Source organism: Pelobates fuscus, chromosome 5 (genome assembly GCF_036172605.1).
Source record: "Pelobates fuscus isolate aPelFus1 chromosome 5, aPelFus1.pri, whole genome shotgun sequence".
In the NCBI taxonomy this organism is placed as follows: Eukaryota; Metazoa; Chordata; class Amphibia; order Anura; family Pelobatidae; genus Pelobates; species Pelobates fuscus.
The window spans coordinates 148,490,997-148,635,175 of NC_086321.1; the positions used below are offsets into that span (position 1 = coordinate 148,490,997).

General features: G+C 40.2%; 1 protein-coding gene across 1 annotated transcript; it reads right to left on the minus strand.

Moving 5' to 3' along the window:
- Positions 1-2,411: 2,411 nt before the first annotated feature.
- LOC134610990 (septin-2A) lies at positions 2,412-119,403 on the minus strand. Its single transcript, XM_063454458.1, has 13 exons — positions 119,296-119,403; positions 105,151-105,205; positions 101,828-101,927; positions 93,472-93,558; positions 92,178-92,301; positions 79,337-79,471; positions 67,897-68,014; positions 40,748-40,849; positions 39,832-39,977; positions 33,766-33,849; positions 29,580-29,637; positions 11,766-11,852; positions 2,412-3,081 (listed from the first exon to the last, which is right to left on the minus strand). Exons 2-12 carry the CDS (start codon positions 105,175-105,177, stop codon positions 11,781-11,783), a joined length of 1,053 nt encoding a protein of 350 aa, XP_063310528.1. The 5' UTR covers positions 105,178-105,205; positions 119,296-119,403; the 3' UTR covers positions 2,412-3,081; positions 11,766-11,780.
- Positions 119,404-144,179: the final 24,776 nt, after the last annotated feature.

Here is a 144,179-nt window from a genome sequence, read left to right on the forward strand (position 1 = left end):
CCAGAAAAGTAACAGTTGCCTTTAAGGGCCATGTTTAGTAAATTTTACATGTTGGATGTTTGTCATAATTCTGCTAATTTGCATGTTCACACAGGGAACCAATATACGTAACATTAAGCTTTGGTATCAATTGAAGGAATCTTTGCATTTTTTTTTTAAAATTGGCTAGATGAGTATCTAGAGCAGGGGTTCCCAACTCAGTCCCTCAAGTACCCCCTAACAGTCCAGGATTTAGGGACTACCCTGTTGTGTCTAAAGTGTTTTAGGTTTTCTTTCTTTCTTTCTTTCTTTCTAAAAACATCTCAGGCACAACTGAGTAATTCCTAAATCCTGGGCTGATAGGGGGTACTTGAGGACTGTGTTGTGAACCACTGATCTAGAGGATTGTAAAGTCTTCGCCCAGGACACAGTCATTCCAAATTCCTTTACACTCTAATAGGCTGCTTCAAAATAAATCCATCTATCGTACAGATGCTATCTTCTGTACCGTCTATTAAGGATTTGTGTGGTTAGGATTTTTAAAATTTTCTTTTTGCAAAAAAAGCAAGAAAAAGTAGCAAGCAAGGTCATGAATTAGTGTTTGACACCTGCTGAAAAAAGTAAATCTACGAAGAATGTGAGTTAACAAGTCACGGCTTGTCGGGCTTAACCATTCTCCTGCTAGTGTAGTCTGCCGTGGCACTCTGTAAATAGGAGATCTGGTAGTAAACCCTTCGAAACCAGTGAGTGAGGATATCGTTTAACACACAACATGACAAGTGGGAAATCTTGGTGATTCACATATGAGCAAGTTGTGTTTCTGCTGGATACTGCCATATTAAAGCTGGCAATGCAAAGTGATTATAGTGTCAGGGATAAGGGCTATTTGTAAACTGAGATAACAAGTCTACATTTTATTTGTATTCATTGTCCATCTTTGGCTGAAATATGGTTGGATATACGGAAAATATACATAATCCGTTTAATTTGCACTAACTAGTGGTTCCCTGACCCAGTCCTTAAGGCCCACTAGCAGTCAAGAATTTAGACATTTCTCATTTCAATGCCATACTAACATTGCCTTGGTGTTCTTTATGACGGGGTGACATCATTGGGACTGGGTTTACAAGCTGCAACACATTTCTAACCTTTTTGGAGTAAAGAAACGCTTAACGATTTTCTTGTGTTCAATGTCAATTGAAAAGTAAAACAAAACAGAAAAACATTATGGAGGATAAAAAGGAATTTTAAAAAATGGTGAAAAAAGAGGAAGCTGTAAGAACCGATGAGCAGGCATTTAGATCTGACAGGTGGCAAATGAGGGGCATAGAAGAAATGAAATAAAGAGGTATAACATAGAAAAAGGTATCACACACAAACAATAAAGGAAACAGAGCAGAAAGGACAGTGGACATAGTCAGAAATAATAACAAAATGCAAATCTGACATTGAAAAAGACAAAGAGCTCATACAAAACATGGGGAACTGCCACACATTATACAAACACTGTGCATCTTTCTGCCTTCATATGTACTTACTGTTAACACAGAGCAAAGCAGGGCAGTGCAATATAGGTCTTGTATAAAATTATTGCCAGGTCTAGTCTTTATTTCAATAGCCCACACCCACCAATTCCTTGAGACACAGTATAGTTGGCAGGAGTGTGGGGAGGTGAGGCCTTATTCACATGGCTGGGCCTCTGGCAGTCTAAATCTGAAATACATGACTGACTTGGTCAAAAAGTCTGTTTTCATTGGATTCCCACCAAAAAAAAAAACAACAGAGAAATGTTATCCAACGTGTCAAGTTACCATGCAGGCTCGGTGTCTTTTTATTTATTCTTTTGTCCTCTTTATAAAAAAAGGCATTCCAAAAGTGGAGATGATACCATTTTTAATAATAGCTTTCTTCTTAAACAAATATTTCAGATAAAAAAAAAAAAAAAAGAGTCTGCCCTGCAAAATGCATTTTTCATAAAGAGTCTAATGGAATGGGTCATATGCAGAATTGCAAGACTCATAAGACCTTCACCAGCCTTTTTTTTTTATACTCTTCCAGTCAGAACAGTGTCCAACAAAACACGGGAACAAGCTGGCTTTACTCTAATATGGTTGACCTTCATCTTTATTGAGTCTGCCTTTTTTATACATACATTTAATGAAGCAAATGTTTTCCAGAGGCAGGTGAGCTGCTATCTCTCATTAGTAATTATGTTGCAATTAATAAAGATCGGCAGAGTAGAGAGTCTTATTGGAACATTGTTTTACAGTTTTTGGGAAAGTTTTTCTCTCTGTAGATAATCTTCAGAGATTACAATAAATGTGCATTTTTTTTTGAATGAAGGGAATAAAACTGTCATGCATAAGTAGTAATCTCTATATTGAGAGGCTTACACATCTATATAAAATTAGGCACTAGAGGTCTAACAGTACTGCAAGTAGATTAACAGTTTATTGGCAGGTATCCTTGATACAAATGTGAATATTACATTCAAGTCACTATGATTAATAGAGTTCACCCAATTATCAAGGCACTTTACGAGAGGCAGGTACCGTTCATTATTCAGATCTGTTGTATGAAAGTCCAGTGCACCAGGGAAGGAATGATTTCATCTGTACCTGAATCGTACCATAAAATGCTGGTGTTATTTTTGTTCCCCTGGTTTCCTTAAATATGGATTTTTTCCTGATTTCAACAACAGCGACACACAGCTCAACACGTGCTCTTGTACAACAGGGGTTTAAAAAAAATATGTAAAAATGACATGATCCCATTAGAAGGAAGTGCAAAAACATGACAATTACAGACCTAGTGATGAAGACAAACAGGACAGTGCAAATATACACACAGCTGGTAACAAGACTTGCAACTTCCTTTTTGCATCATTGGTTAAGAATTAAAATCTCAATTGACAAGCACAGGCTTCTGTCAAGAGAGCAGTGTGTGGCTTAATACTATGAAATACAAGAAATATCATATCACACTTAACACATGTTACATAGTTAAAGAGAATAGAAAATAGACGAGAAATTGGTAGAAACAGCCTCTAAATGTTGACATCTGGAAAGTCTTCTGCGAATGTTTAACATTGGTCCATGGACCCTAAAATCCAACAAAACAGAAATTAGTGAGAAAGCAAGTGGACAAGTTACACATCACTTTGTATACTTTTGAACTATTGTTGGTCTAATCCAATTTTTGTAGATCAGGCACATGCGTGGCTATTTTACGACAATATCAAGCATGTGGCTTATTGATAGATTTAAATCTTGTTAACTACCTTATAATTAGAGAAATTCTCCAACATTTTGGACAACCCTGCTTTAAATAAACAGAAGCTACGTCTGGATCATAATGATGCTGCTATTTTTAAGACATAATATTCTGGCCTAAATTAAGCATGTTGCATGAATTTATTGGAAGAAAAAAACATTTTAACCCAAGATTGAGTTGTCAGCTTAGGGAGAAATAAAGAGAAAGTTGATAACAACTAGGAAACTAGTCATGCTCCAGTTTCTTTCTCATTCGGTCTTTGACTGTACTTTTTTTCATGAACAGTCAGCCAAACAGTTGAAGTGTTCAATCTTCTATGCCGTGACTGAAGTTTGAATTAAAGGGTTACTGTAACCCTTTTTAAAACACACATATATAGATTTTATTTTTTCATTTTATTTTTTTAACTTAATATGCCTAATTGAGCATTACTGGCTAGGTACCCCTTTTAAAAAGTCCATTAAAGATTTTAAACTTACGTGAAATCCAGCGCCGTTTTCACTCCTCTTCTTATGTGGTCCAATCAATTACTTCTCATAGAGAAGCCAACTTTTGCCGACTCAGTAAAAAAAGCGATTTCAGCTACGGAGTGAGGGGAAAACAAGCTTCCCCTTGCAGGCATACTGATTGTAAGGAAGAATTGATTACATATAACACCAACACACTGTGTGTGCTTACAACATATGTAATGTTGCACAGAATTGCAGATTAGCTACGTCACGTGTGTCAGGGATGTAACTAGCCCCCAGGCACAAAACTGCAAGTATCTCTGGATGTACAGTGGTTCAAGCAGAAGCACTGCACATTCACACTCTTACCACCATGACCATTTCAAATCAGTGATGTGGTTATGGTGGTTGGAGTAAACATTTAATTTAGGTGATAGAAGCTGTATACAACAGCAGCATAAGAGATGGCACTTGGGATACATCAGGCTATATAAACATTAATACAAAGGTTTTTGTTGTTTATATTTTTAGTTTTGTCTTGTTTTTTTTACTCCTGGAGTAACTTTTTAGTTTACTCTTTGTTGCCATGTAAGTCGTCTGTAAAGAAATAAATAAATGGCTCTTGGTAACACAAGAAGATGTAATCACACAATGCATTTTAATAACTGCTCTAGTGTGTAATGCCCAGAATCTACATTACATATAGAATACATCTCAGGATCTATCAAATAACACACACACAAACACACCGTATTTATCGGCGTATAGCACGCACTTTTTCTCCCTGAAAATAGGGGGCAAATGATGTGTGCGTGTTATACGCCGATATACCCTATTTTACGCTCCATAAGACGCACTTTTTTTCCCCTCAAAAGTGAGGGGAAATGTCTGTGCGTCTTATGGAGCGAATGTGAAGGTTTACTTACCTGTCTTGAAGTGTGGGCCGGTGTTCAGCGCGCACCGCGGTACTGGAACTTCAATTTCAGGTTCCGGTTTCCGGCGGGACTGAAAGGAAGTGCGCACTCAGTGTGCACACTTCCTTTCAGTCCCGCCGGAAACTGGAACCTAAAATTGAAGTTCCTGTACCGCGGTGCGCGCTGTGAAGCCGGCCCACGCTTCAAGACAGGTAAGTAATTATGGGACATGGGGAGGGAAAGTGCAGTATGGGACAAGGGGAGGGGAGGACACTATGGGAGGGGGGGGAGAACACTATGGGACGAGGGGGGGGGACACTATGGGAGGGGGGGGAGAACACTATGGGATGAGGGGGGGGACACTATGGGAGGGGGTGGAGAATACTATGGGGGGGGAGAATACTATGGGAGGGGGTGGAGAATACTATGGGAGGGGGGGAGAATACTATGGGAGGGGGTGGAGAATACTATGGGAGGGGGGGGGAGAATACTATGGAAAGGGGGGGGGAACACTATGGGATGAGGGGGGGAACACTATGGGAGGGGGGGAAATTTCCTGAAATTTCCTTCTTAAAATGAGGTGCGTGTTATACGCAGGTGCGTGTTATACGCCGATAAATATGGTATATATATATATATATATATATATATATATATATATATATATATATGAGACAGAAATGTATAATACTCATAGGAATTTGCATTGGGCAGCTTAGAGGGAACCTTAGGTTAGGCTGTGTCAACATAGTTAAATGCACCCCCTATCCAACCATTATTAATATGTTTATAACACAGGAATTCTGCGGGAGAAGGAATGAGAGTTTCCTGACTCATCTCCAACAGCTGTAAGCTCTCTGTAGACATATCTACCTTGTAAGGAAGACACAGCTGCCTGCAGGGCATTTCATGGTTTAAAAAACCCAAACAGTGAACACAGACATCCACATTAGTACATACATATTGTGTCTACCTTTAGCCAAAAGGCTTCATCACAAACCACTGTCCAGACAAGGTAAGCTTGTGGTACAGTGAGATACATGGTCTGGGCAGTAACTTGGTTCTCTGAGTATATAGACCTCTAGTCACTATAACACAGCTCCTGGAATGTGCATAGTTCAAATACTCTTTCTAATCCCCAATAGCTTTGTGACCAAATGAGAAGTATTTGATCTTAGCCTTCATCACTGTAAAGTCAATATTTGGGTTATATATGGAACATAAATCAGATTACATGGAAACATGGAACACAAGTGAAAGCTGTATAATGTCTGTGCAGTCCCTGCGGGGATCTGGATATTAATGTTAAAACCTTTCCCTGGAGTAAAGATTGCCCTAACAGTGGGTTTACATTAGAGTCTTCCAAAGACAAACATTGCTCTTTCAAATGCTCCTATTAATGATTCCTTAGATTGATGTGGTACATAACATGCTCTTTAATTAAATACAGCACATGTAAATCCAAAAAGACATTGAGTACATGGGTAGGAATAAGCATGTAACAAATTGCTCTGGAAAACTGCAACCAGTATATGGGGAATCTTCTGAAGTTGGTGATAGGTCTTCACATCTGTCACATTCCTTTATTGTGAGATGCAGAACAATTTTAATATTACTGGTGTTTACTGTGTGAAATTAAGCAGCTGATTTCTGAGTAAGTAATCTACTAGGTGTAAGCAATGGGAATTCTAGATTCTAGAATAGAATCCAAGTAAATTAAAATAATGACAACAACTTACACAAAGTTTTAGACTTGGTATTGGTCCCAAACCAAAATACAAGTGAAGTTTTCATGAAGTATTCTAAGTCACATGGCTGGAGCAGCGGTTATTTGCTTTCTACCACCATCTCGTGGGATAGGTTACAGTATAGTCAACTGGAACAATGAGTGGGTGTCCACCACAGTTAACTGAACCTTAATTAAACGAGGGGGTCAGGACCACTTTAACGCAATAATGGCTTCTGGGTAGAGCTTTTACTAATGCCCTATACCCACTCAGATCTTACTAGGCTATTGGTAAAATCTGCTTTAAATGGTTTCGGTTAAAGGGATACTATAGTTACCTGAACAACTTTAGCTTAATGAAGCAGTTTTGGTGTATAGAACATGCCCCTGCAGCCTCACTGCTCAATCCTATGCCATTTAGGAGTTAAATCCCTTTGTTTATGAACCCTAGTCACACCTCCCTGCATGTGACTTGCACAGCCTTCCATAAACACTTCCTGTAAAGAGAGCCCTATTTAGGCTTTCGTTATTGCAAGTTCTGTTTAATTAAGATTTTCTTATCCCCTGCTATGTTAATAGCTTGCTAGACCCTGCAAGAGCCTCCTGTATGTGATTAAAGTTCAATTTAGAGATTGAGATACAATTATTTAAGGTAAATTACATCTGTTTAAAAGTGAAACCAGTTTTTTTTTCATGCAAGCTCTGTCAATCATAGCCAGGGGAGGTGTGGCTAGGGCTGCATAAACAGAAACAAAGTGATTTAACTCCTAAATGACAGTGAATTGAGCAGTGAAATGGCAGGGGAATGATCTATATACTAAAACTGCTTTAATTTAGCTAAAGTAATTTAGGTGACTATAGTGTTCCTTTAAGGAATTTCCATTCTCTATAGAAATTATTTACAGCTCACCCCCAAACCAATAAATCTGTTTTCTACTCTTTTTTTGGACCTGGTTGTGAGCAATTTGTAAAATTCAACACAGCCATAACCAAACTCATCCCCAGAATTAAACACGACAATAGAGTTTTTGCTTTATATTTTGCAAGTTTGTGCATGCAGCATCAATTTCCCTCCAAGAGAACAGAGCCATGACCACTTGCATGCATAATTAAGAGCAACGCCTGGTCATTGCACACAGCCTAGTTCACAATACAATACTGTAATCAAGGCTGTGTATACTATGCAGTGCATAAAATTGTAGCATAATATTATTCAGTACAGAAATCATGACCCGTTTTAATATGAAAAGAACCTGCCCAGCCCAAAATGGAAGGCACTACTTTAATGCTAGTGACAGAGCAAGCCAGGTTTATGCCAATCATACTTGTATGGTTTGTTTAAAGGGGGTGATTATGCAGGAGGTTGTGCCTTCTGCAAAGTGGTTCTAAGTGTTCCTGTGGCTGGGAAAACACAATCAGCTGTTTTAGTCATGTTGCAATCTGAAAGTGTTACACTGGGGTTTGATAATGCTGCCCAGCTGTACAGGAAGAAAAACTTCTCAAATGTGGCAAAAATCAGGTGAATCATGTTCGCAGAACAATCAAAGACTGATGTACGGCAAGTAAAAGGGGAGCCAATGTTGTAATTAAAATCTATTTATAACTTTACTTTCACGTGCAAAATACACGGCATCATGGGATTTACAGACCTATATGCACAGCAACTGGAATTTTTTGTGCAGAATGAAAAAATTTCTTAATCAACAGGCTGGAATGCACATGCAGTACAGAATATCCTGATAAAATGTTCACTTCTTAAGGCAGGAGCTGGAATGCACAGGCAACACAAGGTGTCCTGATAACCCTTCTTACCTGTATGATGCATAACTTTACCACCAATAAGGCTGGGGAACAACGCATCCTATGATGCTTTTCCAGCCTTCAGAGTGTCAATGCATCATCAAAGTTGTTGGGAGAGATAGACAGACACATCTTATACTTTATAATGCTCCATGTAACTACTTTATTTATCAAGGGTATTATCTATTATGTCTTCTCAACTTCATACCTAACCTAGTCCTACTCAGAATTTATCATTGGTCCCCCTGACTGAGATCAGGGCCATAATGGCATTCCTGTCATGCTAGTGTCATGTTGCCAGTCAAAAGGGATTGTATTTATAAGTCATCTTGTTTAGGAAGAGTAAGCTTCTAGGATATGCAAGGCTTTACTACCACTTGAAGTCTAGGAATGATGCCCAAGATCGTTTGTGCCATCCAAGCAGATGTACAATGTGGTGCTTACCTCTAGTACAGGGCCATTCCTGTTTTTTCTGGGCCCAAATACCAAGTGTTAACTCTTTTGGAAAAACACAGACCTTGAATATTGTGCCAGTTATCCTCAGTCAACAGTAAATATAGTAAATAAATACTCCTATTGATAAATTAGAGCTCTTTGTGTCCTCTTGAATGGATACTATAGGCATTGAAACAACTTTAGCTTATTGAAGCAGTTTAGGTGTATAAATCATGCACCTGTAGTTTCAATTCAGTAGGATGTATACATCATGTCCCTGCAGTCGCACTGCTCAAATCTCTGCCATTTAGGAGTTAAATCACTTTTGTTTCGGTTTATGCAACCCTAGCCACATCTCCCCTTGTTGTGACTGACACAGCCTGCATAAAAAAAAATGGTTAAATTTTCAATCAGATGTTATCTTACTTTAGAGGTAATCTCCTGCTCTGTAAATTGTACTTTAATCACACACAAAATCTATATTCTAGATTAAACAGACTGTGTCTTACAGGAAACTAAAATATCTAGGTTCCTTTTCAGGAAGTGTTTAGGAAGGTTGGGCAAGTCACATGCAGGTAGGTGTGACTAAGACTGTATAAAACAAATGATTTAACTCCTGAATGTTAGAGAATTAAGCAGTGAGACTGCTGGTGCATGATCTGTACACCAAAACTGCCTTATTGAGCTAAAGATGTTTTGGTGCCTACATTGTCCCTTTAAAGTTTGTATGCACCTGCAACAACTATCAGACATTGATTTAATATTGTTGGATACAATTTCCAAATGATTTAATATTTAGGATACGTTTTTCAAATATCAAAACATATACCGTATATATATATATATATTTAAAAAAAAAAAATCAATAAATACAAATATATATAATAGCCAAACAGGGACACATATAGAGTGAAAACTCTTTACACAGGGCCTTAATCCTCCCATAAACAGAAATTTCATGGTCCCAGTTTTTAAATCACCTTGCAGAAAATGAAGAACTAAGTAAACAGTGTTAAAAATAAAATACTTGAAATGTAAGTTATTTACCTGCAAATATCAGTTCTTGATTATTCTTTAGTAAGGTATTGTATGCTAATCTTCTGTCTTTCAGCTAAACTGGTTTATATAAGGCAGTCAAAAAAAAAGTCTTTCAAAAGGAACACTCCAAGCACCATAACTACTAAGCTTGCTGTAATGGTGACAAGAGTACCTGGCACCATCCTCCTCCATTGTAAGCAGTCCAACTGGTTTTGAATGGTTTAACTTCTTACCTGGGGTCCTGTTGTCTCCCCACCTTCACTACAAGTGCTGCGATGTCCTCAGCGGATCACTTTCAGTCTATGAGCTAAGCCCTGCTGGGGATCTTCTGGCTCTCAGGACATTATAAAGGAGGCAAGGAGTGACGCTTGGGAGACACTAGGTAAGAAGGCAAACCCTTCAAAAATAGTTTGACTCCTTACAATGGGGGAACACCATGGCACCATAACCACTACAATGAGTTGTAGTTATGGAGCACAGAGTATTCCTTTTGAGACTGCAAAAATATCCAACCTTTTATATTCTATTTTTAACACATCTAAAGTATCCTTCCATACACTTCAATAGAATTAAAAAAAATGGAAAGCTTTAAGAAATATATTAAAACACAAGCGAGCTTCTTAGTTTGACGATTGAATGGCCTCAAAAAAAGCTGCCGGACTACTGTATTGTGTACATATGTATCAAGCATTTGTTCTCTTCTTCGTGATTTCTTCATCTCTCTTTGCTCCTGGTATACCAAAGAATGTGAACAGCTGCTAGCTTTATTCCTCACATTATAATGTGTTTCTAAAAAAACATAAACCGCGAAATAGTGTTAAAGGGTGAAAGTATCCCGAAATGTTAGATTCTTCAGGTCCAAGTAATGCTGTTTTTTTAATGAATTTGATAATGTGATTGCAAACAAATGTTGATTCATCTCGGTTCAATGGGTGTTTGAAGAGATAGGAGTAAAAGGCTTCCTGTTATTAGATTCTAGCAACAGGAGGTGTCCAGATGCAGAACTGTTTTTAGAAGCAGAGCAGCTGCACTGCAAATATGCTCTGAACCCCCTCCCAGGGCTCTGCATTACAGTTATAGCACACATGGATTTGAAGATCAAAATCACTTTTTTGTTTTTAATTTTTTTTTTCATTTCTTGACAGTCTCTGTGACCTCAGGATCCCCTTTTGCAATCAAAGCAGCACAGAATGTCTTAGTGTGTTCCCAGTTGTGTGCATACAGAAGCAGCTCAATCACAGCTACTGTGTGTACAATCAATTTTACTCTGCTCATCCTAACTAGCAACCAGCTGGAAATGATGCTACCCGCACTGTTCCTCTAGCAGGGATTTAGGATTTAACCCTGTCGTCTCAACTGGGGACTGGAAATTACTACAGTATGCAGACGGCGGCAAATTCCGATCCCTGAATCATCAGGAAAGGATAGCTTTGACGTTAGGCATTCACAACTGCTATACTTCTTTTGGCTAAGAAGACGTTAAGAAGTTTCTGCACTAAAGGAGATGCCCCATATGAAGCTTGCCACAGAGGATCATGAGACTATAATTACAGAGGGTGAGAGAGACAGATGTTCCCAGGAGTTACAATTCAGAAAGAAGTGGTGGGGGGAGAAGGTGGTTATTTTTGTTATGGAATGTTGGTCACAGAGGCAAAGTCAATGAGGGGAATGTGATCCATAGAACCAAGGAGAGAAATAACCCTTTCTTTACCTAGCACTATAAAATGCCTAGCAACGTACCGGATTCAGCCACATGTGAGGGATGCCATCTGCCTGCATACCATGCATTACAGTCCGTTGAGTTGTACTACTCCAATACTGTTCATTCGAACAACAGCAGAATACAGAGAGGTGCTTAGGTAAGTAATAACCAAGCCTCTAAACCTGTTGCTCGGGCTACGTTTTGATCAAGGTGGTGAAGTAGAGGGTAAGAACAGCCACATAATGTTGGCTGTGTGTAGAATAGTTCATTATTTCAATAGAATCACTCTTTAATTAGCAATTATAGACAGGAATTGCTACTAATCCATGTGATCTTTACTAGACAAAAAAAAAAATCTGCATGTCTGCCTGAAAGACACTACAGCAAGGAGAAACATTTTAACTGGACTCAAATGTCTTGTAAATTTTTCTGACACTTTTAGCTCTTACCTAATGGGTACAAGATTACTCGTCACCAGGTGGCTTCATCTTCATCTGAGCTTGCATCTGAGCGATCATCTGCTGCATTCTCCTCAGCTGGAACATAATCAGGAAGATGGGTTTATTAAGACATTGAACATGAGGTACAGACATCTAGCCTACATGGCATACAAATATCTCATAAATTAATGTAAAACATTAGAAGACACTATTACTGGAAACATATCTTCACACAGAGTATACTCTCATGTCTAGAAGGTACAAACGGCACTATGCCTCTATGTACAACTGGTTCGATTGCTGTGCGTTGGCTTCTTGGAACCTTGGGAAAATCTATGTAGACTTCTTTTTATCCATGGATGCAGGTGCAAAAAAATTGAGGATTGCAATTTCTTGCAATAACCTTTTTCACTGAGTAACACATTTTGTAACAACGTAATATAGGGAACGAATTCCAACAGCTCATCAATGTAAATACTTTTAATTTTTTTTTTATTTTTATTTTTAAAACGCTGACTGCTATGATTATAGAACAGTCAATAACTTTGCAAAATACAAGTGCAGTAGAAACACATAGGAGTGACTTTCTCTTACTAAGATTGTAAAGAAAACCATGTTCTCAAACTTCTTCCTGTTGTGCCTCACATCACTTATCACATTATATTATTTAATGTATGTTGCCTGCACCAGTGATAGTGGCACAGCTTTTTGAAGCACCTGCTGGACTCGTTTTTAGCACAGATAGTCTATTCCACAATGGTTCCACCACATGACTACTGTGCAAGAGCCACATGCAGAGAAACTTATATTTCAGTCAATGCTTCAGTAAGGTCCTGCTAGGCTGCACAACCAATTCAAAAGAGAGTAATTGGGAAATCTGTGAGTCCCGACTGTTAACTAGTTCCCTAAAGATAGGTGGTAATAGTATAGCAATAGGTAAGATCAGTGGAAAACATTTCTATGGGGAGGTAAAAGTGGGGCAGGGTGTCCAGAAAGAATATAACAAAATATATTAAATCTCACACAAGCTTTATTCATAAGCCATTAACAGTGTGCACAAATGCATTGCTGAATTCATATACTGCGACTGTATATTGTCTATACAAATGTATTCATGAATTAGCATACATAGAAACTCGTCACACATTAACTGAAAATTTGGAACGCTCACAGGAAGAATGATGTATTCACACATTTATGCTACTAACAAACTCCTTCTCTCACATACACTGACACTCCAAACAAATATTTAGCATTCACAAAAATGGACATCACACGGACAGACCCATGCAATCACAGACCATGACATTATGAGCAAATACACCCCAACATTGTCACACTTACATTGACACTATGCACATGCCTTCACAGGCTTGCACTGCAAACAAATATAAGACCTGTGCAATCATGGGGAGAGATGCTAAAAGGAGGTAATTGGTGGTTGTGTCATGTCTATAGCTTCATTCCTGAAATTATAGAGGGATTTTTAAGCTGAAAGCAGCAGCTTCTACTCATCTTGGGGAGCTGATTAACTAATGTGGAATACTAACCAGATATCATATAAACCTATTAGAAATGTTTAGCATTCATGTTAAAAATATAAAAATTGGGGGGCGGAGCTTGACCATCAACCTGGAGAGACGCCATTCCTGAATGCTCCTCTGCAAACCTCGATAAATCCAGGGAAAATCAAGTTACAAGCGACCCCATCCAGCTACAAAAAGTGGGTACCAAGACCCCTTAACCCACCCTGAGGCGGTAGATGCCGTTCTTCGCGGCCACCCAGCAGCCCAAGCGGAGGAAAAAAAACGGGGCCTACCCCACGCTGTCATACGCAGGCCTGGAGGCGATCCTGAGCGGCACAGCGGCAAGGCAAGTGTGGGACAGGACAGCCCCTAACACGACAGACCTACCGGCACACATGCCAGCTATGGGACGCCGTTCCCAACGACCACAACACACCACAGACAACAGGGATATCGGGGCCATGCTTCAACGACCCGTGCAGGCCAAAACCGCCCCTGCCGAATCCCTGCGCCCTGTAACCCACTCTTATCAAGCAGACCCAGAGGCCTCCACAGACACCCAAGCAGAGAGCCCAAAACAGCTGGACGCCCCAGCTGACACGGCCCCAATCACCAGGCAGGACCTTAAAACTCTGCTAACGGACTTTCACAAAATCCTGGCGGCGGAACTTGCTCCCATTAAAAAAGACATCAAAGCAATTACCGAACGAGTGCAGGCATCTGAAAAAAACATCACAAGCCTGCAGGATCACCTGTCAGAGCTACAAGAATCAGTGCAGCAAATCTATACACACCAAAGAGACATGACTGCACAGCTCACTGCTCTGGAAGAAAGGCAAAGGCGCACTAACTTAAAAATAAGGGGCATCCCTGCGGAAATCTCACCAAACGAACTACCGCACTACTCCAGACGCCTCCTGGCCACAATCTTGCCTCCAGCTACAGCGAAAAAACTAGCCACAGCAGAGATCTATCGTCTACCCTCATCCGCTAGAGCACCATCAAACTTAGCCCGAGACGTGATACTTAAATGTCCAACAGTACAGGACAAAATACAGCTCATGGCGGCTCTCAAAGGGAGAACACCACTGGCTTTCGAGGGAACTACACTGAATTTCTTCCAGGACCTCACGAGAGCCACCCTCGCCTGGAGAAAAACCTTCTCTTCTCTCACCAGTAGCTTGAGATCAGCAAGCATCGAATACAGGTGGGGGACCAATGGTTCACTGACAGTGAAACGCAATGGAACTCAACATACACTCACCTCAATGGAAGGCGCACCCGCGTTCCTGGAAACATTGGGACTGGACATTCCGATTGCTGCCAATCCACCTCGGAGATCAACCACAGATAACTGGGACCCAGAACGCATCACTCCCTTTGTCCCACGGGCCAGGAGCTCCCAGATCACGGAACAGCAACAGCCTCTGGAGACCGGTTTGACGCAGGGCACCTAATCCCCCCAGCGGAAGCACATCCAGGACTCAAGCATAATCTTTGCAAATCCTACTACCACCAAAAGTTTATTTATTTATTTTTCTTTTTTTTTGCCTATTTACCCTATCTAAAATGTAATGTTGAATGACTTGGCTTACATGTTGCCTCTAGGTTACTACTCTCCATGATAGAAACTGCAAATATTTAGCACCAACTGACACTGCATAGCCCACCTCAAATAGACAGGGCACGGCAGTTCTCCCACATGTACACTCACACTTTGTAGCGGAACTCCAAGCACCCCTCCTACCCCCCCCTATCCCCCCCCCCCCCCCCCCCGGAACTCCCCCCGGAACTCCCTTGGTCAGGAGTAATTACACCTAGGACCTAGAACACACCCACCAACAAGTAGCTGCACTACGGAGCACACACCCACACACGCCTGGCACCCCCAAGGATGTACTCCATGTACCCTGTACAACACCACCAGCACCGGGCCACTCAGGCAAATACTAGCACACATCACAGGGTAGTAGTAAGCACGCTCCAGCAGGGCGACACCTCTTGTAGTAAAGCAGCTGGGGCTAAATTCAACCCATAAGTCCCTCAACACACCATCTCCACCATATCTCGTAAAAACATACACTCTCTTAAGCCCACATGCACCGCACCAAGACGCCCAACCTGATAGATGAGGCTGGGAAACTCACACATAGCCCCACGCAAGCACTCAGAAAACACTTCAGGTCCCTTGCCACAAACCTGATGAAACCAGAGAGTTACGATCGACACATGTAGTCAGCCTGTACACAGCTTGGCCTATAAAATATACTAAAAAGTGCTTATCCATGACTGTCACACAAATGTTGTAACTATGTCTGTTTTTCAAAATGCCTGTACCCGCTAATGTGGCATCGCAAGCCTGCACCAATCAATGCACACAAAAAAATAAAGAATTAAAAAAAAAAAAAAAAAAAATATATAAAAATTGACTCCTACGTCTTAGCTACAACACTAGGCATTGACAGTAAATACAAGAATTTCAAAAACCACTTTTTTTTTATTTTATGTTTATGGTGCAGGTATAAATAGCAAGACATGACAGAGACATAGTAGCCAAAACAGAAATATGACATCTGAATATCATGCTGAAAGTATAACACATTATACACTATGGTTCACGCTAGTCACTAACTAAATGTGCTAACTTTAAGCTACTATATATATTGCTTTAGGACTGCATAACAGAATACAGTGGTAGGTACATATGATTCAAGAACTATATATCTGCACATTTTGTTAGTACGAGAACATGCCAAGATAAAGTAACGATTGTGCCACTGAGTAGCAATAAAAAAAAAAATCCCTGCAATACTTAAGAACTAATTGCCACGGATGAACAGTAAAGTCGCCAATCATTAGGCCACAGTGTAAAGTGCTGGACATGCTATCGCCTCTCGCCTCCTCAGAGCACTTCAGTCAGGACCTTATGCTGTTGAGCAGGACTTGAACAGCAGCCTTAATGGGAACCTGCTCCCTATGTCCAAGGACCCCCCTACTCTAGGTGGCAGGATAACAGGAGCTCTGGTACACAGAGCACTTCCTGGTTATGTGGACGGTGGGTTGGATGCAACACCAGGTGGTCTCCCAGAGCAGAAGAACGGTTAGCTGAGGCGACACCCTGGGTCAACGTTGCAACAGGAACAGGCCCCCGATCATCCCAGGCTGCAGAGCTGTGGAAATGCCAGTCTGATAAGATTTTAGGTGATTTATGCTTAATTTTAGCTCGAGTTTGCAGAAGCTACAGAAAAACACGTGCATCCATCTTAGGTGTCAAGCCCAACCCGCACCCTTATTTTTTTGTGTTCAATATTTTTCACATTTAGCACATTATCTCTATAATAAATTGAATTGTTTTAGTCAAAGCTCTATAGAATTCCATGCAAAGATTTAATACACTGCCTATAGAATACTTTAAAATGAGGGTCAACTCAAGACTTGAGTCCCTTTTAAGAGAATGAAGACTTGAGTCCCTTTTAAGAGAATGAAGACTTGAGTCCCTTTTAAGAGAATGAAGACTTGAGTCCCTTTTAAGAGAATGAAGACTTGAGTCCCTTTTAAGAGAATGAAGACTTGAGTCCCTTTTAAGAGAATGAAGACTTGAGTCCCTTTTAAGAGAATGAAGACTTGAGTCCCTTTTAAGAGTATGGAGGTGAGTACGATGAGACATGATCTTGATAAAGTCTCACATATTATATCATCACTTTGGAATACCGATATAAGAATTCATTTCAATAACAAAAAAAAGTGTATGCCTGCAGACATACACCTGTCTAGACGTATATGTATGCACATGATCAGTACAAAAGTACAAACCGTAGTTTATACTGCACAGTTTCTCCTTTACTTAGAAAAAAACTGGTTATTTTTCTTGGAATTCAGACCAAATGCCTATTTATATCCCTGTCTGGCTGCTACTTTGCCTCATTCTACAAGCTTTGCTTAATAAGTCCATTTCCATTAACTGGGTACAGACAGGAAATGTGCCCCCTCCGCCCTCCCTAATGAGAGCTGTGCTTGGAGTGGGCAGGGGCCAAGGAAACTGGGACCTGTGTATGACGTTTAAAGGCTCTGCAGAGACAAGGAACAAATTATGTATACATTCTTGGATGCAAGGAAAAAAGGAAGGAACATTTCCAAAGCTAAAAGATCCAATCATTTACTTTAATAATACGGAGTGGGAACACAAAAAAAAATCCATTTGGCAGCCCATATTATCCACATTCCGTGCACAGAAGGGAGGTTTAAAATGTTCATATCTGCACAAAATGATCTGATCTCCTATAATGTGATACAGTAATGTTTAAAAAAAAACAAAAAAAAACATGTTTAATTTTTATGACACAACTTATCTAAAAGAGACACTCTAAGCATCAAACTACAACATCGTAGTACTGTGGTGTTGATGCACAGGTGCTACACCTTTTCTCTGGAAAAGTAAAACATTACTGTTTCGAAGAAATGGCAATGTTTACATTTTGCAGAGAGATCACCTCCAGTGACTGTCAATAATTGATGCACTGGATTGATGTTTTGCAGGGGTAGGAAACCTTTGGCACACCAGATGTTGTAGACTACATATCCCATAATGCTCATACAGCCATAATGGTGGCAAACAATCAGGAGAGATGAAGGCCACATGGTTCCCACCCCTTTATGGTGTGTGTTGATTCCCACACACTGTCCCTATGTCCCCAATGCTTAACTATGAGAAGGATTGGATTAGACAGAGATCCTCATACTTGATTTATTAAAATGTTGATGATACTCCACAGAGGTAAAGCAGCTGTGGAGAGGAGACTGTCCCAAAGCTAGATTGCAGGTAAATTCAACAATTTCTTAGTTTTTAAAGAAAGGTGGAGTCAGAATCTAAAAACAAACATTAAAGGTAATCTATTTATACTAAATATATATATATATATATATATATATATATATATATATATATTTCATAGCATATAAGAAACACATATACACAAAATATACACACGGTAACTTACTAAACGGAGTATTGTCAAGAATTCAAATCAAATTCAAAATGTAAGGTCAAAATAGTCAAACTGGGAAAAATCTCCATGTCAGTGATTCTGGTTCTGTTATTCTGGCCTTACACTTTAAGCTATCTTTGAATTCCCTAATTTTAACACATACTGAAATAATGTCAAACACCTTCTCGAGAGAGAGAAACTTTTGAGAACCAGCCATGCGGAGACAGATTATCGGTGTGCTCAGGACTATTAAAGGAAACCTGTAGGCAGCATAACCTCTACAGCTGTAGTATGGAGTGCCCCCATATATGTAGTAAACCATTTTAAATGGTATAATTATTACCTGGAGTCCACTCCCTGTCTTCACTTCCTCACTGCCTCTATTTGAATTAGTGGGCATGTCCACCAGATGAGCATGTAGGTACCAATTGTAAAAAACTTATATTTATTTTTAAAGTTAGAGTATTCTTTTACGTTTGCCTTCAATCAAATCACAAAACATACCTCTTATTTCCTGGGGAAAAAACATATTTTCATTTTGATTCTGTGTAGATTTATCAAAGTGTACAGTTCTAAAATGTGGTCTACAATACTATAGGTGGGGCAATAAAAGGTTATGCTGATTATAACCCAGCATCCCACTATTTACAGCAATGTCATTACAACATTTAAAAGGCTTTTCTGAGAATGAATGAGTTCTTAAAGGGACAATCCAGGCACCAAAATATCTTAATCTAAATAAAGTTGTTATGGTGCCAGTAGACCTCTGGAGGCACTTGAACAGTATAACCCCAAAGTTGCCTTCAGTGGCGATGCCCATTCCCCAAAGTTGCCTTCAGTGGCGATGCCCATTCCCCCTCGGCAGCATGCGGCTTCTAAATTTATAGATTCAGGAAGAGTTGAGGGCTGCCGGGCAAGGGTGCCGCTGATTGCCTGAGAGCAGTCAGCTGACACTTTCAGCCAATCAGTGACTCCCCGTTCACTAGACTGGCTTGGAAAGGAAGCTTACCTTTTATAAGCCAGTTTTATGAATGGGGAGTCACTGGTTGGCTGAGAGCGTCAGCTGACCCTGACTGACTGGCACACTATGCTTTCTGAAAATAAAAATTCAGAAGCCAGATGCTGCCTTGGGGGAGAGGAAGGGATTTCACAGCTGGAGGTAACTTTGGGGTTAAACCGTTCGAGAAAGGTTTAACCCCTTCGGGTAAGAGTGCCTCCAGAGGTCTCCTGGCACCATAACAACTTCATTTTGAAGAAGTAAATTTGGTGCAGTTTGTTCAAGGTACACTCCAAGCATCATAACCACTATGGTTTTACTTTCTTCCTGGTTAGCGCTTAGCGGTGCTCCCCTCATCCACTACCATTTTCCAGGGCACTAATTGCACTGTAACCACGGTTAGTGCTCTGTAGTGGTTATAGTGCTTGAAGTGTTCTTTTTATTTTAATATGGGGCCTAGCAAATGGCAGATCTCCAGCTTTTCCAGAACTACATTTCCCATTACAAGCCTTAAGGGTTACACAACATCACAAGAGTTCTGGTTCAAGAACAGCTGGGAATAGATCTTTTGGTCATCCCTGTTCTGACGTATTTAATTTTAAAATCCCAGTCCTCTGTCCAGACAGACAGACAACACATATGTAGCTGGTGATATTGTTTTAAACATAATGGTACAAGACGACAAGAACCCTACTCCAACGATATTTCAGTCTAAACAATTCTCTGTATAATTAGAAGGGGACATTTTTTTTTTATATCACAGCAATGGCTTGAATAACAAAGGATGCTATACCATTGTACATAGTGATTTGTACACTGGGTATCTGCAAAGTGTTATGGCTGCAGACTTCCATTTTTAACTTCCTGTTTCCTGAGAAATTCCACTCTCAAGCAGTGATAAGCCACGCTTCCACACCATTATGGAGGCTGGTGACAGAAGCGGAGGGTAGAGGTAGTTGATCACTGCACTGTGAGCGATCTTAAAGGATTTTTTTTTTTTTTTAAAGTTACAAGCTACAGGAATCCAAAGGATAAAATATAACAAACACGCACAGGATCAAACTGTAAAAAGTATTATCATATATAGAAGTTACATTCAGAGCAAAATCTCCTCTCATCTCCCCAATTTCCCATACATATTTCAGTCTAGATTATTAAAGTTGCCTTCTACCTCCTTATCATTGACGTAAGGGTTTTAAACATTCTAGACAAGACTGGGTTAAAGCTATCCAAGCAATTAAGTTCCGTTTTGGGAGCTTAGATGACTTCTAATTACCTACAAATAAAACTGCTGTTGTTGGACCAAACATGCTCCATTTGTAACCTTTTCCACACCAGATTATTAATGAAAGATTCAGGGTCAGAATGATGCAAAGAATTATTCCAAACTGAGTCTTTTTTTAATTTTACCTTACGTGAATCCAATATACATATTTATAACAATGTCACCATGATTGACAGCCTAACATATTACAAAATTCCTATAAGAGGTACATTCTCTTCCACACACTAAAAGGAAGTCTGTAAGAAGCAGGTCATGTCCTGGTTTTACACTGTAAATCTTTTAAGACAGACAGTCAGAAGAAGAGACAGAAGTAAAGGTGCATCCCCAAAGAGATGCAGTCACTCACCAGCATACCAATCATATCAATATGTACAAAACCTGATAAAAAGGTCATGGAAACATCATCGATAGCTAGTAAGTCAGTTAAAACACAAATGAAAACCCCAGCACTATAATAAAAAAAATGATTTTGTTTTCCAATACACTGTTTGTTGCTACGGAACATGCATTTTTTTTTTTTACTTTTCGTTTATTTTATTTGTGTGTTCATATATGTACCTTTTTTGGAGACTATGTACACATTTGAAAGTGCTTCAAAACATCACACACCATGTAAGTGCTTGTGTTAAACATTATGCTACATTTTGCAAATGGAAATCTACCTATATTCAGTTTGTCCTTTAGAAGGTCTGTGCCTTCAAAAAGGACCCTCCAACTCCAAGGAAGCAATTAAGACAGGGTACCATGACAGTGATCCAGCAAGTGACAGTGCCCTTTTCAGATCTCAATACTATATCAAACTTGTAAAAGAGTGGGAAGAGAATGTAGTGGGATGGGACAGGGAGTGGTAGGAGGAGCTACAAATTTGACAGGATGTTCCCACGATGCTCACTGCTATGCTGGTATAAAAATACCACTGGCTCTGACAATGACAAGAAGAGAGGAATGAGAGGAATAGGGCAATAACCCAGCCAAAAACAACATGCTGGTATTTCAAACAGAGGAGTTACAGAGTGCATCAGGAGTATAGCCAAAAAAATTACATTTTATTTGTTTGTATATTTATTTAAAAATTGACATCACCTGCAGATCCCAAGGAAAACTTTAGATGCCTGCTTCAGAAACAGCAGCTCTGTATGACAATTCTCCCACAATCCCATGTTTAGTTTGCAAATAAGCACAAAAAGGCATATATTGTTTTTTTAGAATTTGAGCAATGACAATTATTTATGACGACTGAAAAGAGAAATGGTAGAGAGAGAAAAAAAAACATAACCTTTAATCAAACTGTTCGGAAAAGCTAATATTTCATGGAATATATAAATACAGATCCTAGTATCTAACCTAGAAATATATTTTATTTCCCCCCCCCCCCCTCATTTTGAGGATCATTTAGCAGATGAGAGGATTTACCCATTAAATGTAGAATCTACCATGCAGTATGATTGCCACTCTGTCGCTAATTACTGGCACTGGTTCGTTTGTTGCAGCACACCTGTATTTATTCCTAGATACTACTTTTGATACATATACTTTCTTCTCGGTTTCAGACTTTATTATATTTAGATACTTTATTATATTGATATATTACAGTCCCAGTCGCTAATAGAACTGCTCATCATTTACTTTGAAGGACTTCAAATATTAATACTGGTATGTATATATTTCAGGAAAAATGTTAGGGATACTAGGGTTTGTATTTATATATCCCATGGAATGTTGGTTTGAAGAACAGTATGATTAAAGCTTACATTTTTTTCCATTTTCCATCTACCATTTCTCTTTTTAGTAGGGCATCTTATGCCTCGTTTCCACTGAGCGGATCGGTTTGGTTCGGTACGGTTCGCTATTTTGGGTGTTTCCATTATGAAAGTGGTCCATATAAGCGAACCGTACCAATCCATTCAGGGTCCTGCTTCAGATGTAGGGCCATAGAAAATGGAACGGTTCGGTTAGGGCAGAGCTACTATACAATCCATTGATTGGTGGACAGGAAGAGCATTTATTCTAAACCCCGCATGGCCCTGAAGGTCTGACTTGCAGTGGAAACGCTCACCAGAATGGGCTGGTCCATTCTAAACCTTCCAAACTGTACCGACCCGAACCGATCCGCTCAGTGGAAACGAGGCATAAGTGGTTACTCCCTTTATTTAGATGGTGGGTTATTTTACTTATTATATTATATGTGTGCACCTTTTGTGTAGCTTTCAATCTATTTTTTATGACAATGCTTGTTTGTACTTACTTTCAAAAGATGAATGACATTCTAGGAGAATTTTGAAGACAGGTGCTGTGCCTGAGGTAGATCTTTTTTAATGTTTGGGAGAATCATTGAAAATATCGTGCATTGAAATAATACATGATAATCGTAATCCAATCCACTGTGTTCCTCATCACCAATTTATAAGTGTTGGGAAAAAAAAGCAAACAAACTAGGTTTACAAGTAGGCCTAGGAAACATTGCTCCCAATTAACCATAGGACCTGTTGATTGTTGTCATCATAACACACAAAACATCTAATTCCAAGGAATAAACGTGGGCCCGATGTGACAGGATTATCCTCTGATATAAGAATTAAATGTCAAGTAACAAAGGGAAATTAAATTTATACTCTGACTGGTAAAAAACTAACCCCAAACTAATATTCCATCTTTCACATGATAAGAGGCAACCGAGGCAAATGCTGACATATTCAGCAGAAATGATGCTGGGGAGGGCCGGGTCATTTTAAGTTGAGATAAGAAAATAAAGAATAGAATAAAGGGGGGAAGTTGTTTAACTGTACAACACTGTTCTGGAGCAGTTGGCATCCATGGGAGCCAATATTAATCTGGTCTGATTGGTTTCTAATGTTCAAATCCTTCTGCGTCCTGATTGTCTATCCCATTGTTAGAATGATAGCCCTGACAGGTCACTGGTCCTGAAGGTATGTATGTATGTACCTGTAACTTTAAAATGCAGACTATGTAAAGCACTGCAAAAAGGGACACTATATTATTATTATTATTATTTATATGGCGCCAGCAAATTCCGTAGCGCTGCACAATGGGAATATAAAGTAATGTACAATAAATGAAGAAAAAATCATGAAACTCTAATCTGAAGAGATCACAAAGTAACAACAATTTTAAAAATGGTAATTAACAGATTCGGGTGTCTTTTTAAATGTATAACATGTTTGACGCTATAGAGGGTCACCATTCAGAAAGTTCTCAAATGAAACTCTCTATCTAATGGTTAGTCCGGTGGAATTATTCAGGGCCAGAAAAACCGTGGTAATATACTGGTGCAATTTGTTTTAACCAGGTCTATGAAAGATCAGCTCTGTGTATTTTGTGATTATATATCATAACACAGCATTTTAGGAAGAAATAGTCAATGACACAAACAGAAAGAAACCGTCTTATAGTAAAAGACTATAATAAGAACAATTCACACGCAATGCTGCGCTCTGAAAAATACCATGATCAAAGCAAAATAGATGTTTAACTATGTACATAACCTTATCTGAGCCAGTAAAATGCACTTACGTTTTCCAAGGTGGATGAATTGATATAAATTCAGTGAGTATTTAAAGCAGAAAAGGAATGCATGTAAAGTTTGAAATGTATTTATCTGTGCATACACCCACACATTCAGCAGCACACACAGAGATGTTTAACTCTTTCAAGACTGCAAGTAGGCAGCTGCAAGACAATATAGCGACTATTGAGGCACCCAGTCTGGTCATTCCCACAACCTTGGTGTAAGCCATCTTCTTTGGCAAATACAATATACCATCAAGATAATTAGGAACCAAAGAACCAAAACCTAATAATATCATGGACTGGTGTTGAATGCAAAAGCATCCAGGAGCAATAAAAACCAAAATATTTTCTTTTGTTAATTAGGCATACAAAGATGGTAGAGCACCATCTGCTGGACCAACAATAGTATTACACACTGATAATAAACTGCTACTGACAGAGGTGAGATGTATAACGCTCAAAAACATTACCGCCCAGCTGCATGTAAACAACAATCAATCTGTAATATGCATTGTACAAAACAGCTGACAGCATGCAAAAAGTAAAAGTTCTTTACAGAAGCTATCAAATTACTAACAGAGTAGGGGGGCAGAGCTTAACCACGGAACGGAGTGGTCGCATGTTCAGCGAGCTCCGGCAAAAAGCGACTAATTAACGACAATTAACTAATTACAGCCTTTACGAACCTACCAACCGACGGCCAGGGCAGGGGGGCAAAGCTCTCAACTGACCGATGCCCTTTTTATTCCGCCAGACGGGATGGAAAGCACGCCGCACATCCAAGGCCTACCCAGACTACAGGGCCTTCGAAACGGCGCTCCACAATGCGGTCTTCTCCACTGCCTTACCGCCCACGGAGCACACAGCCAACGACCCGGCAAACATGGGACTAAAATCCCAGCGGATAGCAACAGGTGCGTGCAAAGATACACAGGACATTAGCACCATGCTCCAGCGCACCACGGCCCCGAAAATGGCGGCCACACCCGACCCAGACACAAGCTCCACGTGCTCGGAGCTCGCCATGGGGGACACCCTAGACCATCAGCCATCCCAAGGCGCACAAGCTGACCCTGATGCACTGACACCAGCCACAAAACTAGACATTAAAAACCTCCTAATGGAGCTAAAACAAATGTCCCCGGCTTTAATGAAAACGGAGGTCCAGGCGGTCACAGACCGAGTGAAGACCACGGAAGAGGACATCATAGACGTTCAAAACAAAGTGAGGAGCCTAAAAGAAACAGTTTCCCCCATTTAAAAGCCTCACACACAAACCTGATTAACAAGCTGGACGCAGCAGAAGAGAGAAGCCGTAAAAGCAACGTGAAAATTAGGGGTATCCCTGGTGAAATAAGTCAGGCGGAGCTGCCACACTACATTAGACGCCTGGTCACCACCATATTGCCACACGCACAGGCCAAAAAATTAACTATAGCAGGGTTATTCCGCATCCGGAAATCACCATAGGCACCCCCCCAAGCAACCAAAGATGTGATCGTACGGTGCCATACCCAAACAGACAGAAATGCCATCTTCGCTGCCCTAAAAGGCAAAACACCACTGGACTTTGAAAACGTGACTCTTACCTTTTATCAGGACCTGACACGATCCACACTCCAATGGAGAATAACCCTGCGCCCTATGACCCCTCCAAGACGCCAAGTTGATATACCGCTGGACAGCACCAAAAACACTATCGGTGGACCACAACGGCACCACTCTACACCTCAACTCCACTCAGGAGGTGGACTCTTTCCTCAGGGCACTGGGACTCCCACAAGGATCTGACCACACAGAAGAGCCCGCCAGCTCCCATACGTGGGACCCTACCAGGACTGTCCCTTTTGTACCAAGGGGAAGGGGAGCCCCTGAGGCAGCCACCTGACACCACTGACTGCCTTTCAACCCATATGCGCACTTCACCAATGAAGCCTTTGCTGTTATAATTTGTTTTCCACTTGGTTTCGAATTATTTTTAATCGTTTATTGCTTTGCACCTAGGCACCACTGTGAGGCACACAACCTCTCCCTGGATTAAAGGCCACCGTAACGGCAAAAATCCCGCACACCGCTACAGCCACAAACTAGTAGTACACTACACGGTAAACCACTCTCATGTTAGGGCCAGCAACAGGCCGCTGGTATATTCCACCCCCCCGCGGCCTCCCTGGTTAGGGGTCACTAACCACTTGACACCACACGAGCATCAATGAAACACATGGGGCATCCCAGGAACAGAGTTACTTACGCCCACACCAAGCAAGCCAGAACCTGGGGGCCTAGACAGAGCCACACCAACAAGGAGTGGGGCAAAATTCTTTATCGCCTTAGCTAACATTTAGAACCACTCACACAAAACAAGGAATTGTTGTTTAGAACCCTACACACACACTGGACGTACAGAGTATACTACACATGAACAACTCCTTCCTCCAAGCAGGAGACTATGGCGATCTAGCGATAATTCTAAATAGAATGTTGTAACGTAAGAACCTAATTTAAAATTGGGCAAAGTATTTCAATGCCAACTGTCTATTTATGTTTTATGTTTTGAAGCCTGAGACAGCCGTTGTGGCATCTCAAGCGACTATGTTAAGCAAATGCGCACACAAAAATAAAGAATTAAAAAAAATAAAAATAATTACTAACAGAATATAATACAGCAGTAATTCTACAAAATCTAACAAGAATGGGCATAAATGATCAAACAAAAAATTATCCACAAAGATATATAATTCAAAATATTATTTAGTAGTATGGTGCTCGGTACTCAGACCCAAATCAACATTGGCCTAGACCTACAAATCCCCCCCCCCCAAAAAAAAACATGTTAACCAGCAAACACTCCACATATGTATCTTTGTAACATTGCTAATCCATTGTACAAAAATTGACAAGAAACATTGAAAAGAAATATGGTCAACACTATGTACCCGGAGCTCTAACAAATCAGGTTGTGGTTTATGAATTAAAAAAAAAACAAATACCGGTAGATGTGAGAAGGATACAGAAAGAAATGTAACAGATAATCTGCTTTACTATCAGGGAAGTTGGGTTGGCAGACAACACTGCTCCAATGGTTACCTAGTAACAGCCTTGATTTGGTGTGTTTGAGTGTTTCTATGTCTGAGATCCCAGAAACACTACGTTTAAGCTGAAAAATACAAGACTAAACAAGACAATATACAGAGAAAAACATTTAAGCGTACATTTTGTTAATGGATTAAGACTTGTTGAACAGAAACACACACATACATGGAAAAAAAAAACAAGCTACAAAGAACACCATTTTTTAAAGGATCTATTCTGGGCTTTTCTACACAGGAGCTAAAAACTAGCAACCAGACACCATCTCCCTGTTCATAGCATTAACATCTATCCTGCTTTATTCATTAAAATTAAAATGCTGCAGAGGGGGAGGAGGGATTGGTTGTGGATGGAGATAAGAGGTATGTACAACTAATGTTGCTTGCTCATTGCGGGACATACGAATATGTGATTTAAATACTATAAACATGACTATTTCCCCCCCCCCTCCCATTGTGGGTTTGCTAGTCCAAAGACAACATAAAGTGATTTAATAAGTCGCAATATTGCAACGTGTCTCTATTTTTGTAAATTGCTTGCAACACAATTCTTAACTAGATTATTTTGCTGTATTTGCACAAGTGTCATATTTGTTCTGCTACATTTTTTCCATATTTTAAAGTTTATTGAAAATTTTCAAAATGTATATTACAGCGCATGCATTAAGACTTTCTTGCAGTTCATCTACATTATTTTCACAGCGATCTCAAGGATTATAGTGATAGGTAAGGACCATTTATATGATGTACTTGGGTTTCTAACCTCTTAAATGGACACTAAGCACCATTATGACTACAGCTTGTAGTGCTTATGGTGTAAGATATAAGTGGCTAGAAGGTAGATCCCAAGCTGTTGTCGATCTACAACTCCCATGTTGTTTTAAATGAAACATGTCATGCTGTTCATAACCTATGCTCTTTTTAATGAACATTCATTTCTATCTATACATTGTGCCAGCAGATTTGCTAACAAATGTATAGAGTGGGAGAAACAGCTATTTAAAAAAATAGGTCTCTCTCCCATCTGTCAATCAGTTCTTTGTCATAGACTCTATGCTGAAGAATTTATTGATAAAGGAGAGCAGAAGGGTCCTCCCACAGACAGTCCATCTACTCTCCCAAGCACAGCTACCACTCTAATTGTACTTACTGTATGGGAGTATTATGCCTATATACAAAAAATTGTTTGACATTCTGCAGGGAATTTCAATTATTTTGCTTTGCCAAAATGCCTCTAAGTTCTTTTATGCACCAACGAGTTATTTCAGCATTTGTATTTGTATTTTTTTTTTTTTACAACCACTGTAATTCTGCATTCATTTGTTGAATAACTAATGAATAACTAACGATAGGGCTCGATCAACTAAAATATTGTTCCAGTTCACCTACCTACTTCCTTATCTAGGGACTTTTATGAAGACATTCAAGCTAGATGCCAAGTCCAGACCACTTTGTTTTTATACTAAATATACTTTGTTCCACTATCACTGAAAGCTACAGATTTTTTTTTTTTTTTTTTTTTTTTAAATAGTCAATTCTACTGATAGTTAAGGAATACAAATCATGTAGTTCTCTGCTGGAGACAGTCTGCCTTTCAATGTGGTTTTGATATCCACCACTAATGTTATATATATTGTGCTCCGGTCAACTCAGTACAAAAGAACACCTTTTACAGATAGCCATAGATCCATCTTCCTCTTGCAGTCAAATGGTTACTTTTATGCCACAATCTCTCACATTAGCAATCATCTCGTTTAATAAAGCATAATATTGTTATTAAAACACATGTTTAATCCTCTTATAACATCTACAAAGCACACCAAACTGAATGGAAGATGTGAACAGTGTCAAATATAAATCAATAATGTTGGATGATTCATTGCCCCAAATGATGTCCAGCTCTTTGCTGTGCTACATGTACCTTACAAAGCAGACATGGTCTAGACCAGGCACTGGAATGCTTTAAACCAGTGATGGAGAACATTTTTTGAGCCGTATTGTTAAATCATCTAAAGAAAGTTAGTTAAGCTAAATGTTCCTTAGTCCATTTTCAATCTCTCATACATAACTTCACACCACTCTTACCTTTTTACTGCATTGCCCACACATCCAATTTAGGATACGATTTATCCCCATTGTGTTTTTGTTCCTTTACTTCAGCAACCCAGTCCAGCCAACCATAAAATGTTTTCTCCTTTTCTAAATATGTCCCCCTTCCCATGCGAGATTCTCTTCTGTGATTTTGCAGTGATATCTGTGTTTTATAAGTATTACTAACAGCACGAGCAACAGGTTACCGAATACCATGGTAAAAATTCTTGTAACATCAGTGGCCTCTGAGATTTAGTAATGGCACCTGTGCCAAAAGTTTGATGTTACAAACAGACAGGTACAAAAGATTTACAGCACCCACCTCAGCTTCCTTCTGTTGTAAAATCATGTCTTTGTCCATCACTTCCTCCTCCACAGGCCTGGAAAAGAGACCAGGAATGAGAAACATAGTAACAGTACTAACTTTTCAAATGATGTTTATGAGAAAAATAAATAAATAATATATATATATATATATATATATATATATATATATATAAATATATATATATATAAATATATGAAAATCAAGCTGTGATAGTATAAAGGAGGAGAGGATGGTTAGATTAGAAAGGAAAATAGAAGCTAAAAAGACATACAGTGTACGTGACTTGTAAACAAATAAATTGGAAAATAGAAATGTGGGCAAGGGGGGTGGAGCTTAGCGGTTGAAGTGAACGGACTCAACTCTCATGAGCTTCTGCTACAAACGTGATTCCGGACTGATTTATCTGCATATCGCGGCACCGAACCAAGCGATATCACTGGCCAGATTGATATGGGACACAAGACAAAAAAGCCGAGGCCCGACAAGTCCTGATCTGGCATGAATGTTAGTGACATGCTGCTGCAAAAACATGGAGCTGCAGGGCCCAAGATGGTCGACTACCTTGATGAGACTCCTCGGAGGAACAACCCCTGTACAACCTGGCTCCTGGCAAACCTGCTAAAGCACCGGACATTTCGGCCCCATAGAGCCAAGAAGCTCAGCCGGCTACCATGGCGGCCCTGAAGGAGTTGCTTGTGGATTTGCAAAGGAACATCCACACAGATGTGGCCTCCCTCTGCGCTGGTCTCATCAGTCTGGTAAGCAGACTGGACACTCTGGAGACAACAACGAATAGCCAATCTAAGGGGATAGCTGCCCTGGAGCACACAGTATCAGGCCTCCAACAGCAACAATCTCTAACTGAGCAGCGGTTTGCGAACATGGAGGACAAAAGGAGAAGGAAAGACCTAAAAATAAGGGGAATCCCAGGGGAGCTGCTCACATCTGGTGAGACGCCTCTTGGTGGCTCTGCTCTCTCCAAAGCAGGCAAAGTCGGTCGTGCTACACAGAATATTCCGCATACCCAAACCTAAGAAAGCCCCAAGCACCGCATCAAAAGACTTGGTAATACGCTTTCAATATGGCAAAGACAAGTCTGCGGTACAAACCGCTCTGAAGGGCACCCCTAATACGCCTTTGAGGGCATGACACGTACATTCTATACGGACGTCTCAGGAGGCGCACTGCCCTGGAGGAGAACATTCAGACCATTCACCTCCCTGTTACGAGAGAGGAAGATAAATTACAGCTGGTGCTCACCCCGAATCCTGCTGGTCACCCAAGGCAGTTCCTCCTATAAAATTCAAGGCATGTCTAGCGTGAATGCTCTCCTGGAGAATTTGGTCCTTCCAAGAGACTCCTTACAGCTTAAACACCAGGGCACCCCGATGGAGCCACACAGATGGGACCCATCAAACATCAGCCTGTTTGTCCCCCGACAGCATGAGCCGAGTACCTATGCCGTGCCTACCACCTGAGATCCCTCACAGTCTGCCTTACCTTGCTTACTTCCCTGGACAAAGCTGCAGACGCCTCATACTTCATATGTTTATGTGGTGTTTTACTTTTTAATTTAATATGCCAGGATGCTTATGCTAGGATGTTTCTCCTTGCCTGCATTATCATACAACCCGTACTTACCTGAGTTGCCATAATAACCACCAATCCCCCCGCCTCAATAAGTGATTAATTAGAGGCGTACGGCCTTAAGACAGCAGAGGTGTTAAAGCTTAGCAGACACAAACTGCCAATACACCTCTAAAGGTGGCATTGGTCATACAGACAGTCTAATACATCACCTATTGCTAACTCAATATTAATTTATAATACCAAGCGTTTGCCTATTACTGGGGCACACAGCGTTCCCCCCCCCCAGTCGTCCCTAGGGACCTCAGACCGCCTGATGCCTGCATGTTCAATAACGATTGTCATTTACAAGTATTGTTGCTCCTTGTTACGCAAATTGTACTGTTCTTTCTCAGAAAAAAAGGGGGGGGGGGGAATGGTGCACTCTCTTTATAATGTACAATCTGCTCTTATTGCTAAAGATATTTGTCTTTTCATTGTACAATGCAATATATTGGTCTACATGGCACTGTGAAAAATAAAGGATTAAAAAAAAAAAAAAGGAGAAATGTGGGCACAATGGCTCACTCCAACCTTTTCAGCTGATTTCCAAAACTGGTAAATTGGGGAGTTATGGGGCTTATAGTGGCATTGAGAGTCATGGTTGACCAGGTCTACAGGCCCCCGATTGGCCGCAGACGTAGCAGGGGACACTCAAACCTGCCTTCATTTTTTTTCCTTCTTCCTCTTTTTGCCACTCTTTTCCCCTTCCCATTTCTACCCAGTTATGTTTTTATCTGGCGACGTTTTAATATAATACCATGATGATAATGAAAAACATGTGTTTAAACAACTAGAATGTATAACATGAACACAAATTAAATTTTTTTCTTTTCTGTACGCAGATTGAAAAACTGAAGAAGAAAAAAAGGTGGAATTGTGAGCAAAGGCAAACTTAGGTAGAGAAGAATGGATGTTCTTGGAAGAGTAGAAACACTTATGAAAACCTATGGGTAAACAAGACAAAATGAATACCTAGCATGGGAGAAAATAATGATAACTAGCAGTCAACCTGTAGGCTAAAGACTTTTCCTAAATCATAAAGTGTGTTCCTGTAAGTTTTTGAAATTGTCTCATTTATTGTTAAATCTCCTCCTCCTATAATATGGTAAAGCACTAGAGAATTTGTTGGCGCTATATAAATGCCAATAATAATAATTTAAATAAAATAATTCTGTTTTAAGCATTTCAGCTAATTTGTGCCATTAAAAGGGCAGGTGCCTTATCCATTATCAAATGGTTTCCAAACAAATGTGCAGTTCAAAATCAAAATTCCACATTGCTATCCGGGAATTTTTAATAAAATATATTCATTAAGTAATAGCACAAGTAAGAATGCTTGCTTGAAACCAACCTTGCTTGAAACCAACCTTGCTTGAAACCAACTGTGTGGTCACAAAAAACACCATAAGCATCTGAGCTCCATACATAATTTACCATGTTAGGATCTCTCTATTCTAGCCTATCTCCACAGTATTCATTGTATAGCAAGCCCAACTTTGTAAAATCACTGCAGCTATGGTCCCCGCTCAAAGAAATGAAACCTTAGCTGCAAGATGCAAGATTTTCCAAACTCCCAAACAACTTGTAGAGATCTTGTACAATAACAGCATACAGAAGTATGAAGGCCAAGTTGTTTAACTACTGGGTAACACATTAGTTATTGGGGATTTTAATTACCCAGACATAAACTGGGACAGAGGGACTAGTAGTTCAGCAAAGGGAATGAGGTTTTTGAATGTATAAAATTACATATTCATGTCACAACTTGTACAAGCACCAACTAGAAAGGACATTTGTCTGGACCTGGTTTTAACAAACAACTTTGATCTTTGGACCAACATTCAAGTAGGTGAGCACTTGGGAACAATGCTCGTTATGTTATGACGTATGAAAGGTCGCTCAGTTTGTACATTTATAGTTTAACTTGATTCAAAGCAAAGCGTTCACTTAAAGACATATTGTTCTCAAACTTCTTTGAAGGAGTAAGAATGGGGAGATAAAGAGAAAAGAGAGGAGAAAAAGAAAAGGGGAGAAGGAAAGGATAAGTTTCATCGAGGAGAACACACCCCATACCTTTTAATAAAAGGGGAGGTGGTCTAGGCTGTAGTGCACCTATAAGCGTTAGTATAATTTCAATCCTTTTAGCTGAATTAAATATTATTAGGATTCTTCTAACTTTAAAAATGAAAGTCAGAGTTGAACTCATCGTTCCTTATTTTTAGAGGAGTACCCCACTGATGGAATGCTGAATGCTTTTATAAGATTACTGCATTGCAGTGCTGTACAGTACGATCCGATATGTTAACGATATACGTTTTCTTTGTATTGGAACTGGTCTAGAATATGTTTGATATTGCCCATATTGGGACCTGCCAAATTGGAAGTCTTAAAGCTCTGTCTGTTGTCAGCATGTCTTTTACAATCTGTTTTTTGACTTAGAAATAGTTATAAAAAAAAAAAAAAAAGTCAACTGAAAGTGTATATATGATGGATCAAATTGAGAAGACAGAAAAAAATATAAAAATACATAATTAAATATCTCTGCACTTACTTCCCGGTGCGCTTAAGCCTCTCTGAACGGAAGTTTTCGTAGTGCAAATCCTGAGTGACCTCCTGTAGATCCTGCATGTGAGTCCTGTATGAAGAAAATACATTGGCTCTTATATACACCCTAACAAAAGAGATAATAACTCTTATAGGACAGCATTAAATTACAATACCACACATAAAATGTACAGCTTTTTTTTAATGAAAATCCTTTTTTCATCAACTTTTTAGAAGATTACTAAACATTACTGCCCTCGGTAATAGTGTACTTATATGCTGAACACATTTGTGAAAGCATTTAGAAATATATATGAATTATGTAATGTGTTTTCTAATATGAAAACAATGCAAAGTTGCCTTTAAAAGTCAAAGAAAAAGTGAAAGTCCACAATCCAGAAATATCAAGCAGTAATATGTTTCTAGTAATAAAAAAAAAATTCAGAATCTTCATGTACAAATTTTTAGAATAAGGGACATAAAGAAAAGAAACTTAGAATATTTTGCTTTTATTAATAGAAGTAGGGAAGTGCTTTTTCATACTTACCATTTTCTCTTGGACACTGGGATCGGGACATTGAAATTACATTCTAAATTTAATGTACATATAGGTTGAATATCTTGTCACATGCATTTATAATGCATGATCAATATACAGAGATCCACCAGAGGGAGCTCCAAGTCAATTTACAAATTGCAATTTATATTATACACTATAGTCAACAGAACAACTACAGCTTAATAAAGTTGTTCTGGTAGTTGTTGTTCTCCTGGTGTCGACTGCCTGTACCTGCAGACTTTTTAATGTAAACACTGCCTTTTCAGAGACATTGGTGCTTAAGAACACCTCTTGTGGCAGTCACTCGGATGGCCATCGGAGGTGCTTCCTGGGTCAGTGCTGCACTCTTAGAGCTATAGTGTCAGGAATACATGCTTGTATTCCTGACACTACAGTGTTCCTTTAAGTTACTGGATTACTCCAACCCCCAAAAAAAGTGTTTAAGCAAAACACTAGTTTTGGTCAGAGTAACCTTCCCCTCAAAGTAATGAATAAATAACAAAAACATAGAACTGTGCCAGCGTGGAGTCCTCGACTGCTGACGTGATTCCCCTTTGCTGGAGTGGGACGGATTTCAGGTAGGGTGGGCTGAGGGGTGCACATGGGTGGCATGGCTAAGTGTACTGACAACAGACTCCAAATTTGCACAGAATTTACATTTGTCACCAGGAACTCTTTTTTCCGAGCTGGCTAATGATGTTGCTGGAGGTAGTGTTAAACCTCCAGCAGCAGAGGGGTTAATCTCAGTATCTACATAGTGTCACGGCAAAACACTGCACATACAATCTCTAGGCACCATGAGCACTTCAATCACGGTGTTTGGGGTAACCTGGTGTCGACTGCCTGTACCTGCAGACTTTTTAATGTAAACACTGCCTTTTCAGAGACATTGGTGCTTAAGAACACCTCTTGTGGCAGTCACTCGGATGGCCATCGGAGGTGCTTCCTGGGTCAGTGCTGCACTCTTAGAGCTATAGTGTCAGGAATACATGCTTGTATTCCTGACACTACAGTGTTCCTTTAAGTTACTGGATTACTCCAACCCCCAAAAAAAGTGTTTAAGCAAAACACTAGTTTTGGTCAGAGTAACCTTCCCCTCAAAGTAATGAATAAATAACAAAAACATAGAACTGTGCCAGCGTGGAGTCCTCGACTGCTGACGTGATTCCCCTTTGCTGGAGTGGGACGGATTTCAGGTAGGGTGGGCTGAGGGGTGCACATGGGTGGCATGGCTAAGTGTACTGACAACAGACTCCAAATTTGCACAGAATTTACATTTGTCACCAGGAACTCTTTTTTCCGAGCTGGCTAATGATGTTGCTGGAGGTAGTGTTAAACCTCCAGCAGCAGAGGGGTTAATCTCAGTATCTACATAGTGTCACGGCAAAACACTGCACATACAATCTCTAGGCACCATGAGCACTTCAATCACGGTGTTTGGGGTAACCATTTAATATGGTACCGATTTTAATATTATGTCATTATAACCCCTTATATTCAACGTGTGTGAGGTGTGGACAAAAAAAAGCATTCAGAGAAGATGAGAACACAAAAGGCATTTCTATTTATCCACCTCATCTGCAATATGTGCTAGGCTGTGCTTGGACTGAACTGAGCAGAGATGCCATTTACCAAGTCTTTAATATGAAACTGAACACAAAACAGAACTGCTAAGAAGCATTTGTCACAAGTTCTAAGTTAATTCAATGTTATATTCAGTGATGTGATTTTTAGAGAAGTGCTGGGTGCATATTTTGTTTGCTAGCGTGTAAACCATCAAAAAATCTAAAATTAGTATTCCTAAGATTTTCTTTCAAACTAGTATAACAGTAAAGGTAATTACAGAAGTTGCACATTCTTAAAAGGATAACCTCACCAGTACATCTAGTTGACATCACTCAAGAGGTTTAACAAAGGTTTAACAAAGGCCTCCTTAACCCTCAAAGTCCACCCCTTTACAACTCAAATGCAGAGATAACAAGGAATTTCACTGTCTACTATCAGTATAAGTGTGGCCAAAGCTCACATTCTATCAGTGAATTCCAAAACTGGCAGCAGATTAGCCTATATTTTGTCAAACTGTTTGAAAATGGTTTGACAAAGGGATTGCAATTACATACTTTTTACATTGTGCTCGGAGTGTCCCATTATTTAAAAAAATTCAAATTGACATTTTGTGGCTGGTAAATGTATTATCTCTATACTGCACACAATATTCGGTGTTGGAAAAGATTTTCCTTTAAAGTAACACAGTCAATTTTGAACTTTTCATAATGACAGAATATTTACGAAAAGCTCTTTTTGACTTTTGTTGGAAGTTTCCAGTGCAATCAACAATGTAGGGACTACTTTGTCTCATGCAATTGTCGAAGTTTAACAATATTTTGTAAAAGGCAGAGTTTCCATGTTTATTTGCTATCAGCCACAATGGCTATTGGTAAAGGCAACATCTTATACAATGAGCAAAATAATCCTATGGCACCTTAATAGGCATGTGTAAGATTATCTGTCAAAGATCTTGTGGCATCCTCCATACACTTCATTTAGTACTCTTGTGTATCTGTAAGAGTACAATAGTGACAATGAAGTTGGAGAAGAAACAAAGGCAGGAAGAAGATGGCAGCACCAATGAGGGATTGCTTAAGGTAAGTATGTCTCACTATCTGCCCCATATCATCATCATCACATAAGAGGACATGACGGGTCTTTGGGAACAAAAATGTAAAGACCCAACAAATAACCGTGCCGCTTAAAAGGGGCACTATAGGTAGCCCGACACTTCAGCTCATTGAAGTGGTCTGGGTGCAGTGACACTGTCCTCTTAACCCTGCAATGTTGATGACTGCAGTTTCTGAGAAACTGCAATAATTACTTGTCAGACACCTTCTAAAGGCAGTTCCTGCAGTTCAGCGTCAGTAAAATCCCTATAGGAAAGCATTGCAGCAATGCTTTCCTAACGGGAAGGTCTAATGTGCTCGTGGCTCTTCCTGCATTGAAGACGTCTGAGTGCCGTCCCAGCAACGAGGAGGTTGGTGCTGGAATTGGGTGAGAATAGAAAAGGTTTATTAACCCTTACACTGACTGGAAGGCCGCTGGAGGGACTGCGTGGGTGGGGGTGGCCAGAGGGAAGTATAGTGCTAGGAATATAGATATGTATTCCTAGCACTATAGTATCACTTTAAGTTAATTAGTTCCACATTAATATAAAGCATTTAAAAGACATCAACCTGATCTATCTTTTCTGATCTCAGTTGGGTACTACATGTGTCAATACTCCACCATGTGTTGCACATTACTACATTCTTCTTGGCCTCCACTCCTTAGTTTCAGAGAACAAACATTTTCTCTATGTTTCTCTGAAATATATCCGGTCGCTTGCTGCAAGTATTCATGTAAGCATTTTTTTATTTTCCTTTTAATACCTTCAGAGTTCGGTAATGCCTTGTTTTCCATTAATATTTATATAGAGACCTGGTTTATATTTTTGGAAAGTAAATAAGTATTCACTATGTTATTTTAGATGAGAACTATTTCAGAAAGTACATAGGGATGTATTCACAAATCAATTATTCTGAAGAAATGACAAGGGATTAGCAATAGACCCGCAGTGGCAAATGTAGATAGGGAATATCATTTTCTGTAGGTTAGGAAATCCACTAAACAACCACTACTTTTATCCTCTACCCTTTTGGACTACATTTGCCAGTCTCCTCTGGTTCATCTCAAAGGAACACTCCAAACACAAAAAGCACATCAGTTTATGTGTGAAAAAAGTGTGCACTATTTTAATTTTTCAAATGTGCTGACTACAAAACAAACTGCCATTTTTATAAATGAACCTTGCTATACCTTAAATCAGACAAACAGACATGTTACTTCTTAGTTGTTATCTCGGTGAAGCTAAAAACTCAAGAGACAGGAAACTGCTCAAAGCACCTGTCTTGCAAAGACTTCTCATTGAGCTGTAATTTAACTGTAATTGTACAGCCACATAAGGAATGCAAGTTGGTGAGAAGTAAAGGAGGCTACAAAACTTAATTTAAAAAAAAACAGATTGAAAAAGCCATGGATCACACCATTGAGAAGCCTCTATGCTGGAGCCACGAGCGCCCAATGCACAGCTTCCCCATGCTTCTCAATGTTCTGTAATACAGCTCTGTGGAGCAAATCGAAGTGGAAGAAAATCTTCCTGGCTGTCAGACGGGGTGTTTCTGTCCCCAGGTCTAAATGTTTATTAGTTAGCAAATTTGTATTGAAATGGGTACTTTTATAAACTTATAAAATATGACAGACTCCACACACTGAAAGCTTTATGTGTCTGGAGTGTTCTTTTAAAACAACTAGCAGTTATGCCTAAACATAAAAATTGGAAGATAAATAATTTTAGTTGCCAGTATTGCTTAACCTCTTAAGGACACATGACATGTTGGACATGTCATGATTCCTTTTTATTCCAGAAGTTTGGTCCTTAAGGGGTTGCAGGAACACTATAGTGTCAGGAATACAATGTGTAATCCTGACATTATAGTTCTAAAATAACAGTTTAGGTGACCAGCCGCCCCTTACCTCCGGTTGGCTGAGCCCCACCTCCCTTGGCTGAGTTCATCAAATTTGATGATCTCAGCCAATTTAATGCTTCCCCATAGGAAAGCATTGGGAGGCTATCATGCATTTTAATCAAAACGTTGCGCTGCACCAATCAGCATCTCCTCATACTGATGGGCAATGTTCAGAGCCTCCATGTAGAGCATGTCGCCACTAGAGGTGTCCGTAGGGAGAAATGCTTACATGAAAATACCTGCAGGGACATGCTACAGACACCAGAACAACTGCATTAAGCTGTAGTTGTTCTGGTAACTATAGTGTCCCTTTAATAAAGAATGAATTGTACTTTTTTTCCTCCATTCTAAAATACCCAATTCTAATACATGAAATAAAAATTGTGCTAAAATCCTATTCTGGGGAAGTTAAAATGATGTCCCCAAAGAACCAAGTGCCTTGAATGTTTATGTGATGCCAGACACATGAACCAAAGCTCCACATCACAGGAGAGTGAATGTCAGTCCTTGCAGCTTGATCACACAAGCAGTTCTGTTTTATTCCTTCATTGGAAGCATCATGTGCCTGAATGTGCAGTGTGAAAACAATGTGGATTGTTCTATACAAAGCACTCCTTGCCAAAACATTAGGCACATTGTGCAAATAGAACAAGACTCCTGTATAACAATATTACATTTTTGGTGCCTTTCTTTTTTTTTTAAATAAGTCATAAGGTGGTATTAAGTCATCTAGAAAAATGGTGAACAGTAATACTTTGGCTATAAATTAACACCAGTAGTCCAAACAAAGTCACCCTAGTTTCTCAACCTTCTGGAGAATGGCTTCAGAAGTAAAGGCCAGCATGAGGCCAGCATGACAGAACATTTACATCATGTGTCCTTAATTTACACATAATGCAGCTATAACTAGAAACAGATACAGAAACACTCAAGTAAACTGCTGCCTGTCACTTACACCAACATAGTTCGGAGCTTCAGGAAGTCATTGTGTTCTGGATTCTCCACTTCCACCACTCCCCAGGGGTACAACCGCCCGCGAATCTTCTTTCCTTTTACCTCAATCAGCTGGTTTGAACCTATGACTGCAAAGGGGATGCTAGCCTAAAAGGAAAATTTACATAACAAATTTACATAACAGTCAGGCTTTAGACTGAAAGAAGAGGTGGAATCTGCTCAGTAACATACATATATTTTTTCCTACATGAAAACACTAATTGCTCCAAATAGATGACAGTTAACAGCTCATTTTCTCTCTGGTTTTCTTCCCACTAAGGTAGAAAAAAAAACACTTTGAGTTAGGTAGTCCTTTCCCATTGATATTTGAAATTAGTGATTTACTCGGATTTTACAAACAGCATTTGCAAAGGGCAGGTGATGGTATGTGATGGCCTTCTTAACACACTTTGGTCTGATGGGTAACTTAATCCAGAAGGCTAGCGAGCAGCAAGGTGCATTCCTCGGGCACAAGACTGGGAACGGCAGCCTTGCATAAAGCTTCTTAAAGGTCTTTAATCCAAGTGAGACCCTGTTCCTGTTCACAAGTTCTCTGCTGGGAGATTTATCCCATGTTTATCTATACTCAAAATACTTCTTCAACCTGGAGACCATCAAACAGTAGAAACACAAAACAGAGAAAAGCAAGCGAATCCCTATCCCCCACCCCCTCAATCATTCTACCTCTGATGAGGATCATTACAGCTTATTAAAGAGATAAGAAGGGTATCGGAGATCAGAAAACAGTAAAGAGCAACTTATTTTAGGGGGTTTGTCCAGTGGCCTCAAAAACAGTTGTCATATATTTGTAATACTCTCATAATTATTTATTATGTAAAATATTAACCTGCAAAAATCAACAATCTCCTTTTGCTCACCTTCAATACCCGGGTCTGCTCTTTGAATTCCTCATCCTCATCAGAATCTGCATCAGGAAGTTGGTAGATTCTAATTCCATGTTCAGCAATCTCATCCAGAACCTAGAGCGGGAAGGCAAGAGATTATACGTTTTTGTGAATATACTATAGCAGTAAATATAAGGTGCACAGGCTGTGATTGTACAATGACATAATCTCTACAGGGAATTAGACGTCACACGTGCTGAGCATTTTGAATAACTTAAGCCACCTTCCTCTCCCTGAAGGGCAAGGCTGCTCTGGCACCAGGATCTTGGCAAATCACTAAAGAGAAAGGATGAGGAAGGAAGGAACTTGGTTTGGGAATTATTGTACTGCCAGGCTCCCATAGAGAGGGAGTTGGACCACAAAGTTCCAACAACAGATTTATTAGGAGGAACAAAAAAATAAAATAGAAATAATACACACACAGGACTAATTGTTGACTCCTCATTCTCTATATAAAATCAGAAAAATCCAGCTTTACAGAAACTAATCACAAGGTATTTAGAATTAAAATAATAACCTACAAATAAACCCTCTACTGTGCCAGTTTTTCTATACAATCACGCACTACAATACAGTTAAGATATGCATAATCAATATTTTGGACGGCAACAAATGAAATAAGTTAGTGCCTATAAAAGTTTAAGAAAGTGAACAATTTATCATAAGAACCCAAGAGATGTGGTGGCATCATATGACTATTTAAAAATAAAAAAATAACATTAAATGCAAAATATAAAGGTTTTTTGTGCAAATATACCTCATACCTTTTACCTGTCTAACAAAATGGCTCACTCTGTGGTGCAGTGGGTAAATTTTGAAAGTAAGTCACACGTTTTATATGTATATAAAAGTTCCTGTGGAACTCACTTCCCTCCTCCGTTAGATGCTCACCCAGTCTCCACTCCTCTCCAATCATTAAAAACCCACTTCTTCATAAAAGCGTATCAAACTGTTAATAGCTCCCAACTGATTCCTCTCTTGCAACTGTCACTAGTCTAATGCTAGCCTTACCTTTTGTGGAACTTTACCCCACTCCCTCTAGCATGTATGCTGATTGAGCAGGGCCCTCAACCCCTCTGTTCCTGTGTGTCCAACTTGTCTGGTTACAACTACATGTCTGTTCGTCCACCTATTGTAAGGCGCTGCGGAATTTGTTGGCGCTATATAAATAACGTAATAATAATGATATATATATATATATATATATATATATATATATATACACACACATATACATATACACACACACATATATGTGTGTGTGTATAGATACATAGATAGATAGAGATAGAGATAGAGAGAGAGAGATAATGCCATAATTGACTTTAACACTTTAGGTGTGTTACAACAGTCTGTTTCCTATAATCTGTATTCCTAATATTCTATGTTTTCTATTGTTTATGCATTAACACATGTGCAATTCTTATCTCTACAACTTAGCAATATAACTCCAGCCTTTGTTTGTTGTTCTGCAAAAACTTGAAACTATTTTCTCTTACGCTCACAATACTAATTGCTGATATAATCAATTGAGCCAACAAGATGATGATCAAGCAACACACCTAAGACAGAGTACTCATTGAAACTCAACTACTTCAGAGAAGACATACTTTGACATGTAATTTCAAAACATAAACCTAACCGGGTTGGGATGAATCTTCCATACACTAAATAGGATAAAAGAACTTTTGAAAGATACATCAACCGAACATATTCAATCTATATTTTCCATGTTCTTAAACAACTACATTGTATTTAATTTCCAGAACACTTAAGGGCACACTAAGGACTAGAACTACTACCGGTCCTTTTGATGGTTATACAGCTTTGAGTCTATGGGCAGTGTATCTCATTTCTGTTAAGACATTGCAGAGTGGAAAGGCAAAAACCAGCACCAACACACCAGTCCATATACAGCCACACAGATAAAGCAGAATTACACCTCTGCATTATCTTTCTGGCAATGATGGTGTAAGACCACTGGGGGAATGTTCTTGGTGTATCACTGCCATACATAGCAATAATGTCAGAGAATAAAGAGGTTTAGTCAAAATGAAAACAAGTTACAAATTTTAGGTCACAATTGACAGTTAGAAAACTTCTTAAAAAATTATTTTCCCAATTCATCGATTTTAGCATGAATTTTGCAATTTGGTTTCCAACTGATAGTGTAGTGTAGCAAATAATCACATAATGTACCAATAATAAAGTCACATTTTCCCAGAAATGATTTATGTCTGCATACAACCCCTAACAGAAAACAAAACCTATTTTTTTCAGTAGTAATTCCCGTCAGAAGCAAATTTAGAGCAAAGTTCAGCTTACATGTTTTGAAGTTGAACCTCTTTAAAGCCAGGAAGGACATGTCTGCTTCCCCAAGATACTAATGGCTAATGTATTTATATTAAAATGTATAGGCTGTCAACAGAATGCACGTCACGTTTGTAAAAGGCACATTAGAGGAAATAATAATAATGAAAAAAATCCAATAAATTAATACAGATCAAAGGCACACAGGACATTATTCACTAAAAATCCTGTTTACATTGTTAACAAGAATTAACACATGCCCACTCACTCTTGGAGCGGTTTAAGAAGGATGACGAGGCATATCGAAATGTTTGCAATAATAAACTTATTCAAGATTTGTTATTTTATTCTGCCAAAAATACATTCCACTTCATGGGACTTGTCGTCTCCTGTTTCAGAGCTGCCTCCCGTGTGTGTGTATATGATCTAGTAAGCATGGTCAAATATTGACCTTAGGTAAATACCCCTGTTTTATTGCATGTACTGTTGTCCAGTTAACTGTATAGTTTACCTCCTGCAGGGTGAAGCACATTAGTAATAACTAACCACTTGCTGATTAATGTCATAACAGGCACTCCCACACCAAAGAACATTCACTCTTCGGATACTCAGTGATCCTGATTGTTAGATCACATGAGCTTCACTGAAGGGTCATTGAGGATGGGGTTGGTTGTCATTACAGTCAATACAATACAAATTACTGGTGGACTGAACTATATGTCTAGCAAAACAACACATGATACATGCTAAACAGCATCCTAATATGAAAATAACAATTAAAATATAAAAGATGTTAAAAATGCTTTTTTTTTCTTGTAGCAGTTGAATTTCATTAGCATCTAAGCTGCCCTAAATTTTGCATTCATGTACCTTTGAAGACGTTATTGTTCTTCAACGTGGGTATGCGATCTTGCATCTGAATCACAATTTGTATTCTGTATATATATATATATATATATATATATATATATATATATATATATATATATATATATATATATATAACCAATATGCTATCTTTTTCTAGAGCCTTTTTTTCCCCAATTTGTTAACTTTTTCTAGTACTCTTTCTGTAATGTGAAATTTGGAATAAATCTTAACTTTTTCATTTGAGAGTATGGAGATGTCTTTGGGCAAACACCAAACCTTTTCCTAATTGTTCAGAGACAGCAGCCAATGAGAACCTGAGCTTCTCTCAGTTGAGCTGATCAAGTTCAGACTAATTAGAAACATGTGCATTCAATTTTAATAAAGTGGATAAATGTGTATAATTATTATACATGGGAAGTGGTAAGATAGTGAACGCTTTTCTTTTCATTCCTTTTAAAATAGTTCAAATATGTTTCAGCATTCTTACTTTGTTTCCTTCTGTTCCCCTATTAAATAATGTTTGCAGTTTCGATTTTTTTGTAGTTTGTATGCAGCCCATTTTATGCTATCTTATCTTTTTTAATGGTTGTGTTCTAAATGGAAGATCCAAGCCTCTTGAGGTGATTTTTTTGTATCCAAATAATTATGTCCAAGACAACTAGATGAATATGTGCCAGGCAAAACGCATCACTAGTTTATAGGTAACACACAGTCACGTTGTCATTGTTTTAAAATGATCAGTGCCTGGAAATAGGTCTAGCATGGAACAATAGGACTTACAAGAAACAATGACATGCAGCATGTTCTGTCCCCCTGTTTAAGGCCACTTTTGTCTTTTATGAATATCATTCATCACTAAAGAATGGTTGAAGACGACAGCTCTGACGCAAGTTATCTAACAGTTGCGCTACCGCACTGGTAGCATGGAATTGGGCATACACATACAAAACAAGCATTTTATGTACGAACAGGGTCTGTCTATACAGATTATGAAACTCGTACACTTTTCATGGGATCAAAGGCTTGCCATAAAATAGTAAATATACTGAAATATTTTGGCACAGTGGCATTAAACAACATTAAAAAAAAGTGTTGCATTGAACACAAAGGAGCAGAATGTGTTGGGAGAGGATTAATCCGTGGAATTATCAAAGGGGTAAACATTTAAACTGTGGTTAACTGAGTGGCTACTAGTGCTCAAATGGCATTGTTTAAACAATCCCCGTGGTTGGCATAACATAAATATATACACATTAATACACTACTCTTTAATTAAACTTTTGTTTTTAATTAGAGAAAATGTTCAAATTATTATATCAATACATAACCAAACATTCCTTCAGCATATGGTTACAAACATCATAATTAAAATAAGGGAAATAGGGGCGGGGCTAAGCACCAGGACGGAGCAGACGCCATCTTTCAGAGCTCCGGGCCCAAAACGGACTAATCCACTCAAAAATAATAGACTCAGGCCCCATCGACAACCGGAGAAACGTATCCATGCCCTTCACCTACGACTCGAAGGCCAAATCAGCCCGCAAGCTCCGAAAAACACCCAGGCCTCAAGACCTGAGGAAGGCCGCGGAATACGCCGAGGCCTTTGCAAACTGGGCCTGGCTCTCACCTCAGTCTGAAGACGACTTGCCTGCAATAACAATGGGCCGCACGAAGCCCAAAACACAAACGGGCCCGCAAAAGGGGAGAGATATCGGCGAAATGCTCTCCGGCTCGACAAAACAGACGCCCGCGGAACGGGCGGACGACGAGCACACCAAGAACCCACCAGAGGACGAAAATGGCCGACCCTCCAGTAGGCATAGCGGCTCCCTCCAGTCGCTCTCAGGGGAACCGGTGCACACACAATCCTCAGATCCCTCGACTAAGCAGGATATATCCGACCTATATGACCGCATGAAAAAATTATTTGATGCAGACATCGCCCTAGTGAAGGAAGAAGTACAGGCAGTCACAGAACGAGTTCGAGTGACGGAGGAGGATGTCACCGACCTTAAGCGAGGCCTACTAGCCTTGGAGGACAAAACACAAAAACTACAAGCTGCCCACAGCAACACGATTCTCAGACTGGACTCCCTAGAGGATAAAGGCCGGGAGAAAAACCTGAAAATCCGGGGGGTCCCAGACACAATAGCGTCAGAAGAGCTGCGCCCCACCTTATTAGACGCCTAATAGCCTCCGTGTTGCCAGCAAAAGCGGCTAAAGCAATTGAGCTAGACGGTGTATATCGCATAGCGAAATCTCCCAGGGCACCCACAGCCTCCTCGAGAGACATTATAATCCGTTTCCACGCGTACGCTGACAAACAAAGACTCCAACAGGCACTGCGGGACAAAACACCTCTCCACTTTGAAACACACAGCTTGACCTTCTATCAGGATCTTACCCGCGCCACGCTTCAGTGGCGGCAAGCCATGAGACCCATTACGAAGAGGCTCCTAGAAGCAGGCATAACATACCGCTGGACTGCTCCAAGGGCCCTAACAGTGACATTGGAGGACAAGACCTACAGAGCTACGGCACCAGAAGAGGCACCACAGTTCCTGGCCTCACTCGGATTACTGAATAGACCCCCGGAGGAGCAGAGACACCAACCCGAGCACTCATGGGACATTTCGAACATTAGACCGTTCGTCCCGGCCGGAGACCAAAACGCAGGGACCTGACTTATAACATGCTAACTCATATTTGTTGTTCATTTAAGTTTATAACTTTGTTTATCTGTTGACCCAGTTTAGCATGTACTCAACACACCATAGACAGGACACCCACAGACCGCCAACACGCCACAGAGGCAAAACAACACAGACCAGAACATATTGTACTGACCACAGGGTACTGCACAGACGGTAAGCTCAAGAACAGGCCCACCCACGCATGCCGCAGCATTCCCCCCCCCCCCCCCCGCTATCCCCCCGTTAAGGGGCCCACATGATGACACACACGGCATACAGGGACACCCACATCCTACCCCCAGTCCCCTCTAAACCGGACCACCCAAGACGCCAACTAGGGCGGAAGGGTACACGGAGACCGAGAGACCTACACAAATCTACTCCACACGACGAACTAGCATAAGACTCCAGGGACTAACCCCAGCTCTCAGGGGATCACACTCGCTACAAACACCCTGTCCAGCCCACATCACCAGGCTAAATCAGCCACCCAACATCCACATCCAGGATCACCAAGCAGTCTCATATAGGCACCTAACCAGACAAACCCTTGAACCCAAACGAGACTGACTTACTACTCAGACTCCTGTCACAAACTCAAAAAAAGTGCTTTGATTTCACTTGTCATGCAATTGTACTTGAATATATGTATATGTTTACACTCACTGTCATGGCAACAAAGATTAACGTGTTACTGAAACTATGCACAACGAAAAGAATTAAAAAAAATAAAAAAAATAAGGGAAATATACATAAACATCTATAGCAAGGTTAGAATTGGTCAAATCCTTACACAAAAATACATACATAATATATATACTCAAGAAGGAAGATGGAAAACTATACATATCTGTATTAACATATGAATCGCCAATAACAGGTCTATACTGCACAGTTGGGGAGAGCAACCTGTGGGATGGGTTTATGTAGAAATATCAAAAATGTATACTACCCAAGGGTTCCATATCTCTCTATATCAATATTACTCATATTTTTGAACATATACTCCTCATAAAAAAAATAAAAAATGTGAGGAAGGCTGAACTTGATGGACGCAAGTCTCTTTTCAGCTATCTAACTATGTAACTATAATATACTGATAAATAACCTGCATGATTAATTTGTTCCATCCACGGTTTAAATTTGATCTCCAATATTGCTAAACATATTTAAGAAGCCATAATTGTATGAATAATGAAAAATGTCTAGGGTCTAGATATCATTGGAAAATCCTTTAGGATGTTCAAGAATATCTGGTACTGGTGAGAAAAAGGATTACAGAACTAGAAAACCAACAGGCACTGCTACTTTCCTCCGCAAAAGCAGCACCTACATTACTGAGATTGGAACATAAGACTGACTTGATTTGTTTTAAGAAAAAAGAGCAGGAGAAGGTCAACAACGACTAAGTAGCAAAGGGTTTACAAATTGCTAACAAAGTATAAACACCCCATGTTTTGCCAGAGACCTATATGAAAACCCAGACAGTACACCATATATCGCACTTCAGGGGAACCTCTGAATCTGACTCTGGCAGCGGCAGACCAACATCATACCAGACAAGTAACAGAGGTAAGAGACATCTCACAAGAAGAGGACAGAAGGAAGAACCTACTGGGGTAAATGGCAAACCTCTACGACTATGGAAGTAGTCCCAATTTTTTATGTTTCATTTAGAATTCTTGACAATGCTGAACTACAATTGCTTAATAAGGGATACTTGTATAATCCAATGGTAAATGGATGCACCACAATTTACACCAAAGAGCACAGTTGACCCCATGCGAAACAAGCACTCAATAAAGGCCTTCTTGCGCTCGTTTCAGGTGGAATCTGCCTCTGCACTACAAATCAAAAGACACCACTACTCTAAAATTTTGAAAAAAAAACATTGGCAAACAATTAACTACCCGGCAAAAGGCATAAACCTGATGATAAGACCCGCCAAGACGGGAGGTTGAATTGTTCTATAAAGCTATGGGTTTTCAGGAAGAATTCAGAACCGAAAAATGCCAAACAACAAATCATGAATATGTGGGGTAAAATTAAAACCAGAAGATATAACAAGGACACCCTTCCACAAGCATTGGACAGATCCGTAGACGATATGGATATAAAAGCAGAATTAATGAACTACGTATGTTTTTTTTCAACCATATTCACTACAGTGTCTAGCCAGCTAAAAGAGATTGTGGACTTAAATAGGCACCTATTAAGGGGACTCTTTCCGCACTCGTCCTACGATGTGCTATAAAAGGGCAAAGAAGTAAAAGGAATCTTTTGGTAAAAACAGATCCAGTTCATTGCTATTCCCTAAACTAGCAATTCCACAACAGGGGATGCCCTCGCTGCCTCGGGTGCGTGACATGTGAGCAAATGGTCCCGGGCAAAACGTTTACACACCCTCATACCAGCAAGTAGTATACTATCTGACACAGATGGACTTGCACTTTGCTATGTGTGCTTTTCTGTAAGACATAGTTACTAATTTACTATTGTTCTTTCGATATAGCTGCACATCTTTTACATTACTATCTACATGCAAGTCCTACACTAGTTACTAAGTCCTGCACCCGCTATGCAAAATGTCACCTATTTAGTCCTACACCAGTCACATAGTAACCTCCTATTGTTTTTACACCATACACTTCAGGAAACCTTATATATGACTTATAAGACTTATGTATGATCTGTTTTCCAGTAATGGGCAGTGGACCAGATACCATTCAGCCCAATAATGGGCTGTGGACCCGATACAAAGTCCTGCACTTATTTTACAGTTTATTTTTTTAAATCACATTTGTTAAATCTCCTCTATGTTTGCCTCAAGCCCAGGGTATGTACACTGCAACATCTGAGTCTTGCATTGCTGCTTAATTATCCTATTTAAACGGTTATTTACTTAGAGTCCTTCACCGGTAATGCAGTAATTTCACATAAATTCTGATCCTGATGAAAGTCCCAGAGGGGACTGAAATGTTGATTTATGGATACTATACATTTTGAATAAAGCTATCTACTTGATCTAAGACCGTGAGTGCAGAACACCTTCTGTTTTCTTTATATATATATATATATATATATATATATATATATATATATATATATATATATACACACACACACACACACACACACACACACACAGACACACACACATATATACATACAGTTGTAATCAAAATTATTCAACGCCCGGTAATAATCAAGTTTATTTGCAATGAACAAACAAAAGCAATTGAAATAGCTCAACACAACGAATGTTCATGTGGATTCCCCAAATTCAACTTATAATGACTTCTCTAGTCTCAAAACAAACATCAGTAGTTTATGTAAATCGCTTTACAGCGCATTCTGGTCCCCCACAATAAGGATGTTTGTAATACAGCTCTGTAGCCAAAACGGTGTCCAAGAACAAGAGAGATGTCAGATTGGAGATTGATTAGATAACACACTAACTCAAACAATGGCGGGAAAAAAATAAAGTGCTAGCAGAGGAACTGAAGAAATATGGAATACTGTAAAAAGCTTGAAAATAAACTAAACTTTACTGTCAGAGCATAAAAAAACCTTTCAAGCTAATTTCTTCAGAAAGATAGGAGGGAGCGGGTGAGGCAATACATTTCCCATTTAAAGAAATGCTAATACTAGACATGCATTAATTCCAAAGTAGTTACATAAGCTTCTTAACGGGAAATATAGACTGGGCAGAAACATTTTCCCACCACATGCTACATTTTCCGTCACCCAGATGATAAATGTACTCAGTAAAGCCTTATCGACCACACAGTGAGTTGTGGGAAGCTGATAAGCTTAAGTTTTACATTTTTTACTGAGTGGTTTAGTCAGGAATACAAGGGTTCCAACGCCTAAAGTACAGGCCTCACTGGAAACCTACAGGTAAATTCCTGACAACAGCTACGCTGTAAAAGACTGATGTGTCAAATTACACAATGGCGCTGTTTACATAGTACTGAGAGCAAATGATTAATCATGCTACACTTGTAAAGCAAGTCAGTGACAAGACTTGGTGTATGTGCAGTCCTATTAATATAAATATACCTGTTTGCGTCAATCAGATGGACAATGTAATCGCCTTGAAGCATTTTCTTACTACATTAACTCTTGAATCAACCCATTCATTGGCTGTTAAAGGTGCGTTCCTTGCACTCCAGAATAGTAAATAATGCAGAGAAAAATACAGACTTTGGCCCAAATATAAATATCAATAGTATGCAATTTAATTCCCAGGTACGAGACTTGTCATTTCCATCAGACTGAATAAAGGAACACTCCTCTCCGCCTCATATCTGAAAAGGGGAACAGCCCAACAACATACTGCTGAAGGCAGGCAAAGATGTTTAAAAGGAAACGCTTAAAGGACCACTCTAGGCACTCAGACCACTTCAGCTTAATGAAGTGGTCTGGGTGCCAGGTCCAGCTAGGGTTAACCCATTTTTTTATAAACATAGCAGTTTCAGAGAAACTGCTATGTTTATAAATTGGTTAAGCCTTCCCCCTAATCCTCTAGTGGCTGTCTCATTGACAGCCGCTAGAGGCGCTTGCGTGATTCTCACTGTGAAAATCACAGTGAGAGCATGCCAGCATCCATAGGAAAGCATTGTAAATGCTTTCCTATGCGACCGGCTGAATGCGCGCGCAGCTCGTGCCGCGCGTGCGCATTCAGCCGACGGGGCGGAGAGGAGGCGGAGAGCTCCCCGCCCAGCGCTGGAAAAAGGTAAGTTTTACCCTTTTTCCCCTTTCCAGAGCCGGGCGGGAGGGGGATCCTGAGGGTGGGGGCACCCTCAGGGCACTCTAGTGCCAGGAAAATGAGTATGTTTTCCTGGCACTAGAGTGGTCCTTTAACCTATGTATCTGGTCTGAGCCAATTAACAGACAAAGACAGGGGAAAATACACTAAACTGACACTCAAAGTACCAAACACGTAGCACAGTACTACAAAATAATACAAATAAAGTTAATAATTAAAACCAAAGACTTGTCTCATGTACCAAAATTTCAAATACAACAATCCAATGGTATCAGCATTGATAAGAGCTTTATATAAACTATTACAAAGCACATTGCTACATATTATATAATATTCAATAAATTAGCAAAATATAACCTAGGTTGAAAATGTATGATAGCATTTAGGCAATCAGTTATTATCCTTTCCTGTACCTACATCAGATTACGGTTTACTATTTCCACAAGAAACAACAGATGAATAGAGTAGAATTTAAATTGTTATATAGATATCAAAACTTGCTGCTGAAGCATGTGCAGTACTGGCTTGCGGCTGTGCCCGCCAGTCTGTCATCCTGATACACAAGCAAGGATAGCATTCCCCTATGTGGCAGATCCCTTGGGTGTAACGCCAAGGGCATCAGGACATGCCCATCTATTAGTCATGCCTCTATTGACTCTGTCCTGGTATCAGATCTGCGAAAGTTTTGAAAGGCTTGAATAGAGAACAGCAAGAAAACATGGATAAGAAAGAAAGGTGTATTATTGTTTATTGGTATGGCAGGGCTGAAAGCAACAACCTCCAAAAGATGAACAAGAAAGTCCATAAAAACACGTAAGCATTGCCAAAAAACAGCCAAGGTTCAAGATACCAGAAATACAAAATATTCAAGCGATACAGATTTCAGAATTCTTATGAAGCTAGTCAAACCTCAACCAAAAAACGATAAAACAACAAAAGGACATCCTCCAAAACAAACGAAGGGTAAGATCAGAAGCTCCAATAAGATGTGTACAAGCATGAGTATGGATGATGAACAGAATAACTGTGTTGAAATACTAATTGAAATTAAAAGCATTTATTGACATGTAATCAGAAGATATACATAAAACAAAGTAGAGACTTCTACTGTTTTTTTTTTTACATATTTGAGAATTTACAGAAACATATGGCAAAAGGCTGCTGACCTTTAAACAGCTTCTGCTTTTTGCAAATTGCCATTTCCCTCCAACCCTCAAGAGAGACAACTTTTGAGAATATGTGTCTTCTCCCACAATGTGAAACAGATGCCTAGAGTATGACACGAAGCATATGCTAGAAGATCTAGGGAGACCCAATGGCTCCTGTTTTGTACTCAGATGCATATCATACAAAGATGTTGTGGCTCCAAGGAGCATTATCTAGGGGAGATAAAAATAAAAGAAATGGCATCGCAAGGAGGGAAAGCTGCAGTTAAAAACATCTCCCATCCTCATCTCCACCATAATTCAAGCCAACAAGTCATCTGGGAAGAGGGAATTTTGGCCCCAAAAAATATTAAATATAGCAAATGTAAAAGTATTAACAACAGCAGTGATCAATCATAGGCTAAAATAAACTATTAACTAAAAGTGCCACTGTGACTACACAGGTTAATTTATTTCATTTTACTACTTGATTGTCACTCATTTTCCCTTTATTTTTTAATTAATCTTCTCATGCAGAGCATTTCAGTCGCCAACTTAATTTACCCCAAATCCATCCATCAACAGACTAGCAAACTGCAGACAGCATGGACAGAGGAGATCAATATAGAAATGACAGAATATTGAGAAGATTTGTCAGAAGAAAAACAAATAAAAATAATGGCAATTAGCAAATATAGTAATCATTAAAATACAAAGGGTGTTGGGAAAAACACCAACAAAATAATGAAAACATGCAGCACCCTTTTAATGAGACTGCACTGATAAGCCATTCATTCATTACTGAGTAATATAATATTAATTTAAAATCCACCAACATTTTGTGCAACAGTGTACAATGGCTGAGCTAAACATAGATAAGAGATGACCAAACAATTGAGTACAGGAACATCAGATCCTTAAACAAGGTATAAATGTTTAGCAGTGTAAACAAATTAAATATATATTTTTTAAAAACTCCATATATAATGTAGCAATTCTCAGTACATACACAAATAACTAGAAATAGGCTTCTGTTAAATGCCTTTGAATACAAAAAATGATTTAAAAAAAAAAAAAGTGATCTTCCAACATGTTAATGTTACACTGGTTTATTCCTTCCAGCTCCCACAAAAACAAAAAAACAACTATTTTATATTTATTCTCAGTGAGCTTCGGAGAAGTATTTAGAAGAATTGCTTTTGTTCTGAGCTCAGCATGTGTTTGCCAAGCACTTATCTCATCCAAACCTGGTGCCTAGTAAAGCATAATATTGTGATAACAATTTTATGGCTTCCTTTCAGGCCTGGGATGAAATGGGTGGGTGAACCTGACTTTAAGTGGGTTCCTGTATAAAGAAAACACAAAACCAAAAACACATAAGGACCACCTCCATCATTTTCAGTTTTGCTTCAGAATAAGAATCCTAAACATTCCCAACCTTATGACTACCTTCTAAAGATCCACTTTTGTTAAAATGATATATGCTGACTCTTAACAGAAAGACTAGAGATTACTAAGGACAGGTGAAATCGTGTGTCCGAATGGTGTAATAAGAGACTTTCTCAACTCCCAAGGGAGAGTGTGCAGGATACTGGCAACACCACTCCTTTTCTTAAAAGAATTTTCACATTTTTGTTTTTGAAATGCAGACTTTTTTTGAATACAGATTGATTGTTTGTTTAGGATACAGAATATGTCAAGTAGAAGTTAATTAGAGTTTACTACATTTTACAGTTTTTTTTTGTTTTGCTTAAATGTAAAAGAGGTACTCCGTAAGGACGTGAGAATTTTCATGAAGACAAGAAGGGGAGTTCCCACTTATCACTACTGCTTACATACACAGATTTTTCCAGTGACGATCTTGACTTTTGTATGAATCAGTTGTTAGTTCCATTGTTTAGTTAATTAATTAATATAGACATACATAAGCACACAAGTATAAGGGACTTTATAAAATTACCTATCAAACTGAAAACTTTGTGAAATATTTGCCTTCAGGCATGTTGTTATATGATTTTTTTTAGGACTGCATGGTTAAAAAAAATAAAAACATTATAATTAAAAAAATATATATATATATAAAAAAACATACCATTTAAAAGTTTACAAAGCAACGAGAGGCAGCTTTGTGTTGATATAAAATGAGTAAAGGAGAAAGTACATAGGCCCATTTAGCGGGTATTTGTCGAGACAAGTCTTTCTATCACTCTGACAGTTGATATGCTTCACATGGAAGCTCCTTGCACATAACACATTGGCATTAGTGGGAAATATTTTTTCTAATGAATTTTTATGAATAGTTTATACTGCCATCAATATCGAAAGGGAAAAGAGAGGCAGGCTACTTTATATTGGGAGGCAATGGTTTGGTGGATTGATGGCTAGGAGCTTGGGAACAAGCAGCCACTACTGTAGGATGGATGGGCAATAAAACATACATTCTGACCAGGGGACTAGATGTTCCCTGACCTGTCTACTATGGTGCTCGAAGGCGTGTGGACTCCCTAGTACCCGCTATTGTTTCACCATTCACTCCAGCACACACGGTTGTGAGAAGGGGTGGGGGACATTCACTAGGCCCATACTAAGTTACTACACCCACTCTCCAGCACATTATATTAACCCCTTAAGGACCAAACTTATGGAATAAAAGGGAATCATGACATGTCAGACATGTCATGTGTCCTTAAGGGGTTAAAGAAAGAATGGAGACCAATCTGCAAGTAGTTGGGTCTAAGGGCCTGCCCTCAACTGTGACCCTGTTATTTTTTTTTTTTTTTTACTACTGAACACGTTGCAGTGTCATCGTAGGACTTTTGTATTTCCCGGATGAACAAAAGAACGCATTTTTTTACTACTTTCTCAGTTACCACCTAAAACCAACTAATTGGAATTAGAGTCTCTATTTCCTTTTATGTAAGGCTTTTTTGCTTTGCACAGATCATGTTTAACACCGTTGGCTGTTTTAATGTGGTAATCAACTAAATAATTCAAAATAAAATAACTCAATTGTACAATGTAATGAACAGTCAAAATTACAATAGTGTATCAACCAGCAGCACCGCTTCACATTCAGAAATAAATCTTAATGGAGCACTATAGGGTAAGGAACACAAACATGCATTCCTGACTAAAACTCTAATCGGGTCGTTTAGATGAATGGCCCAGCTCTCCCTGCAGTAAAAAGCTAATTTACTCACCTTTTTCACAGCTTTGCGCGGGTCTCCTTGCGGCTGGCTACGCCCCCTTAGCTGAAATCATCAAACTTGATGATCTCACCCAATCCAATGCTTTCCCATAGAAAAACATTCTGCATGCACACCAACATGCTGGCTAATCAGCATCTTCTTATAGAGATGCATTGAATCAATGCATCTCTATGGGGAACATTCAGCACCTTCATGCAGACAGTGGAGATTCTGAACACCGGTACTGCACACTATGCAGCACTGAACTAGGAAGCACCCCTAGTGACCATCTGAACGACTGCCACTAAAGGCGTTGCTCGGCAATAAACACTGCCTTTTTCGCTTGTCATGTGGGACAAGAAGATTGGCTAATAGTTTAGTTCATTGGACAAGTGGATATTTTTAAAATGTGTGGACTCCTGAATACTGTATTGGTAATGTTCTAATGGTACGGCCAGATAATTAGCCAGGTGCTTTCAGAGTTAAAACCAATTCCCCAAAAAAGCAATTGCCAATGGATGTTTGCAATCATAAATATCCACTGTATATATGTGGCAAAAATGCTGATGAAGCATTAATATGAGGAAGTCTTTGTTTAGGCTGTGTTTGAACAACTTGAGACACTGCAAAATTTAAAAGAAACAAAACAAGCTTTCGGAAGACATTCTAACTAACATGGAACAGTTCCTTCGTTTGAGGGCTCCACAACAATATGGATCATACAGGTCAGATTAGCGATAACCTATGTCATAAACATATTTTTTCTCTTTTCTACCACGACAGGATTGTATGAAAGAGAAACAACATCCTTACTGGAAATGTTCCAAAAGGCTGCAACACCACAATATTAGACCAGGGTTAGAGGAAGGTTACTAGTCTTTTTAAAGAAATTTGAAAGGTCATTTGGGTCATAACAGCAAATGTAGATGGTACTCTAAAACAAAGCTAGACACAAGCCATGGTTATTGAACCAAACAACAAAGCAAAAAGGAGGCCGGGACGCCCACTGGATCAACAAGGGACACCATAATTGCATTCCGGAACAGCTCCGACAAGATGGCGATATTGGACGCCCTACGGGGTAAGACGCCTCCACAACATGAGGGCAAGGATATACATTTCTACGCAGACCTCTCCAGCAACACCCTAGCCTGGAGACGGTCCCTCCAGCCACTCACCGCCATCCTCCGCCAAAAAGGCCTCGGCTACCGCTGGCGGCCGTCTCACACCCTTGCGGTCCAACAGGGTCCTGAATTACACCGCATACGTGACTTAAGTGACGCGGCGCCACTCCTGCACTCTTTAGGCCTAACTATGGACTCCCTCACACCACCAGGCCAGCAGAGCCAATCCTCCCCGCAACATCGATGGGACCCAACCAGGACTGTCCCGTTTGTCCCACAAGGCCTAACCCCGGACTCTTACGCTACCATCACCACTTGAACGGAGACGGGTGACCGCATGGACTGCCGGTCCCAACAACCAGCACGCATATGGAGGTTGACTTCTAACAGCTCAATCCAGCACTCTCGACCACTGAAAGCCATCTTCAACACATTCACCACCCCGGAGCTTCATACAGGGTTGGCACACAAGGAACAGTGACACTTGGACTGAGCAGTACTGCACCCATGGTGTGCTTCCCCAATCCTAGACCCAATTATTGTTATGTTTATGTTCTCTATATAGCATGGTATCAATTATGCCTCACTTAGCAAACTGTACCCACTTATAGCTCTAATTGCTTTATTTACTTATTAACCGCATGTACCCAACTATGACCGCCCATAAGCCATAATTAGGTTATCACAGTCGACCCCATTGCCCTTACCTTCCGCACACTGGTCACTATAATGGTTACATATCATCTGACCTAACTTAGGGCAAACAGACTAGATATAACAATATGAATTCATTCCACCACCAGCACATCACCTACATGCCTCAAGGACATGGGTCTCCATCCCGCAATAGGCATTGAGATGCTCCATTATGTCCTCCCACACCAGGATGCACATTTAAGTTACAACCTTATGTTATTTTTGACGTTTTCTCTTTTCGTTTCATATCGAGGGCCAAAAGAGCCTTAGACTTCTTCCTAGTCGCTGACAGGAGGCAAGGTGCACAGTACTCTACACAGGGACAGCCTAGGGGTTAACCGAATAAGTAACGATACACAACCAGGCTTACATAGAGAGTTCACTTTAGAACACGTTAACCCTACATACACACCCCACGTACAAGCTAACTGACTAGCCTATTACAAGTGTAATAGACCAACTCACACTAAAGAAAAGCCACGAATGTCGCTATAATAAGTAGCCGGTACCAAAACTAGCCTGAATACTCTGTGCTCTGTCATAGCAGCGTAACTTATAAACAGCTTTCCTTCTAGCAATGTACAGTTAAGCCAGATATAAGTCTCAAATAGACTATTCATGTGCCTGTAACGTTAAGCTTGACTATATATGTTAAAATGTGCAGAATCAGAAAAAGCATGATACCAACGCTATCTCCAGCTAATGTTAAATACCTAATTTGTTTTCTCTTTAACATAGACATAATCGACTAGCCTGTAATTTTACTACTTAACAAAAATGTGTGCAGTGATCGCATATGCCTCGAATCTGTTAATATGTGTATCTTACTAATCTTGTTACTGCTGTTGGGGCATTACAAGAAAATGTGTTAATCTTTGCACCACAAAAATAAAGAATAAAAAAAAAAAAAAAAAAAAAAAAAAGGAGGCCGGGTATTGGACTGGTATTCAACACCAGTATTGGACTGTGATTTCCAATTCTACATCTGTTAGTAAATAAAAGTTTTGTACAAGGCAAATGTCATACCAATGAGGCAAGTGGCATAGCCCTATTTAAACCCCTCTGACTATTAAACCAGTCTGCCCTACACCCTGATTGCTCTTACAGCGTTCCAATGCACCCCAGACCTGGCTTGTCCTTGACTCAAGAGTTTGCCTTGCCCATTGTTACTCTGTTCCTGCGTTTTTGTGTACCAGATCCAGCTCGCCTTGACTTTGTTTTGCCTGATCTTGGCCTGCTAAAGGGAGGGGATAGGCAGGCGGGAGGCAAGTTAAGGCAGACAGGCAGGCGCACAAGGGAGCTGTATCCTCCCTGCTCTGATCCCTTGCACGCCCGCCAGTGATGCCGGGAGCCAGAACGTGACGTCATTCCGGGAGAAGGGCAGGGAGATAACCGAAACGCCACTAGACCCCAGGAAAAGCCAAATCACTCCAACTCTCCCAAAGGTAGGGAGGCTGGCTGATCATATTAATGTATGTGATTGTTGCAGTGACAGTGAGTGAATGTCTGTGAGTGTGAGTGTGTGTGTGTGTGCACACGCGCGCGCGCCTAGATTAGATGTTTTTAATAAAACTTTAAATATCTGTCAGCACCAAAGTAGCTGTTTAGTAGATAGGGGCTGATTTCTCATTTAGGCGCTGATTTCTCATTTTTTATTGTATGTATTTGCCCCCCCTAGCAGCACCCCATTTAAGCATGTTAGGTTGAGTGCAATGAACCCCTTGTTTTCCCAAGTGAGTAGCTCATTTAGCAGACATTAGGCAGTTAGAGTAGGACCTGCCGAATATGGGGTACATTGACGTTGTGGCAGGCTTATGCAATGTATGATCATATAATGTAGGGATCGACCGATTATCGGTTTTACCGATATAATCGGCCGATATTCGTTATTTTCGGAAATATCGGTACCGGCCAATATAGCTACCGATATTGCCGATAATACCTCCTAGGACCGCCAGGCTCATTACAAGCCCGGCGATCCTGGGGGGGCCGGCAGCAAGCGCAGACTTACCCTCCCAGCAGCTCCTGCAGCTCCATGTCTAAATCTCGCGAGACCCGCGGCTGCAGAGCGTTGCCACGGGTTACCATGGCAACGCTCCGCGCGGCACTAAGGGACGCGAGATTTACACTGGGGAGCTGGAGGAGCTGCTGGGAGGGTAAGTTAGCGCTTGCTGCCAGCCGCCCCACAGTACTTAACAAGCCACCGGACCACCAGGGAATACTATATCCCCCCCCTCCCTGGTAAGAAGCAGGTGGGGGGGGGGGGGACTAAAAGAAACAAAAACAATACAATTTAAATATAAAAAAAAATTATAATAAACATAAAAAATCCCCCCCTCCATTTTACACAAATTACATCACTACACACACACACACACACACACTACACAAACACACACACTGCATTACATACATACACACTACACAAACACACACACACTGCATAACATACATACACACTACACAAACACACACACACTGCATAACATACATACACACTACACAAACACACACAAACTGCATTACATACATACACACTACACAAACACACACACACACACTGCATTACATACACAAACTACACACACACACTGCATTACATACACAAACTACACACACACAAACTGCATTACATACATACACACACACTGCATTACATACATACACACTACACAAACATACACTCTGCATTCACTATACACACACTACACAAACACACACTCTGCATTCACTATACACACACTACACAAACACACACTCTGCATTCACTATACACACACTACACAAACACACACTCTGCATTCACTATACACACACTACACAAACACACACTCTGCATTCACTATACACACACTACACAAACACACACTCTGCATTCACTATACACACTCTGCATTCACTATATATATATATATATATATATATATATATACACACACACTACACAAACACTCACTGCATTCACTATACACTCTGCATACACTATATATACACACTACACAAATACACACTGCATCCACTACACACACAGCTCCCCTGTCTAAATACACTTCATCCACTACATGTGGCATGTATATTTTGTGCATTTACCGTTAGAAAGAGTTTATTTTTTCAAAATGGTAAATGTACAGAATATCGGCAAGTTATCGGCTATCGGCATGAAAGTTCACAGCTTATCGGTATCGGTATCGGCTCTAAAAAATCAATATCGGTCGATCCCTAATATAATGTAACTAAATCCCCGTTGTTTTTTGCCTAGATTAGGTGTTTTTAATAAAACGTACAAAATCCATCAGCACCAAAGTAGCTGTTTAGTGGATAGGGAGTGCGCTGGTTTCTCATTTTTTTACTGTATGTATTTTCTCTGAAAAGGCAGAGGTTTACATTGACACGTGTGCAGGGACAGGCTGTAGACATCCGGTACTGGTGATAATAGTGTCCCTTTAAGAATTTTATTTTTGACACTGAAAAACCTGGCTCCTAACTTTTTTTGCTGGCTCCCAGATTCCAAGCAAATTTGTCAAGTCCTGTGGTAACAAGTAGATGGTATTTTAGAAAGCTCCAGCTTTGATGCGGTTATTATGTAAAAGTCACTAAGCGCCCACTAAACATTTTGCATAGTATAATGCAATAAATACAAATATTACACATTATTCAGTTAAGGACAAATAAAGCTTTTATTTGACATCATATATTTAGATATGAAACATGATTTAATATGAATACAATTAGATTAGTGTGAGAAATTAAGACATTTGCATTTTGTTCCACAAATACAACAATGGCCACATACAGGTTTTTGGAAGGGCCAAATATGAGCTCCACTCTTCATACATGTAAATTTAAAAAAAAATGTTTTTTTGTGGACAGCAATATATTGGCTGGCATACAAATTAGTTTGCATAGCCATATGCTCAAAGATGCCACCCGTCATGAAAAGTTTAAAATAATTTACTGGCAGACTGCCCTTAGAAAAGCAGAGCTCCAACTTAAGGCAAACCCCACAGGACCCAAATTAACTGAACTTAACACCCTCGAACACTCCCTAAAAGAAATCTTGCTAGGGGGAGTGGCCCGGTCCATCTTATGGTCTAGACGTACATTTTATGAGAAGTTCAACAAAATGGACACACTGCTGGCAAGGTCCCTATGACCAAGACAAGGGTTTCAACAGATCACAAAGATACTCACACAGAACTAGACTCTACGACTGGACATCCACATGTACCACCAAACAATGGGTGCAAATAGAGGACACATTCGTTAGAGCACCAATCTTCACGATACCATGGCAAAAATCGGGCCACACTCTCCTTCTCCATGCCCCACACCCTACTATCTCTCCCACACTACGCATGTGGGCTAGACTACGGCAACACCACACAATATCCCCTCATCCATTCCCGCTGTATCCGATCACGCACAACCCCCTGTTCCAACCAGGAGAAGACGGTAAAGCATTTAAAACATACCATGACTCAGCTTACCTAAAACTAGGGGACCTCATGGAGGGTACAGGGGATCGAAAGATAAAACTCCTTGGCTCCCTCATAGAACCACAAATGATAATACACAAGTTTCAATACAGACAACTCACCCATTTTAGCCTCACAGGACCACTTGCACACAACCCACACGGAGCACAAACTAGATTCGAACAACATTGCCACGAACAATCCATAAAGAAAAAGCTCATCTCGGTGATGTACAACACGATCTTAGCCACCCAACCCCACAACCCACCAGCCTTCACCACGTCCTGGGAAAAATAACTCAACATGGCCTTTACTCCAGACACATGGCGCTAAATATTTCGACAAATCCACAACTCATCGCGCAACACACTTACACAAGAAGGGAACTACAAAAGAATAGTGCGGTGGCATTACACTCCAACCAAATTAAAATCACTTTTCCCCATCACTTCCAAACCAGTGTTGGAGGTGCCACACCACAGAAGGTAACTCGGCACATATATGGTGGTCGTGCCCAACAATACAAGGGTATTGGAAACGTATACAGTGCCTGATTCAAACAATACTATCCATACATCGCTCACACCTGACACGTTCATCTTCCTCATGCCCCCCCTCCAACCATTACCCAAACCGAAAGCGACCTTACTACTCCACCTGATTTTGGCCGCAAACCAACTCATTCCCGTGTATTGGAAACATCCAAATCCCCCACCCATACGGGAATGGATACAAAGGGTTGAGACTATTAGGGGCCTGGAAGAGACTTGCCACTCTATAACAGACAAATACCATTTATACACCGCCACCTGGGAATCTTGGAGTGCATACCGCAAAAACACCTCTACATAACCCACTGGAATCTGACATACGGGAGCACAACTGTCATCCTCCTTCCCCCCCCCCCCCTCACCCTCCCCCAATGCTATGGTAAATGTTTACATTGTTGATCAAATGTAACAGCAGTTCGAGCAACAAGATGCTCGCTGTGGACAATGGCGTTCCTCTCTTTTTAAGCCAAAACCCGCAGCCTGTCCACAGAAATACATATCATTAAAAGACGATGTAATAGATGTGCAACGATATCATGCATTCATTGTGTACTGTGTTTTCCTGTTCATATGTTATAACTTTAATGTCAAATTCCTACTCTCATAAATTTTATGTAATATTGCAATATCGCAATAAAAAAAAATATATATATATTCTCACACAGACAGGGGACATGGCAGAAACTCCACAAGCATATTAACAAAGTCTTGACACATTACGATTCGAAACTATGCACCCACTCCCCAATTGACGACGGGCTTAACCCAGCATACGCAGCGGAACTCAGCTCCTTCTTTGTGGACACGGACCTGCCAAGGGTGACAGGGGAAGACACTGATGGCCTCCATAACACCTCTAGGGGTGGAGGCGGCAATTAAGACCCTTAAGGGAAACAAAGCCCAAGGACCGGATGGATATAGTCCGGGATATTACAAAAAGTTTAAGGACACCCTAATACCTCATCTCACCAACCTATATAATCACTTTATGAAAGGCTCCTACCCAAACCCGACAAGGACACCACACAGGCAGGTAACTATAGACCGATCTCCCTGATCAACACAGACCTGAAACTGTACGCACACATATTAGCCTCTACAGGGAGTGCAGAATTATTAGGCAAATGAGTATTTTGACCACATCATCCTCTTTATGCATGTTGTCTTACTCCAAGCTGTATAGGCTTGAAAGCCTACTACAAATTAAGCATATTAGGTGATGTGCATCTCTGTAATGAGAAGGGGTGTGGTCTAATGACATCAACACCCTATATCAGGTGTGCATAATTATTAGGCAACTTCCTTTCCTTTGGCAAAATGAGTCAAAAGAAGGACTTGACAGGCTCAGAAAAGTCAAAAATAGTGAGATATCTTGCAGAGGGATGCAGCACTCTTAAAATTGCAAAGCTTCTGAAGCGTGATCATCGAACAATCAAGCGTTTCATTCAAAATAGTCAACAGGGTCGCAAGAAGCGTGTGGAAAAACCAAGGCGCAAAATAACTGCCCATGAACTGAAAAAGTCAAGAGTGCAGCTGCCAAGATGCCACTTGCCACCAGTTTGGCCATATTTCATAGCTGCAACATCACTGGAGTGCCCAAAAGCACAAGGTGTGCAATACTCAGAGACATGGCCAAGGTAAGAAAGGCTGAAAGACGACCACCACTGAACAAGACACACAAGCTGAAACGTCAAGACTGGGCCAAGAAATATCTCAAGACGGATTTTTTTAAGGTTTTATGGACTGATGAAATGAGAGTGAGTCTTGATGGGCCAGATGGATGGGCCCGTGGCTGGATTGGTAAAGGGCAGAGAGCTCCAGTCCGACTCAGACGCCAGCAAGGTGGAGGTGGAGTACTGGTTTGGGCTGGTATCATCAAAGATGAGCTTGTGGGGCCAATTCGGGTTGAGGATGGAGTCAAGCTCAACTCCCAGTCCTACTGCCAGTTTCTGGAAGACACCTTCTTCAAGCAGTGGTACAGGAAGAAGTCTGCATTCCTTCAAGAACAACATGATTTTCATGCAGGACAATGCTCCATCACACACGTCCAAGTACTCCACAACGTGGCTGGCAAGAAAGGGTATAAAAGAAGAAAATCTAATGACATGGCCTCCTTGTTCACCTGATCTGAACCCCATTGAGAACCTGTGGTCCATCATCAAATGTGAGATTTACAAGGAGGGAAAACAGTACACCTCTCTGAACAGTGTCTGGGAGGCTGTGGTTGCTTCTGCACGCAATGTTGATGGTGAACAGATCAAAACACTGACAGAATCCATGGATGTCAGGCTTTTGAGTGTCCTTGCAAAGAAAGGTGGCTATATTGGTCACGGATTTGTTTTTGTTTTGTTTTTGAATGTCAGAAATGTATATTTGTGAATTGGTTTCACTGGTAAAAATAAATAATTGAAATGGGTATATATTTGTTTTTTGTTAAGTTGCCTAATAATTATGCACAGTAATAGTCACCTGCACACACAGATATCCCCCTAAAATAGCTAAAACTAAAAACAAACTAAAAACTACTTCCAAAAATATTCAGCTTTGATATTAATGAGTTTTTTGGGTTCTTGAGAACATGGTTGTTGTTCAATAATCAAATTAATCCTCAAAAATACAACTTGCCTAATAATTCTGCACTCCCTGTAGACTTAAGCCACTTTTACAACGACTCATACACCCTGATCAGGTGGGCTTCATGCCCCGGAGGCAACTATATGAGAAGGAACACGGTCTTAACATGGCACATGGGAGTATCAGAGAAGCCTTCTCTGGCACTATCGCTGGATGCAGAGAAGGCCTTCGACAGAGTGAAGTGGCCGTACCTGTTCAGCCTCCTTACAACATGGGGCTTCCCGGAGACTTACATCCCAGCGACACAAGCCCTATACTCGAACTTAAGAGCACAGACTATCATCTCGGGTGCAACACAATCCCCATTCCCCTCACACAACGGTACAAAACAGGGATGCCCACTGCCTCCCCTGTTGTTTGTACTATCACTGGAGCCACTGCTGCAGGCGACACTGCGAAACCAACAGATACGAGGCGTGACACTGGCCGGCAAGCAGTTTGAAGACTCAGCATACGCGGATGATATCCTCCTGACCCTCACAGACCCAATACAGTCACTGGCGCATCTGACAGAGCTCCTTGACCAGTATAGCAGAGTCTCAGGATACAAGATTAATTTGACTCAATCCATAGCGCTACTGTTTCACCTCTTGGCTCCGGACACAGCACTGATCCACACCACATTTAATCTGCACATGTCCAGAGATACGCTCCAATATTTAGGGGTAAAGCTAACGTCAGACCACACGCAGATATACCAACACAACTATCCACCGCTGATAAATGCCCTGATCCAAGATCTGGATCGGGAGAATACATAACGTAAAAATGAATATATTGCCCAGGCTCCTGTTCCTATTCCAGTCCTTACCAGTAAAGGTTACAAGGGGGATCTAGCACAATTACACCACACCATCGACACTTATTTGGCAGAGAAAAAGACACAGAATAGCACGAGCCCTGCTATATCACCCCAGGAACAGGGGAGGACTGGGGTTACCACATGTAGATCAATAATATCTTGCAGTGCAACTGCCACAAATAGAACACTGGCACTCACCTCCAGAACAAAAATGTTGGGTAGATATTAAAATATTACTAATGGGGGCAGATCTGCCCCAATTTTTTGTATGGGTACCAAAAACCAGCAGGACATTCCTTAATACAGCATGCCCGGCAATACTCAACTCTGTCAGGATATGGGACCTGACCACATGCAAGTACCACCTTAGCAAGCTACCTTCCCCTATGACCCCAGTCCTCAGGAACAAGGCATTCCCTCCCGGAACTAAACGCATGTGACTTTCAGGGGATAGAAAACACAGGGCTCCAAAGATACGTCCACTTGTACGTAGACAACAAGATTGCCACTTATGAGAGATTAAAGGAACTAGCCACCCTTCGGACAAGGGACTACTTCCGATATCTCCAGGTGCGCGACTTTTCCACCCGCTTGGAGGTTCACACAGTAACCACAACCCCTCTGACATTCTTTGAGAAGATGTGCTTCCAAGAAAGGGCACCGCAGGGCCTGATATCACTGCCGTATGGCCACATTAGCGCACAATCCAACGAGTAGGGGGTATTGCGCTACACCAACCAATATCAGGCTGACCTGGGGGAACAACTGGAGGGCGTAGAGTGGGAGGATATCTGTGAGGCAAGCGTACGATCCTCCATCTGTGTGACCCTCCAGGAACAAGCTTATAAGACCCTCCTCAGGTGGTACACCACCCCAGTCAAACAGTATTATATGAAGATAAGCCCTATGGACACATGCTGGAGGACGTGTGGGGAGAGAGGGAGTTACATCCACATGTACTGGCAATGCTGCAAAGTGAATGAATATTGGGTGATGGTGATAGGGCTGAGCTCCCAGATACTACAGAGTTCCCTCACACTCGACCCCTGGGCCTGCCTCCTTTCCAGACCTACCGAAGGTTTAACCAGAGACGAACAGAAACTACTTAACATAGTCTACCTGGCAGCCAGACGAGTCTTAGCCCAGAAATGGTTGAGCCTGGAGTTGCCCCCACTGTCTATTGTAATAGCCAAAATAAAAGATAACCATCTCATGTACAAACTGATGGCACAGGTGCAACACTCCGTTAAAACATTCCAAAAGGCGTGGGACCTCTGGGACCAATTTGTAGTCTGAGAGGGTAGGGAGGAGTGAGAACGAGGACAAGCAGGACAACACACAGGAGGGAAGGGGGCCCGGGTGACGCGGGGTGGCAGCTAAGAGAGCTGCAGGGGGGGGAAACGGGGGGTGGCCGGCTCACGGCAGCGACGTTCCTGGACTTCGGCCTGGGGAGGCCAGGTGCTCTGTCACCCTGGGTACCCCGGGGGGAATCCGGCCGGGGTCACGGCTCACACCCACAAAGGAGCCCACTTAAAAAGTTAGGTAGACTGTTCAGAGACAGTAGGAATAGATCTTTAAGATTTTCCTTCATTGCCTGGAAGGAGAGGCTGTCATTTTCAGGATATTTACAGATATCAAACAGGTGGAATGGAGTCCTGGCAGAGAAATTAATTCACCTGCAAGCTGGTATTCATTACTGGAGTATAAATAAAGGCAAGTGTGGACTAAATTTTGTTTTGCAAATCAAATAAAAGTAAAAACGTGCATACACAATTTTGGTAGTAAAAGAGTTCAACAGTGCATTCAATTGACCAAGTGAAAAAATGTATTGTATAGATTAATTATGTAGAGTGTGTCACTTACCCTTCTTTTCAGCCTCTCTCTTTCTTTAAGCGTCAAAGTATCTGCTTTAGCGATGACAGGAACAATGTTTACTTTGCCGTGAAGGGCCTTCATGAACTCAACGTCCAAAGGTTTCAAACTAAAACAGAGCACACAATGGACATGAGCAGAACGTTTTGTGCAGCAATGTACCTTTAAAGCAGTATTTGTCTGGAGCAGAAAAATGTAATTGTATATCTTCACAACCAAGTGAAAAAAAGCATTGTAGCATTACTTCTGAGTTAGCTCTCCTCTTTCAGTTGTAAGTAGAAGGATGATTAATAATTATTTATAAGAGGTAATTACCCACACCATCCAACAAATTTGCCCGCACTCTTTGTATGAGGTTATTATTTCATGTCACAATTCTGTAACCTCAGTGATCTGTGGGAACCAAAGAGGGATCAGCAGTAGCTCTACTTAAAGGGACGCTATAGTCACCAGAACAACTACAGCTTAATGTAGTTGTTCTGGTGAGTATAATAGCTCCCTTCAGGCATTTTCAGAGAAAAGGCAGTGTTTACATTGCCCCCAGGGACACCTCTAAGTGGCCACTCCTTAGATGGCCACTGGAGGGGATTCCTGGCTCAGGGCTGCACAGTAGGCAGCACTGTGTTACAGCATCCCCACGCTTTGCATGGAGATGCTTATTTTTTTTTCTCATAGAGATGAACTGATTCAATGATTTAATGCATCTCTGAGGAGGTCCTGATTGGCCAAAATGGCCAATGGGAAAGCATTGGATTCGCTAAAAATCTGGCATTTTGATGATGTCACAAAGGGGGCAGAGCCAGCCCCGGCGGACCCACGTGGCACTGGAAATAAAGTGAGTTTTAAACTTTTATACAAGAGGCAAAGGTGGGGGCAAGCCACCTAAATGGTGGGTCTAGTACTATAGGGTCAGGAATACATGTTTGTGTTCCTGACCCTATGGTGATCCTTTAAACAATCCAGTGTATAACCTTTACTAACAACTGGTATCTAAGTACATGTCCAAAATCTGTGTAGCAAGATGTGGTTATATTGTTCCAGGATTCTACTTTCCCCCAGCGTATATTTACACTATGTATTCACACAGTTCTGTGTAATAAAGTGATTTGGTTTGTAACAATCAACAAAAGGCAAAGCTAGATTTAAAGGGACACTATAGGCACCCAGACCACTTCAGCTCATTGAAGTGGTATAAGTGCAATGTCCCTGTTCCCCATTAGCCCTGTAATGTATATCACTTCAGTTTTAGAGAAACTGCAATGATTACATTGCAGGACTAAAACTGCCTCTAGTGGCTGTCAGACAGTCACTAGAGGCACTTCTTGCTTGCTAGGTAACTTTTGGTCAAGGCAAAACAAGGCAAGACTCACAGGTTTCATAACAAACGCATAAAATAACTTACTGCGAGACTGGCAAGTATCAAAACGCATTTATAAAATAACAAACAGAGAGACTCGCAGGTCTCTGAGTTTGCAAGATAAAACCAACTACCAAGAAAACACACTGAAAAACTTGCACCAATATGTGTAAATTGAAGACCTTAGACGGTCGGTCATTTGTTTTCTTGTGTTTGGCAGTCCAAGAAAATATAAAGAGAAACAAAATAAATAAAAAATTAATTAAATAAAAAAAAGAGTGTTGTTGAAGGCAGAGGAGGGGGTGGGGTCTCTATCAACTATCTCTTGCCATATGATTTTTTTTTTAATGCAGATTATGGAACATTACACTGCAATGTTCTATAACTTGTATTAAAAATCATAATAAAAATAAAAATAATAAATCATAATTTATAGCATTATTTCCCGTTTGTAGATACCGGTACTGTAGTAATTAATGTATTATTAATGATAAAATAAAGGGAGATTACGCCATTAATAGGCAGTCATTACTACTTTCTTTTATTATCATTCTATTATTAAGAATTTTGCATGGCAACTGTCCCTATGGCCCTGCCCACGAAACACCACTGTTCTCAAATGTCATTATTTAGGAGGAAAGTTTCTATTTTGGGCCCACATTCCTCTGTCCCTCTTTTCTATCCCAATGGCTCAATTCTCTAAGAGCTCCATATTGTTTGTGTCTGAGTGTATAACAGAGCTCTATAGCAATATTAGTCAAAGTAATGTGTCTCTAAACTACAATTAATGTGTTTAGGAATCAGTCTGTGAAAATAAGATACATTGTTCTAAATTACATTTTAGTTACATAAATTGTCATTAGTAAGTCACCTATAATTTCTCAAAGCAATCCCACCCTGGCCTTACCCCTAAAATTAAAGTGTCCCGGTTTGTCAACTTTGAAATTCTGGGAGGTATCTAACTGTCATCTATGAGAAAAAAAAAACTGCTGAACAATTCTGAATGTGTTAAACTATCCAGTTAATTTACATCCAAAATGAGGTAAGCAAAATGAGTTTAGTTTACACCATGGTACCTAAACTGAATTGTCTGTGTTACCAAAAGTTTATACAGCAATAGCCAAACAGTGTTTCTTTTACATTCAAATTTAAAGTAGCAAAAATCCAATATATTTGCTTTAATGCTGACTGGTTTAAAAAAAAAAGGTAAAATTTCACTGATCACAAAAAGCCAATATAAATATTTTAGAATGAAAAATCTACAAATGAATATAATAATATTATTTATATAATAAGACTTCTGTTGGGTAGTTTTTGTCAATACAACAGTTGAAAAAAAAAAAGTCCCCTACTATTATGCAGGTTGCGTTGTTTTTTTTTACATAGTACACAATTGAACCGGACAATGTTTATATACACATCCCTATCTTTAGACACTGCTTAAGGTTTAATTGACACTTCTCTGGACATTACAACATTTAATAAACACATAAAACACAGGCACGATAAAATGTCGCTGGAGGGTTCTGAATAAAATCACTGTTTTGGGAATTTGTGTGTGACATTTTCTTTTTGTTTATATCTTCTGGATTGCTGTCTTGGTCCTGTGAACCACATGAAGCATATCCCTACCCAATTGGTGAGTGTCATCTCTTGATATCACAAACTTTTAATTTTCAGACCACAGAGACAGGTAATTGCTACACATAAGGGATAAGTCAGAGTAATAGTAAAAGCCTTGGGAGTTGACAATTCCCCTTTAATGTACCTTTTCTTTCACAAACATTGTTCAAAATTGAATTGAATGTATGAATTGGATGTGTGTGAAGGTGTTATTGCCATACAATGTAGTAATATGGGCTACATGTTTCACTAGAAGCAAGCATGTCCCAGAACATCCCCTTACCCTCCATGGAGTATTTAATATTTTATTATTAAATACCTCCCCTCCCTTCCCTATTTTGCCTCCTGTTGCCTAATCCATCAAAGCAGAAAAGCCGTAACCACATTATGTTTTTATGCCAAATGAGACTTGGGAATGGTACAAGACCAACCTCTGGCACCTTCATTAAGTAAGACTTAAGAATTAATGCTTAACCTCTTTTATGCCACATGCAATAAAGCAAGAATTGTAAGTGGTTTAAGAACAGCATTCCTCAATTAATTGCCATGGATTGTGGTATAAAGGTAATGACGGCAATGCATTATGAGAGATCATATGAACATTGCTCGTGATTGGTCAGTGTAGTTCAGATGTATTTCTATTGTGGTGTTTCTTAAAGTGTATATTTATATTTTGCAGTTCAAGGGTTACAGCAAATACCAGGGATTGTCTTAATACTTTAAGTGGTGAAAAGAGATGAAAGCTCCTACGCTATTTTATGAAGCCTGATTTTATTAAGCGGATGATCAGGCTTCATGCAAACAAGGCAATTTCACATAAATTAAGTATTTGAGTCTCATGAAAGTATCACATTTTCTTGTTACCCGTTTGTATTCATTGCATAAATGAATACATAGGTTGTTAGATAAAACATGAATCGGGGGGGCGTGGCTAGGCTGCCGATGGAGTAGGACGCAGGCAGTAGGAGCTCCTAGGCCCCAACCCGCCAAAGCCTTATACACATTGCAGTAATAATCGTCCATATGGGTAAAACGAAGAGGGGGACTACCCCTGGCCCGCAGCAGACCCCCATGAGCCAACAATCTGGGCCGATGGACGAATTTTTCTCCACCCCACAGTACCTGGCCGGAGCACGAGGCCCAGACAAAATGGCACCCTCGTCCCCTGGATCGAGCAGCCGGACGGGCTCCACACAAGACTCCCCGCGGAGGGATGCCCTCACGCAGATGTCTGCAGATCTGGCATCGATCTCAGCAAATATGCTCACCAGGCAGGATAAGACGGATCTAGTAGCCGAACTCCGCTCCGTTTTCAGAGAGGAAATAACGGCGGTACGGAAAGACCTTACAGCACTAAAGCACAGAGTGGATGACCTGGAGGTCCAACGCCTACAAACAGAACAGCACCAACGGGCCACTGACATGGCAATCCCTAGAAGTCAAACTGTCTCAGAGAGCTAACAATGCAACGAGCACCCAGACTGAACCCCGCAAGCCCCTAAGGCCCGAGCAGCGAGGCCGCCATCCCCTCGAGGCCCCCCGATCGGGCCTTTCCTGTGGCATGAACCCGGGCCACCGGTTTGAAGTCACCGCCTCCCCCGCTGGGAACGTGTCACACCGGGTCACAATGGGCAGCTATGTGTCGAAACGTGTGGCATTTCTGATATTGAGGGCTGGGAGGCAAGTGGCTGACAACAGATGATTGGCCAGAGAGACAGATTAGGGACCACCCACATACCATGAGAGACGGGCTCAGGGAGGAAGTGGGACAGTGATGCAACCCAGGGAGCCTGGACCCCCGCAACATGACGAGGACGACACTCACCCCGACGCTGCGTTCGGTGGGTTGGCTGCACGTGGAGTCAGCCACAGACTCACCACACACGTTCGTGCAACAGACACCGTAGGTGACCTTTCTCGCACCCCACGCAACAGACCCACACTGTACATTCTGGTCGGCGTTCAGTGGGACTGCAGACGAGCATCTCCCGAACGACTCCATTCGACCGAGGCTCATTGTTGCAATTTAATTTTTTTTTTTTTTCCTTTCTCTCCTCCCTTCTCTCTCTCCCTCCCCCCTTCTTTTCCCAACCCACTTGTCGGCGTTTCTTCCCCTCCTCACCCAGCGGGGCCCGGTGGGGGAAGCTCGCGCCAGGAGGACATGGGGCAATTCACCCCCGCACAACTTAAACTGTGGTCCAACAATATGAGAGGTCTTAACCTCCCCGAGAAACGTTCCCAATTACTACGCCAGTTCTGGGCGGAAAAGGTGTCCGTGGCGCTCTTGCAGGAGACGCACTTCATGGGCAAAGACTCACCGAGGGTTGAGAATAGTCGCTTCCCACAGGGGTACTATGCCAACCACCCAGACTAAGAAAACAGAAGTGGTGATTCTCTTCTCTCGCTCCATCCCGTTCCAACACATGGACACACTGTCGGACCCTGGAGGGAGGTATATCTTCCTGAAAGGCTCCATTGCAAACCATATCTACACTTTCGCATGTATTTACAGCCCTAATCGTAGACAACACATCTTCCTTGCCAAAACGCTAGCCAAACTGGAAAAATTCAGGGCTGGCCTTCGGATAGTGGCGGGGAACCTTAATGTTCCCCTAGACCCGCGAGTTGACTCCTCCAGGGGTACTAGCACTGTCCCGGCGCACTGCCTACGCTCGACACGGCGAGCCCTAAACGGATTGGGGCTGGTCGACTGCTGGCGGGTAGCCCACCCAGACGATAAGGATTTCTCCTATTATTCGTCAGTATACAAACAATACAGTCGAATAGACTATATATTCATGCCCCAAGAAAGTTTAGCGCTTCTCCAGGACGCAGCCATAGGGATTATAAGCCAGTCCGACCATGCCCCAATCACGATGGTAATGAGCTCTCCGCTATTTAAACCCGCCGAGCGACAGTGGAAACTTAATGAAACCCTGCTGACAGAGCTAGAGACACGCACCACAGCACTACACACTATTACACAATACTTTGATACCAACGACACCCCTGACATGCCCCTATTGACCTTCTGAGAAGCCCATAAATGCGTTATTCGAGGACACTTCCTATCCATCAGCACACAACGCAAGAAAGATAGGGCTCGTCAAATCTTAGACTTAACGAAACGGATAGCGGAACTAGAGAACACTCATAAACATACCTTAGATGAGGATACGTACCTACGACTTACAGAGACACGCAGGGCACTCAGGGACCACCTCTCCCAGGGACTATTACACACACTGCGGAAATCCGCCAGGCACTTCCATGAGCACTCGAATAAGAGCGGACGACTCCTGGCACAAGTGCTCCGGGAGAAATGTAGATCCCAACACATCCACCAGATACACACACGACACGGACAGAACACCAGAATGCCTGAAGGCATTATGGCGGCATTCAGAGCTTATTACACTGACCTTTACAACCAATCTACGCCCACACAAGGGACAGAAGCCTAGAACCACCGCAGAAGAGTCACAGACTACCTAACACAAAATGTGACCCGCAAACTCACTCCAGAGCTCGCGGAGGAACTCGATGACCCCCTGACACTGGAGGAACTAGCCGCGGCTATGAAGTGCTCAAAACCACATAGAGCCCCGGGCCCAGACGGCCTCCCCTTAACCCCTTAAGGACACATGACATGTGTGACATGTCATGATTCCCTTTTATTCCAGAAGTTTGGTCCTTAAGGGGTTAACGTACTTACGAACATTCCGAGACGCCCTACTACCCCGACTTCTGGCGGGCCTAAACTCCATACAGGAGGGAGGGCGATTCCCAGCGGACTCCCTGGCAGCAATAGTCACAGTCATCCCCAAAGAAGGAAAGGATCCATCTAATTGCTAGAGCTATAGGCCAATCTCGTTATTAAATGCCGACTTGAAGCTATTCACTAAGGCCCTCTCCCTGAGGGTGTCGCGGATCTTGACGGATCTTATACACCCAGACCAGGTCGGCTTTATCCCAGGCAGAGAAGCTAGGGACGATACGGGCCTTAAACGTCATACATTGCGCAAGGACCTCGGGACGCGACACAGTCCTCCTCTCCACGGACGCCGAAAAGGTGCTCTTCTTTCTGGAACAGCCCAGGATCTCCGTGCCCAATCTGCTACAGGCATTTCAAACATATCACCAGGTATCCAACCTGAAACTTAACCTGGAAAAACCCAAAGCTATGCCGATAATGCAGAAGGAGGAGCATGTCCACCAGCTCAGTACCCAGTTCGCCTTCTCATGGTGCGCGACGAAGGCTGAACTTTCTCCCTATCCTTACAACCATACAACAAGACCTCCAGCGATGGACACAACGGTACATCTCCTGGTTCGGCCGCATTAATGCGGTCAAAATGAATGTATTACCTAGGCTGCTGTATCTCTTTGCGACACTGCCTTCAAGGACCCCCAGACGTTTTTCAATTCAGTAACTACAGCTATCCGCAGGTTTGTGTGGAATCATAGACAGACGCGCATCCGCAGGTCGATCCTGGAAAGACCTAAGGCAGCCGGAGGGGTGGGACTACCGTCAGTGATCTCATACTACCGGGCCACACATCTACACAGAACAGTAGATTGGCATGCGCGCCCTAGCACCAAACGTTGGGTAAACATGGTCCTGCAACAGACACAGGGCACCATCCCATCAAGGCTCTGGCTCAACTTTCTCGGGCCACCACACAAGGAACCCAATGATAGATGCCACCCTCAGGGTTTGGTGCGGACAGCGGTATGCCCATCAACTCACCACCTCCCCAAGCCCGCTTACACCCATTACACACAACCCGGGTTTGGCAGGGGGCCTCCACCCGGCTGCCCTTCATAACTTCCAGAGGACTGACTGGATCTATGTGCGCCAGTGGAGTCCCGGGGGAACGCTCCAAACGCTGGATAACCTGATGCCAGACCGGCAACCCACCCAACTGGACAAATTCCACTACCACCAAGTTAAGACGTAATATGCCAAACTCCCAGGATGAACTCTCCTACAACGTCAACTTTCGGAAATCAAACGATTGTGCACGGACAGACAACATGTAGACCACGGGGTTTCATACCTATACGCTATGCTCCAGTGGACAGGAGACAGTTGCCCATTAGGTTACACGAGCAGGTGGGAGAGGGAGACCGGTACTCAGCTGACAGACCAAGAATGGGACAAAATATTCCTCCTCACACACAAATGTTCAATAAGCTCGAAGTTTCAGGAAACCAGTTACAAATTGTTAACACATTGGTACAGAACACCAGACTCCCTCAGACACATACACGGGACTAACACGGGCGATTGTTGGAGATGCGGCACAAGGGGGGGCACTAGCTTACATATCTGGTGGTCATGCCCCCGTATAACACCATACTGGCAGATGATCAATGCAAAGATCAAAGAGGTCACCGGTGACGAACTCCCCCTACAACCCTTGCCGATGCTCTTGCGCCATACACCTGTCCCCACGCAGGCATACAAAAACTCCCTGACCATCCACTTGCTTAATGCAGCAAAAGCTCTCATACCCCTGCACTGGAAGGGCCCGTCAGTCCCCACTCTTAGGCAATGGATAGATAAGGTCGAGAATATCTACGACATGGAAACGCTGACGGCCTCCCTGCGAGAGCGCTCGGATAAGTGCGCCTTAACATGGTACCCCTGGAGACTAAACGTCTCCGGAGGGGTGGCTTGAGACACCCGAGTTCAGAACCCGCCCGAGGTGGTAGAACCAGAACAAATTGCGATAAATATACGGATCCCACGTTACAGCGGGGAAGACGAAGCTCCGGGGGGGGAGGAGGGGGGCGGCCCCAACCGGGCCCATGCTGCTTATAGGAACACTATAGTCACCTAAATTACTTTAGCTAATTAAAGCAGTTTTAGTGTATAGATCATTCCCTTGCAATTTCACTGCTCAATTCACTGTCATTTAGGAGTTAAATCACTTATCACAAGATAACAAGGGCTTACACAATGCTGGATGTCCAACGAAAATATTCCCGTTACCTTTATTTTCAAGACTGCTACATACGCATAGCTTTCATGAATGACTATTTATAAAAATAATAAAACTTTATAAAGGATTTAGGGGACAGAAATTATTGGTCTAATGCATTTTGATGAACTCTAAGTTCACAGATACCGATGTATACACTATAGTCACCTAAATTACTTTAGCTAAATAAAGCAGTTTTAGTGTATAGATCATTTAGGAGTTAAATCACTTTGTTTCTGTTTATGCAGCCCTAGCCACACCTCCCCTGGCTATGATTGACAGAGCCTGCATGAAAAAAAAAAACTGGTTTCACTTTCAAACAGATGTAATTTACCTTAAATAATTGTATCTCAATCTCTAAATTGAACTTTAATCACATACAGGAGGCTCTTGCAGCGTTTAGCAAGCTATTAACATAGCAGGGGATAAGAAAATCTTAATTAAACAGAACTTGCAATAAAGAAAGCCTAAATAGGGCTCTCTTTACAGGAAGTGTTTATGGAAGGCTGTGCAAGTCACATGCAGGGAGGTGTGACTAGGGTTCATAAACAAAGGGATTTAACTCCTAAATGGCAGAGGATTGAGCAGTGAGGCTGCAGGGGCATGTTCTATACACCAAAACTGCTTCATCAAGCTAAAGTTGTTCAGGTGACTATAGTGTCCCTTTAACTCCCCTGTCCCCCTCACTTCTCCCCTGATCCTTCCCCCCCCCCTTTTTTTTTACGGAGACTTTAGGTTAAGCCAGCTTCTGCCTAACTACATGCAGATAGCCGCACAACTCAGACACACACATTCGACAAGCCCGACCCAAACGGGCCAAGCTAGCACAGCGTGGCAGACCTCCGCCCTCCCCGGCACACAAGCAGATGGACGGTGAGCAACCACAAGACGGACTTATACCGACTAGGGGCAGGACAATTACACCTACCCATACTTAGCTGAGAGCCGAAACACAACCTACTGGGAGGGTCCAGGAGCCTAGCACACTTTCTACCATAGACCGACCCTACGAGTTAGCAGAAAAGCACACTGAGCAACCACATGGGCGCCACAAATAGACGTAGGGAAGGCCGAAATAAAACAACAACTGCCCCAGATGGTCTGAGGATCCCAATGGGGATCTACGGCCGGTCCCAACTGACCATACGTACTGAACGACACGATTACTATAATGCCAACACCAAGGTTGCGAGTCAGCTACTAGGCTGAAAACCTACTTCGAAGGCAGTGATAACATCTGACAATGTAATGTTGCTCATATATGTATTGCACCTTTTATTGTCTTGCATACCGTATGCTTACGGAATTCATGGAAAACTTTTTCTTCAATAAACATGATTGACACAAAAAAAAAAACCATGAATCGTTTTTGAAAGCATCAATTTGTCTTCATAACTTGTTTTGTTTTTTGTTTTTTTTTACTGTGCAGTAACCATCAAATCATTATTGAGAAAGGCAGAAATGTAACACATTACATTTGATTTTATTGGACCTGTTTGATAGTCTAAGTGCAGTGCACATGCTCTCAGCCTGGGAGGGGAAGGAGGGAGTGGTGGTGGACAGAAGGATAGAAAAGAATAAACCTAAATGTGCGGAGGTGGAGAGGGGTGGAGAACGAGTTCACCAAGGGAGGGAAGGAGAGATCTAGGCTCCCAGCACTGTCTGCAAGGGTAAAAGCAAGGGTAAAAGCTCATTACACAGTGCATGCAGAAGACAGATGTAATTTTTGCACGGATTTAGGATTAGGCCTAAGTCATGTGTGCCGGGGTGCAACACTACCCCCCGGCACAAAGGTACAAATTTATTTCTATGTACAGCATTTCAAGCTTCCTCTATGGCCACTTCTAGAAAGCAGGAGTGTTCATGGAGGAGGGAGCAAACCTTTAAAAAAGCAGTAAAGCAGAGATTGATTGTTTTCACTGATAAGGAACTATAAGGATATAGTAAGTTGGTTGTTCTTTTGTTAACTTTCTTCTCTTTCTCTGACAGGTATCCAGTGCAATCTTTGTGGTTCTAAATGGCATGTATGTTACAATAAGGTTCCCATCTCTTACAAATCACCTGTGAGACAGATTTCAGTGCCACATAATATAAACAGGAGGTGGAAGTCGATATATAGCACTGTTTTTAAGAATAAAATTCAGTTATAATTAAATGTGTTTATCCTAAATTCCAAATCATAGTGGATTGTGCCAATATTGAAAAATTACTTATTTTCCTCACCAGAATTTCCCAAACCACAAAATAAGAATGAATCAAAGTCATAAACTGCATATCTTTTGATTTAGAAGCATTGTAAACACGTCTTGTTCCAAATGAGTTAAGCAAAACAAAGACATGTCAATCTAAATGTTACTTCCCTATAACACAATCCATGTGACAGGCACCATATCACAGACCCCATAAAAACATAAAAGCAATACATATCCCACTCTAACTTGAAACTGGAAAATATTGATGTTACCCATGTCCGAAAGGGGAAATAAAGTAGAAGCAGCAGTGCACGCGGTTATCAATGATGTGCCGTCTGTTAAGGCCACTCTCATCATGAAGGTAGCGTTCAAATTGATTGTCTATGTAGTGGATGATGGTTTTGAAGCTGAAAAAAAAATAACACAAGCTTTAGCAAATGAATAGATAGTTCTATCCCTAAACATCAACTGTGAACAGATATTAAAACTGAAGAAAAGTGTCCTCCCCCCATGAACCCTAACTTAGAAGCATCGAGGGCGGTAGGCACATGACGGACACATAGCGGGTTGACCGCATGGCAAGAGGGCGGTGAACAATTAGACGAGAACAGTATTAAAATGATGTATAAAGATGTCGAGAACAGTATTAAATGTTGTATAACGTAATAATTGCAAGTGGAAATGATCTCGAGCTATTAGACGCTATGTACAGGATGTCAACTCTTACAATCGAAATATTGTGAACAGTACTTGACCCTCCCCCCTACCCTATTTCATTCTGTATCCCAAGTTTGATTTTGAAAATAAAAATGGTAAAAATGAAAAAAAAAAATAAAAAAAAATGAAAAAACAAAAACAAAATACAATCCACAAGTGAAAACACAGTGCCTAGGTCTGGTGTGCAAGTTAACTGAAAATGGAACACATAGCATGTATAATGTACAACACATGTTTATGTATGAGACAATATGGTTGTGAATGGGAACTTCCTGAATCTGTCTAAATTAAAAGTGCAGTTTGAAGTTTTAGTAGTTCTCCCTGAGTTTACAATAATATTTCAGTTGGGGGTCTACTCATATGGGTCTTTTCCACAATATAGAAATACACTAAAAATACAAACACAACTAATTCATAATATTAACCCCTTAAGGACCAAACTTCTGGAATAAAAGGGAATCATGACATGTGGAGCAAATCAATGTATTCTTTTAAAAAACAAACAAGCTCAACAGAGAAGAAAAAATATAAACACAAATAATGGATATATCTTGTAACCTTGTATGATTTTGTTCATCAGGATAAACCCCAGATGTTCTGTTATATACACCAAAATCAACAAGCATGCTACCTTACCATCCAGATGACCAATTATCTAGGCAAAAGGTGGTTAATTGGAGTCAATTGGACAATGGCTGGACTACATCCTTAAGAAACCGGTCTTCGCATAAACAACATGCACAAGGAACACTCCTGGTGTTATTTCCCAAACAAGAAATACCCGTGGGAAGTATCAGATGGGTAACAGCTGATGTCAGTAGCCTCTATAGTATAATACCCCGTGAGGAGCACTTACATTCTTCTACAGGAGACCACAGAAGAGGCAAGATACCCCACTGAATATATTTTGGAACCTCAAATTGAATTATGGTCATGATATGCGATTCTCAACATGTGCACATGAGCCCACACGTTTCTGACCCAAGTATATAGTTAGAGTGTTTTCTATACTTACAAATGATCTGCAATAGAAGTACAGGTCATATTGTTTATGCCCTGTGGCCAGACTAGTGCCTTAGTTCTTCAGTTGTCTTCATTCATTTTTCATGAGTAAGTGACTAACCTGGTTTACAGGTAAACGTTGTAGGCATTCGGTCTATAACACGGAGGTACCCCTATATTCACTTTCCATGGTGGTGGTATCCAGTGAGGTCACAAGTTTTTGTTTTGTTAATACACCCCCCTCCATTTTTTCCCCCTGCTGTGTTCATGGCTCACACCTCCATATCGCTAAATATCGCACATATCACACAAGTGAATATTTAAACAGGACTTCATCACACTAGCATAGAGCGATGAATATCACCACATTACACACATTTTTACTACCACAGCAAGTCAACTGATGTGTTTCCAGAGCTGAGCACATATGTTCTATGCAACATATGTTCTATGTTTTGTTTTTCTGTCTACTGCAGCTGTCCACAGGCAGGCTATTCCATAGGAAGGGAGACAACCACGAGAAGTCCTGCAAGCGCGATTTGGCAGTACAGGAGCGAGCAGCGGACAGGAGAAGGTCACGGGCAGACCGGAGGGACCGAGAAGGGGCATACCTATGGATCTGTGAAGAGATATAAGAGGGACTAGAAATTTTGAGTGCTTTATATGTATGGGTTAGCACTTTGAATTGACTCCTATATAGAGATGATTTCTTGGAACAAGCTCTTGTTAAAGCGACAACAAAATAATTGAAGCCAAAAAACGTATCGTTGTGCACCCCAGTTACATATATAGGTGTTCCCACAAACTATCGCGACAGCGTCGTGCCCAAGAACCCAATGGTCACTCTGGGTGAGCTCCAGAGATCATGTGTGGAGATAGGAGAAACTTGCCGAAGGGCAACCATCACTGAAACACGCCACCGACTTGGCCTTTATAGCAGACTAGCCTGAAGGAAGCCTCTTCTGAATGGGCCTAAGGTTCACATTCCAACAGGACAATGACCCTAAGAATACAGCGAAGTTAGCACAATGACTAAGAAACAACTTTGTGGATGACATGAAGTGGTCCAGCCCAGACTTTAAGCCAATCGAACATCTCTGGAGAGACCTGAACATGTCTGTCCATTGACGTCCTCGTCCAACCTCAAATAAATCAAGAGCATGCACAGAGATGAATGGCAGAAACTACGCAAACCCAGGAGTGCAAAGTCTGTTGCAATTTACCCAAAAAGACTTGAGGCTGCAATTGCTGCTAAAGGTGCTTTAGCTAAGTACTAAGTTAAAGGAACACTATAGGGTCAGGAACACAAAAATTTATTCATGACCCTATAGTGCTAAACCCACCACTTAGGTGGCTTGCCCCCTCTTAGTCCCCTTAAAAGAAATTAAAACTCACCTTATTTCCAGCGCTGTGCGGGTCCGCGGGTGCTGGCCCCGCCCCTTTGGTGACATCATCAGAATTGCTGATTTGTAGCCAATCCAATGCTTTATTGGCGAAATTGGCAAGGGGCAGGGCCAAATGCTGTTTTGGCCAATCATTGAATCAATGTATATCTATGAGGAAAATTCTGTGTGCCCATCAAGAGCGAGGAGACGCTGAAGGGCAGTACTGCCTACTATGCAGCACTGAGCCAGGAAGCACCTCCAGTGGCCATCTAAGGAGTGGCAACTCGGAGGTGTCCCCAAGGGCAATGTAAACACTGCCTTTTCTTTGAAAAGGCAGTGTTTGCATGAAAATGCCTGCATAAAATGATTATACTCACCAGAACAACTACATTAAGCTGTAGTTGTTCTGGTAACTATAGTGTCCCTTTAAGGGTCTGAAAACTTACATAAATGTGATAGTTCAGTATTTCCTGTTTAATATATTTGCAATGTTGTAAAAATCTGTTTTGCTTTGTCATTATATAGTATTGAGTGTAGTTTGAAATGGCAGAAAAGTTTACACAGTTGTAGTATAAGGCTGCAACATTAAAAAAAAATGTGAAAAAACAATGAAGAGGCCTGTATACAATCTGAAAGCAGTGTGTGTATGTATGTGTATAAATGCAGGAAGACTAAAGAAACATATGTTTCTAATGTTTTTTCCCCAGTCATTTCAAGTCAGACTAATGTAATGTTTTATCTTGGCTACAAAGTGTTTAGACTGTGCAGGTGCTGTTACTAATTGTTTGTACTGTATTCCGATTTGATGAAGGTAGAGCGATGAGTACAAAACAAAAACAAAAATCTGGACAACAAATTACAGGAAGTCTTTGAAAAAGCAGGATTGCACACTATGTTGCTTTAATACAGCTTCCTGGAAAATAATACCCATTTACTGTAAACGCTGGGAGTCCTAATCAACACTTCCCCAAGCAAAGCTGCAAGATATATATCAGGATTATATACAATACAGATTGCATTAAAAAAAAATAATAATAATCTGACCAACTGCAACTGAATTTACAATTCTCATATTTACTAAAGGAAAGTCATGTTGAAATTTGCTAATTACAATTGATTGAGCACATCTCATTATGTACCATATGGTGTCTGCTTTAAATCAGTAATTCTCACATGCTATATAAAATAAAGGATTTGCGTTTTCATTAATAACTTAATTCCAACAGATTCACACTGGACCACTCTGGTAGCAGGCAAGTTTGTATAATTAAACTCAGCTACTTTTTTCAGACTGACCGATAAAAAGTCTAAAATGAACCCTTGGAATAAAGAAAATAAATACCAATCTCAATAACTATATCAATCTCACCTGCGGAAAAGAATACAATGAAAAAAAAACAACAAAAACAAGAGACTTGTGCTCTCCGTTGATCTGTATAACTCTATGGGGCTTATTCCTTGCACACCTTTTTAAATTCAGCTTTTGCCAGTTGTTGAATTATAAAAAAATCACAAGTTCACACCTGTAAAGAAACAGGACCTGAACAATACACACACGTAATATAAAGAATAATAGGAGTGGTAGGCATGAAATCACTTCCTGCTCCATGAGGACATCCCCACTGTCTAATTTCACAGTGATGTGTGTAATTTTTTTTTTTTTTTTTTTAAACACGTGCAGCATTGTACGATGCTATGGGAAGCACCTGGTCACTAAGGGCATATCCTGCAAATGCAAGATGCTTCCAGGATAGCAAGAGTCCACAAAAGTAGGCATATTAAGTACTTAAGGAGGGATGACTAAATAATACAACTATTTGTGACAACATTAAGCCCCACATTCGGCCTTCTTTCTGGCTTTTTACGTGAACAGTATACAAAAAATAACCAGATATAACAAGAAAAGGTACTATTATATAGTTTATAAGTGATGTGATTTTTTATTCTTGTTCTCACAACTTTGACCGGCATATCAAAGTTAAAAAAGTGTATAAAATAACAGTTTTAAAAGGGGATAAGGGGGGCTGGGAGCCTAAATACCTATTTTACCACCACAGTGTCAGGTATATCTGTTTGTATTGAGAGATATATATATATATATATATATATATATATATATATATATATATATATATATATAAGTAAAAAGCTATGAAAAACAATTAAGGGTACAAGCAACAGTTCACAAAATAGAAACACATCAAGGGAATATTTTCTTTATTTTTTTTTTAAATCACATATTCAATTAACAATATCAGAGCCCAAGGTAAAATGATCAACTATGGATCTGGTGTTTTTTTTCTGACAGATATATTGATATCACTCACTTCCTGTATTTTGCATATCAGATTATTTAGTGAATAATTCCCCTAGTCAAAGACAGCTGGTACATATATGAGGCATTGCATAATCCAACACTAAACTGAATTAAAACCCAAATCTGATAAGTTAGATTTTGTTGTAATTACAGTGACAAGTACCGTATATACTCGAGTATAAGCCGACCCGAATATAAGCCGAGGCCCCTAATTTTACCCAAAAAAACTGGGGAAACGTATTGACTCGAGTATAAGACTAGGGTGAGAAATGCAGCAGCTACTGGTAAACTTCTAAATAAAATTAGATCCTAAAAAAAATATATTAATTGAATATTTATTTACAGTGTGTGTATAATGAATGCAGCGTGTGTATAATGAGTGCAGCGTGTGTATAATGAGTGCAGCGTGTGTGTATGAGTGCAGCGTGTGTGTATGAGTGCAGCGTGTGTGTATGAGTGCAGCGTGTGTGTATGAGTGCAGCGTGTGTGTATGAGTGCAGCGTGTGTGTATGAGTGCAGCGTGTGTGTATGAGTGCAGCGTGTGTGTATGAGTGCAGTGTGTGTGTATGAGTGCAGTGTGTGTGTATGAGTGCAGTGTGTGTGTATGAGTGCAGTGTGTGTGTATGAGTGCAGTGTGTGTGTATGAGTGGTGTGTGTATGAGTGGTGTGTGTATGAGTGGTGTGTGTATGGGTGGTGTGTGTATGGGTGGTGTGTGTATGGGTGGTGTGTGTATGAGTGGTGTGTGTATGAGTGGTGTGTGTATGAGTGGTGTGTGTATGAGTGGTGTGTGTATGAGTGGTGTGTGTATGAGTGGTGTGTGTGTGTTGCAGAGCCTTGGTGGGGGGTGGGCAGTTTTTTTTTTTTATTATTATTTTAATTTTTTTATTATTATTATTTATTATTATTTTTATTTATTTAATTATTATTATTTTTGTATTATTATTTATTATTTAAGTATTATTATTTTTTTATTATTACTAATTATTATTTTTTTCGTCCCCCCTCAGGGGGTCCAGTGGCATTGGCAGTTCAGTGGGGGGAAGGGGGGGCTGGCAGAGCTGTAACTTACCTGTCCTGCAGCTCCTGTCAGCTCTCTCCTGCTCCGCGCCATCCGTGCAGCTCCTTCTGTCAGCTCCCAGTGTAAGTGCTCTCGCGAGACTTACACTGGGAGCTGACCAAGGTGCTGAACGGACGGCGCACAGGAGCTGCAGGACAGGTAAGTTACAGCTCTGCCAGCCCCCCTCTCCCCCAGTCTGTATTATGGCAATGTAAATTGCCATAATACAGACTATTGACTCGAGTATAAGCCGAGTTGGGGTTTTTTAGCACAAAAAATGTGCTAAAAAACTCGGCTTATACTCGAGTATATACGGTAGTTTTGTCACATTTTAATTTTAAGCACAATTCAAAAACTATATACCTTATATTAATAGTTATATATGCATAAACCGATATATCATATATATATATAAATAATTTAACAGATCTGTTTAATACACTTCTAAATTGTAAGCTCATGGGCTGTCTAGCCACTTGTACTTTGTATTAAAAAGGCTCAATGGGTAGGTCCCAGCTAAAGGGCAGGGCTCGCTTTACTCTTTGTATTGTTCTGCGTTTATTGTACTGTCTTTTTCCCCAGTTGTACAGCACTACAGAATATGTTGATGATTTATAAATGCCAGTAAAAATGATTGAAAAACTCTCTCTCTCTATATATATCTATATCTATCTATCTATCTATATATATATAATGAACATAAATCCCTCAGTGGGCTGCCCTTTAAATAGCATTTCCAGCTAGTAACCGTTTGCAAGTGCACCTTCCACTCCAAGGATGTCATACCCTTAAACTTAAATTATATTGAAAATAAATTTAAATCATTAAAAAACAGTTTCCATGTAGTGTTTCACAAAATAAACTACTTATAACAGCAAGGGTACAGTAACATACGTTAGTTATAATTTATATTAACAAGGCGATTAACAGCTTGCTGATAGCCACAAGGATCCAACTAGGGCAGCCAGAAACATTTGGAATAAACAAGCTGAATTAGCACACAATCAACAGGAAAGGCTCCTTGAAACACAATAATCTGGCCCGGAGCTCGTCCAGGGGCAAGACGACAAAGGAAGGAAAAGGGGGACTTCTGCAACTTGCTCTGTACCTACCAACTGCAAGATATAGATATCCCCTTTAACCCGCATGCTGCTGGAGATATCTAAAATACAGCTTTAAAAAAGTAGCAAAAAAAAAAATAATACAATGAAAAATAGATGTCCAACAGACCAAGCTGGGAATAAGAATAGTGTAAAGTAGTACCAAAAAACATTTAGAGATTATACTCTTATCTTTGGGTATGCTGATGAGTCAGAATGCACAGATGGTTACTCCTTAAACCAGTATAGATATGTTTTTAATTCTGTCTTACAATTGAAAGGTACAGGCCACAAATAAGATAGATGGAGGAATGTGTTGGCATTGAAGTGAACATTTGCACATTCATTTTTGAAAGAAAATTTATGAAATGCATTCTTTGTCACTGCCTTAGAGGACATTTGTGTTTTACATATTGTGCTAACACTAAATTCCTAAACATCGTTATAGCCTCTGAGTCATATTTGCACCATTTGCTGTTTAGTGAATTAACCCTGTGACGATTTTAATACGTTACTGTGACGTTATTCCTACATAAGTAAGATTCTGACTCCTGGCTTCTTTATATTAATTAAGCAGTTTAGGATTTGATCTATTTGCACAGCTTTACTCTGAAAGCCAAGGTGGCCACCAAAACATTTAAGAGCTCCAGAATAACAAATGCTAAATAAATGTATTGACACTGCCATATAATACAATGCATACACATTATTAGATTGATAATTTTATCACCAAAATTAACAGGTAGCTTGCTACATTGAGTTTGCTATTGAAGGTGGACAACAGCAACAGATTAAGCCCTAGTTAGCACACAAATATACAAGGAGAAGTCATCCACACTAAAGGCCATGCACATACAATGTTTTTTTTTTATATCTCCCATAAATCGTTTATCCGTAGATACCAACGGTTTTAGAAATAGGTTACAGCTATCATATAAAATCATTCTGTAACATATTCCTACTCCAGACCTCTACTAGAAAACAAAACACTCCCAAATTTAGTTTCCCAAGTGCCATTTGTACATATCATGCAGTGTGATCTCAAGAAGTCTCCACTTGAAAGGATATTTCAACCCTCTTGCTCCCAGGCCTGCTTTGATGTAAAGATCTGTCCTCGAATGACTTTTATTGTATGGTGCACAGTGAAAAACAATGAACCTTCAAACATTTTCAGCACAGACTCAAATAGACCTCACTGCACGAAGGTGGCATGATATGTCCGTTATAAAGATGTACATCCATATGTCTTTATGCTAGAGGAAGATATTACAAATAAAATGGGCAACTGCAGGGATGCTCTGTTATTTAACTTAGCAATTTACAACATTAAGTGTCACCTGATAAACTTGATTACTCGAGAAGGTTTCCCAACATTAACTTACCGTATATACTAGAGTATAAGTCGAGTTTTTCTGCACATTTTTTGTGCTGAAAAACCCCAACTCGACTTTTACTCGAGTCAATGTCTGTATTATCGCAATTTACATTGCCATAATACAGACAAGGGGCTGGCAGAGCGTTTACTTACCTCTCCTGTCAGCTCCCTCCTCCTCCGCGCCGGTCCGGTCAGCTCCCCCGTCAGCTCCCAGTGTAAGTCTCGCGAGAGCCGCACTATGACCCCGCGGCTCTCGCGAGACTTACACTGGGACTTGCAGAGGGAGCTGACCGGACCTGCGCGGAGGAGGAGGGAGCTGACAGGAGCTGCAGGAGAGGTAAGTAAACGCTCTGCCAGCCCCCCTCCTACACAGTGCACACCACTGGACCACCAGGGAGTAAGAGCCCCCCTCCCTGGCCAGCTAACAAGCAGGGAGGGGGGGACGAAAATAAATAAAAATGTAAATCATATTAAAATTAAAAAATATTAATATTAAAAAAATTCAATTAAATTAAAAAATATATTAATAATAGAACAAAAAAAATATTAAAATAATAATAATTAAAAAAAAAAAAGGCCCACCCCCACCAAGGCTCAGCATCACACTCTGCATCACACACACACTGCATTCATACACACACACACACACACACTGTAAATAAATATTCAATATCATTTTTTTAGGATCTAATTTTATTTAGAAATGTACCAGTAGCTGCTGCATTTCCCACCCTAGTCTTATACTCGAGTCAATAAGTTTTCCCAGTTTTTTGGGGTAAAATTAGGGGCCTCGGCTTATATTAGAGTCGGCTTATACTCGAGTATATACGGTATATGTCCCACCAAAGATGAACTACTGATATACACTATATCAGGGATTTCAAAAAAATAAAACTAATAATTACAGAAATTGAGCCCAAGTTACTAACAAATGAATCAAAAGACCCATCTATTTGCTCAAGTTAATGAATGACACCATTCAGTGCACATATTAAATTGTATTTTGAACTTCTTCTTAGACATAAAACATTGAAGCACATTGAATAATGCCATGGCAAGCATGTGAAAGTGTTCATGGAGGACAATATCCGAAGCCATGTGGCAGAACATAATAAAGTAAGTGCTACATTTAAGTAAAATTATGCCAAAATACATACTCTGAGCTTCTGGGTTCACAATCAGTAAAAGTTATGACCATATGCACAGAACTGCATAGAAAAAAAAGACAAACAGTGAACCCTAATTTTCATTAGGGGGGAACCCTACACAAATTGGATGAAAATTATTAACTGAACTTTTGAAGCTAGAAGCTATAAAGGGGAACACAGTCAGTGATCTAAGACCAACACTATAAGAAACATTAAATATAACATAATAGTAATATAAATTAAGTGAAACATGAATTTCCCATGCTAACATAGAAACTAAAATCACAGTTTACTGCCAATCTGAAAGTACTGTACATTTCCAAAAATGAAAAAAAAAAAAAAAAAAGAGGACACACTCTTCACACATACAGCTTTCCAGCAAGCAAAACTGCTCTAGGGATCTGGGTTGTCCCTTTAAGATCCATGTCTAAGATTTCTAGTTGTACCTGATCTGTCCCATCATTGTGCTTTATGAAAATATTCTGATGATACAGGAAGCATTCTGTCAGGCTATTACACAGGAACAAGCCATTTCCACCAAATGGATGGGACAAAATAAGTCCCAACCTTTTGTCAGAGTTAGAATTACAACTATAAATAGTTCTAAACTGACAGATATATTGATATCACTCACTTCCTGTATTAAAAAAACTTCCATTGTCTTTGCCGCTTTTTTAGCTAACCTTGAAGTAATATATATGTCAGATAGAACATACTGTATATATTAAAAAGGACAGCAAAAAGAAGGCCTACAAATCTGGTGAAAGTGATTAAAAGGCACTTCTTAACTTGCTAGGTAGGTAAGAAACCATGTACATAGAGTACAAAGTGCAACTGTCACTTCTTTGGACCTGACATTATTCACCCAAGTAAGTGCTTTAATAGAAGTCAGACCTTTCGGATTTCTATTTAAAGGACCACTACAGGCACCCAGACCACTTCAGCTCAATGAAGTGGTCTGGGTGCCAGGTCCATCTAGAGTTAACACTGCAGCTGTAAACATAGCAGTTTCAGAGAAACTGCTATGTTTACATTAGGGTTAATCCAGCCTCTAGTGCCTGTCTCATTGACAGCCGCTGGAGGCGCTTCCCACTGTGAAAATCACAGTGAGAAGATGCTGCCATCCATAGAAAAGCATTGAGAAATGCTTTCCTATGGACTGATTGAATGCGCGCGGCTCTTGCCGCACATGCGCATTCAGCGCTGACGTCAGAAGAGGGAGGAGATTTACCCAGCGCAGAGGGAGCCTGGCGCTGGAGAAAGGTAAGTGTTTAACCCCTTAACCCCTCTTGAGCCCGGCGGGAGGGGGGAGGGTGGAGGGGAACCAAAGACCCTATAGTGCCAGGAAAACAAGTTAGTTTTCCTGGCACTATAGTGGTCCTTTAAGCAATTACTTGAGTGAATAAAGCGACAGAGGGAAGTATAAAAATATACTTACCTCCACTACACTTCCACATCGCCCAATGATTCCGCTGGCTTGCTCCACTATCTGCATAGAGATGCCATACAAGTGCACTCAAGCATTCAATAGTGCTGTACACACCTTGTACACCCATTGTGCATTTCATTTCATTGTCATTTAAGTTGTGACATGTACATTAAAAATAAAACCTGCTGATAATTTATAAATAAAAATAGCATTACCCAAAGATTAGTGCAACAATCTCACAGATGAAAGTTCTTCTTGAAGATTCCAAAAATTCGAAGGACAGATATTTAAGACTTACTCCAACTAACTTGATTTGAAGTGGTCATGGTGATAGTAAGTATGTGCAGTATTTCTGCTTAACCCCTTAACCCCTTAAGGACACATGACATGTGTGACATGTCATGATTCCCTTTTATTCCAGAAGTTTTGTCCTTAAGGGGTTAAACAGTGCACATACAATTTTTTTTTTTTTATTGTGTGTTGTGTGCTTGTGGCAGCCTCAGCACCAATGACTTAGACAGCCCAGTACTCTATTCCGCGCTGCTTATGTCAATTTTCGGCATATTTTGCATCTGTTGTCAGAACGCAGGAAACAAATGTGATAATCTTCTCCTTTGCAGGCAGAGCACCTACAAGGGGAAGATAGTGTTCCCTTCCCTGCTTCCCACCCTGTGGGCACTTCTTCTCTCTGATACTTGTACTGTGGGTTTGTTTTTATGTATTTAATTCCCGCCCCCCTTCTTCCTCCCCTCGCTGGCTCGCACAGGCATGTGAATTGACGGCATAAGGCACCGGAGATGTCATATGGGGGGGGGGGGGTGTAATAAAATGAGTTCTTCTATGTCTTTTTCCAGGTTGATTGAAATAAGTATTTTATTTGTACATCTTCTTGGGTAAAAGGCTTGCCAGGTTAATACACATCTATATCGAAATACTAATACGCAATTTGACTTACGGTTTCTTCAGGTTTATTCTTACAGTTACGGATATATAATAAAACAACAAAGGATGTTACAGGATAATGGATGTTCAACAGCAGATGTTAATTGCTGGACTCCTGAAGGGAGCGTAAGACTCTACATAGTTAGAGGAGAAGAAGAACAAACTTGTGCAGCAAGCAGCGAGCAACAGCAAAACCTTGTGGTCTTTTGTTCACTATTCTATATAAATACAACGTAAATCCATAATGACGTCAGACCTTTTAAATATAACCCTAGCCATATAAGGACAAGATCCCCAATCCACATTCCTGACTTCTCAGACAAAGAAAACCTTGTGACTCTGATACCATCTGTTACTAATGTCAATCCAGACATCCATATATAATCAATAGAAACATAGAATATGCAATATTCTACAGTGTGGAAGTCAGCATCAGAAGCTTTTAGTATTTATTAAAATATATTTTTCTGCTGGATTTACCCAATATGGCATATTGTATAGAAAAGCATCCCCTTCCCTCCCCCCCGCTCAGGGTTGGAGTAACCCTTTAAGTCTCACTCTAAAATTAGAGTAATTTAATTTGTGTAATATGAAGTATAGCCATATATTGCTAACTTCACCAAAGCCCTCTTACACGTACCAGTCTTGACTGTTAATGGCATCTCCATATCCTGGTGTGTCAACTACCGTGAGACGCAGCTTTACTCCACGTTCCTCAATCTCCACCGTGGAAGCTTCAATCTGAACTGTACGTTCAATCTTTTCTGTAGGTATGGGACAGAAAATGAAGCTGTGGTTACATATATGTATGACTGGAGAGGGAGAGCAGACATCAAAAAGTGTATATCATTTACATATAGGTAAATTGAAATACTGAATATATTGTCTTGCTCATTATGAATATAGGCCTCTATCTAATTTGTTTGGGTCAACATCAGAAATGGTCACAATCTGTTAGAAAGAAGAAAAAAAAGAATTTTAAAGGACAGAAATCACCATGAAATGGAAACTATGATGCCAGGAAAACAAACTCGTTTTCATGGCACTATAACTCCCCCCTCCCTCAGGGCTTCCCCGAGTGGTGCAGTAGGGATTGAAAACCCCTTCTGTCACTTACCTGGATCCAATGTCGATGTTCCTCGGCGGGGGAGACCTAATGTGCATGCGCGGCAATGGTGGTGCTCGCATTAAGATTTCCATAATGCTTTTTTAATGAGGTTTTGGGTGACGCTGGACGTTCCCATGGTTGGTGCTGGTAGACAGCCACTAGAGGTGGAGTTAACCCTAGCAGGTCATTATTGCAGTTTATGAAACGCTGCAATAATTACCTGTTCAGGGTTAAGGGATCTGGGCCACTGCACACAGACCTCTTCAATGAGCTTAAGTGGTATGGATGTCTATAGTGTCCCTTTAAATGGAAACTATAGGAATCAAAACACCTTTAACTTAATGAAGTTGTTTTGATGTATGTATCATGCCCATGCAGTCTCACTCTCATTTCTCTGCCATTTATCACTTAAATTACTTTTGTTTCTATGTATGCAGCCCTAGCCACACTTCCTCTGTCTGTGACATACACAGCCTGCATGTAGATAAATAATTTGCAAGGATTTTCTCACAGATTGTTATAATTTCTCATGCTGATTCAAATGAATTAAAGGGCCTCTAAAATCAATCAGGCCACTTCATCTCAATTTACTGGGCGCAGAGGTCCTGTCCTTTTAACCCTGCAATGTAAAACATTGCAGTTTTTTTTAGAACATGCAGGACAATATCTATGCTAAATAAATAATTGATGAAACCCAATTTAGCTATGTTACTTTTAAAGACAACCAGCTAAAATTGAGCATTAGAAGGAAAAAAAGAGGAAAGGTGCCTAAATCATTTACATCCTTACATGGTTTAGAATGTGTGTATTGACATGGCAAACTTACCCGCCGCACCAGGAATGTAACGCTCAGGGTACAAATCTGTTAAAAACAAGCTGTTGATCAGTGTTGACTTTCCCAAACCAGATTCACCTGCAAAAAGATATGAAAAAAAGAAGGACTTTCAGACAAACTATCAAGAAGAAAAATTATTTTTAACCCAATATGGAATTCACAACTATACAGATATATGGGTTAATTCAGTAACGAGTACTTTGAGGATACCTTTTGCAACATTAAGCCCAAAATTGGCGAGCATAAAATATATATGAGACAAATCTTTCCAAACCATCCATTTTAGAAAATACGTTTCAATAATGTGTTGAATAAACCCCATTGTATATCCTTAATAGAGTGTGTAGGGCTAAAATAGGGAAAAAGCAATGTTTAGTGTCCCACAAGGGGGGACTGGCATCCGGGCTGTTGACCTGCATTCTGTTTACCTGATCTATTTTGTAGGGCTGAAATGTAAATGTGTGTTATTTTTTTTTTTTTTTTTTTTTTATATATATGATTGGTTATTGCGCAAGACCTTAGAGTATCTCATCATCTATTAGCATTTTCATACAATGACAGATTACAGTGGGTATTACAGTATATCCTCATAGAAGAGGCGGAGTGCTGGGGAAAATAAAAATATTTTAATTACATATATAAGAGGGAAAATACTGCCTGTAAAAAGTGTTGTTCATATGCGATCTAAGTTTCTGAAGGATAGGGATGTGCCTATAAATGTTATAAGAGGTTACCCTTCGTTCTCCTGTGAAGGGTCCCAACTCACCTTATATGGAGACCTCTCCATGCAGACAGTCGTCTAGTGTCAATCACTTTACCAGCTTACTATGCTATCACGAGGAAAGGACATCTCCAGTTATCCAGGCTGCTGGTGGACAAGAACGGCAAAGCCGTTCACTCATGTGCTAGAGGCATATACCTTCCTTGTTTTGGTAGGACGCTCACTGGACTCAAAGCCAACGCAAGTGCAACAAAGTGGAACATTTATGCCATAAAGCCCTTTTCCGTGGGTCCCACTAACTCAAGGGACTCAGAGCTTCTGAGCTAGAGTCGAAAGATCATCACGAACAATTTAGTTATTCTGGCTATGCAGACTTTATGGGTTTTTTCTTTCTTGTCTTGGAATGTTCCCCCCTTCCTATTTCTCATATATGCCTTCTTGTATTTTATGAGTTTTGATTCGGCATATCGATATGATAAACTTTCTTTACCTTTTTAAAGCGTGAGATATGTATGTGTGTTTATGTATATATAATCATTAGACTTATGCACATTTCCTTTTAGCAGCGCTGAACAAATCAAATGCTTGTTAATCTATGGCCAAACAAATTAATTTGGTTACATAGTTACATAGCTGAAAATAGACTTGCGTCCATCAAGTTCAGCCTTCCTCACATTTGTTTTTTGCTGTTGATCCAAAAGAAGGCAAAAAAACTCAGTTTGAAGCAACAAACTAGAAAAAAAAAAATCCTTCTTGACCCCAGAATGGCAGTCAGATTAATCCTTGGATCAAAAAGCTATTACCCTATATTGAAAAATTATATCCTTGAATATTCTGTTTTTGCAAGTATGTATCTAGTAGCTGTTTGAACATCTGTATGGACTTTATCTGTATAAAACCACTTCTTCAGGCAGAGAATTCCACATCCTTACTGTTCTTACAGTAAAAAAAAAAACCCTTTCTTTGCCTTAGATGAAATCTTCTTTCTTCCAGTCTAAACGCATGACCTCGTGTCCTACGAAAAATCCGGTTTGTGAATAGATTTCCACACAATGGTTTGTATTGGCCCCGAATATATTTGTATAATGTTATCATATCCCATCTCAGAAAGCGTTTTTCTAAACTAAATAGGTTTAAATTTGTTAACCTTTCTTCATAGCTGATCTGTTCCATTCCTATTATTCATTTTGTAGCCCGCCTCTATACTTTTCTAGTGCCATAATATCCTTCTTTAGAACAGGTGCCCAAAATGGCACAGTATATTTAATATGTGGTCTTACCAGTGATTTATAAAGAGGGAAAATGATATTCTCATCTCGAGAATGAATGCCCTTTTTCATGCATGACAATACCTTACTGGCCTTAGCCACTGCTGATTGACATTGCACATTGTTGCATAGTTTGTTGTCTATAACAATTCCCACGTCCTTTTCGTGTGTTGGTAATATCTGACAAACAAATTAATTGGTTAATAAATTGCTAATTAATCCATTAGCTTGTCCGTAGATTGACAGATTGGCATTTGATTAATTCAGTGCAGCAGAAAGGGATTTGTGAACAAGTCCAATATTTATATGAATGTTTGTTATAAGTGAGAATGTATGTGAATGAAATAAAAATGCAAGGAGGATACAAAGTGCACTGTATTTAGTTGCTAGGTCAGTGTACATTCCTTCAGTTTCTTGTAATTATTTTATCATTTATATAGCTCCATCAGAAGATAATGAAGATAATAATGATAAATGGTAATGAAGATAATGAGAGTGTAACTTGTGTTAAATAAAATTCCTCTCTTTTCAAGTCTAATGTTGTGGCTTTGTCATTTGCATTGGGATGTTATTGAGAGGTTAATTGTGTATATATGTGAGCACAGGAAGAAGATGATCAAGGAATGTGAGCATATCATCACTTATTAATGAAAATGTTTCCTGGCTTGTAATATTTGGCCACAGCTCCTACATTCTTGGGAAATGTCCCATACTCTAATTTGAGATTACTTTCTATTAGCATTTGATTCACGTATACATTTCTGCCCACTCCATAAAGAAGAAAATCTAATTAGTAATATTTATTTTTAGGGGGGGCGGAGCCAACACCCGAGCGAGAGAGACGTTTCCCACAGCAGCTCCGCTGAAACGACTCACACAAACGCAAAAAATCAACGATTAAAGCAAAATTAACCGACTACCCAACGCCCTTCCAGTGCCTAACAACATGGGCAAGAAGGCAAAAAAGTACAAGACCGATCCGGGCTCGGGATCCAGAGATATAGGAGACTTTATGCGCACGGCCACGAGGCCTGATTTTGGCAAGATGGCGCCGGCAGAGGCCTCCACCTCACCTTCATCAGAGGACGAGAGCCCGACGGCATACTTACCTCCACTGAGGGGGCCTGTCAAGCCAGGGGCACCCCCGGAACCAGGAGACTCAGCCCCCGCCACGAAAGCCGACATTAAGGCGTTAGCCAAAGAAATACAAGCGATGCTTCACGCCGATATGGTGCAGGTTAAGGAGGAGGTCTCGACACTTACAAGCCGGGTAGTAACGGTGGAAGAGGGTCTCAAAGGTGCAGGAGTTGCCCAAACCGCCACAGACGCAGCACTGGGAGCGCTGCAAAGGCATTGCAGTGCCTTATCCAATCAACTAGCCCACATGGAGGACAGGGCAAAAGCAAGAAATGTGAGGACCCGAGGTGTGCCAGAAACAGTCACCGACGCTGAACTACCACATTACTGCCGACGGCTTTTGGCTACGCTGCTGCCGCCCAAACAATTAAAGCAGATGGGCATGGACAGGGCCGGATTAACATAGGGGCTGATGGAGCTGCAGCTCCAGGCCCAGGCCCATTTAAAAAAAAAAGAAAAAATTTTTTTTATTTTTTTTTTTACACACACTACTCTTAGGTTTGCCACCTGACTGGTATTTTACTGACACAGCCGGTATTTGAGGCTGCCTGGCCGTGCCGGTATTGCAGTAATAACGGCAATACAAATGCAGGTATTTTTCTCAGAATAAGTGGAGATTACTCTGCAATACCAGCACCGGCCAGTAGGGGTCACTGTGTGTGGAGAGAGGCAGGGATAGGAAGTTATAGCATATCCCCATAGACATATAATACCTAGACGCCGTATTGACCCTGGGGGGCCATGAAATGCGGGCCGGTCACCCGGTGTGGTATTATATGTCTATATATTAGGACTTCTGTCCCTAATTTTTTTTATTAACTTTGACTTAGTGACAAATCTCACTTTAGTAAATAGTGATGTGATTGTTTGATTTCTCCTATTCTCTTTATGCTATCTCTATGCGGACTTCAAAGTGCAAAAGACAGAGCTCACAATAATAAAGAGTTGTAGATATCTACATTTTATTTTGCACAGTTCCAAAATCCATATTAGTAAAAAATGGTGAAAAGTAAATACATTACAAATCAGGCAAAGATCCAGTCCCATTTTAAAACATGTATATTAAGATGATAGATTGTGGGGTTAGTTCACTAAACTTTTAATTTTAGCAAACCTAAATCCAAATGCAACGCATAGTTTCAATCTGAAAATTCAAATAATTTTAATGTATTGAGTAAACTTAGTCGATAACTTAAATAACCACAGAGGTCTTAAAGCAGCAAATGTCAGTTAATTTTATTTAATATCCCAGGATTAAATATCATGCTACTGGATCTATACACCCTCCGGGTGGATTTTAAGACTAACCATGTTTACTTTGAGGACCTTGCTCTGCAGATCATAGACATATGTTCTATATATGTCTATGCTGCAGATCACACTGTGACCGATCCAAGATGGCGGCCCCGCGGCTCATCAGCGCCAATAGGAAGTAGCGGTAAATGCGGCGTCTAGGTATTATATGTCTATGCATATCCCTGCCTCTCTCTACTACTCACACAGCACAGAGTCCAGACAGCAGCTCTACAGCTCAGGTAAGTGAGGGATGTGGGGAAAGGCAGCAGGGACACATAGGGACACTGAGACACTAGGGGACATATGTGGACACTGAGACACTAGGGAACATATGGGGACACTGAGACACTAGGGGACACATGGGGACACAGACACTAGGGGACACTAAGACACTAGGACACATGGGGACACAGACACTGGGAGACCTGGGGACACTGAGACACTTGGGGACACATGGGGATGCTGAGACACATGGGGACACTGTTTCTCCGAGTGTCCCCATGTCCCCCATCCAGTGTCGCTAGTGTATCAGTTTCCCCAAGTCTCCCAGTGTCTGTGTCCCATGTCTCTCACTGTGCCTTGTGTCCCCGTGTCCCCATGTGTCCCAGTATCCCTATATGTCCCAGTGTCCCCATGTCTATGTCCACAACTGTCCCCATGTCTCCCAGTGTCCCCAAGTGTCTGTCTCCCAGCCAGTGTCCCCTAGTCTCTCAGTGTCCCCTAGTCTCCCAGTGTCTGTGTTCCCATGTCTCTGTGTCCCTAGTGTCTTAGTGACCCCAAATGTTTCAGTGTCCCCATGTCTCCCAGTGTCTCAGTGTGCCTAGTGTCCCCATGTCTCCCAGTGTCCCTATATGCCCCAGTGTCCCCATGTCTATGTCCAGAACTGTCCCTATGTCTCCCAGTGTCCCCAAGTGTCTGTCTCCCAGCCAGTATCCCCAGTGTCCCCTAGTCTCCCAGTGTCTGTGTTCCCATGTCTCTGTGTCCCTAGTGTCTTAGTGTCCCCAAATGTTTCAATGTCCCCATGTCTCCCAGTGTCTGTGTCCCTAGTGCCTGTGTCCCCATTTCATCCCAGTTTCCCTAAATGTCTCAGTGTCTCCATGTCTCCTAGTGTCCCCATGTCTCAGTGTCCCCATGTCTCTCAGTGTCCCCAGTATCCTAGTGACATGGGGACACACTGAGACACTGGGAGAAATGGGGACACTGAGACACTGGGAGACTAGGGGACTGGGCGACATGGGGACACTGACACTGTGATACATAGGGACACTGAGACACTGGGTGACTTGCGAGACTGAGACACTGGGAGCAACCCATCTATACAGCAGAATCAAACTGTGAGTAGTTTGTTGGTGATTTTACAGAATTTTCTCTGATGTCACTCCTTGTGATTATACAAATGATTAAGGCCGGTATTTTGTTCCAAGAAAGGTGGCAACCCTAACTACTCTTCACATACTCTTGCTTAAAGTAGCACTACAGGGTCAGGAACACAATCATGTATTTCTGACCCTATTATGTTAAAACCACCACCCTGGCCCCTTCTAGTAAAATATAATTTGTATTCAAGTCTGCAGCTGCTGGCTCTGCCTCTGAACTGACTGTCTGCATCATCAGAAGTGTTGGTCTGAGCAAATTACAATACTTCCCCATAGGATTGGCTGAGACTGTCAACTAGGCAGATCAGGGGCAGAGCCAGCACAAGTCATAGCCCTGGCCAATCAGCATCTCCTCATAAAGATAAATTGAATCAATGTATCTCTATGAGGAAAGTTCAGTGTCTGCATGCAGAGGGTGGAGACACTGAATGGCAGTGCTGCACACTAGGCAGTACTGCCCCAGGAAGCACCTCTAGCAGCCATCTAAGGAGTGGCCAGTGGAGTTATTTTCTCTGAAAAGACAGTGTTTACTGCAAAAGGCCTGAATGGAATGATTCTACTTACCAGAACAAAAAAATAGGCTGTAGTTGTTCTGGTGACTATAGTGTCCCTTTAAGTTTGGAAGCTTAAGAGGGATGTATGGGAACAAAACTTAGTGTAGACTGACTTACAATAAAATTAGTTTAGGTAATGCAGACGTTGGTCTCTCTAACACTGTGGCATGTCCCCATTCTTCTACACTCACTACATACACCCTTTATCTGTCTCAGACTATATACCAGGAACGTCTGCCTGCTAGTAAGAAGGTAAGGAGACAAGTGGACCAGTGAGTGCTAGGGGACAGTCCTTAGAAAGCATGGAGTGAGCACATCATTAGACGCATTTATGTCAAGGTCAGGGTGTTGCCTGCATAGTTTGCCCTTAGCTGGACAGCCTGCATGATTGGCAGGCAGCCTGACATGCATTCATGCCAGGCTGTCCTTCAAATTCTTTGGACAGGCATGTCCCCTTTTTGGGCATGTTCTCCCCTTTTGGCAGGTCTGGTCACGTGATTCGCACCAGTGGCCCACCCTTTTACCCTGCCCATTGACTTCCTGCTTCACTGGACATTGCTGTTAGTTGGTATGGATTTACTTGAAAGATGAAAGCATAAATTAGAGAGAGATTAGCATAGAGCATGTGTTTTCTTATAGCTGCATCTCCATCAGATACATGACGCTTGGGAGTTATGGTTGTTTTAGTGTTTTTGGTCGATAAGATTCCGTAATTAGGCCCATCATAATTGTCAGCACCAGGCCCAGTGTGCTCTTAATCCGGCCCTGGGCATGGACTCCGTTTTTCGGCTCCCCAAAGCATCCAAAGCGCCACAGGAGGCACCCAGGGACATACTTATTAAATTTAACCGGGAATCCGACCGGGGAGCACTCATGAGTGCCACCAAGGACTCTCCCATGGTCCCCTTTGAGGGAGCACACCTCACCTTTTTCAGGGACATATCCAGACACACCTTGACATGGAGGAGGTCACTGGGACAGATCACACAACAATTAAGGGAGAAATCCATCAAGTACAAGTGGGGACAGCAACGACTGATGGCAGAGAAAGACGGCAAGCAACACATTCTGACGCACAAGACGGAAGCAACGACCTTCCTCCGAGCCCTGGGCCTGCCGGCAGCCGCGACCCCAGCGGACACCAGCCCCTCATGGACTGTAGCCACTATAAGCCCATTCGTGCCTCGAGGAACCAGAGCGCGAACAGACACTCTCCCTACCTGAAACCGACAACGCCTGATGAAAATGCTGCCACGCAAGGCTATGTCTTATGTTATATGTTTACTGCTTTCCGTTTTCCGTTTTATGCTGCATAAGTTTCTCTGTTGCATATTGTATTATCTTGAATGAGTAACCTATACCCTCCCCCACCACCTTTGTCTCCATTATATATATGCACATTTGCTACATTTACCCGGCTCCGTAAGCTAATAACCGGACACTAAGACCAGTCACTTACCCCCCCTCACCTTACACTACATCGAGTAAGCATGCCCCTTCCTACTATATGCGCACGGGCAATATCAGGCACATTACACAACACTGCTCACTGCTCCATGCCCACGCGCTTAAGCTCCACCAACCCCAGATATAGCTATACGTCAAGAAAGGAGCACAAGCTAATCTCCAGCTCCCTCCGACCCAGGTTTGAGCTAACTAAATGCCCAGACAGGAGGAATCCACGCTAGACAATACTTTACATATAAAAATATGGGTGAATACTATGCATGTGCTGCTGTTTATTATCACCATTTGTAACATATGCTGACTGTCTTTAATGCACGCATTGTAACGTGATGTTCGAATGTACCCGCAAAAATAAAGAATTTAAAAAAAAAAAAAAAAAAAAAAAATTATTTTTAGACAGCACTTTGTCCTCTTTTCAGTGATCTTGGAGCAGTTTTGCATTTTGCCCCATTTTTAATAGACCAATATTTCAGCATATATGGCACTTAGAATTGCACAGTTAAGTTACATCTTATTTTACTCACTCACCGACCACCATGAGAGTAAATTCAAATCCCTTCTTTACGGATTTTCTGTGGACCTGGTTGGGCAAATTGGCAAATCCCACATAGCCAGCGGAGTCAGAGAACTGCAGAAGAAAAGAGTCACTGCCACATCATGACATTCCAGCCTTGAGGTCATTACAATATCTAATTAATAGCATTCTGTGAAATAGCATGTACCTTAATTTTTAGTTTCAAAAGGCTAACATAACATCATACCGACGGATATTAGCGGTACTTCTGTGGCACTGATAGAGTAAAACTCAGTCACATGACGAGGAAGGCCATAGTAAAGCAATGAATACAATGTTTCCTATGGGGACACTTGGATTCACACAGCACTTGCTGCACATGTGCAACAGGTCCCCAATGCTCCTCATTTTCTGTTATTTTTCACACTTGTGGTTATTGGATTCCCACTGTATATTTCTCTGCTTTCTTTGATGTCTCTTCTGTATTTAAAAGGACACTCCAGCCCGTTTAGTTTGGGGGAGAGGGCAGTATATTAGAGTGGAGTGGGGGGAGCAGTGTATTAGAGTGTGGAGGCAGGGCAGCGGGAGGCAGTCTACTAGATTGTGAGATTCTGTACATTATATCGGGGGACAGTGTATCAGATTGGGGGGCAGTGTATTAGAGTTGAGGGAGGAGGGGCAGTGTATTGAATTTGGGGGCAGTTTATTAGATGGGTGGCAGTGTTTTAGAATGGGGGAAAGGGGTGTATTCGATTGGATCTGCATGGAGTTGCTGAACGCTCCCCATGGAGGATGCTGATTGGCTGCGCAGCGTTTTGCCACACATGCACAATAGCCTCCCGATGCTTTCCTAGGGAAAGCCCTGGATTGGCTTAGATCATCAAGTGTGATGATCTCAGCCAAAGTGAAGAACACACTCATAGAACTTCAAAATCAACAAGATAACGTCATTTGTTTTTTTTACAGTTGTGAACAGCATACATTCACCATTTCAGTCCCATTACCAAACTTTTCTTAATATGTCAAGGTAGTTGGACTGAAACATTGGTTATATGCAAATGCACGTCTCCTTAAAATAAATTAGCTAGTGAGGACGTCCAGTGTCAGTTAAGCGACTTTTTTTATACTGTACTTTCCTAAATAAAAAAGTTTTTATGAAAACGGAAGTTTTTGTTTTTTTGCGGCCAACATAAACTTAAACCTGGTTTATTTGGTCCATTTTAGTCTTTGAGTTTGACATGCTTGCGTTAGGATGTATCTTCTAAACAATGATTTTTTTATTTAAAAAGTGTCCCTTTAAATCTAAAGCAACCTTGTTAGTAAGTGTTTTACTGTGCCACAACTAATATTTTGTTATCTTGTATGTTGATTGTTTGTGGCAAAATTGAAAAAAAGAATTTGGTCTGTGAAGTATTGCTGCTTGTATTTATCACAATTTTTTTAATTGTTGTTTTTGGTTGTGCAGTTACCGAAAATAAATCAGGTGCATGAACGATATGGATCAATGGTAAAACATAGCATTATGTAAGGTACACATGAATGGTAAAACATAGCATTATCGCAATAAATTTATGCAAGATACATATAAATGATAATCGTAGCATTATCACAATAAGCGAGTTATTGCAACTGCATAATGTCAGAAAATTATAAGCATAACAATGGAGCATGTTGAAAAACATTTAGACAATAATATAAGGGAATAGAGCATGTAACACAGATTAAAGACTCCTGGGTCCCATAGGAAAACTAGAAGAGTTGGTGGTATAAGAGTAACCTCCAGTAGCGGTATTTGACCATACAAAATCATAAAGAAACTATCCCAGACCCCAGGTAGAGATCAGCCAATCCCACCAGAGGCACAACATAGTCCAACAACTCAGAAATAGGCCTGATGTTTCTCCACGCCAGCAAGCTCGCCAACCAGGACCCAGTTCTTTGCCCTGACAGAGGCCGAGCTGTATGGTAATCTGCGTCCTAAGTGCTGGAGTAGCAGAGATTATTACACTTTTGACAACCAGTATGCGGTGCATGCTTCAGAGGCTAGAATAGCCCAGATGGTGCGGTAACTCTGAAGGGTCGTAGATGTTTCTGGTCTAATGTATAGCCCCTTTCTCGAACAGGAACTACTGAAAGCAGGAGAGCATGGTGATGTGGGCGCTGTGTTATGGTAGGTAACTCAAGTCCCTGGATCTGCTGTCTACTGGTCAGTTGCAACCAGAAATCATCAAGGATATTGTCAAGCCCAGCCGTGTTATAGGCCTGTAGGCTCCATGAGCTTCATAAGGGCATGGCATCTGCCATTTTAGATAAGATGATGCACCCCACCTCTCTCCTCTCGGCAAATGTAGCTGGACTAAGGGTGATGTCCGATGGGATAACCCCCACCGGCAACGTAGGAGAAATGGGGACTAACACAGAGACTTAATTTCCAGGGAGACCGAGGGTAGACAGAGATAGGCTGCTTCTCCCCACCAATGCCACTAGGATGGCTGTATGTAGGCAGAACTGGATTGCACTCCAACTAGGCATGAGAAACCACCAAGAACTGTAATGCTGACCCTGCAAGCCGTTTCATTGCACAGAGCTAGAAACTGTGCATAGAAAATCCAGTATTTTGAGTTAAATTAGAGTTTAACCACGGTGCTCAACCAGCTTAAGACCGTTCAGTATGGCAGCCAGGCCATTTTTATTTTATTAGCCAATAGTCTGAAATGAAAGTGGATTTACGTAGGTGTTCTAAGAAACAGAAAGGAAAGAAAAAATAAAATAGTTCCTCCCCTCTACTGCTTGTTTTTGGCCTAATAAGAAATAAGTAAAATAAGTTCTCCTATGTGAGAAGAAAAATGCTTAAAGGATCATTCTTAACTTTAAAATTAAATGTACTATTCTTTAAATTAAATGTGTTCCTTTACTATTTTACATTCAGACCCTCCACCCCTCAAAAAAAATTAAACTCACTAGTAATTCAGCAGCAGGACAGTCTTCTCGCTGTGGCCCTTCCACCTCTTCTCGGATCCTCAATACCGATGATCACAGTTCGAAACCTACTAACCTTTTTTTTTTTTTTTTTTTTTTTTTTTTAAATCATTGAATATAATGTTTCTCTGTGCCATTTGGCATCATCATGCCATGTGTGATGATGCTGAACTAGAAGACCCTTGAAAATATTGGTTGCAATGTATTAATCCTCAATGCAGACCACAACCCACTCCTCTACAGACCAAGAAAAAAATTAAAATTTGTTTGCTCGTTTGCTCAACAGATGTAAAATAAAAGCAACATACTAGGACTGAATATTCTAGGTTTGGGTTTTAGCATATGACACAGCTCCTACCTTAGCTTTCTCTCCAGTCTGAGACATGGTACAGTTCTTCTGGGATGTTTTCACACTTTGAAAAAGAAAAAAAAAGAGAGAGAGAAATGCAAAGATTAGTTTTAACACATAACCGTATCATGTACACCAATGCAGATCTTCTCCAACCAGTCCATTAGGAATATAATAGCACAAGAATTGCTAACTATCTATTCTGCTCCACTGTAAATTCTATATGTTAGAAAGAGTTGTAGATGCATGGAGTAGCCTACTAGCAGATGATGTAGATTTGAATGCAAAGGAAGAATTCAAGAAACTTTGGGATTGACACACTGCCTAGCTCTCAGCAGGAGCTATATGAAAAATTAAGCCAACAGTTTTGCAAAGAGAAATGGGATGATTTGCCTTGTGATGAAAACTATGTTTCTATGGATCAAAAGCTCTTAAAATATTTATGCATGTCTAACCCTGTCTCCCTTTTAAAGTGACATCTTCTCTACAGCATAAGTTGATTACACAAAACATTCTGGCGTTTGTAATCTCAGCATGCCAAATTTTGCAAGGTTTTAGCTTTATAAGCATAAAATATTCCTTACAATATTTGTTTTATAACTTTTTAAAAATATATATATATTCTAGACATATTGGGTCTTTTAACAAAAAGGGCTAATTAGTGAATCCATTTAAGCTACCGGTAGTTTTCTGCAGTTGCACGTGTGTAGAAAAGATTAAATGTAAAAGTGAGAGTAAAATGTGTTTTCTCAAGTTCATTGTTGAGCCCAGTGATTCATATAAACCAGAATAAACTCTTTACAAGAAAGAATAACAATATCGTACAGAATGGGTTTGTGCAAAGGTTATTTTCTATCATTTCGTATGTTGCTCTGCATTTAATCTCCCATTTAATCTCCCAACTACTGAGGTTTGATGGAACATTTTCAAAAATGGATGGATCTTCAACCACATTTTGGTCATAAAGAATGGGTTTACAATATGCAAAAAAAGTTATCTTTCTTATATAACTTCAATATATATTATATATATATATATATATATATATATATATATATATATATATATATATATATATATATATATATTTTAGGCTGCATTTTAGTTTGCTTTATGTCTCATTGATAAGATCAAACAACATTAGAATGCAAGTAATTACAGGGCTATGCCAACAACCATGCTTTTGCTTTTACAATTGGTCATGGGTGTAGGAATCCATATGGGCAGGATTTCTGCTTGAACGAAATGTGCACTACTTTTGTGCCAGGGTCTAGCTATACCCCCAGCACACTTGACATAGGCAGCCTAAAAAACTCCATAGGGGACACCACTTCCTGATATTTTAAAAAAAAACCTTTGCCCCTCTAATTTAATACTATGTCCTCTTGTTGTGGTAGTTTTTCTTCTTCCAAGTATCCAAGTATAAATGCTGTACGTAGAGCTCCATTTGAGCTCTGCATATAGCTTATCAGTCAGGTCAGCCTTGGGCCTGTCTAAATGTGACCCAAGGTGATACGGGAGCCCCATATATTGATTGATTTAAGCCTGCTCATTTTGCATTGATACCTGGGACCCTCTGAAGTGAGCAGGGATTTACCTCTGCTCACACCAAAACTTTAATACATGACAATATGTCCTGACAGCGTTGATGCCCAGTATTGTTAGGATGTAGTGACATATCGTAAGAACATGAAGGTGTTAAATACATTAAGGGACATTAATCAGTGACATGATGTCAAAAGTGGGTCAAATTTATTTATTTTTAAATGCAATCACCGAAGCAATGTAAATGCTTTTTAGTTTGCAAAAGATGCCTCTTTGATCATTGTTCTATGCCTTCTACAAGAAAAGATACTGGTATGTGGAGATGAAGACCTTATATCTGAGTTCCAGGATGCTGCTCACATGCCCTGAGAGTAGTGAACAGGTTAATTGCCAAGTGATACAACTTTGTGAATGTGTGAGGTTACACTTTTCAGTGTTCTTCAGACATTTAACTGTTAATTATTGTAGACCCATGGTGTTGATATACTGTGAGAAACTGCCTGAGAAGAAAATGGTCAGACTTGATAAAGACAGACCTTCATGCTCTGTAAAATGTTATGCTTGCGACTTATTGTGTTTTGATTTGATCAAATTCTTTAGCCCTGTGCATATAACAGGCTGTGTGTAAACCATATTTGCTTGCGGTGCACATTCCTGTGTGGTCTTATAGTTAATTCTCATAGAACGTTCTGAGTGGGGAGTCCACAAGAATGATAAAATTACATGGCAAGCATATTTTATTAGTTTTCTTTCCACAAGCTTGCACTCTAGAGGCCACATACCAGCTATCCTTAAAGCTCCTAGGCTAGCCGGGCCTTTCTTTCACTACCGTGTCCTACAGTGATCTATGGCAGGAAATGACATTCCCCTGACAAGTCTACTGCTACACTGGAAGTGTAATGAGTTGTTCAGCTTTCAGGGCAACAGCACCAGCAACTTCTCACAGTTCGGTTACACACTTGTATGACTTTCTAGAATATTAGATAAAAAAAAACAAAAAAAAAAACCACTAAGCCGAAAATAACCATTACTATTGAAATGCATTTTAGAGCCAAAAGCATCTCAATATATTGAGACTAAATTAAATATTACAACAACTGATCTAATTTAATTTGGTTAACACTTATTCTATAGCACCTAATTTTCAATGATATATACCAGGGGTAGGCAACCTACGGCACTAGTGCCATGCACGGCACTCGAGGTGTCTTTGCACTGCACTCAAGGCTGCTAGAGCCAAACGCACTCTGGCCTATCAGGAGTCCCAGTAAAACTTCAGATATCTGCTAATATGAAGAGGTGGTGAAGGACAATCCTCAATTTATGCATTGCAGCACATAGAGGAAGTGATCTCAGATCACTTCCTCCCAGCACTTGTGAATGGGAATCCACACTGTAGTAGAGCAGCCCTCGACAGCTATCGCAGCTCCTGTCATTGACCTGTAGCTGGCCAGCCTGGTCCCCACTGGAACCCACCCACACTGCTAGATATACACAGACCTGCAGAATAAGCCTCCCCTCATACAAATAATATGAACAGCACCCACACACACACAATCCCCACAAACGCAACACCACTAACAATCACACAACCCCACATGCAGCCTCTCATGTGCAATACCCCAAACAGCCCCCACACACTACCAAACACACAATGTGACATATCCATCCACACACAATTCCACAAGCAGCCCTCATACACAGCCCACATTCATATGTATCATACACGATACCATAAACTACTAATGAACATATACAATATAAAAGCTCATATACGCACAAATACAACGATACAAAGCAATAACAGTAAAAAAATAACAAGCAGAATACGGCAGCATACACACCTCAATTTAAAAAAATAGGATCGGCACGCTACGGGATATCACAATCCTATATCGGCATAGTGCTGCTAAAAGGTTGCCTACCCCTGATATATACAATGAATAATAACTACACACACACACAGACTTGATGTCACTCCTCAGAAATCACACAAATTAAAGGGATACTATAAGCACCATAACCACATCAGTGAGTAGAAGCAGTCATGTGCTTGGAATCTGCATGTGCAACTTTTTACTAAGAAATGTTGAATATATTGAGTTTAAAGCAGACCTGTGAACTCTCCTCCCATCAGCCACACTGAAAAATTAGTATTTCATTAATATAGAATCTTTATAAAATACACTGAAATTACAATCAAGTCAAGAGATAAACTGAGACAAAGTAGTGGATACTTTAACTCTATATATTTCCTACGCCTGACATTTTTAGACACTGGACGGAACTACCAATGTCTAGAAGTAGCAATCCACCCAGCCGTCACCAGTGACGCTGGTTTCCCCCATAAACATCAATGCTGTACTTTGAAACACTGAAAATCCCCAATAACTTGTGTTAACCTTTTATTTTTAAGTGAGGCTCCACTTTGTTTACTAACTGATAGCAGAATCCAATTAGGTCCAGGAACAGCTACTGAAGTGGAGGAGTGTTGGCATAAGGAATTATCTGTCATCTACCTCATGTTCCAGAACAGCTATTTTTTTCTGTTGGTAATTTCAATATGTATATGCTTGGGTGGGAAACAGCTGTTAAATCATGGGAATACATACAATTACACTACCCATCCACCAAGTACTATAATTAAAAGGTACTGTAGTGGTATTGGTGCTAGAAGTGCCATTTTAGAATTTTTTACGTCTTACCTGGGATCCACACCCAGTGCAACTCACCACCTCCCCTCATCAATCAGGAAAGTCAGAAGCTTCAATTGGCTCTCCTAAAATAAGTCCTGCAGTGCATGGACAGTTCATTGGCTGACAGTATCATCTGATTTCTTTCAGACAATGAGTTAAGCCCTGCACTTCCAGGCTTGTCTGAGGCGGAGAGCTTCCAATAATGGTATCTAAAGTTTTCCTTTAAATTAGAACTGTAACATCCCAGGATTTTTAAACAGTTTAAATGCGCTGTAGTGGTTAAGATTCCAAAAGTACCATCAACCGGTTCCGCGGTAATGGGGCATACCATTTAGCAACGGAGCTCTGAGGCTACCTGGTGGTTCTGTAGCACATTTTGGTCTTCTGCAGAGTTGCAAAAGCCAGAAGCCACAGCTATTGCCATTCATTGACTGAGAGCAACAGCTGACCACTAAGTCAATGACTGACATTCTGTGCAATGAGCGTTACACAAAACTGACATTACCAGAGTTCTGGCCTGGCTAATAACACCCCAATGAACTTGGTAAATCCTGCATTGCAAAGTAAAATGCTGCATATACAGACTCCAGGTACCGTGACCACTTCAAATCACTGAAGTGGTCGTAGTGCCCAGAGCCTGCATGTGCATTGTTTTGCTATGAAAGTATAATATGAGGATTATTTTATTTATAGTTTTACTATTATGTTTATTTATTCTCTATATTTAACAATGTGTGATTGTGAGTTTTGGAAATAAAGTTAAAAGTAGAAATCAACATTTCGTATATTTCTCTATCCTAGACCTCAGATTCCTCTGTCAGTCGTTGTTGTAAGCATCTTGGCTGTGCCTGGACTGAACTAAAGTCAGATGCAAATTGCTAAATCTTTAATAAACATTTAAAAGAAGACAGAGTATTACCGGTACATAAAAATATTAACACAAGTTAAATGCGATTTTGGATGTACATTCCAGAGAATTGTACATTCCAATAAAATTATTAAATTTGTGGTGTGGATTCTATCAAATTTAATTTATAGTTTACTGGAAAGCTGACCTTGGAAAATCCTTATCTTTAGCCAGTATATCTATCTTCACCAAAGTGCAGCTTTTATTTAAGACCCTATAATAACAGGACTGTGAATTCTTTTCAAAGCTCGTTATTGATGGTGGAGTAGCTTGTCCAATTCATTCCTGAGTACATGAGCATACAATCATTTAAATTCTGCTTTACATGCTTGTGGATTGGAAATGAAATAACCGAGATGCAATTGAAGTGCACACTTTCGGCTTTAATTCAAGAGGTTAAACAAAAATATTGTATGAAACGTTTAGAAATTTTAACCATTTTCATACACAGTCCACTTACAGTATTTCAGGGGCTCAAATGTTATTGGACAAATTAACAGAATCATAAGTAAACTGGCCATTTTTAATACTTTGTCGAGAATAGTTTGCAGGCAACTTGAAGTCTGGAATGTATGGGCATCACCAAACGCTGTGTTTCCTCCTTTGTGATGCTTTGCCAAGCCTTTACTGCAGCTGTCTTCGGTTGTTTGTTTGTGGGTCTTTCTGCCTTAATTCTTTAACCCCTTAAGGACCAAACTTATGGAATAAAAGGGAATCATGACATGTCACACATGTCATGTGTCCTCAAGGGGTTAAGGACTGAGCCAAATGTACACGTTTTGATCAAAATAAAACGTAAACCAAAACTTGGAATTTGACTATATGTCTGTTCAACCGTAATTCACCTCTTTCATATGACTGTATATTACCGACCCGAGACCCCTAATTTTACCGCAAAAAAATGGGAAAACTTATTGACTCGAGTAGACTAGGGTGGGAAATGCAGCAGCTACTGGTAAATTTCTAAATAAAATTATACTAATTTAATATTTATTTACAGTGTGTGTGTATGAATGCAGTGTGTGTGTATATGAATGCAGTGTGTGTGTATGTGTATGTGTATGAGTCCAGTGTGTGTGTGTGTGTGTATGAATGCAGTGTGTGTGTGTGTGTGTATATGAATGCAGTGTGTGTGTGTGTGTGTATATGAATGCAGTGTGTGTGTGTATGTGATGCAGAGCCTTGGTGGGGGGTAGGCATTATTTATATTTTTAATTATTATTATTTTTTATTATTAATATTTTAATTTTATATTATTAATTATTTTTTTAATATTATTAATATATTATTATTTAAATTTTTATTTATATTTTTTTCGTCCCCACTCCCTGCTTGTTAGCTGTCCAGGGAGGCTGTGTAGGAGGGGGTCTGGCAGAGAGCTGTAACTTACCTTTCCAGCAGCTCCTGTCAGCTCCCTTCTCCTCCGGTCCGGTCAGCTCCACTGCAAGTCATGCGGTTTAACTGTCGTGCGGAGCGCTGCCACGGTAACCCGTGGCAACGCTCTGACCCCCGCGGCTCTTGCGAGACTTGCAGTGGGGAGCTGACTGGACCGGAGGAGAGAGAAGGGAGCTGACAGGAGATGCAGGAAAGGTAAGTTCCAGCTCGCTGCCAGCCCCCAACAGGACCGCCGGGCTTGTAATGAGCCCGGTGGTCCTTGTCTGTATTATGGCAATGTAAGTTGCCATAATACAGACACTGACTCGAGTGGGGGTTTGTCAGCACAAAAAATGTGCTGAAAAACTTGACTTATACTCGAGTATATACGGTAAGTGCACCCACACTTATCATAGATCATTTTATTCAGAAGAAATAGGGCTTTCATTTAACATCATATCATATCATATATTTAGCTATGAAACAATTTAATATGAATAAAATATTTGAAAAACGTGAGAAATTAAGAAATTGTGTTGTATTTTTTTTTAGTTCTGCATGACATTTTAACTGTGAATGTCATAATACTGTTAGCTTTTACTGCAATAATTTACACATTTGTATTCAGCGATGACTCACGTGTAAAACAGTACCCCCTATGTACACGTATTATGGTGTTTGGGGAAGTTACAGGGTCAAATATAGCATGTTAAATTTTTCATTTTCTTCACATGGAAATTCGCCAGGTTGGTTACGTTGCCTTTGAGACCGTATGGTAGCCCAGGAATGAGAATTACCCCCATGATGGCATACCTTTGCAATAGTAGACAACCCAAGGTATTGCAAATGGGGTAAGTCCAGTCTTTTTTAGTAGCCACTTAGTCACAATCACTGGCCAAAGTTAGCGGTAATATTTGTTTGCGTCTGAAAAATGCAAAAAATAAATTTGAACTCCAATTTTTTCCAGTGTTTGTGACTAAGTGGCTACTAAAAAAAAGACTGGACATACCCCATTTGAAATACCTTGGGTTGTCTACTTAAATAGTATGCCATCCTAGAGGTAATTCTAATTAATGGGCTACAGTACAGTCTCAATGGCAATGTTACCAATGTGGCGAATTTCAATGTGAAAGAACTGAAACGCAAGCCTTATATTTGACTAACTTTTGAAAACACCATAAAACCTGTACATGAGGGGTACTGTTATACTCAGGAGACTTCGCTGAACACAAATATTAGTGTTTCAAAACCGTAAAACGTATCACAACAATTATATTGTCAGTGTAAGTGCCCTTTGTGTGTGAAAAATGCAAACAACATTTGATTTCATTGTTGTAATACATTGTACTGTTTTGAAACACTAATAATTGTGTTCAGCGAAGTCTCCCGAGTAAAACAGTATCCCCATGTACTAAAAACTATAAAAATCAAGTTAACTTTCCACAATAAAACATTTTGCTTTCTGTTTACTACACAGTGTCACATGCACCCATTGTACATCACTCCCTTTTTTTCCTGTACATATTGTACTTAAACAGCATTTAAGCTTACCACTGACTATTCACAAATTAACCTCATTTTACGCATGTCAAAACCTGGCACTGACGGCATCTGGGCACATGCACAGATGCACGAGGACAGAAGAAAAAAAAATAAGAAAAGGAATTAGCCTCATTTCCTGCTTTCATTCCAGGAAACCAGAAGTAAACTTTCTCATCAATAACGGAGTGGGTTTTTCCTTTAGTAGGCAGCAGCTAACGTGGAAAATTTTAAAGGAAAAAAAATGCAGTGCTCTAGTACAGAAGAAAAAACAACTGGTGACATAGCATTGTTATTACAGGAGGTTAACAAAAATGTAGGCACAATTTGATATCAATCTGAATTTCTTTGTGTTAGTTTTTTTTACCATGTATTCTAAAAGTATTCACACCCCTTAATGATTGCACATTTTAATGTTCCAGTCTTATGCTCCAATGGTTTAATTTTAATTTTATATCAATAAAATAACCCATGACAAAGCAAAGAAAATTATTTTTGAAAACTGCAAATATATTGGAAAGAAAAAACTTTAATATCACATCAGCATCAGACCCTTTAAAGGTTAGTTCAGATGCATCCCATTTATCTGGATAAGATGTTTTAACACTTTGGCTGCAGTCCTCCTTTAGCAAATTCAACTGATTGGACATGATATGGACACACTTGTCTATATGGGGTCTATCAGCTGTAAATGCATTTTAGAGCACAGACTAAGCCATGAGGTCAAATGAACTGCCTGCAGAGCTTAGAGACAGGATTGTGTCAAGACACAAATCTGGGGAAGGCTACAAAAAATTATGGTTGCATTGAAGGCCAAGAGCACAATGGCCTCCATAATTCTTATATGGAAGAAGTCTGGACCAAGCAGGACTCTTCATAGAGCTGACCACCTCGGAAAACTGATCAATCTGTGAAGAAGGACATTGGTAAGAGATGTGACCAAGAAACCGATGGTCTCTTGGCAAATGAAACATTGAACTGTTTTGCCTCAATCCAGAGTGTTATGTCTGAAGGAAACCAGGCCCTACTCATCACCTGTGCAATACCATTCCAACAGTGAAGTATGGTGGAGGTAGCATCATGGTTTGGAGGTGTTTTTCAGCAGCAGGGACTGGTAAACTGGTCATGATTGAGGGGAAACTGGACAAAGCAAAATACAGAGATATTCTTAAAGAGAACCTGGCCCAGGGTGCTCAGCATCTCAGACTATGCCAGGGCTTGACAAATGTGTTTGGAATCTAGGAGCCAGGTTAAAAAAAAAAAAAAAAATAAGAAGCCAGTTTATTATTATTTTTATTAAACTAACACATTTCCATTTTCAATGAGAACAATGCAATTCTTAAAGGGACACTAGAATCATCAGAACCACTACAGGTTAAAGGAACACTATAGGGTTATGAACACAAACATGTATTTCTGACCCTATAGTGTTAAAAACACCTGTAGGGTCCCGTACATAGGAAAGCATTAGATTGGCTGAGATAGTCAATTCAGATGATCTCAGCCAAGGAGACGAGGTGGCAGCCAAACACCACCCTAGCCAATCAGCATGCCCTCATAGAGCCAATGCATCTCTATGGTGAGCGTACAGCTGTAGTTGTTCTGGTCACTATAGTGTCTCTTTTTATGTAGTTGCTCTAGTGTCTATAGCCTGTCCCTGCAGATATTTTAATGTAAACACTGCCTTTTCCAAGAAAAGGCAGTGTTTATATTGCTGCCTAGTAACACTTCAAGTGACTGTCACACGGACGGCCACTAGAGGGTCCTGGCTCAGTGTTGCACTTACATTCAGCGTCTCCACGTTCTGCATGTAGGAGCTGAATGTTCCATATAGAGATGCACTGATTCAATGCATCTCTATGAGATGATGCTAATTGGGGCAGTGCAGTGTTACAATATCCTCTCAATGCGCTTAGCTGAAATCATAAAAACTGATGATCTCAGCCATGGAAAAAGGACCAGCCACGATGAAACTAACACAGTGTGGGAAAAAGGTGAGTAAAAACATGCGATGTGGCAGGTACCTAAACAGACAGACATACACACCCTCTCTAACAGACACAAACACACACTGATAGACACACTTACAAACTGACATTTTTATTTTAATTTATTTATGTCCACCCAGACTCCCAACCTTTGGGAGAGCTGAGTGGATCTTTCCCTGGCGTCCAGTGGAGCTGCTCTCTAATCTTTCTGCATTTCCTCTCTGCTCCCCTGTGCACTCTTGGTAGTGATGCCGGTGCTGGAGTGATATTCTGGCTCCCGGCATCACTAAAAAGTGTGCAAGGGACCAAAGAGGAGCTGCAGGAAGATTACTGCTCCCTCTGCCGACCGGCTCCTACAGGGCAGCGGTCTTCACTAAAGGGATGACAAATCCCAGGCGCCAGGACAAACTTTCTAGTCGCCATAGCGACCTGGCATTTGTTGAGCACTTGGCAAGGTTTACCTTCCAATATAACAACGATACTAAGCATACAGCCACAACAACCAAAAGTGGGTTACGGACAACTCTGTAAATGTCCTTCAGTGGCCCAGCTTGAGCCCAGACTAGAAGCCAAACAAACATCTTATGAGAGTCCTCAACAGTCCACTCTCACAGAGCTTGAGAGGATATGCAGAGATAAATGTCAGAAACTACCCAAATCTATGTGTGAAAAGCTTGTTGTGTCATATGACACCTCAATCCGCATAGATAACAATAAAGCAGCCTTTTTTTGAATTTCACATCACGGGTTGGACTTGCAGGGGAAAAGCACTGGATCAAAGCAGACACAATACATGCCTTTACTGGCACTTCATCAGACCCAAAAGACTGAAGGTTGTAATTGCTTCAACTAAGTAATGAGTTAAAGGTATAAATACTTATGATAAGGTGATTTTTCGTTTAATATAGTTGCAGTGGTGTCAAAAAAAATATTTTTTTTTTCTTTGTCACTATGAGGTATTGATTGTAGGTTGATGTGAAAAGGAATAAAATTAACAATTTTAAAAATGGGGGGAAAAAATAAGGGGTCTCAATGTATATTTCATTATTGGTTTGTTTGTTTGTTTGTTTTTTGTAGTGGTACATTCAGATACTTCTATATAGACAACAACAGGTAACCGACAAGAGTAAAAAATAAATAAAATTAAAAAAAATGTGCAGGACTCCATAGTTCATGGGATTTGCCAAACCTCTTTATAGTCTCTTCAAAGGCAGGAGAATGAAAGAAAAGGGACTCTAATGATTTAACTCCTGCTTTCATAAAAGTTTCATAAAGAGAAACATTTTATTGTAAGCTAGTTGTAGCATCATATTGTTTGTCAGTTACTTATTTATAAAATATTTTACCAGTAATTATACATTGTTGTCAGCTATCCCCCCATTCTATAATTGTAAAATGTTCATTATAATAACTAAGAGACAGTCACATACAAAACAATCTACAAGTATAGAAAAGAAGATTTAACCAATATGAAATATATTAATAATGTGGACTTGAAAGAACAAAACATGAATGGAAAAAGTCAGATATATAAAAATAATTCAAAGGACTGATTAAATTCAAAAGGCCATGCACGGAACACCACGGATCCAAGAATACCACGGGCACAACGCTGGTGCTCCTCGAGACCCCCCCCCCCTTTTCTTTTCTCTTATCTTTCCTCGCTCTTTCCCATTCTCTCCTGTATTCGTGTTCTCCTTTCTACACCACTTGTTCTCTTTCCCTGCCCTCGCGCAAGAGTCCGACCTCACTGACCATGCGCACTAGTCTCAACCGCAGCCAAACAGGAGGGTATGGCAGGCTTGGGCCTCAGGTGTTATACGGATGCTCCGCTAACTCGCTACTGCCCACTATTATAGACTGACCCAACTGATTATACCACCCGTACGACAAAACAGGGCCTGCGCGAGGTGTGCGCGGTGAAAGTAAATAAGACCCAATGGAAACCCACTATTTATCAATATTGTATGGGACGATGAGTCCCCCCTACGAATTAATCTTTCAGGTTAGCTATACCACAGACGCTATAGTGGCCCCTACCCGCCTAGAAGATACTCCTAGGCTATATGCAATCATTATGATAACAGGCGAATCTTGGCCACGTACTACACAGTCACTACCTGGCTCACCCAGAGGTGACACACTCACCCCTTACTGTACGACCATAGGATGCAGACGTCTGCATATTGAATGCATGTAACATGACGAGTTTACCGATGCTGATACTGTACTACCTTCTAACTGTTAATATTGTTTAGGTTTACATTCATTTATAATCATATTGCTGTTCCCGATTTTGCGAGACCTGCGTGTCTCCTATTTTGCTATCCCATCGCACTGTTGTACATTTTCGATGACACAAATAAAAGCCGTTTGAACCTAAATTCAAAAGGCCAAAAAATAAAAAGACACTTGATTCTCCTACTGTTGTGTACAATGTAAATGTAGTAACCACTACAAAGTTATAATAGAGAATAGAATAAAAAATACCCACCATGCACAGACTTTGTATAATACATAACTTCAGGAGGTCTGCACAAAAGTTCATAAATCTAAAATATCAGCTGACAACACTATACAATAAACAAACACTTATACAAATATAGTTGAGTCATATTGATTTCTGAACAAATAAGTTATGTCAATTACTTATTGTTTGTTAAAAAATGTTCTTAGTACTGTACCCTTCCAAATCAAAACAAAAAGAAGGGAAGTGCTATCCAGCTGGCACCTCACCCTGTCAAAACAAAAAATAGTGGAATGAACTGAAAGTCCTGCCAAGAACTGATAGTAAGGGGCAGTTTGACTTCTCAAAGTGCTTAAACCACTTAACACATCTGCACTAAGGGCAAGGAAGTACAGCTACTCAATTAAACCCCATTAACTAGTCCGTATGCTAGTAACAACACTAAATTGAATTTACAATGCAAATAATTTAAACTATGGGTTCACAGATGTGCACAAGCAAATTAGAGTAAAAGATCGGAACGCTAATCTTAAACAAAATATTGTTGAAAATACCATATTAGGCACACAGACAAATACTGGCACAGTATAAATTATTGATAATTAAAAGAAAAGGTCTATAGTTCCAAAATTGGTCAGCAATCTATAAAATCTAAACCTTTGCAAACCAGAACTGTGGTGTGTTGTAATCTTATTAGCATGAACCCAAAACCACTCATACCATAAGATCTGCAGAAGCACCCCTAAATTAGATCTATTTCCTACATCCCCTTACCACATACCCTCATAACATATTGCATAGTTTCTTTCTCAAAATGCCTCTATGTAGTTTCAAAAATATTTGTGGAATGTCTGCAGCTTCTTCCTGTCTGACAATAAAGCAATTACACCAAATATTGATTTACCTGCGATATATATATATATATATATATATATATATATACATACACACACTCACACTAGGTGGAGAGTGAGGGATTGATTCATGAGTTAGATTATTTCAATACAAAATCTCTTACAACATGTCAAACAAGCATAATCCAAGTAAGATAATATTTTTTTACACACACTTACACACACACACACACACACACACACACACACACACACAAAAACAACTGATGAGACTTTCTTTTATATATACACCATTTCCATGTAACAACACAGCAGAAACAATGGCTCAAAGTTGCAAAGAAAATATATCAGGAGTGGACGGTGACTTCAGTTATGGCTACAAAGGAAACAGATAGGTGTAAGGTAAATCAATGATCCATGCCACTGATTGGGACTTAATTAAGGGGAGCTATTCCTAAAAATAATGGAATATGTTGCAGGTTGTTCCTGTTTTATTAATTACTAGGAGGAACACGTGCAAAATGTAAATAGTAAAAGACATGCTTTTATTAAAAATGCCTTATGTCCTCCCATTGGACTTACTGGGTTTATATTTGGCCTATAAACACAGGTATAATAAAATGATTTCCATAGATATGAAGCAATGCAATGTCACAGCCACACACATCACTCCCAGACCATCAAAGTTTCCCAATACAGTGAGAGAAGCCCTATCTCCTTATAGGAGTACCCACAATGCATAGCAGGCAGGCCCCGCAGCCCTGTGCTATGGCGGGGAATATACCTGGATGGCAGGGACTCTCCGTTTCCGATTCTTTCCCACGGCTGAGATTGGATCACGGCAAGCCTTCCAGCTCAGGAATCCGGTCCCCTCCCAACCGCAGCCCTCCAAGATCCCACGGTGCACCGCGCTCAGAGCGACTTTATGGTAATGATCATAGAGAATGAAGCAGGGTGGCATTAGGGAAAGGGATAGAGCGTCTACTGTTACTGTAAACCGGGTGGTTTGGGAAATGGGAGACTATTTCTCGCGGATAGGATTATGTACTGAACAGGGACATGCAGAGAATTCATTGGGAATTGCTGATAAATTGAGGCCAAAGTAGCAGAACTGTAAACAAAGCCGAGTTGGAGAATGATCCCAGGGCAGTCATTCAGACATTCATTGCTCACAGTGCTGATAGAAGACATTTCACTGATGTTGTATTAGGTTTATTCACTACACATTGCCAAGTTAGGGATAGGCACATGTTAGTCTACAATAAATTAACTGGGGAAATGTATTATGGCCTGAAATGTATTCAACTGGCAATTCCCCAATAATTTGCATGTTCGTGCTTGTCAATATTTTATGTGACAAAGGGTGAATTCACTAAACTGAATTGTGATGAACTGAATATAGTCAAGAAAAATTCCTCAGCTTAAAGGTTACTCCTTGCACCATGACCACTTAAGTGATTAATGACTAAAATCAAGAACAATTAATCTGGGGTATTTTTCTCTAGCTCTTTTAGTTGTGAAAAATTATTATAAAGAAAACTATAATGAAATAATTACTCTAAGCATCATTACCACTACAGCCTTCTGTACTTTGGCCTGTTCTCTGATAATGGGGGAAACGGTGTGCCCTCTTACCCGAGTCCGTGCCAGGCATCTAGCGTCTCTGCTGATGCTTTGCAGAAGCTGGAAGCCAATCCATTTGCCATTCATTGGCTGTGAGCGTCAGCAGATCCTTGATGAAAGTGCTTTATCAAAGCTAGTTTTATTTTTCACTATTGCACCCTGCACCAACTGAACACATGACTGATACCCAAGATATAAGTTCAGCCATTTCTCATCCCTAGGGCAGTCTTAGAATCACTGTGGCCAGGCACAATCACACATCTGCAGTATTTAAAATGGCTATGTGCAGCACTTACTTTTAGGGCATGCACAGTCTGGGGCCACTAATTGTGGGTGCTCTCGGGTATCCAAAGATACTTCGGCTGCTTGGCAGCAGAAGGGATTTAACCTTGCTGATACTATGCAAGACGGTATGCTATCAACTGCCATTGAAGCACTACATGTCATAATAGCACAGACAATCATGCAGTTCTTAAGTGGTTAATATGGATAGTAGGTAATTTTTCCATAAAAGATGTCACTAATTAAAGTGACACTGTAACAATCATTTCATCTAATTGAATTGGTTATAGTGCTTAGAATCCCCTGTCACTGTCCCTCTGTTCGGTGTTAAACCATTTTCAAGTCGTAGCACAGCCCCTACAGCAGCGTTTCCCAACGGGTGTTCCGCAGAACCCTAGGACAAAATTGGGGTTCCGCTGCATATTGCCACATCCAACATGGCCACCGCTACCTGCTGTTCCCGGAAGGTCGGAAACAGCAGAGATTGCGCAATCTTAAGCCCGCCTTGCCGTCAGAGCCTGCCCTGCTGCCCACCCTGCCATCAGCTAGTCACTTAGAGTAGACTTGGCTCGTCCATGAGAGAGCCCGCCCAGCCTCAGCCAGCCGGCCCTGCCGTCAGCCATTTTCTATCACTCATGGTAGAGGAGCTATTTAAAGCTATGTTATTGTCAGATAGAAAGCTCTGTTAGGTAGGGAAATAGAAAGCTCTGTTAGGTAGGGACATAGTAAGCTCTGTTAGGTAGGGACATTGAAAGGCTCTGTCAGGGGCATTGAAAGACTCTGTCACGGGCATTGCAATTCTCTGCTAGGGACATTGAAAGGCTCTGTAAGGGACATTAAAAGGCTCTGTCAGGGGCATTGAAAGACTCTGTCAGGGGCATTGGAATTCTCTGCTAGGTACATAAAAGGCTCTGTAAGGGACATTAAAAGGCTCTGTCAGGTGCATTGAAAGACTCTGTCAAGGGCATTGAAAGACTGTCAGGGGCTTTGAAAATCTCTGCTTGGGATATTGAAAGGCTTTGTAAGGGACATTAAAAGACTCTGCCAGAGCATTGAAAGACTCTGTGAGGGCAAAAAACTGTGTTCAAATCTTTTTTGCTCCAAGTATAACTCAAAAATCCTGCATAAATTCTGTTCTTTCTAAGAGTGTTTTCAAAATCAGCATCCTTTTCAGTAAGGTTGTGAGATTTGTATTTTTCCAATGTGTCCAAATCTTTTTGCTCCACGTCTAACTCAAAAGTCCTGCTTAAGTTCAGTTCTTTCTAAGAGTGTTTTCAAAATAAGCATCCTTTGGGGGTGGGGGCGGACTGCAATGCTGACCGGTCGCATGCAGGAGAGGCTCCGGAGAAATCTGGCCTCTTAGGCTACAAATGAAAGCATTTAAACACCCCCTTGGCAGGGTCGGGCGCTAGATGGGACCTGAGAAACCGAGCCGCAACACAGATCTTCCATGCGGACTTACAAAATCATCTACAAGCCTGCTAAGCAAAAATTGAATTTTAAACCTGATAAGGGATATCAACCACACACAGATGAGGACCTATAACCCTTGGAAGCACACGCATTCCCCACTATGCCAAACTGCTATGGTGCCTATCTGTAAAAAATGAAGATTACCCTTCATGAGCATGCACAGCGTTGATAACAGCCTAACCGGACAAGAATCTCCTGGGGGACAGCAGCCTCACCCGATGTGATACAACAGCCAGTGTGCCATTGTTTTATGTTATCTTGTTTTTATTTAAATTTTTATATTGATTACATCGGTCATTGAAGATATGACCCAAAAAAAACAATCATATACATAGGGTACAGAAAAGAAAAACAAGGGGGGGGAGCGGGGGATAGACCGTAACATTTTTGCCAATTGAATATAGATTTATAAACAATATCATCACATGCAGTATCATTTATCTCTCTTACGTATATTACAAACCATTATCTTGTCTTGTTTACAAGTGGGGAGGGAAAAAAAATAGATTCAAAAGATTTCTTTCTTTCCTTTCTCTTTTCCTTTTCTTTTTTTTTTTTTAAGGGCTATGTAGCAATATTCATCATTGGCACATACTGATCTCTTATTTCCAACCACTGATGCCATCTTCGTTTATATAGATCCTCTCTACCCTTAACTCGGCTTGCCATTTTTTATAGAGGCTAAAAGAATCAAATCTGCTCAAGACCTCTGATATTGTTGGTGTTTGTGTTTGTTTCCATTTATAAGCAATGGTAATTTTTGTTGCCGTTAAGCAATGAATAATCATATATATTGCTTCTTCCTTGAGTTGTCTAGGAAATATATGGAGTAAAAAACATTCTGGTCTGAATGGAATAGTAACCTTCAATGCTAACCTAAACATTTTTTCTATATCCTCCCATAGTTTAGTAATGCTCGGGCAAAGCCAAAAAATATGAACTATAGACTCCTCGTGTTTTTAACAATGCCAGCATAAGTTGCTCGCCCCTGGGTAAATATGTGCTAATTTGGCTGGCACCCAATACCATTGCATAATAATTTTGCAGTAAGTTTCCCAGTGATTAAGACTACAGGAAACCTCTTTAGTTTTCCTTTGTGCCTGAAACCAAGTTGTTAGCGGGAATCATTCCCCTAAATCACTTTCCCATTTTAGAACATATTTCTGTTTCTTAGGTTCCCCCTGTGTTAGCAGAGTGTTATAACAAAAAGACAATGCTTTGCTGTTAGGCAATCTCCTCATGCATTTTAGTGCAAACGGTGCTGGTGATTGAATCTCTTTAATTTTGTTTGTGTGTAGAATATTCCTAATCCTTAACTATGTGAATATTTCTCTGGGTGGTAGGGAGTACTCTTTAACCAATTCGGGAAATGATTTAGCACCTGAGCCATTAAGTAATGACCGTATATGGCATACGCCTAGCTGTGTCCAAGGTTCCAGCTGCAGGTCTGGCGTAAAAACAGTCAGAGTCTGCAGGGGTGCAACAAATAATAAATCTTGTCCTACTGAAAGTTTAAGAATTGACTCTCTCCATATATGGAGAAGAGTTTTTGTAGTTGGGAACAACTCTGTTACCTTATTAGGTACTATACTGCCAGACCATAGTGCGAGCGATAATGAGCCTTGTAAAAACCGTGCACTTTCTAGTGCCAGCCATAACGGAGGAGAAACCCTTTCAAGTATTGAAAGACCTTGAGCAAGTAGTGTAGCCTTATAATTTTAGAACACCTAAACACCTTTCGCAAATGGGGTCCAAAGCTGGTCTTGTGCGATTCGTGGGGGTTTCTTTTTCCAGATATGCGCATTGATAAGTGCCTGGAACTTCCGAAGTATGGTATTTGGAATGGTAATTGGTAATGTCCGAAAAAGATATAGAATATGGGGCAAAATCATAATTTTTATTGTTTGTATACGATCCAACCAGGATATTTCTTTATTTTCCCATTTTTTGAGTTGGTGGTCTAATTTATGTATTAATGGTAGATGGTTTTCTTTTATTATCTGCGTTTGTGTTATGGGAAGTTTTGATACCTAAATAGGATATGGATGTTTTGCGCCAGTCAAATGGGTATAGTGATTTTAAGCGTTGTGTAGTAGCTGTTGAGAGCCCTAATACCAATGCCTGCGTTTTTTTTTAATTATTTTTATAATATGACAATTGGCCATATCTTTCAAGCATGCTCAATAATTGAGGTATTGATGATTCTGGATCCGATAGAAATAATAGGACATCGTCCGCAAAAAGAGCGATTTTTTAAATCCCCTATTGGGGTATTTAAACCCTTAATTCCTTTCTGGGCTTTGATATGTCTTACTAGGGGTTCCATGCACAAAATGAAAATCAGCGTGGATAGTGGGCATCCTTGTCTGGATCCATTTGTAATTTGAAATGATCTGGACAAAAATCCGGAGTTATATATTTTGGCCACAGGATTAGAATAAAGAACCCTTATATTATTCAAAAAAGCTAGGGGAACCCCATTCTTAGCAATACTTCCTGCATATAAGACCAGTTTAGTCGATCAAAGGCTAATCGAGGGCTAATAATAAACCCTTCTGTTTGCTGACTTGTGCCCAAGTGATTACATTTAAAAAATGGCAGGTATTGTCTCCTGGTTCTCTTGACGGTACAAACCCTGATTGCTCCGGTGAAATCAAATCTGCTAACATAGGTTTTATTTGTGTAGCCAAAATATTTGCATATATTTTTATGTCTGTATTTAGTAGAGAAATCGGTCTTAAATTAACACATTCATTGGGCACTTTACCTGGTTTGGGTAAAGTAATAATATGGGCCAAAAGCATTTCTTCCGGTAAAGACCCAGCTACCTTAAAATAATTAAATAAATTTGCAAGATGTGGTGTAAGTTGAGCTTCAAAAATTACATAGAAATTATTTGAAAACCCATCTGGGCCCGAGCTTTATTTTTAGGAAGTGTATATATCGCCTTTCTTACTTCATCTTCAGAAAACTGTTCAGAAAGAACATTACATTGTTGAGTAGTTAATCTAGGTAAATTAACCTCGTTAAGAAAAGTAGATATTTTATCTTTTGAAGGCTGGTACTTATTTATATCCAGCCTTAAATTATATAATTTTTCGTAAAAGGAGCCCAACTCCTCCACTACATGGACATAAAGAGGAGTAATGGTAAACATCCGTTACACCAGACCACCCTCCTGAGTACAACATTTTCTAAACTCATTAATTCGTGTGATCTATATGATACATGGCGCAGTTTATACCCAAACGATAAAGATTACACCTTTTTTCAAATGCACATAGCACTTACTCTCGGATAGACATGTGTCTAGTGGATAAATTAACATTAATGAATGTCTCTGAGATAAAAAATAGGGACTAGGGTTTGGTCTGATAATTCACCGGTTGTCACCACTTTTAGAACACAATTTGCCAGTGTGCCATTGTTAAACATATCTCTTCATCTGATCAGAGACATATAATATCACAGTAGTCAGCTTAGCTCCAGTGGTCTTTAAGCTACATTAATTTTATCCTGCAGCAACTTATGAATATTAATACTTGTGCATTTACCTACAGGTCTCTGCTACATTTACTTACACCTAAGTGTTCCTGCGCTCAGGCATATGTTGTCAATACCAACTATATTTCCTTAATCGTGTCTTAAAGTATCCAGCATAATTTTATATATGTTACCCTGCTCTCCAGTATTAAGCATCCATGAGAGCAAAACCCATGACATACAAGCAAAGTTAATGATCTTTTTTGGTTAATAGTATATAATGGCATCATCCTGTGTACTTATGGAAAATGTACAGCTTAACCCTGCCAAGCTAATCACCTACATGATCAAGCTTGATGTTATCTAATTAATTTGTTGTTTTCTTTATTCATAATGCATCTGTTTTCAACGTGCAGCATTCTTGATTCCTAACAAAAAATGTGCACAGTTTTGCTTATATGCCACCACTGTTCAGCTTAATGTTAAAACTTGTCTTGCTGTTGCTGTTGTGGCAAAGTGAGAATGCCTGTAACTCTCAAGCACGTCAAAAATAAAGAATTAAAAAAATACAAATAAATAAGCATCCTTTTCAGTCAGGTTTTGAGATCTGTATTTTTCAAAGTGTTTTGTTTTGTTTTTTACCAATAAACAACCATGAATTTGGAAAGCTGGTTAAAGCAGGGAACTCTTCAGAGAAAAATGATTACTACTTCTACATGTTCGGCACTGATAGAAACTGAGAAAGAAGAACTAAAAATCCAGAAAAATCTAAGAAAAACTAAAAAGTTTGGTCCCCCTGGACATCCAAATATGTAAGCAAGACTTAGGTATATCTCCGGACTGTTCTGCCCCCTCTCCATTGGCCAAGAGGGAAGATATTCCTTTTCCCTCTTTTTTTTTTTTTTTTTTTGTCGCTGTATGTCTTGTTCTTAATGTTTATATATAATCTTGATATTTTGAATGTCTCGATAGATATTATCACCTATATTGCACATGTATATTAATATATGATATATCTTTATTTATTGCTACAATTTTGGATATACTTGGATTGATGAGGCTATATGAGACAAACAAATGTGTTTATATGTATTTGTTGAAACTTTTTTGAATAAATATGATAAATATAAAAATAAAAATCCAGAAAACATGTTCGAAATAGTTGTATCTACTGTTCCTCAAATAGCAGAGACAAGTGACAAGTCAAAAAAAAAAAGAAAAGCACACAAAGCTGGCCAATCTTCTTCTCAAACAAAGAAAAGAAAATATGATGATAGCTACTTGTCATTTGGATTCACAAGTGCCAGAAATTAAGATTGTCCTGAAGCACAATGTGTACTTTGCAATAATATATTGCCAAACCGTTCATTAGCACCTGCTAAATTACGTCGTCGTTTTGAGCAAAACCACACAGAGTACAAAGATAAAGACATTGACTTTTTTAAGCCAAAGCTAAAGGAGTAAAGAGTAAAGGAGTAAAGAAGAGTAAACAATTTATGAGCAAAAATTTAAAAATGCTAATGAAAAAGCCACAGAGTCTTCTTACAGAGTGAGTTACCGCATAGCGCTTGCAGGAGAAGCACACACAATTGGGGAATCACTAATAAAACCATGTGCAAACGAAATAGTGTCATATATTGTGAGTGAGAAGTTAAGTAAAAAAATTGAAGCTGTGCCACTTTCCAACAACACAGTTTTGCACCGCATTATCTTGCTGATAACATCCATACTGAACTAATTTCTCGAGTGCATCAATGTGATGAGTACTCACTGCAATTAGACAAGTCCACAGATGTTGCAGGACTTTCAGTCTTGTTGGTTTTTGTTAGATATCATTTTGACAAACAGATTGAAGAAGACTTGCTTCTGTGTGAAACTTTGAAAACTCATACCACTGGTGAGAACATCTTTAACTGTTTCCATTTCATTGTTAATTTTTTATTTCTTACACACACAGAAAAAACAACACAAGCCATAAACAACACAAAACACAATAACATAAAACTAAATAAAATAAAAATAAAAATACATAAACAAAATAAATTCAATTTTACTTTTCTTTGCTATTACCTTGATTTAATTTATAATCCTTATATTCAACTTATACCAGTATGCAAAGTAAAAATAATTGACATTGACAATTAGTTCTTACTCACAAGCGGAATGCTCAGCATATTCGTCCCGTTTTAACAGTTTTAACACTCTTTTACCTAAATCTTTCAGCTTTGCAGTCATACCCTATCAATTATTCTTTAATATGCAATAATGTACATGCTTTAACCTCATATCTGTTTTAGGCTATTCCTCCTTTTGCTATAACCTCTATTTATACCTTACACCTATATGCTAACCAATCTTGCCATGCTTTTTCATGGCCACCTTCTCTTCCTTCTATTTTATTTACTATTCTCTCATATTCATACGTCTTGTCTACTCTTTCCTGCACTTCCAAAATATATGGTGGGATTATTTTTTTCCAATTTTGAGCAATGCTTATTTTTGCAGCGATTAATATATGAATAATAACTACCTTATTTTTTATTCGACTCCACTCTTGGTATATATGTAAAAGATAGAACTCAGGGAAATTTGGTATCACTGTATCCATTAAAATTTGAATTACTAATTTAACATCGTTCCAAAACTGTACAAGACGAGAGCATCCCCAAAAAATATGTAATAAAGTTCCCTTCTCCCTTTAACACCTCCAGCACCTGTCAGAGGCAGCTTCATACATTCGAGACACTTTTGCGGGAACTAAGTACCAACGCATTAATATTTTGCTATAAGCTTCCCAATATGTAAGGCTGTGAGATATTTGTTTAGTAATTTTTATAGTTTGATACCAATGGGATAGATCAAAGGTTTTTGATAGGTCTCGTTCCCATAATATCATATAAGACAACTTTTCTTCCCCATTTACATATAAAAGGCTTTTGTAGCATATTGAAAGAGGTTTACTCTCCATATTAGGGTTCAAACAGAATTTACCCAACCAAGTCACTAAGGCCATATCTAATTTTAACAGCTTATTTTCTAACAAAAAATTCTTGATCCTTAAATACGAAAATACCTCTTTATTCGGAAGGGCAAACTCTGCCTGCAAACTAGGATATGATTTGAGCCCTGCCTCATTATATAACATATGCACTTTACTAATGCCATTAGTTTCCCAAGTATTCAAATTTAAATCTTGTATAAAGTACTTTATTACATATAATGGTGCTAAGACTAATAGCTTTACACCTTTTAGCAATTTAGGAGTCCATTTTGACCAATGATAGAGCATTAATTTTGTCGTAGAAAGCATGTTTTTGCCTATTGACCCATTCATTAAGGTCTCCCATAAAAGCTTTTCTATTAAATAGGGTTTAGCGCAAGCTTGTTCCAGTTTTAACCATACTGGTGAATTTAAACGGAAAAGTACTGCCAAAGCATAGGACAACATAGATGCCTGATAATATTTAATAATGTTAGGAATACCCAATCCGCCTTGTAGATATGGAAGCTCTGTAAGCCTAGCTGCCACCCTTGGCGTTTTTTTTTCCATATGTATGAGTTAAACATAAGTTGAAATTTTTTTAATAAATTTTTTGGCACAGCCATAGGAATAGTTCGAAAAAGATACAATATATGGGGTAAGGCCATCATTTTAATTGTATGTACACGCCCTAACCAAGATGTCCCCAAAGTCCCCCAATTTTCTAACTGATCTTTTAATTTATGTAATACAGGAATATGATTATGCTTAATTAAAAGAGAGCTTGTTTTAGTAAGTTTTATGCCCAGGTATGTTAGAAAATCTTTGCGCCAATCGAACGAGTAAGTACCTGCTAATTGATTTATCTCCGTTTTAGGTACACCCAACGGTAACGCCTGGGTTTTTTTAACATTATTTTTATAATAGGAGATCATACTAAATCTTTCCAACAGTTTAACTAAATACGGTAATGATTCTTTAGGTTTTGATACAAATAAAAGTGCATCATCAGCAAAAAGAGCTAATTTTTGTTCCCCAACCGGGGTATTTAACCCACATATACCAGCATGTTGTTTTATGTGTCTAATCAAGGGCTCTAAGGTTATTATAAAAATTATTGGGGAAAGTGGGCACCCCTGGCGTGTTCCATTTGAGATCTCAAATTTAGAGGATATAAAGCCAGTATTCATAACCTTCGCTGATGGTTTTGAGTATAATGCCATAATATTGTTCAGAAAGGATTGTGGAAAATTGTATTTCTGGAGGACATGCTCCATATAACCCCAATTCAAACGATCAAACGCTTTTTCAGCGTCCAAAGCAAGCAAAATCCCCTGATAATTATTAATACTTGCCCATTCTATAAGATTAATATAATGTCTTGTATTGTCCTCTACTTGTCTACCTGAAACAAAACCAGCTTGCTCCTCTGAAATAAGCCCCAATAGGATCGGTTTTATTCTAGATGCCAATACTTTAGCATATATTTTTATATCTACATTTAAGAGTGAAATGGGCCTGAGGTTAGCGCATTCTGTTGGTGGTTTACCAGGCTTAGGAAGGGTTACTATAAATGCCTCTAACATTTCCGGCGGTATCGCATTTGGTGTTTTAAAGCTATTAAAAAGCTTTGTAAGAAATGGTGTCAAGATCGGTTCCATTTTGATATAATAATAGTTAGAAAAACCATCTGGCCCTGGTGCTTTATGTTTGGGAAGAGCCAATATAGCTTTGCTTATTTCATCTTCTATAAATGGCTCCACCAACATCTGTTGTTGAGTCACTGAAATTTTAGGAAGATCTATTTCCTCCAAAAATTTCTCTATTTCAGAGCCAGAAGGCTGTAATATATTTGAGTCTTCCGTTAAATTATACAGTTTCCTATAATAACCTGCTAATTCAGCTACAATATCTTTTGGGTTAAATAATTTACAATTATTCGTCGAGATCATATAGGGGATTTTTGTTTGAAGATACTTTGTTTTTAGCATATTAGCTAACATTTTTCCTGCTTTATTGCCATGAATATAAAATTTCAATTTTAATGCTCTCATATATTTTTCTGTTTCTGCTAATGCCAATACATCGAGTTCCTTTCTTACTTTAGCTATTTGACTACCATACAATCTATTTGGTTTAATTTTATTTTCCTCTTCCAATTTGGATAGTACCTGAAGTAATCTTAAACGTTCAGCATCCATTTTCTTTTTACTACTAGCCCCTGATTTTATAAAAAAGCCCCTCATTACAGCCTTTTGTGCCAACCATAACGAGGAGGCTGCTATATCATCCTTGTCATTTTCCTGAAAATATTTAATGAGAGCCTCCTTAGCTTCTAAAAAAATTTTTTCATCGTCCAACACTGCCTCATTCATTCTCCACGACCCCATTCCCCGTCCCGGGTATTTAGCTTGAAATGTAACTATAACCGGTGAATGGTCTGACCAAGTTCTAAGGCCGATGTGCACTTCTAATATATTATTCAAAGTAGGTTTATCTACTATGCACATATCTAACCTTGAGTATGTCATATGTGCAGAAGAATAAAACGTATAATCTTTACCCGATGGATACAGACATCGCCAGGTGTCATATAGGTCGTAATTATTGATCAATTTCCTTAATTTCTCACTATTACTAACGGCCAAGGGATGAGGGCTTTTTTCTTCTGTTCTAGAGATATCCAGTGTTGGATCAAGGGTTGTGTTATAATCGCCACATATTATCAAATGGCCCACACGCAACTCCAAATTTTTTTTTAATGCTGCCTTTATAAATTTTATCTGGAAAGTATTTGGGGCATATAAAGAAACCAATGTAATTTCAATCCCGTTCAAGGAGCCTACTAATATTAATAACCGTCCCGCCTCATCTGTATATTGTATATCCACTTGAAAACCCCAATCTGCATGAACTAAAATTGCTACTCCTTTAGTTTTATTGGCTGAATATGCATGAAATTCCTGTGGGTATTGTCTTATTTTTAATCTAAAGGCCTCTTGAGATCTGAAGTGTGTTTCCTGTAAACATATTACAGCTGCCTTAGATTTCCTCAATTCCTGATGCACCAACCGTCTCTTATGTGGACTATTTAATCCATTAACATTCATGGTAAATATTCTAAATCTTGTATCCATACTTAATTTTTATGTGTTTTTATTTTTCAATTACATCTTTATAACCCTTAAAAATGTCGCCATATTTGGGCCTAAGTCACTATTAATTACCTGTGTATTCCTAATATTTATGCTGTGCTTCCGTTTGAGAGAAAGAAAACTAAAATAACCAGCAATACTCTCTAACTTCAAATAATAAAAAAAAAAAGAAAAATAAAACACAATAAATAAAAAAATAAAAAGAATCACAACCAAGAAAGAAAAAACACCCAAAAAAAAACATCAAATACATATACACCCTTATTGAAAAGGATAAATTAATGGCCTGTTCAGGAATACCCATATTTCCTGTAACGGCCAGGGGGCGTGAGTAAAACGACCCACTCAATGCGAGGCCAAGCTAATAGCAAATGGCAAAACCAAAAACAAGCTATCATACTCATTCCCCTCTCCCCCCCCCCCCCTTCCCTCTCTCACTTTTTTAATTATAATTAATCTATTACTAAATATACCTAATTTTTATTTTTTTCCATTTTGTTTTACCCAAGCTATTGTTTTAGATTTGTATTTGTAATTGTTACCCAAGGGTTACCCAAGGTTTACTATAAATCTACATTTGTAACTGTTACGTTTATTTACATCAATCTTAATAACGGAGAGAAAGAAGAAAAAAAAAAAGACGGGAAGGAGAGAGAAAAACAAAAAACAAAAACATGAATAGTTATTGTGCTATCCCTCTTACCCTGGGCATCCGACTACTACATTTACGCTAAGCACAACCCTAATTCGTGTACTATAATATATTGCAGACTATTATTTCTTATTATTCTTTTCAAGCGCTAGTATTTTGTTGAAACCCTTAAAGACCCACCACCACCACTTAAAGGGAGCAAAAGGCCACTAATTTTATACACATTAAACTGGTGTTGGCATACTACTTAATTTGCTATAGTCAGCTTTAATTAAAGCAGCATGAGAACATAGATATCTATTAAAAAAAAAAAAAAAATAATCATTTTTTAAAGCCCTGAACCTCACTTTACAGTTTCTGCAACATCTAAGCTTTTATAACCAGGTGTGCCAGCAACCGTCCATTCTGCTTGTATTTTCTTTTCTGCTTTATTTGAATTTCCATTCTGTGTTGTTAACATTCCCCATTCTTTTAATTTATTCCTCGCTTCTTCTGGTTCTTTTATTGCATGTAATGCACCGTTCCGCCAAATCAACAGATTAGTCGGGTAGCCCCAACGGTATGATATTTTTTGGTCTCGCAGTACTCCGCAAATTCTCTTCTCCTTGCTATAGTTAATACAGACAAATCAGCAAAAATCAGTACATCTTTGTAAGGAGCAGGGAGGCTAGGCTCCTTTCTTGCTGACTGCAGCAGCAACTCTTTAGATTTTGGATAATGGAATTTTGCTATTACATCCCGTGGTTTATCTACTGAAAGGAACTGAGGTCTTGGTAGGCGATGCACTCGATCCAGCTCCCATGCAGATTCCTCACAGTTTTTTACAATTTTCCCACATAGGCCTTTAATATATTCTGACAGTTCCTCCACACTGACTGACTCCGCTATTCCTCTTAAACGTACATTGCTGCGACGTGACTGATCTTCAATCACAGCCATTTTATATTTTAACTGCTTATGTTCATCCTCCATGTTTTGTATTTTGTCAATCAGTGCATTATGAGAGGTACATACATTTTCTGGTTTAACCTCCAATTGCCCTGTGCGCTCACCCAATTCCACCACTTCTTTATGTAAGTCTGAAATAATTTTTTTAAAATCTTCTTGTAATGTAATTCTTAAGTTTTGTAGCATCTTATGTAGCTTCCTTTCAGAGACCGGTTGTTCCAATAGCTCTTCTTCCACTATAACTGCTTCTATAGTTTCCTCCTCATGTGAGCAGGCGGTTGCACCATCTTGGTCCTGCTTATTGCGGTCTCTCTTGCTTAGTCTGACAGTATCTGTTAATTTCATTTGTTTAGCTGGTGCCATTTATACCCCCTGGTATGCAGATTTTAGATTTTTTCCAACTTTACCAGCTTAACTTGCCTTCCAGATCTCACTGGGTTAATTACTTTTAACAGCCTCAGTACAGCCTGAACACTTGTAACAGTTGTAACAGTTACTTTTCAATGACTGCTTTTAGCACTGTTAAATGCTGTTATACACTTTGTGACAACTTGTAACAATTAGTACTTGTAACAACACAGTTTGTAACATTCCTGTTATGCCTTCTGATACACTGCCGTTTTTTGCTGAATACACTGAGTGCACAGGACTTTATCAAAAGCTTAATGAATATCAGAGGTTTATTATGCCTCACCTGCTGCTGACACCATCCAGCACTGCTCGCAATTTCACTGTTCCAATTGAAAGCTGCTGCCTCACTGCCCCTGTTCGTTTTTTTTAAAGTTTTTCTCAGAGCTTTTCTTAGAGCTTAAAGCAAATAGGCATATAACTTCTGACATATAACTTGCAGAAAAAGTTTTTTTGATTTTCACAGCTACCGCTCGTCTTCCTCTCAGCCTGTTACACACAGGTGCACAGCTCAGCTTCACAGCCCGACTGCTGCTCAGTGTGCTTCCTGTCTGCTGCTCACTTTTCTCCGTTCTCAATTATGCAAGTGTTTTTTTACATGGCTTCACAAGCTCCAACTCAAGCCTCTCTTTGATGATTAATACCACTATTATATCTCCATATCTCCACACTGCTCCACGTCTGTACCGTTTTCTGTGCAAAGTTCCTGCTTCTTTTCAACCTCAGCCTCGCTGAGTTGGAGCTGGATTGCAACTGTTTCCAGAAGTTCGTGAACACACCGAGTATAAATTGGGACAAATGTGTAGATGTGTGCAGTGATGGTGCCAAAGCAATGGTTGGGAAAGTGGCTGGCGCTGTGACACGAATAAGAAATGTAGCAAAAAACAGCACCAGTTCTCACTGTGTTCTTCACAGACATGTACTTGTAGCTACAAATATTTCAATATCACTTAAAACTGTGCTAGACGAATCGGTCCAGATTATTAATTTAATAAAAAGTCGAACATTACAGTCACGACTATTTAAAATAATATGTCAAGATATGGGTAGTCCCCAGGGATCCTAGGTGCATGGGCACCCCCTACGAAACAGGACACGAGCTAGGGGTTCCTTACTAGACTAGAGAACCACTACCCAGGCCAGACTAGTAGTAGAAAAACTCGCTGACTCCGAAGACCTTAGGTCTGAACCTGCAAGACATGAACATCGCCCTGACATTCCCCAGCGTAGGGAAATACTACCCGCTAAATGCAGTGGTGTATCCTGGTTTTGTGCTGCCCTAGGCAGGACAAAACTCAGGCGCCCCCCTCCCGCCCGCGCCACCCCATCCAACCCTTCCCCCCGCCCGCACCACCCCCACCCTTCCCCCCGCCCCGCCTTCTAAATACACACACACATTCACTTACAGATACGCATACACTAGCTAACAGAAACACACACTCGCTAACAGAAACACACACACACTTACAGACACACTCACACTCACTAACAGACACACACTAACAGACACACACTCACTAGCAGATACACACACACTAGTAGATACACACACACTCACACTAACAGACACACACACGCACTAACAGACACACACTAACAGACATACATACACACACACACACTAACAGACATACACACACACACACGCACACTAACAGACATACACACACACACTAACAGACATACACAGACACACACACTAACAGACATTCACACACACACACACTAACAGACATACACACACACACTAACAGACATACACAGGCACACTAACAGACACACACACACACACTAACAGACAGACACACACACTAACAGACATACACACTAACAGACAGACACACACACTAACAGACATACACACACACACACTAACAGACACACACACTAACAGACAGACACACACACTAACAGACATACACACACACTAACAGACATACACACACACACACTAACAGACACACACACTAACAGACACACACACACTAACAGACATACACACATACTCACTCACTCACTCACTCACATATTTAACACATTTTTTTTTTAATTTAACCCCCCCAGCCTCCTTACCTTTGGGAATGCTGGGGGGGGGTCCTATTTCTCCCTGGTGGTCCAGTGGCTGGTGGTCCAGTGGCTGCTGGTGGTCCAGTGGCTGGTGGGCGGCTGGCGAGGGAGCACTTCCTCTGAGCTGTCTGCTCAGCTCCCTCGCGCGCCGCACAGTGAGGCTGGGAGGCGGAGCCGGAATATGACGTCATATTCCGGCTCCCAGCCTCACTGTGCGGCGCGCGAGGGAGCTGAGCAGACAGCTCAGAGGAAGTGCTCCCTCGCCAGCCGCCCAGCAGCGCCGCCCGACCGCCCAGCAGACCGCTCGCCCAGACGGCATGTCAGTTAGCCGCAAGGCTAACAAGGCATTTGCCCTGGGCATTTGGGGGCGGCATTTTTTGCCGCCCCCTGGAAAATGCCGCCCAAGGCAAATGCCTTGTTTGCCTCGCGGCTAATACGCCCCTGGCTAAATGCCTAGATACAGGACAGGAATCACACCCGCCACAATGGGTGTCCCAGAATAGCTATTACAATCACACGTAAGGGGGAACGGCCCGTCTACACACATGTTATGGGACCTGCGAGTCCGACCTGAAACGTTTGCTGAAAGATGTTGGGTGACTTGCACGTCACCACTGTTGTTATCCGAATCTACTTCACGTTCGAGTAGTACTTGGAAAGTTTCATTAGCGGACCTGCGTGTCCATATTAACAACTGCATATAAATTTGAAAACCATGAATAAAAACGTAATTTACAAAAAAAAAAGATATGGGTAGTCACCACTCTGCTCCTTTGGCTATCACGAGGTAAAGTCCTTGTTAGAATGTGTGAATTGCGTCAAGAGTTGTTTGCATATTTCCAGGATCATAAATTTGGATTATCTGATTGATTAACAAAACTCTGTGGTTATCCAAAATGGCATATCTTGCAGACATATTTACAAAATTAAATGACGTATGTTTACCACTCCAAGGAAAAAACACAAAAAAATTTAATGCAAGAGATAAAATATTTTCACTGTCTCGTAAACTGCAGTTTTGGACCACATCTGTTGAGCAAAATAATTTTAACTCTTTGCCAACAATTAGGGATTTTCTTGAAGAATCAGAAATTGAACTTGAAGATGAAATTTGCAATGAAATTGCAGATCATCTTCGCCATTTAATCACATCTGTTAATCAGTATTTTCCATTCTTGAATGAAAACAATAATGAGTGGGTTCAAAATCCATTCAAAAAAGACAAGCCAGCCAATTTTTCTGATGTAGATTTTTGAGAATCTGATCGATATAACGTCTGACAGTCAACTAAGCCAAAAATTTAAAGAAGTTTCTCTTATTGCCTTTTGGGGTAATTTACGCGAAGAATACCCAGAATTGTCCAAGCGGGCAATCAAAGTTCTGTTGCCATTTGCCAGCACATTATGTGAAACTGGATTCTCGCTTCACTCTGCAACAAAAACAAAGTATGGAAATCGACTTGACGCAACTGCAGACATGCAAATACAATTGTCAACAATTAAACCTGATATAAAAAGAATTTGCCAGCAAAAGAGAACATTACACTCTGCTCATTGAAAGGTTTGTGCTGCGCTACTCTACGGCACACATTTTTTGTTGGGGTTCCAAACTTTTGCTATACCATGTCAAAGGGTTCCAAGGGAAAAATTCATTGGGAAACCCTGTCCTACAGGATGTAAGACTAACACAGAGATTACACACTTCTTTCTAGCATACTAATTCATATATGCAATGGGCACTGTGATAGACTGAATGCAGTCAGATGAAACTCTCAGCCAGTCACATAAGGCTATTGCTGCTCAGGCTAATGATTCTTCATTAGCTCAAACAGCATGGAGGGGATGGGCTGCTAGGGACTATTGTTTAATACTGAATGGAAGGACAGTACCAGGGGACTCTAGATACTATAACCACTTAATAAAAAGAAGCAGTTACTGGTCCCCATCTCCCCAGAAATAAATAAAGAATATAGCTAAAATTTACCACCATTCCATTCTTACTCAGCTGACGTGTCTCCCCCTCACTGGAACGGGAAGGAGGCCAAGGAGGGCAGGATAAGGGGAATACATGGTTGACTTGGCATGCTGGTGTCAGATGCCAAAATTTCATAGAATTCACAGGCTTGTTAACGACATCCCAATGAAATGGCCGGAGGTGATGCTACACCTCCAGCAGCAGAGAGCTTAAACTCTGTAAATACAGCATTTCATAGCAAAAAGCTGAACATACAAATTTAAGGCACTATGGCCACATACAAATTTAAGGCACTATGGCCAGTCGTCATGGTGCTTTAAGTTACGCTTTAAAATAATGATGCAATACTATACAGTGATACTTGTACCAAGTCAAATTGTCATTCACTAATTTTGCAAACATCTAAAAGAAATCTCAACATTTGAGTTTTAAAGAAAAGGTCTGTTTCATAATGATGGAGACTGTAACCATTACAGCTTTTATGAAACAGTTTTTTGGTGGGTTTTTTTTTTTTAGCATTTTAACAAACTCAGAAGATTTATGGGAGCCTGCCCCCTTCACATTTAAATGTCTTAATTGGAAGATTCACTTTGTAATTATAATTTATTCTGCTGAAAGGGTGGGCAGAGGATTAGCAGCATTTTTACCCATCATATCCCTTCTATACTTCTGTGTGGACAGACTCAGTATATGCACTCAGGGTGCAATGTTTGTACTGGGTTATGAAGAAATTAAACTTCCTTATTATGACATCTTCAGCTAGGAATGGGTTAAGGTACCATGGAATCCTCTTGGGTTTTTTTAATTTACAAAACCCTTCAAACACCATAACCACTTATGTCAGATTTAAGAGTCAAAGTTCTACGGTTAATTTTCCAGTTTGTATTAATATAGTTTAAACATCAATCAAACATGAGGTATTATTTCTGTAAATTCAGCGGTACCACAATCCTATAAATCCAGTAGTTGTCATAGAAACAGTTAAGTATAATGATCCGGGTCAATGCATTTTGCAGTGGTCTCTCTGTAAACTGACCTAACCTGAAGGATCCAATACCACATCTATTATTAAGCTTTCCTTTTTGTTTATTCTCTCATCCTGGGTTTCTTCGTCTGTTTACAAGGCCAAATACATGCAATCTTTTAGCCTTGCGTGCTCACTTTTTCAGTTAGATAAACATATACTCATATAGAGCATTTATTTTACTATAATAAGCCGTGGTAGTACTAAAGTAGAGAGAGGTCCCTGGTGCAAGTATGTTTTTGGGCCCCTCCTATCGCAAGGATTTCCAAAAGGTAAATCCCATTTTGTTGTACAACTCCCTCAAAGCTTTACCAGCTTGGGATCTACTCTTTGCCCATTCTTGCAGGGCTGTATTTAGCACTGAGCAGTGTTTGTGTGTTTGAATGTAAGCATGTTTTTGTATGGAGTATGTGTGTGTGAATGTAGAGGTGTATTTGTGTTTAGTGTTGTATTGTTGTCCCACAATTTAAAAATAGATTTTTTTTTAATTAAAACTTTATTCTTTGTGTAGACTCATGCACACAGAGACTTAAACCCAGCCCAAACACACACGCAATGACTCACTCAATGACCCATGCACACATACATTGACTCAAGCAGACCCCCCCCCCCCTCTAATAGGAGGCAGAGAGACAGCTGCGAACATGGTTGCAAGAGACACAGCCCCAGCTAAGCCTACACTTTTTTCTTTTTTCATAGTCCCTCTTTGGCAGACTTATCTTCAGGGATGTCCTCCCAAGGACAGGCACAGGTGGACCCATTGGTAGCTTTGCCTTCCCTTCCAGTGGTAGAGCTAGATTACGAGCGGGAAATGGTGATGGGCCGCACCTGACCTCTTTCTCCCTGAGCTGGTGTGATGATGGTTTTGCCATTCCCTGGTGGTTTACCAGCCCCATTATTATGATTAGCATTTACAATTTGTTCCTAAGTGCTTTACAATTATAGAAAGGGGATGTTTAGAAGTGAATATTAGGGATGTGGGCAAAAAATTCGGTTTGGTTCGGACTTCAGCAATTCAGGACTTCGGCACTTTGGAAATTCGGCAATTCGGCACTTCCTAACTTCGGGAATTCGGGACTTCGGCAGTTACCCTAACCCTACCCAACCCTAACCCTACCCCTAACTCCTAACCCGACCCCAAACATAACCCTACCTCCCCCAACCTTCCTCTAACCCTACCCCTAACCCTAGTAGGGTTAGGGGTGGGGTTAGGGCTAGGGTTAGGGGTGGGTTTAGGGATTGGGTTAGGAGTAGGCTTAGGGGTAGGGTTAGATTCCTGTCATCATTCCTTTCATTTTCCCTCCCTCTCCTGTTTTGGCACTTCCGAAATTCGGCACTTTGCAAATTCGGTTCGGAACTTCCGAAATTCGGGAATTCAGACTTCAGCAATTCGGTTCGGTTCAGCACTTCGGCAATTCGGACATTCGGAAGCATCCGAATGTCCGAATAGCTGAAATATGTCCGAATTGCCGAAATTCTTCCGAATTTAAATTCGGACCGAAACGAATTGCACATGTCTAGTACACATGGACCTGCTCAAATAAGCTTCAAAGTGAATATCAAATGTAAGGCAGAGTAGCTGAACTGAAAGCAGAGCGGATCATTTTTCCTATTTTGACCTTAAATTTTAAATTCACTTACAATTCTCACTTTACTGAATAACCTTGCATGAGGGTTTGAGGTAGGTATATATAAATCAACAGAAAGACCACATTCCAAGGACTTTTTTTTTTTTTAAATAGTAATTTTTAATTCAGAACATTTTTTAAATAGGTTATCGTTTCAGCTTTACATTTGGAGCTTTCATCAGGACAATGATATAAGTGCATAATAAGCATATATATAGCTAGCAAAGTGATTGAAAGCATGTACTTACCGATTGCAAATTTGAAGTGTTCTCAGCTGTTCCCTCAGGCACACAAGTCCACCGGGTGGCTTGGGCATAGCATACAGAACAGTTACAAGACCGTTTGCGTTGCAGAGATTTAACCCCTGCTTGTACTTTTATGGCATGACAGTCTGTGCTGTCACTGGTCTTTAAAGCCCTGTACTGCATACTGCATAGACCTTGATGTGGTTGTTAAATGGTTAATTCATAATTTTCAGATAGCCAGATGTCAAACTTACATCCACATTCACATATGTTATACAATGTGAACATAAGCATTTTATATTATGTGTAAATTGATGAATAAATGAATTAATTGAACAGTGACTCCAGGTTAGATTGTTATCAAATAAAAATATTGATATAGGGCTCAATTTGAGATTTGGGTTCTTGCTTACAAGTCCCTATGTGAAGAAATTACCCTTTTATTCGGCATTTCTTCATGTTTCCCTTCGGTAGATGGAACTACCGAACAAAGACCACCCCCTGGCTTGTTTAACTTCAAAGCCGGCATCAATTAAACCCTCTACGTGTGCGGTCAGCGTTCGTACTGCCGAACGCCACGTGGCTGAGAAAACCGAGGCCATCTTTTTTCATACGAACAAAGGCAGCGGGACTTGGTCGTCGAGTGTCTGGAACTAAAATCGGACACTCGACTTCCCGAACACCGGTCTCAAACAAACGAACGCTGGATCTATATGTACCGATTAGCTAGAAGAGCGCTATTCGGTATGGTTGTGCATACGAATGAGGGGAACAATCGCTGCTAGGAGCCAGGGGAATCCATTCGGTACTTTTGTTCATTTTCTCCTTTTTTTAAAGTGACCAGCAAAACCACCCAAACTTGTGGAACTATTTTGGGCAGCCCACCCACGGTGAACCGGTCACAAAGGACTTCCATGCCCAGACTTGATTATCTCAGGGCTAGGGGAGGGAATTATATGTTTGTGCTGGGTGTGTTTTATGTTTTTACTGTACGGGGTTGGTTACATGTTGTCCCTCCCTGTGGGATGTCCCCTTGCATGGGGACTTGCATAAAAGCCTGTGTGTGTTAATTAAAGCCAGTTCATCTTGTAACCTGATTCTTGACTTCGGTTGTTATTTGGAATTCGTATGCTTTACTAAGGGAATTATCTTGTGAAGCTATTGGTATTTCGTATGGATTTCGTCTATTGCAACTACCGAACGGAGAGATATATATACTAGGCTCTGGCGGTTCGGGAAGAAACTACCGAAGGAGGTTTAAATACACTTGGTTTCCTTACACCCTACATAATGCTGCTCCAACCTACCTATCCTCCCTAATACACGACTATGTCCTGTCGAGGCCTCTGCGCTCTGCCGAAGACCTAGGTCTATCCTCTGTTCGTACTCCCACATCTGATGCTTGCCTTCAAGACTTCTCCAGGGCTGCACCTTTCCTGTGGAACTCCCTTCCCATTCTCCGTTAGACTTTCACCCAGTCTCCACTCCTTCAAAAAATATTTAAAAACACACTTCTTCAGGAAAGCATATCATTTAAACTGTTAGCAGGTTTTCATTCCCCCCCTACCCCCTATGACTCCTCTCCTGCAACTGTCAAAAATAACCTACTAAGTTCTCAGTGAATACTTTTCTAGCAACCTATTTCATTACCCCTACTTATACCCTTTGTGTCACTATATCCCACTCCCTCTAGCATGTAAGCTTATTGAGCAGGGCCCTCAACCCCTCTGTTCCTGTGCATCCATTTGTCTGGTTACAATTACGTGTATGTTAGTCCACCCATTGCACAGCGCTACAGAATTTGCTGGTGCTATATAAATAATAAAATAATTATAATAATATTATAGAATATAACGGAACTTAGTTCTAAACATTCTCAATGCCAGTATAAAACCATACAAATTAGAGAAGAAAGAATGACAGACAGTAATAAAAATAAACTGGAGAAATAATTGTAGAGGGGGGAATGCCGTGGGGGAGTTTTTATCCTTTAAAACAGTCAACATCGGATTGCTTTGCAATTTTCCCATTTCTGCCATATTTTACTGTCTGGTGAACCTGAGTAGTCTACTTATCCATGGAATTCGTATAGTGAACCTTAAACTCTGCTTCAAAGATAAATATGTTTTGGGGATTGGAGTATTCCTTTATTTCCTAGAATTACCAGGTAAAACTTCGTCATACTGCCCCTCAGTCATTGCTTTTACTGGCAATGCTCAGTAACAATTTAGGATGCTGGACGCCCCTTTACCAATACTTATTTCTATATCCATCTCACTGCATTCCATATTTGCCTTCTCAAATTAAACTCTCACATGATTCCTCTCTCTATTTCCACATTTACATACATCTTACCTTCTCTAACGTTCACCCTTTTTATATCTTCATTCACACCCAACCCATGGGCCAGTTGTGGTTCTCCCACCTTTTCTTTCAGTTCACTTCATGTTACAAATCATTATCTCCTCTGTCCGTGCCTGGCCCCACTCCATTTAATTGTAGGTACCTTCTTTTTATTACGAAATATATAGTCCAAATCAGTGTCTTAAAACCTCGCGGTCAGTAGACCAACTTTCTTGACTGAATGACCATCATAGTGTGTATCAATATTTTTAATTTTTCACTACCACTATTTTGAGATAGAATGGAGTCAAAGTTTTTACCTAAGAACTTTGAGCAAAATGGAAATTATTTTACTGAATATTTCAAGCAGGACTTTCCCATAAATCTTTAAAATAGTTTAATGTGCTCACTAACATGTTTTGATCTCTGTGTCGTCTCTTCCACGTTATTATTGAGCAAGTCTGGAAATCCTGTAATTTTGACTTATTACTGTTTTAAACATTGACTTTGTATGGTATCTAATACAAGTTCGGCTATCTCGTGTCTTACTGCATCCAAGCCTCCCACTTTACTATTCTCCTTTCATGTTTATCCCAGCTAAATGCTGTTTGATGTATCTTTATTACTTTGAAACAGCGGTTAGTTTATTTTTCTGTATTTTTTTTTTAAAACCAGCTGGGCAGGTAATTGACCTTCAAAGATTTTCTTTCTTTTTTTTTTTTTTTAACATTAACAGTATAGTGTTTGAGTATGAATTATTAGCTCCAAATGCAGTATATATACTAGTTTGCCATTTACAGGGAAATTTAGAATATGTATTCAAGATATAGATGCATGTTTGTCAAAATGCACAATTATGTTAAAACTGAATAGAATTTTGCTGCAGCTTTCTGTGCGCAGAGAGCTTCCACACATTCCTACCAAGGAAGCACATCACCATGCATGTGACAGTGGACCGCTCATATGTTCAGTTCTTTTCCTACCATTGGACAGGGAAGGGAGTTGAATGCTTTGCCAGTGTAACAAGATGTTGCCACATAAAGACGTTTGGAAAGTGATTTGTATCTGCACAGTGGTAAAGACATGAAGTTATGTCTAGATTAGAATAAAGGTAAAACCTTTATACTTTTTATTAAGCATTTTCCCAATGCTCAACAGACAAGGCCAGATTAAGAGCCCAGTGGGCCTGGTGCTGACAATTATGATGGGCCTAATTACAGAATCTTATCGACCTAAAACACTCCCAGGCGTCATGTATCTGATGGAGATGGTGCTGGAGCAGGGCCGGACTGGCCCACCGGGATACCGGGAAATTTCCCGGTGGGCCGCGGCTCCTGGGGGCTGCTCTGGCAATATGTGCCACCGGGTGGCCGGTCCGGTGGC

Bases quoted from the DNA above. Each gene is read 5' to 3' on its own strand.
- LOC134610990 (XM_063454458.1), bottom strand. From the start codon at position 105,177: ATGTCTCAGACTGGAGAGAAAGCTAAG. The intron at 79,472-92,177 runs GTACGTGTAAGA...TTTTTTTTTCAG, and splicing joins GCCATTAACAGTCAAGACTG to CTTCAAAACCATCATCCACT. The intron at 40,850-67,896 runs GTAAGTGACACA...TTCCCGCTCTAG, and splicing joins GAGAGAGGCTGAAAAGAAGG to GTTCTGGATGAGATTGCTGA.